This window comes from Danio rerio, chromosome 15, assembly GCF_052040795.2.
Source record: "Danio rerio strain M-AB ecotype USA chromosome 15, GRCz13ab, whole genome shotgun sequence".
Taxonomy (NCBI): Eukaryota; Metazoa; Chordata; class Actinopteri; order Cypriniformes; family Danionidae; genus Danio; species Danio rerio.
In genome coordinates, this window is record NC_141035.1 from 909,996 (window position 1) to 1,054,174 (window position 144,179).

At 39.6% G+C, this 144,179-nt stretch overlaps 8 protein-coding genes and 2 long non-coding RNA genes across 23 annotated transcripts in view; 4 read left to right on the top strand and 6 right to left on the bottom strand.

Moving 5' to 3' along the window:
• Positions 1 to 8,370: 8,370 nt before the first annotated feature.
• On the top strand, positions 8,371 to 21,432 carry alox5b.2 (arachidonate 5-lipoxygenase b, tandem duplicate 2). Of its 2 annotated transcripts, none has more exons than XM_087283297.1 (15): positions 8,371 to 8,440; positions 11,795 to 11,945; positions 13,760 to 13,958; positions 14,038 to 14,119; positions 14,296 to 14,418; positions 14,561 to 14,664; positions 15,295 to 15,467; positions 15,946 to 16,092; positions 16,201 to 16,410; positions 16,683 to 16,769; positions 16,959 to 17,137; positions 17,221 to 17,345; positions 18,424 to 18,524; positions 18,615 to 18,785; positions 21,000 to 21,432. In XM_087283297.1, exons 2-15 carry the CDS (start codon positions 11,796 to 11,798, stop codon positions 21,177 to 21,179), a joined length of 2,031 nt encoding a protein of 676 aa, XP_087139423.1. In that variant the 5' UTR covers positions 8,371 to 8,440; position 11,795; the 3' UTR covers positions 21,180 to 21,432.
• Positions 11,190 to 15,032, bottom strand: LOC147833542 (uncharacterized). Its single transcript, XR_015508980.1, has 3 exons — positions 14,889 to 15,032; positions 13,488 to 14,093; positions 11,190 to 13,345 (listed from the first exon to the last, which is right to left on the bottom strand). It is a non-coding gene; the product is annotated as an uncharacterized LOC147833542 (long non-coding RNA).
• A 2,699-nt stretch (positions 21,433 to 24,131) lies between the features above and the next one.
• znf1007 (zinc finger protein 1007) lies at positions 24,132 to 38,375 on the top strand. 7 transcript variants are annotated; one of them, XM_087283450.1, is made up of 5 exons: positions 24,132 to 24,164; positions 26,279 to 26,379; positions 28,824 to 28,962; positions 31,229 to 35,467; positions 36,664 to 38,375. In XM_087283450.1, the coding sequence occupies exons 3-5, from the start codon at positions 28,878 to 28,880 to the stop codon at positions 36,678 to 36,680; spliced, it is 4,341 nt and encodes a 1,446-aa protein (XP_087139576.1). In that variant the 5' UTR covers positions 24,132 to 24,164; positions 26,279 to 26,379; positions 28,824 to 28,877; the 3' UTR covers positions 36,681 to 38,375. The 7 variants fall into 7 exon arrangements, with proteins under 7 accessions (XP_087139576.1, XP_087139573.1, XP_087139574.1 ...); XM_087283447.1 differs by having other exon boundaries at positions 31,229 to 33,215; positions 33,999 to 38,375; XM_087283448.1 differs by lacking the exon at positions 36,664 to 38,375 and adding an exon at positions 36,052 to 36,339 and having other exon boundaries at positions 31,229 to 35,941.
• Positions 35,105 to 39,860, bottom strand: LOC147840490 (uncharacterized). The gene is made up of 2 exons (XR_015508986.1): positions 35,650 to 39,860; positions 35,105 to 35,456 (listed from the first exon to the last, which is right to left on the bottom strand). It is a non-coding gene; the product is annotated as an uncharacterized LOC147840490 (long non-coding RNA).
• Positions 39,861 to 41,200: 1,340 nt separating this feature from the next.
• Positions 41,201 to 48,649, bottom strand: LOC100334838 (gastrula zinc finger protein XlCGF8.2DB-like). 2 transcript variants are annotated; one of them, XM_087282306.1, is made up of 3 exons: positions 46,994 to 47,037; positions 46,045 to 46,176; positions 41,201 to 44,581 (listed from the first exon to the last, which is right to left on the bottom strand). In XM_087282306.1, exons 2-3 carry the CDS (start codon positions 46,160 to 46,162, stop codon positions 43,818 to 43,820), a joined length of 882 nt encoding a protein of 293 aa, XP_087138432.1. In that variant the 5' UTR covers positions 46,163 to 46,176; positions 46,994 to 47,037; the 3' UTR covers positions 41,201 to 43,817.
• Positions 48,650 to 49,879: 1,230 nt separating this feature from the next.
• Positions 49,880 to 58,549, top strand: si:dkey-77f5.8. The gene is made up of 4 exons (XM_087283563.1): positions 49,880 to 49,922; positions 50,260 to 50,421; positions 52,629 to 53,471; positions 54,794 to 58,549. Exons 2-4 carry the CDS (start codon positions 50,271 to 50,273, stop codon positions 55,342 to 55,344), a joined length of 1,545 nt encoding a protein of 514 aa, XP_087139689.1. The 5' UTR covers positions 49,880 to 49,922; positions 50,260 to 50,270; the 3' UTR covers positions 55,345 to 58,549.
• A 1,763-nt stretch (positions 58,550 to 60,312) lies between these two features.
• si:dkey-77f5.4 lies at positions 60,313 to 76,652 on the bottom strand. The gene is made up of 4 exons (XM_087283425.1): positions 76,594 to 76,652; positions 74,500 to 74,627; positions 70,398 to 71,582; positions 60,313 to 63,432 (listed from the first exon to the last, which is right to left on the bottom strand). Exons 1-4 carry the CDS (start codon positions 76,647 to 76,649, stop codon positions 62,534 to 62,536), a joined length of 2,268 nt encoding a protein of 755 aa, XP_087139551.1. The 5' UTR covers positions 76,650 to 76,652; the 3' UTR covers positions 60,313 to 62,533.
• Positions 76,653 to 78,329: 1,677 nt separating this feature from the next.
• Positions 78,330 to 83,004, bottom strand: si:dkey-77f5.3. Of its 2 annotated transcripts, none has more exon segments than NM_001328200.2 (3): positions 78,330 to 79,205; positions 81,131 to 81,389; positions 82,926 to 83,004. In NM_001328200.2, coding segments are annotated over 2 exon segments (978 nt in total). In that variant the 5' UTR covers positions 81,310 to 81,389; positions 82,926 to 83,004; the 3' UTR covers positions 78,330 to 78,406.
• Positions 83,005 to 87,529: 4,525 nt separating this feature from the next.
• Positions 87,530 to 120,657, bottom strand: aadac (arylacetamide deacetylase). Of its 5 annotated transcripts, none has more exons than XR_015508946.1 (6): positions 120,574 to 120,633; positions 101,148 to 101,376; positions 98,372 to 98,441; positions 92,729 to 92,900; positions 89,510 to 90,992; positions 87,530 to 89,193 (listed from the first exon to the last, which is right to left on the bottom strand). XR_015508946.1 is itself a non-coding variant. In XM_087283624.1 (5 exons), exons 2-5 carry the CDS (start codon positions 101,338 to 101,340, stop codon positions 90,372 to 90,374), a joined length of 1,056 nt encoding a protein of 351 aa, XP_087139750.1. In that variant the 5' UTR covers positions 101,341 to 101,376; positions 120,574 to 120,657; the 3' UTR covers positions 87,530 to 90,371. The 5 variants fall into 5 exon arrangements, 2 of the variants coding, with proteins under 2 accessions (XP_087139750.1, XP_087139749.1); XR_015508945.1 differs by lacking the exon at positions 120,574 to 120,633 and adding an exon at positions 108,397 to 108,829; XM_087283624.1 differs by having other exon boundaries at positions 87,530 to 90,992; positions 120,574 to 120,657.
• An 8,902-nt stretch (positions 120,658 to 129,559) lies between these two features.
• Positions 129,560 to 144,179, top strand: part of igsf10 (immunoglobulin superfamily, member 10) — a 17,535-nt gene continuing 2,915 nt past the window's right edge. Inside the window, exons 1-7 of the mRNA XM_087283445.1 lie at positions 129,560 to 129,753; positions 131,961 to 132,228; positions 132,329 to 132,458; positions 136,553 to 136,943; positions 137,077 to 141,033; positions 141,204 to 142,104; positions 143,576 to 144,179. The exon at positions 143,576 to 144,179 is cut by the window's right edge and continues 2,915 nt beyond it. Of these exons, the coding sequence (XP_087139571.1) occupies positions 132,029 to 132,228; positions 132,329 to 132,458; positions 136,553 to 136,943; positions 137,077 to 141,033; positions 141,204 to 142,104; positions 143,576 to 144,179 (6,183 nt within the window). The 5' untranslated portion in view covers positions 129,560 to 129,753; positions 131,961 to 132,028. The remainder of the gene's footprint in view (positions 129,754 to 131,960; positions 132,229 to 132,328; positions 132,459 to 136,552; positions 136,944 to 137,076; positions 141,034 to 141,203; positions 142,105 to 143,575) is intronic.

Below are 144,179 nucleotides of genomic sequence, written 5' to 3' on the forward strand. Positions count from 1 at the left end.
TGTGAGTGTGCTAAAGTTTTCCTGATTTTAGGAAATATTGGGATGCTGTGAACAAATCCTGCTAAATTTGACATTGCACTTATTTGTTTACTGCAATAACTGCTGTTCTATTGGTGCCCCCTGCTGGATTAGCATGTTTATTCTGAATATAAATACTGTTTTAGTTTAGGGTTGTTTACTTACAATCAGCATTTAGTAAATATACTTTAAGTTAAAATGTTGTCCGCATTACTAATTGGTGGTGATGAGGTCTTAAAATGTATGGGAAGAATCTTAAAAATGGTCATAAACGGTATTAAATTTCACTCTGATTCCCCTGTTAACATGCATCATGGAAATAAAGAGTTAAAAAAATTTAATGAAATATAAAGCACTGGTCCAACAACTTCACAGAATTGTCTAGCAACAAACAATGGTCTTCCAAGGTGAAAAGAAAGTGTACTTAAGTTGTACGTTTTAGACCTAAATAGCATATTTTAATTGTATTAGTAATAACACATTAATGTCAAGCTTAAAATATTTTTTCTACTGGGCTTAAAATATACTTCCACTGAGCTTAAATAATACGTTAACTAGTTTTAAAATGCACTTCAGCTGTGCTTGAATTATATTTAATCTGAACTTAAAGTATTCTTCAACTGAGCTTATACTATACTTTAATTGGTTTTAAAATACACTTTATCTGAACTTAAAATAATATTTGAACAGGGTTAAAAATATTCTATAACTGTATTTTAAAGATATGATTTAAAAGTACTTTAAATAAAATACACCTTTAAAAGTACACTTTAATTGTACTTAAAGTATGTCCATTTTAACACAACTAAGTATGTTACGACATATTTAAAATAGCTTAAAGTTATTCTTAAGTATATATATATATATATATATATATATATATATATATATATATATATATATACACGTGTGTGTGTGTGTATGTGTAAAATAAAATTAACATGCTTGAAGTTTTTCCAAAGTAACACGTTTAATATCCACTTAGTTATACATTTGCAGAGTACTACAAGACCTACTTTATTTCAACAATAATTAACACAAACATTCAGAAGAATGTAGTTTACATATATTACAATATGCTGTAAATGTACAATGCAAACATAAATAACTGCATTGAATGCTTGAAAACTGTAATTTTTTAACTTTTTCAATTGACAATTAACATTAGTGTGAAGTAAAATATTTTGAAATACAGACTAAAGCACGTGTTCATTTGGAGTATGTAAAATATGTTCTTTCTTATTCAAAGTACAAATAAAACATACATTAAGAAAGAAGAAAGTTAGTGTGTTCTCTGTAAATACATTAAAAAGTATGCTAGAGTTCCAGCATATTTCTTAAAAGTGCACTTATGAATATTTACCTATGTACTTGTAGTATACTTTATTATAAATACATTAAAATGCAAACCAACACATTCAGAATGCACTTCAAGTAAGTATGTAATTTGTGCTAATTGTGCTTTAAACATACTATCTACATTTCAAGCACATTTTTTAATATATTTAAGAGCACTTCTTGTTCACCTGGGTTGTGTTTCCATAAATCATAAATTCTGCAAAAAATCATCTCACAAACACAACATTTTCTCTTAAAAAAGACCGGAAGACAACATGATGGGGGGGAAATGCTTTGCTAAATGCTTTTTGCTGTGTTGTGTCTTCAAAAATGACAATGTTGAAGCTGTTATTGTGCATGTTGTGTGTGTAGCTTTATACATAGTAAAAAGCTGGTTTTAGCTGGTCATCTCCCAGCCTGACTAGCTAAGACTAGGATGGAAATGGCTAGAAACCAGCCTGGAAATGGCCAAAAACCCCATAGAACCGGTCGACATGCGAAAACCAGCCAACCAGCCTAGGCTGGTTTAAGCTATTTTTTTCAGTAGGGGTAACTTTAGAAGCAACAAACTATAGCTTTCTACTTTGTGTAAAAGTTACTTCAATTACATCTTTCTGGCATACACCGTATTTACAAGTAAAGACACTATTGGCAGGTGAAACACAAGCCTGAGCAGGGTGAAACATATCGAATTGTACTGTACTGAAGCATATCGCTTTGTGGAAATTAGCTATAATGTTCTAACAATGGTGGGAAATAGACCACAGGTAAATCTCTGTCAAACCAAAACTAAACTAGTTGAATACTGACACACCCCACGTCATTTTAACAACATAGATCTAGTTATTACAAGACAATGTTGTTTTAATAAAAATAACAGCTTGTTATTATGAGAAAGAATGTTCTCACGACTTGAAATTCCTTTATTACACCACGATTAAGTGTGGAAAAATTCAATGTTTGAAGCTGTAAATGCTTTTGTCTCAGTTATGAATCCGGGTAGCTGTGACAAGTGTTCTTTATGTTTTGTTAAAGGCTTAATTATTTATTTTTTAGATTTTAACTCATTTATTTAATTGTTTTAGTCAGACTTTTTTTTGGGGGGGGGGAGTTTTTAGTTGTGGTTACACATATACACGGAAACTTCAATTTTGTTGCCAGGTATAATTTTTTCTTTTGGGTGAAGCAAAAATGGCAATTTACAAGACTAGAAGTACGTATAAGAACGAAATTCAAGTAGCTGCTTACAAACAGTCAACAACTCCATCTCATCTGATCAAAATCTGATCTCATCTGAAGATGATTTTATAATTGTCTTCTTCATGCTTGACAAAAGCAAGACATGTTAGATCTGTCATATCTTTAGTTTGCAGAGAGAGGAAGAAGAGGTTCAGCTCTTTATCAAAGAGCTGCGGGATAATCCAGACACAATCAACCTTCACTTCCAGTTGTCCGTGGCTTAGTTTGATATTTTGCTACCAATACTGCAACACAAAAGTCGACCATAAATTTCCGTGAACCAACTGATCTTGAACAGAGACTGGCAGTTTGTCTTAGGCACAAAGACACAGACACAAACCAAACCGTGCAAACAAACCAGCATACAATAAACCACAGAACTTTTGTATTATATTATATTAGTGGGTTATTCCCAGTGTTGCAGTTGGAAGGACATCCGTTGCGTAAAACATATGCTGGGTAAGTTGGTGGTTCATTCCACTGTGCCAACCCCTGATTAATAAAGGGATTGAGCTGAATTTTTTTTTTTCGGATTTCTGATTTTCGCCATTTTCTGCTGTAGGGCGGTCCTGAATTGTCAACACCACTCAAATAAAATCAAATGGAAAAAAAAATCTAATTTTGAAAATTTCGGAGGCAGTGTGTCAATACAATTGACATAACCTGCATTTATTTTTTAATAAGCAAAAATTACGGACAGAAATTTTGGATTACCTTAAGTTAATAAAATACATCCCCCATAAACAGCTAATGTGACCTGTTGTTTAAATAAAATGTTGTATGGCCCCTCAGTTTGCTGACTTTGTAGGATTCATTTAAAGAAAGATAGCATCAGCTCAGATTGGCGCGACCTAACCGATGTGCACATAACAGGATATTATAGATATTGACCATCAATATCTGAATTATAAAAAAAGTTTTGCGAGAGTAGTCGAATGCGTTGTTTGTGTGCAGGATTAGTTGCTCACAGAGATTTGCTGTGCCAAAGGATCAGTAAAGCAAAAGCAGCTCTTTTGAAATTAATGAATTTTTTTCTTGGTGATGATGTCCATCGTGTGAAAGTGCAAGATCTTTGATTTCACACTGCTGGAATTTCCAATGCTTTATCCAGTTCTGCAAATTTGGTTATCCGCAGTGCTGAACTCATTAACTCAATTAGGTGCGTTTGCACGTCCCGTCCGGCTTGGTTTGACAAATCATTTTTAAACTCCATTTCTAGTTCAGAAATGAATTTAGGTGTCTCATCCTTTGTGGATGCCTCCTGTATAGCTCTGCATAATATATCAATTTACCAATGACATCACAATGAGTGAATCTGCAATAGTCACATCACAGGACTTGCAATGTCACACTGGGATGATATTTAACCACAGTTCAGAACATGTGACTTGTGGAACCATGTGCTTTACAAGAAATCTCTTTATAAGAAATTACAAAGTTTGCTGCTTTAGCTAGGATTAATTGTGTTAATGTATACAATGAAGACTATACAGTGTCATTTTACATTTGATTATTAAATTTCTGTACCTCAATTACTGTTGGACTCCAGCAAAAAACACTTTATCTTTGCTTAATTTTTAATCTGTGCTTTAATTCAATTTATTTAGTATATTTCCAGTGATGTTGTATATTTTATGCAGATGCATCCCCCTACAGAATCATCCAATCAAAGTTAAATCATGAATTATTAGTCATCTTGTGAAATTATGCTCATGTTGCTATATATATATATATATATATATATATATATATATATATATATATATATATATATATATAAATATCGCGCAGATTTAGATTAGTCTGCATGTCCCAGTATTTGGATGCAGCCTTTATGATGCAAGCTGAGATTGAGATGCAATGTCAGACAATGCACTCAATGGAGCTAGTGACGTCACTGTGACAGGTAGGGTTAGGGGAGCCCATTCAAAAGCATTGCATGCAGCGCAGATTGCATCTGCATCGAGTCTGCAGCCAGACCCCTCTCCTAGTCCGTGCACAATGAAGTCCAAAATTTTTGTATGCTGTATTTTTTTTTCGTATAGTTTTTCTTCAAGTTTTTCACACACACAAACTTTGCACACGGAGTCTGATACATTTTAATTGAGCTGTGAAAAACTCCAAAACAATTCAGAGTCACTTTAAGCAGTGATAGAAGGGATTCTTTAAAAAAATGAAAAGAAACAGGAACTATTGTGTCCATCCAGCCTGATCTAAAGAGGAAATGCAAGTATTTTATGTTTTGCCAGTTTAGTGGCTAATTCGTACGAATTCAGTCGTATGAAATTGTATGGTTTTAAAAACAAGCCGTGGCACCTAACCTCACCCCTAAACTCAACCGCCATTGGGGGAAGAGCAAATCGTACAATTTTATATATTAGCCACTAAATCAAAAAGTTACAAATTGCTGTGAGATTGTGTTGGTCCATCCAATCCACTGCAGATAGAGGATGTTTTCAGATTTAGGTAGTGTGAGAAATGCATTTAAAACAGGCCGAATGTTGTCCTGATTACTTTGTTTGGTCAATAAAATATTTTAAATTGGAGTCTCAACACTGAGCCAAGTTGCTGAGCTTTAATTCATAAAATAATAACATCGTTTTCCAGGGGGTCTGAGAGGTCTTGAAAAGTATTAAATGTTGATAAATCAAGTTGAAAAAAATGAAGGCCATTAAAGTGTAACGAGGAGTCTGACACAGAGGGTTCCATTTGCAGTACATTTATTAAACACAGTTTAATAACAAGCACACAATACGCACTAGTGTCCAAACTCACATCAAACGTAGCAATACTGGGTTGATAGGCTGGCGGCAGGCTGTCAAGGAGTGTGTTAGCAGGCATGGGTAAGAGGCAGGTGGTGTGGTTCGAAGGCGAGATACAAGGCAGGGTTCGAGGCTGGCGGCTTGGGTCAGAGTCGAGGTACAAGGCAGGGTTCAGGGCAGGCAAACCAAGGCAAGGTTAATAAACAGTCCAGGTAATAACTGGGCGATCAGGCAAGGCGATACCACTCAGTAATTTCCGCAGGGGCAGAACAAGACTTCGCGCTGGAGTGAGTGTTTGGGCTGCTTATATGTGTGTGTGTGGATCATCCGTGAGATGTGCTGCAGGTGTGTTGCAATCAGTGTTTGAGCATGACGTAATATTTAGAAGTCCAGTGATGATGACCTCTGCTGGCCAGCGAGGGGAATGACTGGGACCGAGTCGGTGACAAAAAAGTATTGCACATTTTTGGTCAATGAAGCTTCTTTAACATGTAGAAGTCCATCTATAAGCCCAATGACGAAACTAACAGCATGGTCGAAGGTTTAATGCATGTAAGCCTTTTCTAGTGCTTCTGAAAAGAATTTGATTATTTATTAGAATTTATTTGTATTTGTTTTTTAGACTGTATTTAATTGTAAGAATGGATCACATTCATCGTTAATGATTTAATTTAGAGTTTTGATTTATATCTGTTCCCTTACTCTTCAGTTATACGTTCATTAGGGACCAGATGCCAAATTCCACACCCCGGGTTTGCGCATCTTCTCACTGACAGTATGTCAACACTCTGAAATTAGTCAGAGGATGCAGAGTTAACTAATGTTCAAATAAGCCTGTTGCCTAATGCTCACTCATCCCTAAAAGAATATAACCTTTAGCTAATCTCACTGCAACTTGCTAGAATCAGCGATTAGATGATTAAAAGATCTACATGTTATCGGCCCAGAACGGCTGCGTATGATCAATTGCGTCTATCAATCAAAATCTAACCATGCCAGACCATAAAGGTAGCAAAAGACTCCACGTAATCTACTGGATATAAAAGATTTCAGGACAATTCAGAATGAATCAAAACTTAACATTTTATTTGTCAGGTCAAATTGTATTCTGCCAATTACATAATAAAACCATCAGGAAGCCAATTCAGAGATGAGACTGTAACAATACAACATCCATTAATCAAAGATAAATCAAAGAGTTATTGATGCATACCTGACCAGAGAAATACATTGCAGCATAAGTCTCAGAGATGCTGCAAAGGGGTGTCTTTTTACAAGATCTCCCCGACACATACCATATCTTTACCTTATATACTCAAGTCAAAACAAACAGCCATAAATTCAAGACAATAGAAACGTCACAGAGACCCTTGCCTGGTGAATTTGATGAGTTAACCATCTCTCAGGAAGGAGAGCATCTGGCAAAGATCTTATCAAAGTCAAAAACCAAATCAACATAGACCAGTGAAATATTACTGTAAAATAAAGACCACTTTTCAGGGTCTGATATTTTGGAATCTTACAAATACATAAAGTAATAGCATTCTTTCATTAAGCTTTTGGCCCCCAATAAAATACCAAACCAGTTAAAAATGCTTGAATATTTTTTTTTAATAGGTTAAACTCAAATAAAAAAATATGTATTGAAATGAAAAAATAAATAAATCCACTTTTTCACTGTTATCAGAAGTGTGAACATTTTTTAGATATTATTTATCTGTGATTTGCTGCCACCAAGTAGTTCAGAATTAGTGGTATAGAGGTCATAAAGGTCTCCAAAAAGTAATTTGAGTAAATGTGTGGTGCGATGGCCTGGATGATGTAATTGTTTTGTTAGATCAGATAGATTTCAGAAATCAGATACAACCCAAAACACTGAATCCTTCTAGAAGATGCTTTTTTTCAACAGTCACCAAAACTAGTAAAACCTGTCAAAATCAAGTCTTGTCTTGTAAGAGGAACTACTAACCCTCATATTCAGATTTACTCATGATTATTTGCACAGACAGCTTCATAATCTCTGTTTCCACGACCTCAGTGAATCACCAGGAGCGGCTCATTTAACAGCAGCACATCTTTTAACTTCCTTAAATCTCAAATACATTAAACATGTTTGACCACAGACAGAATAAAGTCTATATTTTGTTGTACTCTTTCATTATATTCAATATGGATGTGAAAGCAACACATTAAATCATAGCATTTGCCGAAGATGTTTAATATTTCACCATCACATTTCTTTCACCTGTTTACTCATTCTTATTCATGCAGACATAGTTTGTAAGGCTTCGAAGTTTACCAATGTGGCTCTAAAATGCATTTATTCCAATAAAACAAAATTCAACATTGCATTTTCCCCGCTATTGTGACTTACATCCACTGGAAATGGTCCTGAAATTAGAACAAATATAGGAAAAAAACAACACAATCTCACGGCAATTCGTAACTTCCATTTAGTGGCTAATTCGTATGAATTCGTACGATCTAATTCGTACAATTTAGTACGATTTGCTCATCCCCCAATGACGGTTGGGATTAGGTGACACGGCTCCTTTTTGAAATCCTACAATTTCGTACGACTGAACTCATACGAATTCGTACGAATTAGCCACTAAACTGGCAAAACGTTAAATGCTTGCGTTTTCTCGTGAGATCAGGCTGTAGAAAAAACACAACTGTAGAAAAACCTCAATACTAAACAATTACTTCGAAGTAACCAAAAACCACCAGCATTTCATTTCCTGCTAAATGCAAAAACATTATTAGCATTTGTGTGAAATTTACCAACACGTCAGCAAAAAGTTAGTGTCATACGACGATTGTGTAAAGTAATTCCCTGACTAATATGTGAAAGCAAAAGAAATAAAAGTGATCAAAAACCAGATTAGCTTTGCTTGGTGACAGAAATCTGTTGCTCAACAGCTCACAGGAACAGCCAATCACAGTAGAGGATGAGTCATTTAATCATCTACTCCATCTCTCTATATAAACTCTTTAATCTGGAGGATTCACTCTAATTTGTAATAGTTTCCTGGACGGGATTGAAGCATATTCAGAGGCATCGTCTGGAGTCTGAGCTGCAGGTTAGTGGACCAATGGTTTGCTGTGGTGAAACTGATGAGATTTCTTCAGATGCTGAGATTTGACACTAGTGTTTGTGGAGAGCCAACAAGACTTATTACTTATTTTTTTGTAATACAAATTTATTACATCGTATATAATTAGAAAAAAATAGGAATCTGTTAAAATTTTAAAATAAAAACTGTGGCCTATTGTCATTTATTAGACAAATAACAAACTGGCCAGCACATTCAACTCTCCTCATTCAGAATTTGGCCCTGTGAATAATAAAATGTTTAAACATAATAACAACAATAATTATGTAGATCTTCACCAATTTTCTAGCCTCTCTTGTAAATAGTACATTTGAAAATTCATGGATAACACAACAATAGCCAAATTAATATTCAAATTTATTTTAATTTGTTCCACTTTTGGTGCTTCACGCCTTTTCATCGTCATTTTTTCTTTCAAGAATAAAGTTCAAGATTTATTGTAAAATCTTTCCTCCATTTATAAACAATACAGTAGTGAAAGATGACTTCACGTTTGTCAAGATTGTATGTTTTCTTGCACTGCTGGATGTTGGACTCATGAAAAATGATTGTTTGCATTGGCCAAAAACTGATTAGCTGAAGTCACACCGAAGCAACAGCCAACAGAGGATTCTGTTTGATCTTAATGACTTTTTTGATAAGTTATTTTCACTATTTATGATGGCATAGCACTCCAAATAGGACAAATGAGTATAGGACAAATTCTGGAACTTGTCAGTGAGGGGTGGGTCTTCCAAACCACCTGAGCCACCCGCTATGGGCCTGTAGAGTCAATATGACCAGGTTACTTAAATGACAAAAAATAAATAATTATCACATTTTGCATGGCAGAGTCAGTTAATGGGTGTTTTCCAAGGTCCCTATATATTGATAATGATATAATCTAATCTATATTATTTTAAATAACATTTGGATTATGTTTTAGAAAAAGGCTTATTTCAAATAACCTAAATGCATTCTGTCAAATGTTTTTTTTTTTTTTTTTTTTTTTGCTTTGATGGCAAGATCAGGTCATTCATCCTTGATGACAGATTTCACTCTCGCCCTCACTGACTGTAGTTTAATTTTTTAGTGATATATTTATAGTGATAACATTTGCTTCAGTTGAACATTCATTCATTCATTTTCTTGTCGGCTTAGTCCCTTTATTAATCCGGGGTCGTCACAGCGGAATGAACCGCCAACTTATCCAGCAAGATTTTACGCAGCAGATGCCCTTCCAGCTGCAACCCATCTCTGGGAAATGCTTCAGTTGAACAATGAGCAACATTCTGAACTGAAAGACTCTTAGTGGTTTTTAACTGGCAATCATCAGTCTTATTACAGTTAATGTGTTTTAGGCCAACTTTGATCAATATTGCTGCATAAAACTAGAAATTTGCCCGAATAAGAATGAGAAACCAGGTAAAATAAATACCATCATGTTGCTTCAATGCTGTGAAATACTATAATACTAACAATTTTTAACTGTATCTTGATTTAGTATTTCAGTAATGCAGAGCTGTGGTCAAACATATTTAATGTGTTGGAGATTTAAGGAAATTAAAAGATGTGCTGCTGGTTCTGAATGAGCCGCTCCTGGTGATTCATTGAGGTCATGATAACAGGAGTGAAATCAGAGGAGATTATAAAACTATCTGTGCAAACAGTCAAGTGTAAATCTGTGTAGTAGGGTTGGTTAATACTAATGTTTTCTGTCTCTTACTAAAAAAAAAAACAGCTTCATTAAAAGCCATTGTGGAACTGCTGTTGTCAGATGAAAATTCACAAATGAGATACCACTGAATACCACTGTGGTTAGATTTAGAAAGAGAGAAGCTGAAGAACCGCAGACAGAAGAGGAAGTGTCTGATGAGCCTCCAGAAAAGGGAATTTCCCACTTCTGAGAGCTCAGAACTGATTCAGTTCAGGAAAAAGTGAAACTTTCACTTGACATATTTTTTAGTAAGGCATTACAGTGGCTCAGCGGTTAGCACTGTTGCCTCACAGCAAGGTTTGCATGTTCCCCACTTGTTGGTGTGGGTTTCCTCCGAATGCTCCGGTTTCCCCCACAGTCCAAACACATGCGCTATAGGGGAATTTATTAACTAAATTGGATGTAGTGTGTGAATGTGAGAGAGTGTGTGTGTGTGTATCACAGTACTGGGTTGCGGCTAGAATGGTATCCACTGCGTAAAACATGCCAGAATAGGCAGTTCATTCCGCCGTGGCTACCCTTAATAAATAAGGGACTAAGCCGAAGGAAAATAAATGAATGAATAGTAAAGACTATGAGAACAGCCTGCATTGCAAATGTATTCAGACTGAGGAGAGAAAAACCAACAGCAGACCTTTGAGCACCAATACACTGAAAAACCACAAGTTCAACTGACTGACCGTCCTTATTTACAATGCCCACTACAGAGTTGTGTTGTGCAGCTGTTGATTCTGTCTTTTTTTTTTTTTTTTTTACAATGATGTGTGTCCTTAATATATATTAATAAAACTGATCAATTGCTGCACAACCCATTGCATTCTTGAATCTTCTTCTTTGGCCTTAGTCCCATATGGTTGCGGGGTCGGCTCTTTTGGAACAAGTCCTCCATTTAGACTTGTCCATATGATAACGACTTTTTTGCACATTCCAGCCAGCCTGTCACCCTCATACACTACAGACAATTTAGCCTACCCAATTCACCTGTAGCATGTCTTTGGACTGTGGGGGAAACCAGAGCACCCAGAGGAAACCCACGCGACTGCAGGGAGAACATGCAAACTCCTCTCAGAAATGCTAACTGAGCCGAGGTTCGAATCAGCAACCCAGCTACTCTCTTGCTGTGAGGCGACAGCACTACCTAATGCGCCACTGCTTCGCTCATTGCATTCTTGAATAACTATTGCAAATCTACTTTCAGCAGGTAGTTGAGCTCTGCTAGTGTTATTTTTGTTTCAGTTTTTAAGTGAAGTTTCACGAACTAATTTTGAGAGGAGCACCTGATATGACTGATCATGGCTGGTCTCCCATCCATAATCATTACTAAGTCAATCGGACAATTTGATCCCCCTTCCACCCTATATCGCCCTTTTTCTCCTTTACCAGGTGAGCTCTTGAGAACTTCCTGATCTCGTACCCTTCACTTGCTCATCAACCAGGCGGGAGCCCTGGGCTCAATTATCTCTGAGCTCAGGGTTCTCTCCCAATACATCAAGCCAAACCTGCTAATGTTATCAAGCAATATCTAAGTGCGAACTCTTGAAATGTATTTTGTGATGATAATACTTTTATCATGTTTGATAAACTGGCCACAGATTGTGATGTACTCGTCTTCTCCATTTCAGCAGAATGTTCACGTACACAGTGTCTGTCACGACTGGAAACCAAGTGTTTGCTGGGACTCTGAACTACATCTACCTGACGCTGGTGGGCAAAGAGAGAAGCAGCGACCGAACTCTGCTGGACAAATCCTGGTTTGAACGTTTGGACAGAGGAACGGTAAGATTTAGATTTCAGGATGTTCAGATATCAGTTTTAAATGGAATTCTCATTTTAATTAATGAAAAATCTGCATCACCCCAGTTTCTTTTATATCAGGAGTGAGGTATCTCACTATGCGAATTACCTCTGGCGTGATTAATGCAAGTAATTAAAGACTCCTGATGCCTCTTTACTTAAAAGAGAGATCAAGACTGTAGTGCAAGAAGGGATGTTACTCTGTGAGTGTAGTGGTTTGCACTGAAGTTAAACCCTGGTTAGGTCACCTGCCTCTTTTTGCCTTCTTGAAGGTTAAGGAAGCAATGTCTAGCCACTGCCATCACGACTGAGACCTTACCTCTGTGCTGGGTCTGTTTTGTCTGTGTCTGAAAGAAGTGGAGTAATCAAAGTTAACACATATCCTTTATGTCATTATGATAATTAGGTTGTATGCTTAGGGGTGCAGATTATATGATGACCTGAGTGTCATCCCTCTTAAGAGTAAAACTGGAATGATGTGCGTCATTACTTTTTTCTGTTTGTCAAGTTAGATCTTCAGGCCTATCGAAGAGGTCACTGAGACCTCTCATGTGTAACTGGATGTTTGACGCTACTTGAACAGTTGTCACTAGATATAAATTGTGCTCTTCATCATTGGAGACATGAAGACGAGCTGTATTTCACATCTGATCATCCTGACTACAGAAATCTTCTCCTGTTATGTCTGACCCTTGTGATGCTAAGTGATTATTGGAGATATTGTTTAGAATTGTACATGCATAGAACATTGAAATGTTCTATCTCTGGAATGGTCTAGCTGTCTTTTAACCATTCAGGTTAAAACACCAATACCTATGACACAGTAGAAATGTTATGTTACAATAAAATTGTTGTTTTGAAATTGTGAGCGAAGCTCTTTGCAGCTGTTGAAGCTGGCCTCTGCTGAACCTGAAATCTTCAGCAAACTTTATTCAATTCAATCTCTGACTCCGGCTCTTCTTCATCTGACACAGCAGTCAATTTTAGACTAAAACTGTCGGTTCCTCAACAGTCTCCATCTGTTGAGGCTGGGGGACCCTGGGATCTCTGTATACTGATTGTGCCACTATGGGTGCATAGGGGAAACCAAGATGTGTTGGCTGTGAAGGTTGAAGGAAAGCTTTTCTGAGAAGAACCTTGTTGAATAAATCTACATCCTTGTGCAAGTCATGTCATTGATGCATTTCTGTCACTCCAGTCCTGAAAAAGTCACCCACTACAGCTAAGCCAATGCTCTCTTGAGGTCTGCAATGATGCAGTTTTTTTCACACAGTGCTGTGTTGGGCGACCCAACATCACTCTGTTTCTCCGTCTCCTTCATGAGCTCAGCTTGATATACTGTAAGTGGTGTTGCTCTAAATCAGTGGTCACCAAACTTGTTCCTGGAGGGCCGGTGTCCTGCAGATTTTAGCTCCAACCCTAATCAAACACACCTGAACAAGCTAATCAAGGTCTTACTAGGTATACTTGAATCACCCAGGCAGGTGTATTGAGCCAAGATGGAGCTAAACCGTGCAGGGACACCGGCCCTCCAGGGCCAGGATTGGTGACCCCTGCTCTAAATCTTTTGGAAAATAGAAGCAGAAGGTTTCTCTGTCCACCCCTGAAGAATGGAGAAAAAGAGCAAGATGGTGTGCAATGATTGTGGTAGAGATGGATGAATGTTAGTTTATATCACAAACCCAGAGAATCTTCACTGTCATTTTGATCAATCTGATGTTATTCGTTCTCTTTAATTTTTTGCACATAAGCTCTGTGATTGAATTGTCTAACTGAAGTTGTTGTTGTTGTTAAAGGTGGTTTCCATTGACATCCATGTGGAGGAGACTCTTGGAGAGCTTCTGCTGGTCAAACTGGAGAAGGAGAAGTTCCTGATCAATGATGATTGGTACTGCAGGAGCATCAGTGTAACAGCACCCACTGGAGACTGCTTCGAGTTCCCCTGTTATCGGTGGATAGCTGATCAAAAGGAGCTGGTTCTTCCAGAAGGACGGGGTAATGTCCTGAATGAGGAAATATACTCTCCTTTGTGCATTTCTGTGTATTTATACATCTTGTATGCCTGTTCCTTCAGGTCGATTGCCTCAAGATGAAAAGCTCTCAATACTGAAAGAGTGCAGGCACCTGGAACTGGAAAACAGACGAGAAAAGTTCAGGTATTATACCACAGGCTTCACCAGAGTTTAATCAATTGGTAGTATTAATGCTGTCTTTTCCCCAGACAATTAGTTTTTTTTTTAGATTCTTGTACAGTTTACACTGAGCTGCTTTATTCAACCCATTGTTACAACAATAAATGTTCAGTCTGATAACTAAACTGTCTCTTTTGCAGGTGGAATGAGTGGAAATCTGGCTTCCTAATGTCCATAGATGCCAATAAGTCCTCTGAACTTCCTCTGGATGTTCAGTTTGATACAGCAAAAGCAGTGGACTTCTCTTTGAATGCCTTTAAAGCGTAGGTTATCCTGTTTGCATCATCTTTTCACATATATGCCTAACATTGATTTCTTGTAACATTTATAACCTTAGCTTGAGCAGAATCAGACACTAAAAATCTGATCTAATTTTGAGCATTCAGCTATATTTTTCTTCTTCAGAGCTGAGAATCTTGGACTTAATAAACTTGAGAGTTTGTTCCAGTCTTGGAAAGATTTTGCAGATTTTGAAAAAGTATTCATAACCATCAAGAACACAGAGTCAGGTATGAATAATTTCATGATATGTTTTTTTTTAAATTGAGCCATCTACTGAGTGTAAATGATTATGTTGCCAAAACAGATGAACTGGTAACCTGTTGTGATGAGTCAGACGGCATTGAATCCATTTGCGAGCTTTATTGAAAGCACACATACAAGCAACAACAAGGGGCAAATCAGAAATCAGAACGAAGTTCAGGCTAGAGTTCAAGGCAGGCAGATATCTTACTTGGTCGAAATAACAGGCTAGAGTTCGGGGCAGGCAGATGTCTTTCTTAGTCGTTGAGTCGGGCAAAGGGTCAAAACACAGATCAATCAGAGAAGTGGAGGAGAAATCGCTCAGTAATGACAGCAGGTCAAATCAAGACTTCGCATTGACCAGAGCGTGAGTGTGGTATATATGCAATGGGATGATGAGAGGCACCTGGACCGCAATCAGTAGCAGGTAGAAGGGCTTATGGGAATTTGAGTCCGTGAGTCGAATTGGAATTCGGGCGATGGCTCCCTCTGGTGGTGCACGAGAGGATTGGTATCGCCCTCATTTACAACATAACCATTATTCTGTTAGCAAACCAAAAGATTATTCATGCATCTATTAACTCACTGACAACTCACTATATTTTTCCCCTTGACAGAGTATGTGATGCAGAACTGGACTAAAGATGCTGTGTTTGGTTATCAGTTCTTAAATGGCTGCAATCCTGTGATGATCAAAAAGTGCACAAAACTTCCAGACAAGTTTGCTGTAACGCAGGAGATGGTGGAGAACTCCCTGGATAGAGGAACCACACTGCAGGAGGAATTAAAGGTCAGGAAAAAAGAGACTTAATGAATTTTAAGAAATATTTAACAAATAATGTTGAAACTTAGGAGTACAAATACACAAGACATGATTAACTATATTACTAACAGGGTTGAGAACACAAGTGGAACTAATGAACACTGATTAATGACAGGAAAACAGAACTAAAAGTAATCACGTGATATAAACAAAAGCACATAGAGCAACATGACATAGGAAATCATAGATACCTGACAACCCTTTTACTGTATTGTTGTTCTAGGTAAACCTTATGAAATGGTATAGATCAGATTGCTGTTTTGTTACCATACACAGCTTCTAACAGTAGAAGCTGAAATAATTCAGAGCGTAGTTGTTTCTTAGATTATGTACCACAATGAATGATGCTGTTGTGGTCAATTCTGGACGTGAATAAATAATGATAAACAGACTTTCTTGACAGTATCACTCTTTGGCTCCATTGCTAAAAACTTCTCCTTTACAGGCAGGAAACATCTACATAGCAGACTATGAAATACTGGAGGACGTGCAACCCAATGACACAGACCCCAGCACCCAGCAGTATTTGGCCACCCCCTTCTGCCTGTTTTACAAGAATGGACAAAATGAATTTATACCAATCGCTATTCAGGTAGCTGTGGGAAAAGAATTGTTTAAAGATGACTTTTTAATACTAAGTCAGTGCTCAAACATAACTGTGGACATTTTAATAAATATTCTGCTCTGGTTTCTGGAACAGCTCAGTCGTCAGACGACTCCAGGAGAGATGAACACAGTCTTTCTTCCCACTGACGATGAGTATGACTGGTTGTTGGCCAAAATGTGGGTGAAATCCTCCGACTACAACGTACACCAGCTGGTCACACACCTTCTCAGGACACACCTGATATCTGAGGTGTTTACCATAGCCATGTTCAGACAGCTCTCCGCTGTCCACCCTGTGTACAAGGTAGAGTATACAGCACTTGGTGTTTAATGTTGGTTAAGCCATAGATGACAATATGCATTTGAGATTACTTTGATTACCAATTCCCTGGATCAGATGTTCTTGACATTTTATTTTTATTTCATTTTACCTGGGCAAACCACATACTATGAAATTTGGTGTTAGAAGATTTCATTTTTTATTAAATGTTTATATTTCAGTTACTGGTATGGATTCTGTGGTACAAACACTGAAAGTGTGGCCTAGATGTCTAATGTCTTATTTTCTCCTTACAGTTACTGATCCCTCATGTCCGTTTCACCATTGCCATCAACACTGCAGCACGGGAAACACTCATCAATGAGGGTGGAGTCTTTGGAAAGGTACGTTCACCACTTCAAAATACAAAAGAAACTACAGCATTTCCACATCTGTATTTTAGTGACCAATTTTTTCACATTCCTTTTTTATAAAGTCTGAAGAGGCAATCTATATTAGAACTTTCATATTTTATCATCTAGATTTCTGTTTTGTGTGCAAGAACACATCTGTGTCCTTCCTTTTATTTATAGGTTGATAGCACTGGTGGAATTGGAATTGAGCAAGTGATCCGAAAGGGTATGCAGACATTAACCTATAAGTCCCTGTGCTTCCCTGAGGCCATGAAAATTCGAAATGTTGATAACAAGGAAGATCTGCCAAACTACTACTACAGAGATGATGGCATGATGGTCTGGGAGGCAGTGAAAATGTATTTAAATATATATGCAGAAAGTACAGTTTTTTCTACTAGTATTAATTTTATTTGCTGATTCATCATTTGCCTTCCTCCAGCTTTGTTTCTGATGTGGTCAAATTCTACTATAGTAGTGATGAGACCGTTCAGGAAGATGAGGAGATCCAGGCCTTTGTTCAGGATGTTTGCTCCTATGGTATGAAGAATTGCCCCAATAACGGTGGTGAGTACAGGATTATTTTTACTATACTATAAATGTCTGCCCGAGTCTGTTCTCTCCTCAATGGACATCATCGAGGAAGGAGGTTGGAGTCCTACCTCATTGGCAGATCATTGTAGATGTATACAAAGCACACCAGCAGGTCACAGGTATACCTCAGGGATCGGTTCCTGGACCTGTCCGTTTCTCCATTTACACCCATTGTGGTCACATTGTTTAAAATCGTACTTTTTTTACAACATTGACCACAGAACTCCATCACTCATTTAATCTTGAAGATTCAGCAGTAACTGATCTTGAGCAGTAAAGACCATCACCTGCTCGATCACGCTAAAACGAATTCTTTTACTCCCTGCAACTCTGACCAAACATTATAACACTATGATCACACTGGATTCAGCTACAATTATCCCTGCCAATTCAGTGTGGCAGGCGAGGCAGTGGCGCAGTAGGTAGTGCTGTTGCCTCACAGCAAGAAGGTTGCTGGGTTGCTGGTTCGACCCTGGCTCAGTTGGTGTTTCTGTGTGGAGTTTGCATGTTCTCCCTGCCTTCGCTTGGGTTTCCTCAGGGTGCTCCGGTTTCCCCCACAGTCCAAAGACATGCGGTACAGGTGAATTGGGTTGGCTAAATTGTCGGTAGTGTGTGAATGTGTGTGTGGATGTTTCCCAGAGATGGGTTGCGGCTGGAAGGGCATTCGCTGTGTATAAACTTGCTGGATAAGTTAGCGGTTCATTCCGCTGTGGCGACCCCGGATTAATAAAGGTACTAAGCCGACAAGAAAATGAATGAATGAATGAATTCAGTGTGGCCTTTAATGAGCAGTTGCCCTTCTAAGGTCACATTGAAAAAAGCATGATCATGCAGGTTTGCACTATATATCATTACAAAGATCAGTCATTTGCTCATTTAGCATTTGGCACAGCTGTCCTAGCTGGACTTCCATCATGAACAGCTCTCCAAATGATTCCTTCCTTATTGTAAGTTGCTTTGGATAAAAGCATCTGCTAAACCACTAAAAGTGCATGTTTGTGTGCTTGCATGTGCATTGTGCTTATATGGTGGTGCTTTTAAATGTATACAGAATTTCCGAATGCCCTGAAAACCCGGGAGCAGTTGGTTGAGTATCTGACCATCGTGATTTTCACAGCTTCAGCACAACATGCAGCAATCAACTTTGGACAGGTGGGATTTCACACACTTCTCTGGAGGAATACATAATAGGCCTCTGTAAAATAATAATGCTGATATCTGTGTGTCTCTCCTGTGTTCCAGTTTGACTGGTATGCCTGGATCCCGAACACTCCGTCCACCATGCGGAAACCTCCTCCCATAGAGAAAGGCAAAGTGGATATGAAGTACATCATGGAGAGTCTGCCAGACCACGGACGCTCCAGTTTGCATCTAGGAACAATTTGGATCCTCAGTCAGTTCCAGGACAACGAGGTTTGATAACTGATTCTTCATAACTAACTTACAATATACACTGCTCAAAAAATAAAGGGAACACTTAAACAACACAATGTAACTCCATGTCAGTCACACTTCTGTGAAACCAAACTGCCCACTTAGGAAGAAACACTGGTTGACAAATTAATTTCACATGATGTTGTTCAAACAGGATAGACAACTGGTGGAGATTATAGACAATAAGCAAGACACCCCTAATAAAGGAGTAGTACGGTAGGTGGTGACCACAGACCACTTCTCAGTTCCTTTGCTTTCTGGCTGATGTTTTGGTCACTTTTGAATGCTGGTGATGCTTTCACTCTAGTGGGCTTGAGACAGAGTCTACAACCCACACAGGTGACCCAGGTAGTGCAACTCATTCAAGATGGCACATCAATGTGAGCTGTAGCAAGAAGGTTTGCCTTGTCTGTCAGCGTAGTGCACTACCAGGAGACAGGCCAGTACATCAGGAGGCATGGAGGAGGCCGTAGGAGGGCAACAACCCAGCAGCAGGACCGCTACACCTGCATTTGTGCAAGGAGGAACAGGAGGAGCACTGCCAGAGCCCTGCAAAATGACCTCCAGCAGGCCACAAATATGCAACCTCGGCTCATTGTGGAAACGTAGCCCCGCGTTTTTTTGTTTTCACAGATCCGCGAGAGGCCGCTGAGCGCGCTTTTGCGCGTCTCGGGCACCTCTCAGGAGTGCTAGCCGTTCGCGCCCGCGCTGTTCTCGCGCAAAAAGCTGCCGGATCGGCCGACCCGGCCGCCCTCCTCTTCCTCCTCAAACCCAAGCGACGGTTTGCAAAAGCCGTCCAGAAAAAAAAAAAAAAAGCCCTCGTCTTCGATTTCGACCGCGTTTTCGGATCCTGCTGCGTTCTCGCCCTTATTTTTTCGAATTCTGTTTTTCATCTTACCTGATTTCCAGAACCGCTGTTCCCTGGACTCGATCCCGGTCGTCGTCCCCGCGGCCGGCTCCTCCTCCTCCGGGGCCTCCGCTCCGCCAACGCAACGCTGTGAGCTAAGCGGACAAACTGGTTGCATCGGGAAAGCCCTCCACTCGGAGGCGAGCCGTCGGCCGGCAAGCGCGAAGAGGGGGAGTGGAGAGGCGCCCCACCGCCCCGCAGCGTTTGCATGAAAAAAACTAAACGCGGCCGTACGTACCTCCGGCCATGTAAATTGCGGTCTCCAGAAACGTCCGCGGGGCTACGTTTCCAGAATGAGCTTGGGTTGCAAATATGCATGTGTCTGCTCACATGGTCAGAAAAAGACTCCATGAGGGTGGAATGAGGGTCGGGGGCCTTACAGCCCAACACCATGCAGGATGTTTGGTATTTACCAGAGAACACCAAGACTGCAAATTTACAAATGTCTGGAGACACTGTGAAGATCCTCCAGCATGACTGGTTTGGCAGTGGGTCAGTAATGATGTGGGGTTGCATTTCTTTCTTCAGCCCTCCATGTGCCTGCCAGAGGTAGCCTGACTGCCATTAGGTACCCAGGTGAAATTCTCAGACCGCTTGTGAGACCACATGCCAGTGCAGTTGGCTCTGGGTCCCTCCTAATGCAAGATAACTCTAGACCCTTATGTGGCTTGCGTGTGTCAACAGTTCCTGCAAGACAAAGGCACTGATCCTATGGACTAACCTGCCCGTTCCCCAGACCTGAATCCAATTGAGCACTTCTGGGACACCATGTCTCGCTTCATCCACCAATGCCACATCTGTTGCATCACAGACTCTTGGTGCCACAGGAAGTTGGCAGATGCTTCAGTTCAGGTCTGGGAAGAGATCCTTTAGGAAACTTTCCACCACCTCATCAGGAGCATGCTCATGCGTCGTCGGGAGTTCATACAGACTCAAGGAGGCCACACACACTACCGAGCCTCAATTTGACTAGTTTTAATGACATCACATTGGTACATTTGATTCAGCCTGGAATGTGTTTTTCCAATTCAATTTTGAGTGTGACTCCAAATCCAGACATCCATAGGCTAAAATATTTGATTTGCTTTGATAATTTTTGTGTGATCTTATTGTCAGCACATCCAACTATGTAAAGAACAATGTATGTAATAAGAATAATTCATTCATTCAGATCTAGGATGTGTTATTTGAATGCTCCCTTTATAATTTTTTGAGCAGTCTACTTGCTTCCAATTATGCATTGATGTAAAAATAAATGCATTGTTTTGTCCCAATCTTCTGTCCAGCTGTTTTTAGGCGTGTACCCAGATAAGTACTTCACTGAAGAACCAGCCATGGAAGCAATTAAGAATTTCCGCAAGAAATTAGTTGACGTCACTAAGACCATCAGGAGACGAAATGAAACTCTGGAACTGCCCTACTGGTATCTGTGTCCAGACAGAATCCCCAACAGCGTGGCCATCTGAAGAAAGCATCTGTGGCAAACATTTACAAAAGCTGTTCACAGTGCAATTACACAGTAATGCTTAGCACTCAATAAAAAGGCAGCAAGTTCATTTAACGCAACAGGAAAATGTTTTAAAACAGTGATTTTTAATTGATGTTTCAAATTCTTTGTTCATTAACACTTATTGGATTTGTGGTTAATAAGTCAAAGCTCTGAAATACAATTAAGATCATTCAATAAAGTACTTACAAACTACAATAATCTACCCATCAGCTGGTCTCATGTCTGCTCTTGGTTTACTCAATGAAACTCTCGAACTAAAGACTTTTTAAAGGGTTAGGAGTACCAAGCAAAAGATTTTCTTATTGGTAGGTTTAATTGGTTTTACATAACAGGAAAAAAATGAAATCTGATTCTGTCTGATCTAACAGATAAAACTGCTTTTGTTTTATTACATTCAAAATCTTTTACAATTTTTTAAAGGCATAAAATATTTGCCTGATCTGTTTTTTTCACATATTCAGTTTTTATTTATTGATTACAGTTTGTTTGTTTTTGGTCGAAAATTATTTAGCATTTAACCTTACCGTTTTTTGCTAAAAATGTGTACTTGGTCTGATAAATGTGTAAACTGACATGCGTGTTATTTGTTGCTTTGCATGGTTTTTCTTCTGTATTTTTTGCTGTCATCCTGTTATCCTTACTGTAATCTATTCTGTCATCATTCTGATGGTAAATCAGACTAAACGTTTACTATTTTAGGTCCGTTAGGATAACTTGAATGATTTACATTTGCTAAATACCAGAAAATTTAAAATTCTTTTTGGAGAATTTTTTTTTTTTACATTTCTAGACAGTCAAAAGTATACACACATTTCCTTGGTATTTTTTAGCTTTGCTTTTAAACCCAATAATATCCAGCTGCAGGCCCGCAGAACCACACACGTTTTAGGCACACACAATCTAGGCAAACCATATATGGTTACAACGGATGTTAATGTTATTAACGTCTTCTTGGACATTGCCATCGATATATTTTGATATATATGGTTAATAAATAATGTACACAATAAACAATGTTTACTTTATTTCACAAATATTGCGATCGAGACGGGCGAATGGGGAACATTGTTTCCGATCGCCATTCAATATAATAGACAGAACAGTTTTCAGTCATCATAGATAATCAGTCATTATTATACGTTTGCTGGCCTTGCTGAAAGATCTAAATTGGACAGGTTTAATTTATATAATGGATTCATTTATAATGAAGGAAATAATGGCAAGTTAATATAGTCAATAAAACATTTTACATGTAATAAAATCTTTTTAAATGTAATAAATGTATAGCACTATATTAATATTTTACTCAAGCGTTTTAATAGCGTGTATTTGCTTAATTTTCCTATAACTTTTTAAATAATGATTTCCCACATTAAATACTGTAGTAGTTTATAGTGAGCAATGTATTGTTTTTAAACCAAAATTTAGCAATAGAAACAAATTAACTATTAATAATTAATTTAATAAATAATAAGTAAATATATATATATATATATATATATATATATATATATATATATATATATATATATATATATATATACACACATACATATATATATATATATATATATATATATATATATATATATATATATATATATAGCTGTGACAGTTTAGTAAAAGATGGTAGTTTATAATCAGATAGTCAGTTGAGAAAATCAGTTTATAACTATTTTATATATTGTTTAAATGATATACTATAGTAATTAATTTTATTGTGACACATTATTGTTTGCTTTTTATATTTTACAACAAAGTGGTTTTAACCAAGTATGATAACATTAAGATCCTGAATTAGTTCATTACACTACAATTAGACGGTCTATGTTTTCTTTGTGGACACATGAATAAAGTCATAAGTGTATTTAACCAATTATTTTATTTACATAATTTGAGTTCAGAAACTGCAGAGATGTTAAAATTATTGTTACGATATAATAATAATGACTGAAATGGGAAAACATATTTGTGAAATGCAATAGGTGGCGATAATGCTCCTAATGAGTTAGTTAGTTACCATATATAGTTTGCCTAAATCGTGTGTGCTAGATTGTGTGTGCCTAAAATGTGTGTGATTCTGAAGTTTTTTTGGATGGAAATATATGACCAGATTCAATGGGAAAAAAGTTTGGTCGTTATCTGTAAAATATATAATAACTAACAAAATTAGAGAAATTTAATTTAAACTGTTACACAGATTTTACCCAGCCAAGACATTTTTGAAAATATTTAAATCCGATATAGATACATGCTGCTCGTTCTGTAATATACCCAATGAAACTGCTGACCATATTTTTGGAGTTGCCCTCATACACAATGCTTTTGGATTGAACTTTCTTTAGATTTTCATCGTAAAATACTACCAGGATTCTTGTCATCTTTTAAGGATATCCTGCTGGGTTTTTTTTAATGCTCCTGATGATAAAAGTAAGGAATATTTTATTATTAATCTCCTTTTAATCCTTGCTAAGTTTCATATACACCACTGTAAATTCTCTCAGCGTATACCTTGTTTTATTGTTTTTGAAAAGGAAATTCAACAGTACATTAGAACTATTGCGTCCTCTAAAAATCTTAAAGCCATTAGAACGGTTAACTTATTTTCCCTTTTTAATTTTCTCAACACATAAGTTAATATTATTTGTTTTTCTCTTTATTGTTGTATTTGTTTCTCTTTTATGTGCTTATTTGATGCTTTGCTCCTCTGTAAAACTCATGCACACTCTTTGAAACAAATTCATATGATGTTATTGTTACCCTGACATAATTTTTTTTTTAAACGAGTGTGGTTCTGCGGTTCTGCACAGGATTTATCTCTTTTATACTACATTTGGTCAAATGTTTGGGGTATCATATCCTTTTTGGCCGGAACTTGTTTCTTAGTATGACATCACAAGACTGCGCCGCGCTCCCGCTTTCCGGATTCAGCGGAAGAAAGGTTTGAATTTTTTATCCGCTTGATGAGATTGTTTAACTTGTATTTATTAACCTTAATTTAGGAGTAAATCGCATCTAAACATGATTAAGATGAAGTGTGCTTCTTATTTCGCTCGGGATATCTTAAGTTTGTCTTAAACGTACGTTACTTGATCATTAGCGTGTAACTGTAATGTTAGTCGTTGAGAAGCGGAGCTTTTACTGCTTTACCTTCATCGTAGAAATGAAAACATAACAATGGAAATCGCAATATAAAGTCAAAATTGTAGCAAAACAATGAATTATTGTTTAAAACACCATGGTTAAAGTATCGGGTGTTGAATTATAGACGCGTGTCAAACTTTTTAAAACAGTTTAAGTCAAAACTAAACCGTTTTAAACGCTGTTTATGCTAAAACTAAGATTTCCTTATAATCACTGCAGGCTTAACGTTAAGTGCTCTAAACTTTGATATGAATATATTAGAAGAAAAACTGAAGAATTAAGGAAGTGTGAGGTGTTTTTTGTGCTCTATATGGGAACTTCATTCATTTTCTTGTCGGCTAAGTCCTTTTATTAATCGGGGGTCGCCACAGCGGAATGAACCGCCAACTTATCCATTCCAGGATGCCCTTCCAGCCGCAACCCATCTCTGGGAAATATATGGGAACTTAATAAATAAAATTAATTTTCTGAGTTTTTGCCTGCAGAATACAGAAGTCCACATTAAATCTTTATTGGAATTGTTTTGTTACATATAATAATATCCTGTGATGTTAAACCACAATTTAAAATATCTCAGATTAAAGCTGTATTCTGCCAGATTCATTCCGAATTTGTTTAAAACGTAATATTTAAACAAAGAAATAAGTGAGCCTTTCTTTATCTGCTTGATATGTGTCTGTTATTTATAATACAGATTTAACTGGGTAATTTGTATGTATGATTTTGAAGAAGTTCTTTAACTTAATTATTATTTTATATTATTATGCAGTATTTAAAGGCAGTTAGCCTGACATTCTCTAAGGTACATTCTCTATTAAACTCCTCTCTTTACGAATGAGCATTCAGAACAGATTTTTTAGGATGAAATTACAAATGCAAACTAAAATAAATAAGTATACTTAATAATACTTATTAGCCAGAATTGAAAGCATTATCATAAAATATGGTTGCCGAATATACTCAAAGCATAACATTCATAATTATCATACAATATTCATAAAATATACATTTTAAAATATAAACAAATATTTTGTCGAGAGACTTGTTTTACTTCATTCCTAAAGATTTGTTTGTGTAATCTGAGTATATGTGTCATTCTGTAATAAAAAATGTACTTTATCATAAAAATATTTTACAAATATGTAAGCAAAAAAAAAAAAAGAAAAAGAAATCGGCCCAACAGCTACTAAATTTAATTTCGGGTTGGTTACATACATTTAACAAGAATCATTTTAAAGACAGAATTTAATTTCCTAAACAGAAATGGGAAATTGTGAACAGACTTGAACTCATTCATTTTCTTTTCGACTTAGTCCCTTTATTAATCTGGGGTCGCCTCAGCGGAATGAACCGGCAACTATTCCAGCATATGTTTTACGCAGCATATGCCCCATACACACTCATTTACACACATACACTACGGACAATTTAGCTTACCCAATTGCCCTATAGTGCATGTGTTTGGACTGTGGGCGAGACTGGAGCACCCGGAGGAAACCCACACAAACACGGGGAGAACATGCAAACACCACACAGAAACACCAACTGACCCAGCTGAGACTCAAACCAGCTTGAACTCTTTATAAGTTAAACGATTTTAAAACATGATTTAAACATGATTGATGTCTCTGTTAAAACGATTGGTTAAAAAATAGTTTGAGTCAATAATATAGCTATTATTAAAAATTAAAAAAGATGTGAGGAGAGAAATTGTGAGATGATTACCGTAAATGAAGGTGAACTGTAAATGAAGAGCAAAAACAAGCATTTAATCACTTACACTTTTACAAACCAGCGTAAATGTGGTCATTTGAGTGCAGTCAGTTAAACATAATTAACAACTGATTGAATACCGAATGTAAATTTACAGCATGTTCTCCATGATTTGTGTTTGTTTATTAATGTTTGCAGGGTTCAACGCTAAGGACGTTTTCCACTGGCCCGATCGAGCCAGTGGTTCAGATTTTCACCTGCCCTGCTAAATTTGTACTGGCCCCACCACACAGAAGAAGGTAATAGCTTTTTCTTAACCACACACAGTATTTTAAGTATTTATAATGTTTCAAAAGCCAAACTAAATTTTAACACCTACCCTTTTATTCAGCATAACTTTTTTTTTAATACAACTGACAATTTAAAAAAAATATTTTGATGTAACTAAATTTAATATACATATATTTTTTTATAACTGTAGAGGTGCTGTGCGTTATTTATTTAACCCTTCAAGGTTAAGTGCTGACTGACAGGTGAGTGATGCGTGAGGTCAGCAAACACGACGTATAGCCGTTTCACTTTACTTAATGATGCATTATGACCACTTTGTAGGTCTTTATAAATATTAATATTAAATCTAATAAATGTTGGAGACATATTTGTTACATAAACGAGCTAAAGCACACTTCAGCAGTGTTTATTTGAGAGCTCGCAAGAAGATCTGCGCTTGAGCAGTGTATATTTGAGGAGGCGTGCAAGAAGTTTTGTGCACTAGCAGAGGTAATCGGTGCGCAAGCAAAGAGATTTGCATGCTTATAGGCTATTACATAAATGCGATCTTAACTTAATACTGCGCTCACGACATTTGTCATTGAAATAAGGGCACAGGTGGTTGGTAGATCTGTCTAAAAAAGGCCTGCCGCCACAGCTGGGAAAAATCCTAGAGTTAACTCTCTGTGTATGTATGTATGTGTATGTATATGTATATATATATATGTGTGTGTGTGTATGTGTGTGTATATATATATATATATATATACACACACACACACACACACACACATGCATGCTATCTGTCAAAAGTTTGGAGGCAGTTTTATACATTTTTTTTCATGTTTTTTTCTTAAAGGAAAATGATTAAGTTCAAGGTGAAGTTTATTAAATGTAAAAAAAAAAATTTAAAATCTATTCAGATATTTAAATAACTGCTTTCTTATTTTATGTAGTTTCAAATAAAATTACTACTCCAGTCATTAGTACTTTTATTACTGTTACTGATAATAATAATAACAACAATAATAATTAATATTAGAGTGATTTTTGAAGGATCATGTGACTCTTAAGACTGGAGTAGCGAAGCTGAAAATTCATCTTTAAAATCACTGGAATAAATAAGTACGTTAAATTATAAACTACTTTTGAACAATATCATTTCACAATTTTACAATGTGTGCTGTGATTATGATGAAATGAATGCAGCTTTGGTGAGCAGGAGAAGCTTATTTTAAAATATTTAACAATCATACTGACCCCACACTTTTGAGCAGTTGTGTATAAAAAGCAGAAATGTGCACTTTAATTTTGACACCCACAGACATAGTCAGCAAATATAAATCAGAGAGGTCAGACTTTCTCATACAGAGCCTCATTTCAGTTGTCAAGTTTTGTAAAAATCTATCTATTGAATTAATCGATCTCTTAAAAATACGTTGAGTAGAATTCTGCATTATAGGCTTAAATTATAGAGCGAAACAACAGATGATCTGAGACTGCATCAGATCATGAAGGAGATCAATGTTGAGCTTATTTTTGCACTGACAGCTCAAAAGAAAACAAAACAGCAGGCCTTATACAACATATTATTGGATTAAAATATGGAAAAATTATCAGATAGTAACTTTGGTCAGTGTTTCTAACTGATAAACAGCGCTCTGTAATATTTCAGCATGCTTTCACTTTCGCATTAGACATGAAATGCACACTTGCTGTTAGGAATGACATCTCGCCCTACTCATCATCCTCTCTTCGTATAGCCGTATATGTGGCTATTACACAGTCATATTACACTGATGTAGCCTCGGTCGTTAGCTTGTTGGATTGTTTTGTTTTCTCACTACAATCGATCCGCTCAATCAAGCAGAGACCACCTCATGCAGGCGATCTAGGACCAGTTGATTTGGTGCTGATCCGAGTGCAATTGCTGGATTCACATATGCCAAACGAACTGCACTAATCAACGTAAAACAAGACAGATTCAGAAACAAACGTCATTGTATTTGTGCGCAATTGACAGACAGTCGCAGCCAAACTTTTGTGACAAGGCAGCAGTGGCTGATTTGGCCAGTAACCATTCTGTACACTGCCCCGAGCTTCTCGCACACTGGCCCTGGGCAGTCCTTATTGTCAAGCCCTGGTTTAGTTATTGTTTTTTTTTTTTTTTTTATGGTCAATAACTCAATCTGACTGACTCCCTCATTAGTGTGCACATTAGCTGATTGGAACACACTAGCTTATGAAAATGACCCATGGTTTTACTACAAGCAAAACTCAAAAATATGGTTATTGTAGACAAATCATGTTACCACAACTTAATCTTGGTTTTACTACAATAACCAGAGTTAAACTTTGAAAATAAATGTACCACAAGTATATGCATACCAAATGATGGTTATTTTACTAACATCTCAGTGCATTTTAATGTGGGAGAGAGATTTATTTGTATGTTTTGTTGAATGTCCTCTAGTGTCCAAACCCAGAGAATCTCCTGCTGAAGCGACCGGCTCAGACTGTTATAAAGATGGCGTTGATTAAAGAGGAGAGTGAAGACATGATGACTGAAGAAACACTCGAAATCAAACAGGAAGATGCTGAGGAAGAAGCAGGTTGGTTTTCAACCTCAGTGCTTAACTCACTCATTTCAGCCTTATTTAAATGCCCACATCTACAAAAAAAGTCTGTATTCGGGGGTCAAAAAGGTTAGTGTGTTGGAAGACCTGACCGTAGCAGAAGTTATTCGTTTTACAATTAAAACATATTAGTGTAAACGTGGCCTTAATGATTTCAGCAAGTCGATCAGATCAGTGAGATTGCCACTATAACAATGTTTTCATAATTTGTGCAATGCGTTTATAGCCCGACATTATTCAAATGTGCAGCTGCAAACAGCTCTTTTGCCTTTTTACATGAATGAGTCGTTTATATGAGTCGTTTAGAATGACTGTTCTTATTGAACTGGCCGCTGGCCTCACCGCAGTCAAAATTTGTTCTTTTAACCTCTCCGTCATAATTTGTTTCACCTTTGCAGGGATAGATCTTAATGTTGTAACAAACTATTTGATTACTTTCTCGCGCTAATCTAAATGCATCACATGACTGTTCATTTATTGCACAAGCCCGACTCGACCCTGTCTAAAATGATAGAAATTAATTTCTATTTCCCGCATTTGGACGATAGTTTGTGGCCCCCGCCTTAATTTGAAAGTTTAATGTCAATGTGGCACGTGGATTTATTATGGCATATCAGTGAAAACAAATAATGGCATAGTGGCCTTTCTAAATAATGTCTGTATTTTCAAAATTGCAAAGAGACCATGTGTAAATCTGATAATGAGCCTGATCAAACGAGATCTGGAGAAGCTGAAACTGTGTCCCTGGATCAGAATAGTAGAGACCGAAGCAACGCAAGTCACGTCAGCCACAGAACATGACAAGAGCTGCTGTGGGCTGCTCTTGAAGATTAGACAGAGTGATTAAGTACTATTTTTCATTTGAAAATGAACTGAAATGGCTCTTTATAGAGTTAATGTGAGGTCTCTCTCTCTGACAAAAATCATCAAAGTCATGCGTACGAAATAAGATAAAAGAAAAGTAAGGAACTTGATGCCTAATGTCCATCGGCAATAAGGGTGTACTCACACTATGCTATCCAAACCGTGCCCAGGCCCGTTTCCTGGATCATTTGAGAAGTGTTCACTTGGCCAGCCCTGGCCCTGTTGGAAGAGGTTTGCCAGAGAGCGGTTCACTTGGGCTAGGCTGAAACTGAAAACAAGACGTGACTTTTAAAGGACTGTTTCATATGTGTTTATTAATCATTCTTACAGTTCAATGAATGCAAACTGTCGTAGATTATTAAAGACGCAAACCCATCACTGCACCACAGCTGTGCCTAAGAGTAAGAGTGATTGATAAATCCATATGAAACAGTCCCTTAAAAGTCAGGTCTTGCTTTTAGTTTCGGGCTCAGGCACATTTTGCACTCACACACAAGCGTACCGCGCCAAAGCCCAAGTGAATTGCGCCCAATTCAAGAGTTCACACTTAGCTGATAATCAATAAAGCGTATTTGGCATGCTGTCCCGGGAGAGAGCCCTGAGCTCGGAATATCCTCGAGCCCGGGGCTCCCTCCCGTTAGAAGGGCGAGAGGGAAATTCGAGGTCAGGTAGGTCTCGAGAACTCCCCTGCTTGTCACCGTGAGAAGTGTAAACTCAGGTTGTATTGGGTGATAATTTGTTTTAGTCGATTGGCTATGGTTTATGTTTTTGGGCGGTGGGAGGAAACCGGGGAACCCGGGGAAAACCCACGCGAACACGGGGAGAACATGCAAACTCCACACAGAAACACCAACCAGCCCGATGGGTTGGACTAGCGGTGTTCTTGCTGTGAGGCAACAGTGCTAGCCACTGGGCCACCGTGTCGCCCGATCAGAAAAAGTGGGAGGATGTAGGGGTGGAAAGGGGGGGAGCTTCAAGACGAAGATAACTAGAGTGGAAAACTCAGGTTATTTATAATGCTTCCGTAATCATCTAATAGGGCTGATTACGGAGCTAACAAGGAGCCAGCCGTGTTGATTATAAGCACGTGATCCTCTCGAAATTAGTTTATGAATAAACCACACTTCAGCGCACTCACACTTCTCAAACGATCCGGGAAACGGGCCTGGGCACAGTTCGGATAGCATAGTGTGAGAAGGCCCTAACTACACTGAAAACTAAAGGTGTGTTGAAGCCTGTTGCAGATTAGTTTTGCATTGCAGCTTGACATTTCTCTTTCGCACATAATTGCAAATTTGCCACACTCGCACTGTTGCTTTTTGTACTACAGTTCCTTTTAAACAATGTTTAACTCGTATTTGTCTCTTTTCGACCCTAGATCTGATTGTGATGAAATTGGAGGACGATGAAAAGAGCATGAAATTCGATCACCAAGTAGGCCTTGAAACTCACATTGAAGATAATTCTCACATTTGCTCAGAGTGTGGAGAGCGCTTTGAACTTAAAGAGTCTCTTGATGCACACATGAATATCCACAGCAGAGCGATGCCCTACACTTGCCTTCAGTGTGGAAAGAGTTTTACAACCGAAGCTCGTTTTCATACCCATTTAAGCATTCACTCTGGAATCAAGCCTTTCACCTGCCAATACTGTGGGAAAGGTTTCAGAAATGGCAGATGTTTTAAGCTCCATTTGAAAAGGATGCACGCTAGAGAGAAGCCTTACGCCTGTCAATACTGTGGAACGTGTTTCAATACTAGCAAAAAACTCAAAGCCCATGTCAAAACTCACCCTGAAATGAAAACCTGTGCCTGTGAACTGTGTGGAAAGCGTTTAAGTAGAAAAAGCTTAAAAAAACACATGAGGATTCACACCGGAGAGAAACCTTACTCGTGCTCTTACTGTGGAATGAGCTTCTCTTTTAAAACCTCTCTTAAAAATCACATAGTAAATCACACTGGCGAGAAGCCTTACTCGTGCTCCATATGTGGAAAGAGTTTTATTGAGCAAGGACGCCTCAAAATACACATGATAAGTCACAGCAACGAGAGGCCCTACTCATGCTCACAATGCGGAAAGAGTTTCAAAAGCCAAAGATGTGTTAGGTTACACATGAAAACTCACACCAACAAGAAGCCTCACTCGTGCTCTCAGTGTGGGAGGAGTTTTAATAAACTAGGAGACCTAAATGCACACATAAAAGCTCACTCTGACGAGAGGCCTTACTCGTGCTCCAAATGTGGAAAGGGTTTTATAAGCCAAACACGCCTTAATGTGCACATGAAATTTCACACTGCCGAGAAGCCTTTCTTCTGCTCTGAGTGTGGAAGGAATTTTAAAACCCAAGACTGTGTTAACAGGCACATGCATATTCACACTGTGGAGAAGCCTTACTCGTGCTCCACATGTGGAAAGAGCTTTATTCTGCAAAGTCACCTCAATGCACACATGATAACTCACAGGAAGGAGAGGCCTTACTCGTGCTCTCAATGCGGAAAGAGTTTCAAAAGCCAACGATATGTTGGGATGCACATGAAAATTCACACCGGCAAGAAGCTTTCCTCGCGCTCTCAACGTGAAAAAGCTTTTATAAACCAAGAAAGCCTTGACAAGCCCATGCAAACGCACTGCGATGAGAAATCCTACGCTTGCTCTCAATGCGGAAAGAGTTACAAAAGCCAAAAATATGTTAAAAGGCACATGAAAATTCACGCTGTTAAGAAGCGCTACTCTTGCATCAAGTGTGAACAGAGTTTTACTCAACGAAGACGTTTTAATGCCCACATGAGAACTCACACCGGCAAGAAGCCTCACTCGTGCGCTCAGTGTGGAAGGAGTTTTTCTTTACAAGCACTCCTCGACAGGCACATGAGTGTTCACACTAACGAGAAATCATATCTGTGCTCTGAAAAAGAAAAGAGTTTTGAAAGCCCAGAATGTCTTAGCGAGCACATGGAGATTCACACCGAAGAACAGAGCGACTCTTGCCAGGAAGTCGAAAAGTCTTACTCGTGCTCTCAGTGTGGAAAGAGTTTTGAAAGCCAAGTATGTCTTAGCAAGCACATGAAGATTCACACCGGAGAGGAGCTGAACTCTAATGGAGAAGTCGAGAAGTCTTATCCGTGCTCTCAGTGTGGAAAGAGTTTTAAAAGCCCAGTATGTCTTAGTGAGCACATGAAGATTCACACTAACAAGAAATCTTATTCGTGCTCCGAGTGTGGAAAGACTTTTGTAATCCGAGGATGCTTTATCAAACACATGAAGATTCACACCAGAGAGAAGCTGTACTCTAATGGAGAAGTCAAGAAGTCTTTCCCATGCTCTCAGTGTAGAAAGAGTTTTAATATACAAGCACTCCTCAACAGGCACATGAGTGTTCACACTAACGAGAAAACATATTCGTGCTCTGAGAATGACAACAGTTTTAAAAGCCCAGAATGTCTTAGAGAGGACATAAAGATTCACAACGAAGAGGAGCTCTACTCTTGCGAGGAAGTTGAAAAGTCTTACTTGTGCTGTCAGTGTAAAAAGAGTTTTAAAAGCCAAGAATGTCTTAGCGAGCACATGGAAATTCACACCAACAAGAAATCTTATTCATGCTCTGACTGTAGAAAAAAGACTTTTGTAACCCGAGGATGCTTTATCAAACTTATAAAGATTCACACCAAAGAGAAGCTCTCCTCTAATGGAGTAGTCGAGAAGTCTTTCCTGTGCTCTCAGTGTGGAAAGAGTTTTAATATACAAGCACTCTTCAACAGGCACATGAGTGTTCACACTAACGAGAAATCATATTCGTGCCCTGAGAATGACAACAGTTTTAAAAGCCCAGAATGTCTTAGCGAGGACATGAAGATTCACACCGGAGAACAGATCGACTCTTGCAAGGAAATCGAGAAGTCTTTCCAAACTGAGAGCACGAGTAAGACTTTTAAAAGCCAAAAATGTCTTAGCGAGCACATGGAAATTCACACCAAAAAGAAATCTTATTCGTGCTCAGAGTGTGGAAAGACTTTTGTAATCCGAGGATGCTTTATCAAACACATGAAGATTCACACCAGAGAGAAGCTCTCCTCTAATGGAGAAGTCGAGAAGTCTTTCCCGTGCTCTCAGTGTAAAAAGAGTTTTAATATACAAGCACTCCTCAACAGGCACATGAGTGTTCACACTAACGAGAAAACATATTCATGCCCTGAGAATGACAACAGTTTTAAAAGCCCAGAATGTCTTAGAGAGGACATAAAGATTCACAACGAAGAGGAGCTTTACTCTTGCGAGGAAGTTGAAAAGTCTTACTTGTGCTGTCAGTGTAAAAAGAGTTTTAAAAGCCAAGAATGTCTTAGCGAGCACATGGAAATTCACACCAACAAGAAATCTTATTCATGCTCTGACTGTAGAAAAAAGACTTTTGTAACCCGAGGATGCTTTATCAAACTTATAAAGATTCACACCAAAGAGAAGCTCTCCTCTAATGGAGTAGTCGAGAAGTCTTTCCTGTGCTCTCAGTGTGGAAAGAGTTTTAATATACAAGCACTCTTCAACAGGCACATGAGTGTTCACACTAACGAGAAATCATATTCGTGCCCTGAGAATGACAACAGTTTTAAAAGCCCAGAATGTCTTAGCGAGGACATGAAGATTCACACTGGAGAACAGAGCGACTCTTGTGAGGAATTTCAAATGTCTTACTCGTGCTCTCAGTGTGGAAAGAGTTTTGAAAGCCCAGAATGTCTTAGCGAGCACACGAAGATTCACACCGGAGAGAAGCTCAACTCTTGCGAGGAAGTCGAGAAGTCTTACTCGTGCCCTCAGTGTAAAATGAGTTTTGAAAGCCAAGAATGTCTTAGCGAGCACATGAAGATTCACACCGGAGAACAGATCGACTGTTGCAAGGAAATCGAGAAGTCTTTCCAAACTGAGAGCACGAGTAAGACTTTTAAAAGCCAAAAATGTCTTAGCGAGCACATGGAAATTCACACCAAAAAGAAATCTTATTCGTGCTCAGAGTGTGGAAAGACTTTTGTTATCCGAGGATGCTTTATCAAACACATGAAGATTCACACCAGAGAGAAGCTCCACGCTAATGGAGAAGTCGAGAAGTCTTTCCCGTGCTCTCAATGTAAAAAGAGTTTTAATATACAAGCACTCCTCAACAGGCACATGAGTGTTCACACTAACGGGAAATCATATTCGTGCCCTCAGAATGACAAGAGTTTTAAAAGCCCAGAATGTCTTAGAGAAGACATAAAGATTCACACCGAAGAGGAGCTCTACTCTTGCAAGGAAGTTGAAAAGTCTTACTTGTGCTGTCAGTGTAAAAAGAGTTTTAAAAGCCAAGAATGTCATAGCGAGCACATGAAGATTCATACCGAAGAACAGAGCGACTCTTGCAAGGAAATCGAGAAGTCTTTCCAAACTGAGAGCACGAGTAAGACTTTTAAAAGCCAAAAATGTCTTGGCGAGCACATTGAAATTTACACCAAAAAGAAATCTTATTCGTGCTCCGAGTGTGGAAAGACTTTTGTAATCCGAGGATGCTTTATCAAACACATGAAGATTCACACCAGAGAGAAGCTCTCCTCTAATGGAGAAGTCGAGAAGACTTTCCCCTGCTCTCAGTGTAGAAAGAGTTTTAATATACAAGCACTCCTCAACAGGCACATGAGTGTTCACACTAACGAGAAATCATATTCGTGCTCTGAGAATGACAAGAGTTTTAAAAGCCCAGAATGTCTTAGCGAGCACACGAAGATTCACACCGAAGAGAAGCTCAACTCTTGCGAGGAAGTCGAGAAGTCTTACCCGTGCTCTCAGTGTAGAAAGAGTTTTAATATACAAGCACTCCTCAACAGGCACATGAGTGTTCACACTAACGAGAAAACATATTCGTGCTCTGAGAATGACAAGAGTTTTAAAAGCCCAGAATGTCTTAGCGAGCACACGAAGATTCACACCGAAGAGAAGCTCAACTCTTGCGAGGAAGTCGAGATGTCTTACTCGTGCTCTCAGTGTGGAAAGACTTTTAAAAGCCAAAAATGTCTCAGTGAGCACTTGAAGATTCACACTAACAAGAAATCTTATTCATGCTCTGAGTGTGGAAAGAGTTTTGAAAGCCCAGAATGTCTTAGCGAGCACATGGAGATTCACACTGAAGAACAGAGCGACTCTTGCGAGGAAGTCGAAAAGTCTTACTCGTGCTCTCAGTGTGGAAAGAGTTTTAAAAGCCAAGAATGTCTTAGCAAGCACATGAAGATTCACACCGGAGAAGAGCTGAACTCTAATGGAGAAGTCGAGAAGTCTTATCCGTGCTCTCAGTGTGGAAAGAGCTTTAAAACCCAAGAATGTCTTAGAGAGCACATGGAGATTCACACCGGAGAACAGAGCGACTCTTGTGAGGAAGTCAAAAAGTCTAACTTGTGCACTCAGTGTGGAAAGAGTTTTGAAAGCCAAGAATGTCTTAATGAGCACATGGAAATTCACACCAACAAGAAATCTTATTCGTGCTCCGAGTGTGGAAAGACTTTTGTAATCCGAGGATGCTTTATCAAACACATGAAGATTCACACCAGAGAGAAGCTGTACTCTAATGGAGAAGTCGAGAAGTCGTACCCGTGCTCTCAGTGTGGAAAGAGTTTTAATATACAAGCACTCCTCAACAGGCACATGAGAGTTCACACTATTGAGAAATCATATTCGTGCCCTGAGAATGACAACAGTTTTAAAAGCCCAGAATGTCTTAGAGAGGACATAAAGATTCACACCAAAGAGGAGCTTTACTCTTGCGAGGAAGTCCAAAAGTCTTACTTGTGCTGTCAGTGTGGAATGAGTTTTGAAAGCCAAGAATGTCTTACCGAGCACATAGAGATTCATACTAGAGAACAGAGCTACTCTTTTGAGGAAGTCGAAAAATTTTACTTGTGCGCTCAGTGTAGAACGAGTTTTGAAAGTCAAGAATGTCTTAGCGAGCACATGAAGATTCACACTGGAGAGACGCTCAACTCTTGCGAGGAAGTCGAGAAGTCTTACTCGTGCTCTCAGTGTGGAAAGAGTTTTTCAACCGAAGCTCGTTTTCATACCCATTTAAGCATTCACTCTGGAATCAAGCCTGTCACCTGCCAGTACTGTGGGAAAGGTTTCAGAAATGGCAGATGTTTTGAACTCCATTTGAGAAGGATGCATCCTAGAGAGAAGCCTTACGCCTGTCAATACTGTGGAACGTGTTTCAATACTAGCAAAAAACTCAAAGCCCATGTCAAAACTCACCCTGAAATGAAAACCCGTGTCTGCGAACTGTGTGGAAAGCGTTTAAGTAGAAAAAACTTTAAAAATCACATGAGGATTCACACCGGAGAGAAACCTTACTCGTGCTCCATATGTGGAAAGAGTTTTATTCAGCAAACACACCTCAATATGCACATGATAAGTCACAGCAACGAGAGGCCCTACTCATGCTCACAATGCGGAAAGAGTTTCAAAAGCCAAAGAAGTGTTAGGATACACATGAAAACTTACACCAACAAGAAGTGTTATTCGTGCTCTCAGTGTGGGAGGAGTTTTAAAAGCCAACAAAGTGTTTGGAAGCACATGGAAACTCACGACGACAAGAAGCCTCACTCAAGCTCTCAACCTGGAAAGAGTTTCCCTTCACTAGGAAGCCTCAGCAAGCACAGGAATATTCAGTCTAACAAGCAATCCTTTCAGTGCTCAGAGTGTGCAAAGACTTTTACACTCCGATCGTCTCTTATCAGACACATGAAGATTCACACCGGAGATAAGCCTCACTCGTGCTCTCCCTGTGGAAGGAGTTTCTCTTCACTAGAACGCTTCACCAAGCACATGAAAACTCACACTAACTAATCCCACCCGTGCGCCGAATGCGGACTTTTATACATCAAGGATCCTTTATCAGACACGTGAAGATTCACACTGGAGATAAGTCTCACTCATGCTCTCAATGTGAAAAGACTTTCACTCAAGAAGGAAGACTCAATATACACGAGACTTCACAACAAAAAACTGTAAGCTTAGATGTTACATCCACACTGGTGATTAGTTATTAGTCACCATTCCACTGCATTTGTTCAGGAGATCTCCAAGTCTTCACCTTCTGCTTAAACACTCTAGAGGTCATCTCTGAGGTATTTAGAGAGTTCGTAGATCTGTTCTCGTTTATTGCATTGTTTAGTGTGGAAATACTTCCCTAATTATTTAGAAATGAACTTGTTGATCTTTGGTTTTCTTGGGGACTGATGATATTGTATATGGTAACAGACACAGCTATGCAATCAGAGGCTCTACTGGGATGTAAATATAAACCTGGCAGCCCTTCTTGGCTTTCATTGGAGGAACTGATTCAGACAATGTAAAGAGGGATGGTGATAAACCTATGCTATATGTGTATTTTGGGCTATTGAATATATTCTGTACAGACATTGAAGTTAAAGGTTTGGATGGGAAGTTTAATGAAGTTTCTACTGTTGCGTATAATGTGGGGGGATAAAGAAATAAAGAAAAATTGCATGATTAGACAGCATGGTATCATCTTTCAAAGTGCATATATTCATGTAGTACTACGACTCCAAACTAGAAAAGGTTGGGACAATATGGAAAAGTTATTTTCATTGCAAACCATAAGAACACAAATATTTTGTTGTGTTGTTTGGTCAACTTCATTTCATTTGATCATATATATCCTTTCCTGTCATTCAGACCTGTGACACATTCCAAAATAAGTTGGGACGGGCAGTTTTCTGCAGACTAAATGTGTAAATTTATATTTATTCCGTTCTTAAAATAATTTCTGTAATATTATTAATATGAAAATGTTGATTTGATTTAATTACAATACAGATTGCGAAGTAATCATTTCTGTTTTTTAGTAGATATATGGTAGATATATGAGAGACCAAATAAATGGATATAATTGGATTTGCATTGTAAACATGAAATAAAAGTTCAAAATTGTGTATACATTTTTAATTTAACATATTAAGTTTTCAGCTACGATACACCCAAAATCATTCCACAGAAATCCACAGACGTTTTACAATGTTCTGCGCAGAAATAGCAAAAAGCGTTTACAAAATTGACTGAAAATAGATATTTTAGTAGCTTTATTATTTGACAAAATATTAAGTGATGAAGCCTTAAGTTCATTAATATGAAGATTATAAGTTCTTATGTAAAGACACCGTGTAGTGGAGGAGTTTTAAAATATCTGCATTAATAAATAACATATTTGGCTGATACAATGATCATATTGATCAAATCCTGCAAAACAGAGCAATCTTTAGTAATTCCATATAGTAAATCCTGTAATGTGGAAGTCAAACCTTCAGCATCCACAATCTTTATTATCAACCAGTCTTGCACTTTTTTCTAAAACAATTGAACAGAGCTGCAAGTAAAAAATGTTCTGTATCTTTAATTAAGTGTTTACATGTCATGGTGAATTCTCCAAATTAAATTTCAAGTGTAAAAACCTATTAGAAGAAGTTATGTCATTTAACATTTTAAATATTCTTTTGCTTTGGGCAGAACTGCAAATTTAAGACATTTCGTTCTAAAATGTTTAACAGTATTTCATGCAATGAATGAAATCATTTCTTAATACTTGATAGAGGAAGCAAGATTGGATAATAATTTGTCTTTAATAGACTTTTTTCTGTTTGATTTATTTAATTAGTATTTTTTTAACACAATGCAAAATATGAAACATAAAAAACTAAAACAATGGTAAAAAAAACAACGATAAATAAAGAAAAATAAATTACACAAAGTCTAGTGTACAGCATTTCTACATGCAATGAGTTTAAGAGTTGACAGGGGATTCAAAATAATTGTCATAATAATTAGTGCACATCTCAGATTTTTTCTTTTCAACAATTCCACAGTAGAAATAAAACAAGTCAAACTCGATACAAAAAACTGTTAATGAGGGAGATGATTTAGCATATTTCTGTTTGTGTATGTAAAACTTTGCCAATAAAATAAAGAGATTAACGTTATATTCAAGACATTTGTAGGATTTGTTTTCTTAATAAAAAATAATATATTTTAATGTAAAATAGCAACTCAGTTTTGTCCTTTTAAAATTATATTTGGCTCGATTCTTCAAGAAATTCTTTAAAATGTTGCATATAAAAAAAGACAAAGCCTCTCTTTATCCACATTGCAGAAACCAAATATCCTCCGTTTTAATGTACTTTGATACAAACGATTTTACTGGGTAATTTGTATGTAATATTTTAAAATTGATTTCCTTATTTTTATTATCAATAGTGTATTTGAAGGGAGTTAATCTGGCTCTTTGCAATTAATATCAACTATAAAAGAGAACCAGAATAAATTGTCTCTAGGAGTAATTTTATTTTGCTTCTGAAAAATATTAAGAATATGTTTGTTGGTACATTTTTTATCAGTCAACTCAAACTCAACACCTTCTAAATGTAATTTTGAGTTTACAACAGACAGAAAATTATAGCAAATATGATTTTCAACAAGTTGAATAATTATTACAGGGATAGATTTAATAACTGAATTAAATTCTCTGAAAAATATTTAGAAGCTGTGAGTAGACATGAATTGTTCATATGATATATAGAATATTCCCGGAACTGTCACACAGTTTTAAAAGATATTTAATGTCTCTAATAAAACAATTTACTAAGAATAAATATTTGTTTAAAGAGGTTGTGTTACCATTATTCAAAATAAAGGAGGCGTGAGGAGAAAAATGTTGACAGTAACAAATTTTTCAAGCATGAGTTTGTTTTTAATGGGACTTTTATCTCGGTGTACTCTGGGCGTGACGTCATAAAGGTGCGTCGCGCTCCGTTTCTGTTTTTGGCTAAAGAAAGGTTTGTCTTTTTAATAATAATCTAACATTTTGTAGATGAAGCGCGTCCGTAAATAAAATTGCTCAACACATGCGTCTTATTTCGCCACTCGGTTCATTGCGAACGCGAATTCCGAATTAATTTGCTGGGAGTTTGGAAACGGAGCTTTTTGAAAGTGCGAGTCAATTGAATCGATTACTGCAAAATGATTCACTGTTTTGAATCGTTCGAATCGCCGCACACTGGCGTCAGTATTAAAGCCAACATTAATAAACCAAAATCATGCTTATAGCTTTTAATCAATGTTTTTTTAATACTTGTTTTAACTATACGTTTAGAGAATTAATTGAATTAATAGACATCAGTGTGTAAAAAAGCCTCCCCCAATAAGGTACTATTTTTATTAAAATAATAAACCATTGGTTAATTTTTAATAAAGGGGACATTTATTTTGGTGTTTTGTTGAATATATTCTAGTGTCCAAACCCAGAGAAACTCCTGCTGCAGCGTCAGACTCTTATAAAGATGGCGTTTATTAAAGATTGAAGAAACATTCAGTCAAACATGAAGACCCTGACGAACACACAGGCTGGTTTTCAGCCTCAAAACTCCACTCACTCGTTTGAGCCTCATTTAAATGTCCAGCTCTACAGAAAAAGGGAAATAACGGTACAGACACAACCTAAACAAACACTCTACAGCTCAACCTTTTACAGTAAATACCAAAACAACCTCATTTACAACAGAATGGAGTTACCAGGGCCGTTGCTAGATATAAAGCTCTACTGGGGCACGACAAATATATATATATATATAAATTTAAGATCATTTAAGAAATCTTTTGCATGAATATTCATTTCATTTGAATGAAATTCTACAGACAATTCAACAAAAAGCAAAAAAAAAAAGATGATTTATAGAATTATCAGTTGTCTTAGACTTGACACATGGCAGATAATTAGGTTTATTAAGTCTTACCTCCCTGACTCTTCATCCAGGTTTGCTTTGTATTGTGTTTGCTTCATACAAAAAAAAAAACTTCCAGGAGGCGTGCTTTGTAAGATCACCACAATGGTTAAACTTTAGTTAGTTTTGTCGACTTGCCAAACAAAAAAAGGCTGTTACGCCAGTTTTACAACACATTAGCGGTGCATAAGCAGCAAGTAGCCTACTTTAACGGGACTCGCACTTGAGAGGCGTGCGGGATCTCTGCACACTTGCGGAGATGCGTCAGTTTGCTTTTTGATTAAACTACATTGCTTTCACCAGCGTTGGTTCAGTTGCACATAGAGAATAACGTCTTTATTTCGGAATAACCACTCCTAATAAATACACTTGCATATGAAGTAAATCGTATCTTAGAGCGTTTATTGGGTCACTGGTGATTTGTAGTGGGGCACGTGCACCAGTAAATTGGGTCTAGCGACGCCCCTGGCAGTTACACTAGATTTTGCCTTGATTTGCGCACCGATGTCTTCTGCATAGTCCTCTATCCATCAAGTGACATCGTTTGCATTTAAAATAATCTGATTCATTTACAACTTTTCACTGAGTCATTTCATTTCAGCTGTTTTTGGTAGCTCAGCATTAAAACAGGTTGAGTCAAATTAGAAATGACGATCTCTTTAAAAGGCATTCACCCCAACCCTCTCCATCCGTCTCACTGTCTTCTCAGATGAGATGGTGGGCCAAATCAAAGGTTAAAATGGGCTAACTTTGTCCCGCAGGCCCTACTTTGGGTATATCTGTGAAGCGGAGGCCAGCTATTGAAGTGCTGTGCAGGTAAACCTCACTCCTCTGACCTCTAAAGCTGCGTTCACACCAGACGCGAAATGTGTGTCAAGCGCAAGTGACTTACATGTTAATTCAATGCAAACGCGCAAATAGACATCCTGCGGCGCGATACGCGCGAATGACGCAAATTGCGCGGGCGAATTGAGTGTTTTAAGCGTTTAAGGTGCTTAACGAGCGTTTCGCGCGAATCTCTCGAGTTCGAAAATTTGAACTTCAGCGTACATTCGCGCCGCGTTGACCAATCAGAAGCTTGCTCTTGTGGGGGCGTGATTGTGACGTAGAACCTGTTGTCGGTGTTCCGAGGGAAATCCTCCAGCCTTCACCGACAACAGTTCATCAAACTGGGCTGGGCTCAGTCAGAAGCACCGCTGAGAGCCTCCGTCATCCAGGTTCAGTTTCTGGAGGAGTTTATGAGCTCACAGAGCTGGATGCACCTCTGAAAGGATGTAGTAGACTCAGACACGACCCTAAACGTATCGACGCTGTTTTTCAGTCTTCATAAAGCACATAAACACTGTTATTTTCTTATAAAATCTATGTTAGCCATTTAGCTATGAAGCTAGAGTCTTCGGGCAGACAGAAGACCTGCCCATCACGCGAATTCGCGTCTGTTCTGAAGTGAATTTGACACGCGAATGAATCGGGGTTTAACGCGCGAATAAAGCGAGTAAACTCAAATGTTCACGCGGCTATTTATGCGCGAATAGCGCGATTTATCCACGCATTCCGCGTCTGGTGTGAACACAGCATAAAGGTGCTCTAGCAACAGACGCTAGAGGCCATGGTCTTTAGCCTCCTTGTTAGAGCAACCAACTCCCATGCAGAAGTTTGTCAGTTTGATCCCAGCTCAAAATGGGTTGGGTGGTGTAGGACCAGCGGGGGTTATATTGGTGCTGTGACCCGGATGGGAGTGAGGTTTAGGGGGTGAGTGCAGCAGAGGCAAGCTAGTGAAGTGCTATGCAGGTAAACCTCACTCCTCTGACCTCTAAAGTTGCTCTAGCGACGGACACTAGAGGCCATGGTCTCTTGTTAGAGCAACCGACTCGCATGCGGAAGGTCGTCGGTTCAATCCCAGCTCTGGGTGGTGTAGGACCATCGGGGGTTACACATGCTCAAAAATATCCATCTTGAGCTCTTCAGTGGGATTCGACACTTGTTAACCACACGGCCCCGCCCAGAGTCTCCACCGCTACCAATCACAGAGCGTGCGCTACACATCAGAGTCAGTCACGATGAAGGGTGTGCGTCATCTGTGTGCACTCGATGCAAATATAAATCAACCTTTAACATTCACAAGGTGTATTATATTCCAAAACAAATTCCACAACGTCGACATGTTTAGGGTTTCTTTCTAGTGTGGATCCTCATGTGGACTTTCAGGTTTCCATTTCTACCGAAACCTTTTCCACACTGTGAACAGGCGAACGGCTTCTCTCCGGTGTGACTTCTGATGTGGTCATTGAGAGAGCCTTTATATAAGAAACTCCTCTCGCACTGAGGGCAGGTGTACGGCTTCTCTCCAGCGTGGGCTTTCAGGTGGTTTTTAAGCAGTGACTTGTGACTGAAGCGTCTCCCGCACTGCTCACAGCCGAACGGCTTCCCTCCGGCGTGGATCAACATGTGGACTTTGAGGATTGTGATGGTGCCGAAGCTCTTCCCGCACTGCTGGCAGGTGTAGACGGGCGGTTTCTCTCCAGTGTGAGTCTTCATGTGGAGCTGGAGCTGTCCTTGATGAGTGAAGCTCTCTGCACACTGCCGGCAGCTGAACGGCTTCTCTCCGGTGTGGATTCTTACGTGCGCATTCAGACAGTGTTTGTATGAGAAGCTCTTTCCACACTGCGAGCAGACGTGCGGCTTCACTCCGGAGTGAGTCCTCATGTGGACATTGAGAGATTTCTTGTGTACGAAACTCTTTCCGCATTGAGCGCAGGTGTTGTGAGGCTTGTCTTTAGTGTGAATTAGTATGTGGGCATTAAAGGAGTGTCTATGTATAAACGTCTTCCCACACTGAGGGCAGGTGTACAGACTCTCTCCAGTGTGAACACTGAGGTTTTCCTGCTGATCCAAACTCTCTTCGCTCTTCTCTTCCGGCACAATCCGATCTAGGGTGAAGAGGGACACACACACATTTGTTAAAGGGCACTTGTGATGAAACTCATCATTTGTAAGCTGTTTGGACAGAGCTGTGTGTAGTGCAGTGTCCACAGTCATATTGAACTAATATGAACACAATAAGTCTCTTTTTTAAAATGTCCTGACGCTTAAAGGGTCACGAAACACCAGAACACATGTGATGAGCTGTTGACAGTGGTATATGTGTCCCACACTGCTAAAAACACTATTAGGACACCTATATTTCACTAAAAAGTGTAAATTGGTTGTTTTTGCGTTATTTCGAGTAAATTCGTACTTCCGGTTTGAAACGAATTTTTGAAGCTGCGTCACGGTCATGACATAATAGCGTGTATTCCAGCGTGCAGACTGGACGTCTGTGCCAGAGTGAGTCTTATTACGTCTTACAGTGTGCTGCATTAATGCATGAGTAAAGCTTGGTTCAAACCAATCAGCGCGCTCTATTGTGCAACTTCATTAATATTCATTACTGTCACAGTGTTTAGACGACAGAGACGCCACATTGTGTTGGCAAAACAAGCGTGAAGTGTTGCTTTTATAGTTTGCTGCAGTGAAGTTTTGTTTTCATTTTCTTTCTGTGAGAGCTCAGCTGGAGTCACGTGTGGATTAACAGTGTACGCGACGCTCGACAACAATAACTTACGTGTCTAAGGAGGATTATTGTTTACCTGAGAGCTGTTCTCATCTGCAAACGCTGAGATCCGGATTCGCTTGTAGTCTCCTCTTAATAAAGACGCGGCTCTAGTTGCTGGTGATTGTCCTGTCTCTACAGATTTGGTAAGTGAGTGACCAGTGCTCTTTGTTTATTCAGTTTGTTCGTATCGAACTAACTATTGCACCGAGTGTAAACATGTTAGCACCACAACCAAACGTTAACCTCGTGTAGGGTTTTAACCGCATTTAGTGACCGGTATAACACACGCGGCTTTCTGACGCTACCTGCCGTGTGCATCTAAGTTTCTGGGAAATGCGGAGGGTTTTTTTCTCTCATTCGCCGTGCGGTATCAAACATTGCATGAAAAATACACGCTTAGAGCAGCTCCTCGAATCAAATATCTCGTTTGTCGCGAGGGGCATGAATGAATTCCCTGAATGAAAGAGCCAAACTGCAGTTAAAGTCCACCATTTAATCATTTGGCAAATAATTCGACTACAGATGTCCATGTAAACAGTCACTTTCTCCCCTGTGTGTGTGTGTGTGTGTGTGTGTGTGTGTGTTTTGACTCTGAAACTCAGCGCACCCAAATAGACACTCCCACACCCTCCCACTTTAGTTCCTCTGACACTCCCCCCTAAACAGAGCTGGACACGCCCACTTTTCTGACTTTTTCCAAAGTAGAGGTGTGAAAACACCCTGCTGAAACGAGGGGGCTTCATGGCCCTTTAAATAAAGCTTAAATGAGTGAGTGGAGCTTTGAGGATGAAAACCAACCTGTTTGTTCCTCAGGATCTTCATGTTTGACTCTAAAAGCTTCTTCAGTCTCTTCATGTTTGACTGTGAATGTTTCTTCAATCTTGATGTCTTCACTCTCCTCTTTAATAAACGCCATCTTTATGTGTTTCTCTGGGTTTGAACAAAAATAAACAAAAGTAAATCTCTCCCTTTTTAAAACAGACTGATTAGTGTAATAAATTGCATTTATCATGGCAGAAAGGATTTTCTGTTGGTACGTTGATTACTACTCTTATGAACAGTTTTCTACAATTTCCCAGAGATGTGTTGCGGCTGGAAGGGTATCCGCTGCGTAAAAACTTGCTAGATAAGTTGGCGGTTCATTCCACTGTGGCGACCCCGGATTAATAAAGACACTAAGCCGACAAGAAAATGAAGTTTTCTACAAATATCATAAACCTGCTCAATGGTTTGTCTACAATAATCATGTTTTGGTTCTTCATGATTCATTTTCACAAGGGCCGAGTGTGTTTCAATCAGCTCCCTAGTTCAGTAGCTGGACTGCACAATATATCGTTTCAGCATCGACGTCTCAATGTGATCATTCGCATTAGTTAGATCGCGAGTGTATGCAATGTTGAGTCTGGGTTATAATTGATCATTTTGCAAATGTTTTTGAGGCCTGCGACTGTGTGAAGGGTTTAAAAGCATTCAGGCATAAGGAAATGCACCGATTGTAACTTTAAAAAAATTAATAAGGATTATTTTTTAATGGAATTGTTTATAGACTTTGGTTTTATTTTACATTTGATTATTTAATCACTGTATACCTGAATACATTGACTGTATTATGTATATAATAAACTGATTCGCGATATCAATTAAAATGAGACGCATATGTTGATTTAATACAGAGCTGACGCGGTTTATTTATGACTATGTTAATAATTATTGGATAAATCAAGACTTTAAACTGTTATTGATGTACCCCCTGAAACAGGGGAGAGAATTACTAATAAATACCAGACACACTCTGCGATGTTTCTCCACTGCTGACTTTATGCGTAATCATATTTGTTTACAAATTCAAATAAACATATTCTCCAAACAGCATCATTGTCATCTTAATGTCACACAATTTCCAAAAATTGCTATGTAAACTTGTAACAATGTACACTAGTTAGTTAATTTTACATTTAACAATATTATAGAACACTTATAAAGTTTTAAGCATTTATCATCGTCGGAAAAGCACTTCTCATTTTTAATCCGATACTTTAACATAAATAAACTACAGGGTTCTTACACCTTTTCCAACTTCAAATTCCAGCACTTTTCAAGCACTTTCAAGGTACATTTGTATGCTTTTCAGCACCTAATAACCACGGTTAAATATGTTTATTTATATTGTATGTACTTTTTCACATTTAAATCTATTGTGCTATTTTAAAAAACTAAAAATTGTTGAGCACTTGGATTTATTGGGATAGTTCACCCAAAAATGATTAAAAAATAAATAAATAAATAAAAACTTTAGTTATTGGATGAAGTATACTTTTAAGTTTGGTCTCTTTCTACCTAAAGTTGATATCTCAAGAAATGAGCTTACAGTCAGATTTTGTTTGGGTGTAGTACCAACCTTTCATGACCAGTCGTTCATGATATTTCATGTGCATTGCTATTATTTCTATACAGTCATTGGATTGTCGTTTCAGTCGTTTCTATAAAAATCTGACTTAAAAATTTAATTTGTCTTAAATTTCAGACGTTCAATAATCAAGTTAAGAAATACAAAATTAAAAACATTTCTAATAGGACATAATCAGTAGTATTAACTTACAATTGTTAATAATTCAATTTAACACATTTCAAATTCAGATTGTTTTGGCATATTAGCTCCACAAATGCGCACATGCGGTGAACATTTTGCAATAAAAAACTAATCGCACAACAGATTATGCACTCGCACAAATGCTCCCAAATATATTTGGGATCACATATTATATATGTAGGTCACATAGACAAGTTTTAAACATATATATTGAGGTCACATAGACACAATAGTGCACGTATGCAACCAAAACAGTCACAATTTCAAGCCCTGCAAATTCAACCAGGTTCAAGCACTTTGTCCAAAATCCAAGCACTTTTCTAAACTTGAAAACGCTATATTAAAAATCAAGCATTTTCCAGGATTTCCAGAAGAACTCTGAAACTAAAGCCAAATATTTAAACAACATATAATTAATCTTTTTAAACTATTATTTTAGCTGGATGTGCATCGTCTTTCTCTAATTATTTATCCATCACTGTTACAGTGCCAATTACTTTCACTTTTCCCAGGAATACACACACAGAACATTAAACAACAGCCTTGAACATCAATTGAAAATGTGCGCGCTCATAATGTCACTAATGGCCTCGTGTTAATCATATTCAAAAATGGAGCCCAGAGCTCGTGCTCTTCCGAACTAAATACTCTTATTAATATTCTCAACAGAACCCGGACACTCTTACCGCTGTCAGAACATTAACACATTACATTAAACTGATTAGGAAAACACATACCTGAAACAGGGGAGAGAATTACTAATAAATACCAGACACACTCAGATGTTTCTCCACTTCTGACTTTATGTGTATTGGAGAAAAACCGCGAGCTCTCCCCCTAGTGTTCAGTCAAGGCATTACTATCGATCACCAAGCATCTCAGACTAAACATGTCGAGCACAGATCAGTACAAAACACACAGATTTGCAGGTGTTTTGAATGGTGAAATGTGAAATACCCTATTTTTTGTGTGTGCAGTTTCCCTTTATAACGTTGTTCACAATTAAATATGTGACTGTCGAACATGACACACTTTTTTATTTTGGTTAAAATGGGTTATTTAATGTGAACACGCTTACTTTATCATAATTTTTAGGCTTATAAGCCTTTTTGCACTATATACTGTTCTTTATCTGCACAACTCTGGTTTGCATTCATTGCCATATGCCCTTAATGTCATTGTATTGTTTACAAAACTTTAGTCTTTCTTTTTTTATTCTTTTGAGTACATTTTAGGTATATATTTAGATTACATTTTAGGTATATATTTAGATTGCATTTTATGTATAATTGTATTTATTGTAAATTCTTTCTTAAAACTCTACTTTATGTATTAACATTATATGTTAGGCACCTAGGGTCTGAGAGTAACGTAATTTCGATTCTCTATATGTCCTGTACATGTGGTTGAATTGACAATAAAGCTGACTTTGACTTGACTTTTTACTTGCACGATTATTACTACAGCGACTTGATATTTTGTTTGGGACTTTTATATTGGCGAGAGGTCATGACGTCATAAAGCGGCGCTCCTGCATCAGCAGCAGAAAGGTTTGCTTTTAACCGGTTTAAGTGAAGATTAATCAAACTTTATGGCCTTTTATTTCACATCTAGCCGCAGCCGCATTTAATTAACAACATATGCCATAGTCATCTGCAGGTCACATATGTTTACTGTTGTTAAACATTCTCTCTCTCTTTCTAATTAATATAAAAAACTACGTCATGCTTTTTAATATATTAATCTCGGTTAATATTAATATATATTAATCTTGGAGTATTCTGCATGTGTGTAATTTTATTGTTCGTAAAATATAGGTAAACCATTTTTAACAATAACATTACATTATTTTTTAATTGTAACCACAATATTTTTCATGCAAATATATTTATATCTGTGAAGCACAAACATGAACTTGTATGGCATTTGTGTGGTTTGCATATATTGGCGTATATATTCAGATCTCTGTGCCTTTGTTTTCAATTGTGACTTTTGGTTTCAATTTTGAACGGGACTTTTATATTGGAGATCAACTATGACGTCACAACGCTGCGCCCCGCTCCTGTATCTGCAAGTCGGCCGAAAGGTTTGTTTATAGTCGTTTGAAGTGAAGATTTATCTGTTATTCATTAACCATACTTAGTGAGTAAAGCGCATCAGCACACGATTAAGAAAACCATGAGACTCTTTATGCTGCTGATAGTGTGAATCTGTTTATTATGAACATTAATTGATAGTAACGGGTAACGGTAACTACGAGACATCGCAATCATTACTCTGCATCTTGATTCACTCGCGTCACCTGGTCAAACAGCAAATTGCAATTCAACAAATATTTATTGTGCTTTTATTAATGTGCAGTGTTAGTTTGAAGTGTTTTAAAGATAAATGAGTGTTTTATTGATTATTGCCTCTAATCACAGATTGCTTAAAGATGGCGTTTATTAAAGAGGAGAGTGAAGACGTGAGGATTGAAGAAACATTCACAGTCAAACATGAAGAGACTGAAGAAGCTTTCACAGTTAAGCTTGAAGAGATTGAAGAAGCTTTCAGAGTCAAACATGAAGATCCTGAGGAACAGACAGGTTGGTTTTCATCCTTAAAGCTCCACTCACTCATTTGAGCCTTATTTAAATGTCCAGGGGTCACAGCAAGACTGAGTAAAACAGGGAACAATCAACACCGCAAGACATGTTTACCAATAATATATATATATATATATATATATATATATATATATATATATATATATATATATATATATATATATATTTTACAACTGCAACAGGAAGCAGTACAAAAGCACCCACATCAAAGGAAAAAACAAACATAGCAATAAATATTCTGAAAATTAAGTACAAAGAGCTTAAAGAGCCCATATCATACATGAAATAGGGTCATATTTTGGTTGTAAGAGTCTCCAACAACAGTCTAATATGCATGCAAGGTCAAAAAACACTTTCATTATCTTGTAATCTGCATTTACTTTTACCTAATTATCTCAGCGACTCCCGTATGAATCTTCTAGTGATTCATTTGTTCCCAAACCCCTCTTTAGCGCCAGGCTAATCTGCGCTGATTGGACCGATACTGACTGCCTTCAGCGCAAGACAGAGGGAAATGCCTAGCCGCTAATTAACAATATTGAAGTAGTCACAGAGCATACACGCTTCATAGTTTAAGGCATGGATTTTAGCTGCCAGTGGATGAATGTAAATACAGACGATGGACTTGAAAATACCGACGACTAACTATTTTATTAAGCAAAAACTCCAAGAACTGGCGAGGAGATCTCCTAGCTTGTCACACTCTGCTCTTTTCACACACACACACACACACACACACACACATTGCCTTCCACCTCGGACGACAACGCACACACAAACACACACACATAACCCTCCTCAGGACAACAATGTACACACACACATTACCCTTCTCCACGGAGGTCCGTAAACAAAGCGGCATGTGTCACGTTTTTAACATGGCTTTACACGCGATATGAGAATATAGCCAGTTAACCTGAGACGGTACACGCGGTTACAAGTAACAAAACACAACTAAATACATTTGCAAGCTAGAGTAAACAAGGCAACAACTTAAATCACACATACTAATGCTGAGTTCACACCAGACGCGGCACGCCCATCAAGCGCGAGTGATTTACATGTTAAGTCAATGCAAACGCGCGAATAGACATCCTGCGGTGCTATAGGCACGAATGACGCAAATTGCGCGAATGGCACGGGGCGAATTGAGCGTTTTGCGCGTTTGAAGCGCCTAACGAGCGTTTCCCCGAATCTCTCATTTTCGAAAATCTGAACTTCAGCGTACATTCGCGCCGCGTTAACCAATCAGAAGCTTGCTCTTGTGGGGGCGTGATTGTGACGTAGAACCTGTTGTCGGTGTTCCGAGGGAAATCCTCCAGCCTTCACCGACAACAGTTCATCAAACTGGGCTTGGCTCAGTCAGAAGCACCGCTGAAAGCCTCCGTCATCCAGGTTCAGTTTCTGGAGGAGTTTATGAGCTCACAGAGCTGGATGCACCTCTGAAAGCATGTAGTAAACTTAGACACGACCCTAAACGTATCAACGCTGTTTTTCAGTCTTCATAAAGCACATAAACACTGTTATTTTCTTCATAAAATCCATGTTAGCCATTTAGCTATAGGCCCTGCCCATCACACGAATCCACGTCTGTTCTGAAGTGAATTTGACACGCGAATGAAGCTGGGTTTGACGCGCGAATGAAGCAAGTAAACTCAAATGTTCACGCGGCTATTTACGCGCGAATAGAGCGATTTATCCGCGCGTTCCGCGTCTGGTCTGAACACAGCATTACACTTGAGAAATGGAGGAAGAAACCGATCCATGTCCTGACATGTCCATCAGCACTCTTTACTGATCCTTCCTTTATCAAACTGCCGATGAAGAATTCTTTGTAGCTTGTAGTTTCCAGAAGCATTTAAACTGCTCAGGGCTGGGCTATAATGCTGAGGTTTCATGTTTGGGTAGAGACCCAATAAATATCCATCAGCACTTTGCGACTTCATTTGACCGGCGTGTGTGTGTGTGTGTGTGTGCGTGCGTGCGTGCGTGTGTGTGTGTGTGTGGCTTTTTCTGTATTAGAGGGCTGGGCCGCAGGTTTCGAATCTCCCGGGTTTGTGCGTGCACGTGAATAAGTGGACTCTTTAACAGGACTCTTTGCTGGGACAGCAGGCTTATAATCAATCATCAGCTAAGTGTGAACTCTTGAAATGGTATTGAACACTGTTTATCTGTTTTCACACTAGACCCGGTTGTGCTGAAGGAGGAGACTGAAGAGATCGTTAATCTTGATCAGCAGGAAAACCTGAAAGTTTACCGGTGGATTCACACTGGAGAGAAACCTCACACTTGCTCTCACTGTGGAAAGATTTTTGTTCATAAAAGGTCTCTTGATGCCCACATGGAAACTCACACTAGAGTGAAGCGTTTTACCTGCCATACATGTGGAGTAAGGTTCAGTCAACGAGGACACTTCACATCCCACATGTTGACTCACTCCGGAGAGAAACCTTTCGCCTGCCTTCAGTGTGGAAGGAGTTTTGCTGAAAATAAAAACCTGAGAGCCCACATGAGGATTCACACCGGAGAGAGACCATTTACCTGCCATACGTGTGGAAAGAGTTTCACTCAACAGGGACACTTTGCATCCCACATGTTGACCCACTCCGGACAGAAACCTTTCGCCTGCCTTCAGTGTGGAAAGAGTTTCAGTGAAAAAAAAAACTTGAAAGCCCACATGAGGATTCACACCGGAGAGAAGCCTTTTACCTGTCATACGTGTGGAAAGAGGTTTACTCAACAAGGACACTTCACATCCCACATGAGGACTCACTCCGGAGAGAAACCTTTCGTCTGCCATCAGTGTGGAAGGAGTTTCGTGAGCAAGGAGAACATGAAGGTGCACATGAGGATTCACACCGGAGAGAAGCCTTTCAGCTGTCAACACTGTGGAAGGCGTTTCACTCAGAAAGCAGCTCTTGAAGGCCACCTGACCATTCACAGCAGAAAGATGCTCTACACCTGCCAAATATGTAGAGTGAACTACAAAACTAAACATGGCTTTAGATGTCACATGGACATTCACACCGGTAAGAAGTTGTTTGCGTCCTGTTCACGCCTCGTATTGAGATCAAATTCACATTTTATTTGTCACATACAGAGTGAAATGTGTACACAGCTACTTGTGACCTTATAAAACCTTAAAAATAATAACATTTACACTTAGTCATTTAACAGATGCTTTTGTCCAAAGTGACTTACAATTGAGGAGGTATTCAGGGATTCAACAAGAAAAGGCAACACACACTAGAAGGGCTAGTTATACCGGAGGGTCAACTGTTCTCTGTATCGTTTAAGGGTAGCAGGGGGGAACGCGCGCGACGTACCTGAAGAGCTAGTAGGAGAGTGCAGGAAGTTTCGGTAGTCTCCTGCAAATGCACAGACACTCCCGTATGCCCGCAAACGAGTGAGAATCTCCCGGAAATCGCGCGTCTCCCTCCCGGTCCTCAAATACGCAGCCCACCCTTCTCACCCCTCCCCACCGCACCCCTCCTTGCTCTTCAGACACTCCGTGCACACCTTGTCAAACCACCACCCCCAACAGCTGAGTGAGACTCTGCAAAATAAACCGTGAAACTCTGACCAATGTGAGGAGAGTTTACTCACACGTGACTTGTTTTAGCTCTTTTGGTCCGGTTAGGGTGCTTTCACACCTACACTTTTGTTTCGGAACGCATCTCGTTTGCCCAGTTAGCGCGGTTCGTTTGGCATATGTGAACAGGGCAATCGCGTTCTGTTCCGCGCCAAAGTAATCGCTCCGAGATGGCTTGAATGAGGTGGTCTCGGCTCGATTGAAACGAACCCTGGAGCGGTTCAGTTGCAGTGAGAAAGCGATCCGATCCGAGCGCGGTTATATCACAGTGTTTATGGATATGTAATAGGCTTACGGCTATATGAAGAGAGAATTATGAGTAGGGCGGGAAGTTTCGCGAGTCTCCGGATGCCCGCAAACGAGTGATGATCTCCCGGTAATCTCGCGTCTCCCTCCCGGTCCTCAAATAGGCATCATCGTGCACCCTTCTCACCCCTCCCCACCGCATCTCTCCTCAGACACGTCGCGCGCGCACCCTGTCAATCACCACCAAACCAGCACCTCTCCTGACAGCTGAGCGGGACGCTGCAAAATAAACCCTGACACTCTGACCAATGTGAGGAGAGTTTACTCACACATGACTTGTTTTAGCTCTTTTGGTCCGATTAGAAACTTTGCCGTGTGAAAGCGAACCACTCCAAGAGCAAAGAGCAACAATGTAACATGTAATCCCTGTTTCGGAACAACTGAATCAATTGACAGGTGTGAAAGCACCCTAAAAGAAAACCACAATGTTTAACTGTCTTTTCTTCTTTCTAGATCTGATTGCGCTGAAGGAAGAGTTTGGAGAAAACAAGAAGCCTTACACGTGCTCTCATTGCGGAAAGAGTTTTCATTATAAAGCTTCTGTTAAACGCCATGAAGTGATTCACACTGGAGAGAAGCCTTACGTCTGTCCACAGTGTGGAAAAGGTTTCACGCAAAAATTTGTGCTTAAAATCCACCAGAGTGTCCACACTGGAGTAAAGCCCTACTCGTGCACGGAGTGTGGGAAAGGTTTTACAAGTACAAGCGCTCTGAATTGCCACATGAGCGTCCACACTGGAGAGAAGCCGTACGCTTGCCCTCAATGTGGGAAGAGATTTTCACAAAAAAGATCTCTGTTTAACCACATATCGGTTCATATCGGAGAGAAGCCTCACACCTGTAAAACAAGTAGAGCGAGCCTGTCAACAAAACAAAATCTTAGACGTCACTTGATCATTCACACCAATGAGAGGCCGTTTGCTTGTTCTCACTGTGAAAAGAGCTTCAGACACAACAGGTCTCTTACTAGGCACAAGAAGGTTCACTTAGAAATGAAGGATTAAATACTAAGTGAGAATCTACAAGAGAGAGAAACCAATCACCTGCAAACGAAAAGAGCTTCACAAACGTTATCTATAACCTGAACAATCACACTGGTGAGAGGACATTTATTCCCAATCCTTCCCCTTCTCCAGTTTTTGCATGCTCAGTTGAAGAGTTCAGAGTGTCCAGATTCTCTTCATCTTGAAGAAGTAATGCCCAATTCACACAGGGCTTTAGTGTCAATGCTTGACAGAGGGCGTGTCTGAAGTTGGGGCTGACACGATCATCTTAGCAGCATCAGCCAATGAAATTAGTCCGCAATCTGCTACTGTCTGAGCTGGTGTATTTGCATACAGCAATCTGATTGGCTGACGCTTCCATCAGCGCTTAAAGTTGAGAAAGTCCCAACTTCTGCAGATGGATCTGCAGACGGATCCACAATGGATGCAACGCCTGACGTCACCCATTCAAAGTGAATGGGACGGATTGACGCCCCCTGTAAATGAGGCGTAAAGCTAAGTGGAAGCACTAGTTAGCCCTTGAAACTAAGATTTTCCAGGACCTCACTCGAAACCAAGGAATACGAAAATTTCCCAGAATACAGCAACCGCAACATGGCTGCACGCGCCAATGAGGAGATAGTAGTATTTTACGGCAATATTATAAAACAAGCATGTTTTTGGTACGTTTGTAATAATACCCATATTCTGAGATGTTCACTATATAGACCATTTTCACATTTGTGTGTCTCTGCAGCAGAAGTCAGCATAGTTGGTAGATTTAGAGAGCAGTTAACGCGAGAGTAGAACAGCTTTTTTTGCATTCCCATTTGCTCAAATAAAAAAAGAAAAGCTCAATGACGGTGTTATCAAGACTTTCAGCTGAAGGGAAACATTGTGTGAGACTGACTACAGCAGCCAGAAGAGAACAACTGAAAGACAGCTAGTCTATCCGAAAAGTAGCTGAGAAGTAAGCTAACGTTGACCCTCTTGTGATAAGCCATTCTAGTAATCATGGTGATATTCTGTTATTTTCATTGCACTGTTTTTTTTTTAATGGAGACAAATGCAAAAATTAAAAACCAAAAAACAACAACAGTGTTTACATGCGTTAAGTGATTAAAATTTCCTCTTGTGAAGAGTCATTCCAAAAATTATGGCGGTCAATTTTTTCTTTTTTTACTAGTATCATTCAATGGATTATTTTCATCAGAGGTGAATGCAAACCTAAAAAAAGATTTCCATCCAATCCAATTCCATCTTATGACACAGCAGGGGCCTGTTTCAGAAAGGAGGTTAACTGAAAACTCAGAGTATTTTAACCCTGAAATGAGAGAAACTCTGGGTTTTCCGTTTCAAAATGGCAGGTTTGTTAAACTGGAGAAAGCAGGGTAAGTCAAGCCTGTTTCTGAAAGAGAGTTAACTTTAACTCAGAGTCAGTTACTGTGGTAACTTACTCTGTGAATCTAACCTGGTCAGAAGCAGGTTTTATTCTCTAAACTCTGAGTTTCTGTCTGTCTCCTCCCCTTTTTTAAAGATGAAGCGGTATTTCTCGCCTTAGTCTTACGTTTCCACCCACGTATTTTAATGCTCATTTTGGATATGTGCATAAAAACGATTGATAGAAATGTCATGATGCACATAACTTTTTAAAATATGCATAAAAACATGCATAACTGAGTAGGATAAAATTTTATTCGATAGAAAATGTGTGCATAAACTACGATGGAAACACTTTTACTGAACAAATTGCAGTATGTACATTAAAAAAAAGATTATGATCATATGATAATGAAAATGTGTGTAAATGGACAAACCAGCAGGCTGGGCACACTGTAACATGTCTTAAATATTGTTTTAGTCATTCTAAAATGCCTTAACTGTTTCAGTATTAGTGTATATTATTAATTACCTCAGAGTGTCTGGAGCGTGTCAAGAGTCTCCGCGTCTCATGGCTTCAGACGCCCCCACGTGTTCATTGTGTTTCAGCATTGTCTTCTGACATCGAGGCGCAAGTACATTAATTAGGCTAAATAAAGAATTAATTGACGCAGCTTCTTCTACCACAGTAAATTCTGTTTTTACTGTTGATATTTGGTGCCAGTTTAATCAGGAAGTGACGATTTTTTTTCTCTTTGACTCGTTGGATGGAATTTTATTCGCATCTTTTATGCAATATTCCAGTTTTGCACATAAATTTATGTAATATATTTGGATGGAAACATAGCTATTGCCTACATTTTAGTCACACACAGAAGAACTGTACTAGATGGCTTATCCTTTTTTAATAAATAATTAAATTTACCTTCGACATGCACTGTAACTAGATTAATGGGATTATTATTCTTTCTAAAAATTATTTTTAGTACTGCTTACCTTCTAAATGTTATATTAACCTCTATCACTTGATCAATAAAAAAGGCAGACACACAAGTGCACTGTTAAATCATTTAAAACTAATAAATGTATAAAAAAGTTTAGAAAAAAATATATAAACGTCAGAAATTACATTACTTATTTTATTATACTTAAATATTTAAATACTTAAAAAGTGAAATTAGGCATTAACTTGAGCAGCTGTTTTCCCACGCTAACTGTCTCTTCTTCACTGATGGTTGCTTCTTTTCAAATATATACACTCATATTTGCTATAACTTTGCATGAGAACATCAAGTTCAGCTGGAATACGAAATGGTGATCTCTTTTATAAGATATTGCCATAGTCACTCGTAATGTCTGCGCTCCATTGATAATGCCTTTTTAAAGTCACGGTGCGTGCGCTTAACTCTGAGTTGGTCTACTCATAGTTGATTGACCCAACTCAGATCAGCTGTTCTGAAACCGAAAACTCTGAGTTTTTAATCTCTCGGTAAATCAACTCAGAGTTCAAGTTTAAACTCTGAGTTGTTTGAACCTCCTTACTGAAACAGGCCCCAGGTGTGTTGAGGCAAGTTGGAGCTAAACCCTGCAGGGCACCGGAACTCCTGGAACAAGATTGATGACCCTTGCTCTAGATGTTGTACACTCGCACATGGAAATTTTCCTAGTCTCTCTCTGTGCTTTAACCATTCAGGTTAAACATCCGTATGTATGACAGTGTATGACGTAATGTGAGAGTATAGTTGTTGTTGATTTGTGATTGTAAGCAGAGCGGCCAGGAACTCATTGCGAGTGTTAACGCTGAAGAAACTGCAGATGATCGTCAGTAAACTTTCTTTTGACTGAATCTCTGTCTCCGGCTCTTCTTCATCTGACTGATGCTCATTTTTGGGTAAAACTGTTCAATACCGCTACAGACTGATTTACTGCAATTTCCGATAAAGTCCCACTAAACAGAAACGTTTCTTGTTACTTTTACCTAATAGTAGTATTATTTACTAAAATTTGCGTTATTTTAGCAGTGAAATAGTATTTTTACTTGAGTACAAAAAAAGATTTCACAAGCATTTAGTGCAGGTTTATTATATTATTAATATATGATTAATACATATTATTATTAATGGTTTTTATTTGTATCTATTCCTATATAATGTTTTATGGGTTGCTGACAATACATTTCAGGTCTTCAATACATAGCATGTCAGTCTTGAAGAAAAACATAGGTGCTGGAATTGATTTCCATTAGGCTGAGCCTGTATGAACCCTGTCATATGTACATTTAACATCAATATATTTCAAGATTTGTCTGAAAGTGTATGAATATGACATATAGCCTATATTTATGAGGTCCAAGCAACATTTCCAGCTTTTGATGAATAGGCTACTATGAATACTTTAGATTTAAGTACAGCAGTTTTCTTTTTACTTTTTAAGAACAGCGCCATTTTTTAAATTAACTTTTAAAAGCACATTTTAACTAAAACGTTTTTTTTTTTTTTACCTGCAAGCACAGTTGATGTTCAGACTATTTAAAATGTTTAAAGTGACTGACAATAATACATATTCTTACTAATAGGAATTAATCTGCTTCGTTTTTAAACTGTGCACACCTGTAGCTGTTTAATTAGGCCTACGATGCTATTTTTTAATACTGGTTAAAAATTAGCGTCGTAAGGTGGTACTTGGAGAGACCATTTTTTTTTTCTAAGGTGGTACTTGGTGAAAAAAGTTTGAGAACCACTGCTCTAAACTATACACGAACCCTGTCAACTGGTATATCATTCATTTTATTTTCGGCTTAGTCCCTTTATTAATCTGGGGTCAACACAGTGGAATTAGCAGCCAACTTATCCAGCATATGTTTTACGCAGCGGATGCCCCTCCAGCTGCAACCCATCACTGGGAAACATCCATACACACTAGTGCTAGTGACTCTTAAATAATACAGTAGTGACTACAGGTTGAAGGAAAGTAGTGGAGTAAATGTACCAATACTGCACTAAACATGTACTCTCAAGAGAGAGTAAAAGTACACATCTTTAAAACTACCTTGTAAATTACAATTCCTGAGACAAACTACTCAATTACAGTAGTCTGAGTATTTGTAATGTGTTACTGTACACCACTGATCAAACATTCCTGCAATCTCTCAGTTTGTAGGTTAAGTCTGCCCTCGGTCACTGAAACAAAAAGAATTTGACAGTTTAAAATGTATTGAAATAACATCACATTATGGTAACATTACATTTATATAAGAACATTATAACATCAGTAAAAGCTTACAAATATAATAAAGTGAAATAATAAACAATTGTGTTTGCGTTTTGCTGCTGATTAAACCAAACACAGAAACAGAGAGTATAAAAATGCATCACTTTCCAACTTGCATGCAAAAAAAACAAACAAAAAGGTCATGTCCACACTACTGTGTTTCAGTTTAAATGTGCATATTTTACTCTCCGTTTTGGCTTTACATGCACACTGAGTGTTTTAGGTAGCAAAAGCATATCTTTTTTTAAACCCCGTCCAAAGTGGATCAATCTGAAATGTTGTTGCGTTGTGAAAATGGAGGCTTTCGAAACGATGATGCATTTTAGTCATGTGACGCAGTTTCAGTAAAAGCAAATGCTTTTTATTTTGTTCTATTTCACAAACCAGCTCGATTTCACAAGCAAACTTAAATATTTAACGTTAGTCGTCAGAAAAGTGTCAATTCGTACAAATTCATATGATTTCATTCTTATGAAAATGTACATTTTTTTAAAAGGGGTCAATTGGGGACGAGCAAATCATACTAACACCAGTGCGACAATACAAATTAGCCACAAAACAAAAGTTACGAAAAAAATACAAAAGTATTGTCATTTAATTAAACATATAATTAAACATTTAAACATTCAATTTAATTCCAAAATGCATGCTAAATTCATTTAAAGAGAATTGTATTCATGACTGAAGTGTAATACATTGAACAAAAGTAAAGCCAATAATGCAAAACTATTTCTGTTGTTTCATTGCGCTGTCAAAACTGACTGTCAGAGGATTGTGGTTGAGGATATCATGTTCAAGCCCAAGCTGAAAAACTCCAACTATCTCAGTGGTTCAGCATTAATATTGTATTATTAATATTATTATGGCGACGCAGTGGCGCAGTAGGTAGTGCTGTCGCCCTTACAGCAACCAAACTCACTACTATAAACAAAGATACAGAGAGCTGGAGCGTTTCGAAGTCACCTCGATCAGCTGGTTTGTCTATAAGCTGACATACAAGTGATCCACTGATGAATCACGGCTCTAAAATGCTCCAGCTGTCTCTATCTGTGTTTACACTCAGTGAACTGTGGTGAGTTCGGTCAACTGATGACCTTCACGGCCAATCACAGTCATTTCTGTTGAGTGTGTGAGCACAATGGCAAATCAGCAGTGTTTAAGAATGCACTTAAATGTTAGCGGGAAATGGACGTTTTTAAAGTTTCACTATCGATTGGTACCGAATTCCAGTATAGTGACAACCCTAATTTACACCTTGACCCAGAAAGCGCTGACGTTAAAAAGAATAGAGGCGACAAGTGAAAAACACCAAGCACACTAGCCTGACCAACAAAATCCAACGACCACTGGGTGTTCTGACGATCTGTGCTACCTCCTCAGAATGTACGACCTGGTAGCTCAATCTGTCATGTCTACCAAAACAGGGTTAGCACATATTGTCAGCTTCAAATATCTATCGAAATTAACTACAACTCTTATGATCACAGGATCGGCTCGTCCAAAGAGGCGACCTAGGCGACTGCCTAGGGCAGCAGAATAGAGACCGGCGTCCGCGACACTTCCCTCAGCACTCGCATCGTCCTTAGTTATGTCTGTGATACCTCCCTCAGCCCCTGCCGCCTCAGTTATATCCGCGCCTACGGCGGCAGAATAGAAAGGACGGCGTCCGTGACACCTCCCTGAACACCAGCGCCCTCAGTCATGTCCGCGACACCACCCTCAGCCCCTGCCGCCTCAGTTATGTCCGCGCCTAGGGCGGCAGAATAGAAAGGACGGCGTCCGCAACACCTCCCTCAACACCAGCGCCCTCAGTTATGTCCACGACACCTCCCTCAGCCCCTGCCGCCTCAGTTATGTCCGTGCCTAGGGCGGCAGAATAGAAAGGACGGCGTCCGCAACACCTCCCTCAACACCTGCGCCCTCAGTTATGTCCGTGACACCTCCCTCAGCCCCTGCCGCCTCAGTTATATCCGCGCCTAGGGCGGAAGAATAGAAAGGACGGCGTCCGCAACACCTCCCTCAACACCTGCGCCCTCAGTTATGTCCGCGACACCTCCCTCAACACCTGCGCCCTCAGTTATGTCTGCGACCCAGCACCTCATACACCCGAACCCCCCCCCCCTCACACACACCCCCTCTCTACAATTTGAGGGCGGCGTGATCGTCCTTTGCCAAGAGCGGCAGTTCAGCTCCGGCTCTGATTGAAGAAGGTAGAAAAAGGCGTAGCAGCTTCAAAAGTTTATCAGAGTGAACCACTGCCTTGATTTTTATTTTATTTCGCTAGTTTTATATTTACTTTGTTTATTTGAGTGGTAGTTCATTCTGATAGACATCCAAAGCTGACAAGATGTGCTTACCCTGTTTTCCTAGATGAAAGATGACAGATTAAGCTATCGAAGCACATTCTGATGAGGTAGCACAGATCGTCAGAACCAGCCTTAAGCAAGAAAAGCATTTTTTACAGCGTGCAAATGTTCATGTGATGCCTAAAGTTAATTTCTGAGGCTCTTTCCAAACAGTTCGCCACTCTACACGACTTCTGTAAGCTCTCATCCTGGTTTTATTGCGGAGACGAGTGAGTCTTATTGTGCCTAGTTAGTGATCCACTGTGCCTGAAGCTCTTTCCACACTGAAGGCAGGAGAACGGCTTCTTATCAGTGTGAACGTTCATGTGACACTCCAGGTTTCGCTTGGTGGTGACGCTCACTCCACACAGACTGCAAATGTAAAGGTTTTCTCCGGTGTGAACCTTCAGGTGCCTGTTAAGGTCTCCTTGGTTAATGAAACTCTTCTCGCACTGGGAGCAGGAGTACGGCTTCTCCTCCATGTGAAGCGCTTGATGGGAATAAAGCGATCTTTTATAAGGAAAACTCTTCCCGCATTGAGTGCAGGAGTACGGCTTCTCCCCGGTGTGGACGTTCATGTGGGCTTTAAGGCTCGCGTTTTCAGTGAAACTCTTTCCACACTGCTGACAGCTGAAGGGTTTCTCTCCGGTGTGAAACCTCATGTGGACTTTAAGATGGCCGTTTGTGCTAAAACTCTTCCCACACTGCTGGCAGGCGAAAGGTTTCTCTCCGGTGTGAATCCTCATGTGGTACACGAAGTGTCCGTGCTGAGAGAAACTCTTCCCGCACTCCTTACAGGTGAAGGGCTTTTCTCCGGCGTGGGTCTTCATGTGGGTTTTGAGGTTTCCCTCAGTAATGAAGCTCTTCCCACACTGCTGGCAGGTGAAAGGCTTCTCTCCTGTGTGAGTTTTTACGTGGTACATGAAGTTTCCTTGCTGACTGAAACACTTCCCACAGTCCTGACAGGTGAAGAGCTTCTCTCCGGTGTGAATCCTACTGTGGAGATAAAGGGAGAGTTTACTCGTGAAACTGCTTCCGCATTCGCTGCATATGTGAGGCTTCTCTTTCTCTTCACTGGTGCTCTCTTCTGCCTCTTCCTTAGGCACAATCAAATCTGTGGTAAAGAGACAATTCAACACTTGTTGAAGGCAACTGGGAAACAGAAAACAAAGTCCTTAATCTGACATTTCTGTCTGAAGTAGGAGAGCCAAACTCATGACATTTAGAAATAGGTTAATGTTATCATGTTGACAGCTTATAATAACACTTATTATATTATAAGATGTATTTTATTGGTGATAATAACCCTTTTTTAAAGGGTCACGAAACACCACACTGTGGTCCCACACTGCTAAAAACACTATCAGGACACCTATATTTCACTAAAAAGTGTAAATTGGTTGTTTTTGCGTTATTTCGAGTAAATTCGTACTTCCGGTTTGAAACTAATTTTTGAAGCTGCGTCACGGTCATGAGATAATAGCGTGTATTCCAGCGTGCAGACTGGACGTCTGTGCCAGAGTGAGTCTTATTACGTCTTACAGTGTGCTGCATTAATGCATGAGTAAGGCTTGGTTCAAACCAATCAGCGCGCTCTATTGTGCAACTTCATTAATATTCATTAGTCACAGTGTTTAGACGACAGAGACGCCACGTTGTGTTGGCGAAACAAGCGTGAAGTGTTGCTTTTATAGTTTGCTGCAGTGAAGTTTTGTTTTCATTTTCTCTCTGTGAGAGCGCAGCTGGACTCACGTGTGGATTAACAGTGTACGCGACGCTCGACAACAATAACTTACGTGTCTAAGGAGGATTATTGTTTACCTGAGAGCTGTTCTCATCTGCAAACGCTGAGATCCGGATTCGCTTGTAGTCTCCTCTTAATAAAGACGCGGCTCTAGTTGCTGGTGATTGTCCTGTCTCTACAGATTTGGTAAGTGAGCGACCAGTGCTCTTTGTTTATTCAGTTCGTATTTTATTTGTATCAAACAAACTATTGCACCGAGTTTAAACAAGTTAGCACTAACAGTTACAACCAAACTATAACCTCGTGTTGGATTTTGTGACCGGAATAACACACGCGGCTTTCTGACGCTACCTGCCGTGTGCATCTAAGTTTCCAGGAAATGCGGAGGGTTTTTTTCTCTCATTCGCCGTGCGGCATCAAACATTGCATGAAAAATACACGCTTAGAGCAGCTCCTCGAATCAAATATCTCGTTTGTCGCGAGGGAAATGAATGAATTCCCTGAATGAAAGAGCCAAACTGCAGTTAAAGTCCACCATTTAAAAATTTGGCAAATAATTCGACTACAGATGTCCATGTAAACACAGTCACAGTGTCCACTGTGGTTGTGTGTTTTGACTCTGAAACTCAGCGCGCCCAAATAGACACTCCCACACCCTCCCACTTTTCTTCCTCCAACACTCCCCCCTAAACAGAGCTGGACACGCCCACTTTTCTGACATTTTCCAAAGTAGAGGTGTGAAAACACCCTGCTGAAACGAGGGGGTTTCATGGCCCTTTAATGTGTAAAATGACAGATTTTTTAGCAAATAACATCCAAAAGATCAAGATTCATCTGATGACTTCATGTAGTCTCCGTCAAACATCAGCATTCTGCTCTGAGCTAGTTTGCATCTGTTTTTGTAGTTGTGTTGTGATAATTTACAGCATGTGTGTGTGTGTGTGTGTGTGTGTTATCAAATGGATGAGGTTTTCTTAATCTGGTGGTGTTTTTACACCTGTATGTGTTTTCATTGTTTGCAGACCAAATTAGGTAATGGAAGTGAATAGTTTCACTGTTTTATATTTAATGATTAAAGTCTGGTTGAAGTTTTACAAAATTTTAGGTTTATTTAGTCCATGCCTGAATTATCAATTCCCTCTTTCTGTAGAGCTAGACTGAAATGAGTGAGTGGAGCTTTACAGAAGAAAACCAACCTGTTTGTTGCTCAGCATCTTCATGTTTGACTGTGAATGTTTCTTCAATCTTGATATCTTCAGTCTCCTCTTTAATAAACGCCATCTTTATAACAGTCTGAGCTCAGTCGCTTCAGCAGGAGTTTCTCTGGGTTTGGACACTAGACCATATTCAACAAAAAAGTAAAGATAAATTTAATACGAATTAACCGATATTTACTATTTTTGAAAAAAAAAAATATATATATATATATATATATATATATATATATATATATGAGTAATATCACAAGAGTAGCAGTGCGATATGGCTGTATATCGGCACTGGTGGGAGGTGTGCGTGCCTTAGTGCCCTCACCAGTGCTGATATACAGCCATATCGCACTGCTACGAGTGTGATATTGCGTTTATACAACAGTTTGACGGCATAATTGTGTAAATAAAAACTAAATCAAACATGGAGAGTCTCAAAAACCCTTTTGTATGAGGAACTACTTTCTTCCGGATTCAAATCACAAGCTGGCAGTTAAACAGCTGAGCAAGCATCTTTTAAACTGTAGATCTGTAGTGTCTGCTTGTTGCTGGCTGTATGTGGGCGGAGTAATACACAAAAGGTAAAGAGGCTGTACGGGTGCTGATATTGCTTAAATATATCTCGGCTTTCAGCCAATCAGATTCGAGAACCAGACAAAACTGTTGTATAAATAAATAAATATATATAAATATATATATATATATATATATATATATATATATATATATATATATATATATATATATATATATATATATATGAGCAATTCCAGCATTATGGATGTGACATTTGCAGTAAAAACTCAAAACCTAAATTCCCGTAGAAAGTATATAAATTACCATTTTATTAAAACATCTGTTTATATTTTCCAGAACTGACCACAGAGTTATAGGAGCAGAGAAATATCAATCTGTAAACATGTTTTGTACTTTAAATGAGGAAAATAATCATGCATTATGGATGTGACAAAAAAGTCTGTGAGTTTACAGTATCTAACATACTTTGTAGAAATTCTGTGAGTTAAACTGCACAAACCCCAAAAAATAATGCTATTTAAAAGGATAAGAGTTGCTCACTATAGAACATAAATTATTGATTTTATTTAATTGAATACTTTTGTATTAATGAGGAAAAAGTGCCGTATTGAAGTGACAGATGTGAAATTGCTTGTTTGACTTTGGTACATTAAACACAATAGTTTGAAATCATTGATAGATATATTTTTGAGTATTTCTGAAGTACTGTAAAACATTTGCACACAAAAAACTTTAAAACGATTACGTATTTTGGTGAAACCTCAATTTTTTCATAGCAAGGTTGACATTTGCACGGAATTGCTCATATCCATGCAAATGTCAACCTTGCCATGAAAATTTTTTTACTGTTTCTGGGTTTTTTCGGTAAGCTTTTCGGTAAGAAATACTCAAAAATGCATCTGTCAGTGTTTTCAAACTTTGTATTTGATTTACCAAAGTCAAACAATTGGCAATTTTACATTCTTTTTTGTTTTATAGAGAGTCGACTCTTATCCTTTTGATTATCATTTTTTTTTGATTATCATCACTTTTGGGTTTGTGCAGTTTAATTCACAGAATTTCAACAAAGTATGTTGTGTATTGTAAACTCACAGACTTTTTTTTGTCACATCCATAACGCATGCTTATTTTCCTGATTTAAAGGACAAAACATGTTTACAGATTGATATTTTTCTGCTCCTATAACTAGCTCCTATTGTTCTGGAAAATATATAATGTTAACAAACACACACACACACACACACACACACACACACACAGTGTGGGACATTTATATGGATACACCTTAATAAAATGGGAATGGTTGTTGATATAAACGTCCTGTTTGTGGCAGATTAGTATTTAAGAGGGGGCTTGTGAATAACTCATGAAAGAACCAAACACATAATTGTTTTTCTTGTGAAATGTCCAAGGTTTAATCTTATAAAGGTGTATCCATATAAATGGCCCATCCCGTGTGTGTTTATATATATATATATATATATATATATATATATATAACAATGTTTCTGAAAGAGCTGGGTGCGTCTCAATCTACTTCCTAGTTCAATAGTGAGGAAGCCAGCTTGAGTTTGAATAGCTTTAAATCGCCTGGTTACAAAACAACAATAACGAACTCTAAACGAACTGTACGCTTTAGTGAAAGATCACCTGTCCTTCATCTACTCTATTTTTACCTGAACGTGAAGTCAGCGAGCGACCGAGTCAACCCGTGGAGCATTTTAGTTGCCAGGTGAATTTGACTCGGACCAAACTTGTGTTTATAATAAACTAATTCGCAACCATGGACGCGAAATGACAAACGTTTTGTGTTTTTCATATACATATGCACTTTACTTATAAAACAAGGAGATAAACATTAGACACAGTCTCCCTAAACGGTTAAAAAACACAAACCTTTCTTCAGACCAGCCGAGTGGCAGTTGCAGGAGCGCGGCGCACTTGTGACGTCATAGCTCTGAACCAAGATAAAAGTCCCGGTCAAAAATCACAAAACAACAGAAAAGTCCCGATAATGCACTTGTTTAATCAAAAGTGTGGAGTGCTGGACACTTAAATTAATGACAAAATAACCGTGTAAATCATACATCACATCAGTGTTTTAAAACAAAACAGTATGTTAACAGAGTGCAGCAGGCCTACCAAGATGGCTTTTTGGCGATCTTTTCTTTACTTGTTACTATTCTGACACCTGCAAAAGATGGAGCCGGTGGCCTGGACCACTATTCACTGTCTATCTGTGCCACCTGCGTAATAGTGTTACCAATGACTAAATGAAACACCTCAATACAGCACACTGATCCCAAACCGCAACAAACAAGGCATTTTTACCCTCAAAATTAAATAAAAAAATACCCAAATCAGTTAACACTGCCTCTGATATTTAGTCAATCTCAGTTTTAGCACATGACAGTTACTTAATTACCTACTTTCTCCCCTGCACTCATTGAATGCAAGTGTGGAGGGCCACGGGGCTCAGCATTACCTCCTCTGCTTTTCTCCTTGTACATGCTTTCCCAGAGAGACATAGTCGTTAGATTACACCATTTTACCAATCTGACTTTTAGACAGGGTCTTTAATTTATTTACAAACAATTTAAATTTGTTAAACACTAGCCTAGAGTGCCATCTGCTGTAAACACTGGCCCAGGGATGTCCAAACTCAGTCCTGGAGGGCCGGTGTCCTGCAGATTTCAGCTCCAACTTACCTCAACACACCTACATGGATGTTTCTAGAAAGCCTAGTAAAGGTGCTTTCACACTTGCTGAGTTTGTGTGTGCGAAACTCTGTCGTGTGGCGCTGCGAAAAGGGGCAGGATTTAATAAGCTTATTAGGCATTTAAAAAAGCGAGCGATTGCTCTATGTATTACATTTCTGTCCAGAGAGGTCATGTTTTGACCCTCAATTGGTCTCACGCAGTCAAGTGGTGCGATTTCGCATGGTCAGATTTCACCAAGCTTGAACTTTGTACTGCAGCAACCTGCGAAGTTTGACGCATGACCCTTTGTTTCCTGTCTGACGCATTTGCGTGCAAATGAATGGAAGTCTATGGGAGGAAAAGCCCAGTGTGACCGCAGCTTTAGAGCTTGATTATCTGGCCCATGCGTGTCTGATTGGGGTTGGAACTAAACTTTGCAGGACACCGGTCCTCCAGGACAGAGTTTGGACACTCCTGCACTAGCCTGAAGTGCCGTCTGCTGTTAAACGCTAGCCTAGAGCGCCATCTGCTGTTAAAGGGCCATGAAACCCCCTCGTTTCAGCAGGGTGTTTTCACACCTCTACTTTGGAAAAAGTCAGAAAAGTGGGCGTGTCCAGCTCTGTTTAGGGGGGAGTGTTGGAGGAAGAAAAGTGGGATGGTGTGGGAGTGTCTATTTGGGCACGCACGAGTTTCAGTCAAAATACACACACACACATTCAGGAGAAAGTGATGGTGTTTAACCTACATGGACATCTGTAGTCAAATTATTTGCCAAATTATTAAATGGTGGACTTTAACTGCAGTTTGGCTCTTTCATTCAGGGAATTCATTCATGCCCCTCGCGACAAACGAGATATTTGATTCGAGGAGCTGCTCTAAGCGTGTATTTTTCATGCAATGTTTGATACCGCACGGCGAATGAGAGAAAAAAAAACCCTCCGCATTTCCCAGAAACTTACATGCACACGGCAGGTAGCGTCAGAAAGCCGCGTGTGTTATTCCGGTCACAAAATGTGGTGAAAACCCTACACGAGGTTAAAGTTTGGTTGTGGTGCTAACATGTTTACACTCGGTGCAATAGTTTGTTAGATACGAACAAACTGAATAAACAAAGAGCACTGGTCGCTCACTTACCAAATCTGTAGAGACAGGACAATCAGCAGCAACTAGAGCCGCGTCTTTATTAAGAGGAGACTACAAGCGAATCCGGATCTCAGCGTTTGCAGATGAGAACAGCTCTCAGGTAAACAATAATCCTCCTTAGACACGTAAGTTATTGTTGTCGAGCGTCGCGTACACTGTTAATCCACACGTGACTCCAGCTGTGCTCTCACAGAGAGAAAATGAAAACAAAACTTCACTGCAGCAAACTATAAAAGCAACACTTCACGCTTGTTTTGCCAATACAACGTGGCGTCTCTGTCGTCTAAACACTGTGACAGTAATGAATATTAATGAAGTTGCACAATAGAGCGCGCTGATTGGTTTGAATCAAGCCTTACTCATGCATTAATGCAGCACACTGTAAGACGTAATAAGACACACTCTGGCACAGACGTCCAGTCTGCACGCTGGAATACACGCTATTATCTCATGACCGTGACGCAGCTTCAAAAATTCGTTTCAAACCGGAAGTACGAATTTACTTGAAATAACGCAAAAACAACCAATTTACACTTTTTAGTGAGATATAGGTGTCCTAATAGTGTTTATAGCAGGGTGGGACATAGATATCACTGTCAACAGCTCAACACATGTGTTCTGGTGTTTCGTGACCCTTTAAACTAGCCTAGAGCACCATCAGCTTTTACAAAATGGATTCAAGAGAGAATTTCAATGAATTCTGTCAATCTCAGTAACAATTTCTCAAGCAATTTGTAGACACAGCTTTATTTCTGGTGCACTTTTAAGCTTGCTAGGCCTGATGTCTCCTCAACATGACGTTGCACATCACCACTGAGGTTACTTGCTTCAGAGACGTGCAGAAGCGTCCCCACAGAACCATTATCAGAGATCACTTGCAAGTTTACATCTGAAACTCCTTCCAGACTAACCACACGAGAAGATTTCTCAGCCGTGTGAACGCTCATGTGACCTTTAAGCGTTTGTGTTGATCTGAACGTCTCTTCACATATTTTGCAGCTGTAAGGCTTCTCTCCGGTGTGAGTCCTCATGTGGGCTGTGAGGTTTCCTCGTTTATGGAAACCCTTTCCACACTCTTTGCAGACGAAAGGTCTCTCTCCGGTGTGAATCCTCATGTGGGTTGTAAGGTAGCTTTGATTGGCGAAACTCTTTCCACACTGACCGCAAGTAACCAGCTTCTCTCCGGTGTGAGTTCTCATGTGGGCTTTAAGGTTTGCCTTTATACTGAAACATCTTCCACACTCCTGGCACGATAGAAGCCTCTGTCCACTGTGAAATCTTGAATGGATTCGGAGCGAATGCTTATGAACGAAACTCTTTCCACACTGAGGGCAAGTGTGAGGCTTCTCTCCAGTGTGAATCCTTGTGTGGACATCGAGAGATTTTTTATCGTAAAAGCTCCTCCCGCACTGAGAGCAGCTGTAAGGCTTTGTTTCAAGGTGTATCCTCATGTGGATTTTGAGCTGTCCTTGAAGAGAGAAACTCTTTTCACACTGAGGGCAAGCAAAAAGCTTTTCTCCAGTGTGGATTCTCACGTGGGCATGAAGAGTGTTTTTACGAACAAAACTCTTTCCACAGTGAGGGCAGGTGTACGGCTTCTCTTCAGTGTGAGATCTCATGTGGATGTCAAGGTTTCCTTTTATACTGTATCCTTTTCCGCACTGACCGCAGGTGAAAAGCTTGTCTTTACTGTGATTTCTTGTGTGGATACTGAGAGAATTCTTATATAAAAAACCCTTTCCACACTGAGGGCAAGTGTACGGCCTCTCTCCGGTGTGAATTCCTATGTGGCCATTAAGAGAACGCTTTTGCACGAAAACTTTTCCACATTGAGTACAAGTGTAGGGCTTCTTTCTGGCGTAAATGCTTGTGTTGACTCGAAGGTCTGCTCTCTGATCGAATCTCATTCTGTCTTCTTTCGGCATTATCAGACCTAGGATGAAAAGAGACCAACATTAAAAGCGAGCGAAGAACCAAAAGCAGCCATTCATGTCTAAAGCAGGAGTGTCAAACTCAGCTTGTCGGAGTTCAGCTCCAACCTGCTTCAACTTAGCAATGTGTCTGGCAATGTCTGCAGTTTTTATTAAGTTGTTATTGGGGTTAGATATTTGTGTATATGTATCGGGGGCCAGATGGTGAGTGCGGTGCAGGTAAACATCACTCCTCTGACCTCTAAAGGTGCTCTAGCAACAGAGCCTAGAGGTCTTAAGCCTCCTTGTTAGAGGAACCGATTCCCATGCGGAAGGTCGCCGGTTCGATCCCAGCTTGGAGCAGGTTGGGTGGCGTAGGACCAGCGGGGTTACATTGGTGCCGTGACCCGGTTGGGAGTAAGGTTTAGGGGGGTGAGTGTAACGGAGGCCAGCTGGTGAGTGCTGTGCAGGTAAACCTCACTCCTCTGACCTCTAAAGGTGCTTTAGCGACAGATGCTAGAGGTCATGGTCTTTAGCCTCCTTGTTAGAGGAACCGATTCCCATGTGGAAGGTCGCCGGTTCGATCCCAGCTCAGAGCAGGTTGGGTGGCGTAGAACCGGCGGGGTTACATTGGTGCCATGACCCAGATGGGAGTGAGGTTTAGTGGGTGAGTGTAACGGAGGCCAGCTGGTGATGTGCTGTGCAGGTAAACCTCACTCCTCTGACCTCTAAAGGAGCTCTAGCAACAGAGCCTAGAGGCCATGGTCTTTAGCCTTCTTGTTAGAGCAACCGACTCCCATGCGGAAGGTCGCCAGTTCGATCCCAGCTCAGAGCAGTTTGGGTGGTGTAGGACCTGCTAGGTTACATATAAAGGTGAACGTTTTGAAGATGTACCTATAGAATAAATAGATTATAAATATGTTTCTTCTTAAATTAATCACCCAGCTCTAAGCAAGAGCATAGTCCCCAATCAATTCTTTGGGTGCTTTCACACTAGCACATTTGGTCTGCGCCCCGGTTCGCTTGACAAGTATGATACGTTTAGCTAGTGTGAACGTGTCTTTTAAACTCAGGTGTGCACCCATGAAGCGTAGCTGAGTTTGGGTGTAGAGTTCAAGGGAACTCTGGTATGGTTCACTTCTGATATGAATTCATTCGTACCAAATAACAGAAGTGAACTGCCAACCGTACAACAAACTTTGATTTTATAACGTTCATTCCTGTGTGCAGGTCTGTGTATCACCTACCATGGTGACAAGCAGGACTGACCCAGTGCAGTGGTTTTGGTAGCAAAAGCAGAATGACCGTGCATACGACATTTGGCAGTCACATGGCCTAAAACCAGGTGTTTCAGTTTCATTGTCCAAGCCCTGTGTGTGTGTGTGTGTGTGTGTGTGTGTGTGTGTGTATATATATATTAGGGATGCAACAACACAGTTAGCCCACGGTTCAATACATACCTCAGTTTTTTTACACGGTGTTCGGTTCGGTTCTCATGGCTTGACACGTGTTTTTTTATTTTTTATTTTATAGGCAATATGAACAGTAAGAGGTTAAGGAGAAAAAAATCTAATCAATTTATTGCAATACTCAAAAAAAGTACAGTAGTTCCTAGAGTATTGTATAAAAAATGAACACTGAAATCTCACAGCTGCTGGCAGCCCATGTACAAACTGGGGAACACATAAAATCCGACACTGAAAAAAAACTATAGATAAATTATTTTTATAATACATTTTTATAATACATTTTTATAATATAAATTAATTATTTTTATTATATAGATAATAAAGATAAATTGGCCATTTCAAATAAACATGTTTGTACTTCAGTAAACATAAATAAACCATCTTCATTATCTCGTTGCTGGATAAATGCGAGACTGTAGTCTGACGCGGATCGAGTGCTTTTATAAGATGACATAAGCCCACATCTCCAATCACCAAAAACGGCCGCAAATCTTCAGCAGTAATCACCCGCACTGCCTTTGTTATTTTGTGTGTCTCTCGGGACCAGTTGGGTATGTTTGCTTGAAGGATTCAGCGAGGGATTGTGGCTATTTGGAGGACTTTATCACCTTCTCTGCTCTCCTGCTTCAGACAGTGATTTTGCTGGGTGATGCGCTGCAGATGTGCAGTCATGGTTATATGTGTAAAACAATGCCTGCACACACTTATTTTTTGTTCACCGTTTTTTAAATTTTATTATTATTATTATTTTTTGCCATTATACTCACTGGCAAAATCGAAATGTCCTCAAACCGCAGATTAGAAAGACACCGGCGCTTTCCTGTACTGTTGCCTCACTTCACCGCCGCTCGCCATGTTAAAGTGTGGAGTGATGGTCAAGCGCCCCCTAACTTTAGAGCATAGTGATTGGATATTTACTCGCGGGGAGGAGTTTCCTCATCTCAGCTCATAGACTTACAGGCACACACAGTCAATTCGGGGAGATATAAAATGCACATCAATTATTTAAATGCAAAACCGAGAAAACCACAATTCACAAGCGCGTACTGAACCGTGGAGGTCGTACCGTACGGTTCAATATTATATTGATATCCCTAATGTATATATATATATATATATATATATATGTGTGTGTGTGTGTGTGTGTGTGTGTGTGTTTGTGTGTGTGATACCAGTATTTCCCTTTTTATTTTTTGAGTACATTCTTAAAAGCCTGATCTGTCATTGTGAAAATGGTAAATAACCAAATGTATTTACCCCCTTGTAGGATTGTTAGCAAAGAGAGTCATTTTGACAACACTAAAACGAGTTCATTTTCAGAGGACTTCGTTACAGTCAGTCATTCAAATCCTACTTTGTGTTTTCAGATATTTTAGAGTACTCACTATAGTAGAATAGTAATAGTTTTAGGTTAGTATTATCTTAAATAAAGCTCAAATGTGTAAGTGGAGGCTTGAGGATGAAAACCAACCTGTTTGTTCCTCAGGATCTTCATGTTCGACTGTGAATGTTCCTCCAATCTGCACGTCTTCACTCTCCTCTTTAATGGACGCCATCTTTATACCAGTCTGGCACGTGGAGCGTTTCTCAATCCTGTTCCTGGAGGCACACCAACAGAACTTAATTTGGATGTCTCCTTATCTGGCCCATTCATTTACGGTTTTGGGGTCTCTTTTAATGCCCTGATGGGTTGATTCAGGTGTGTTTGGTTAAGAACAGTTTGAAAGTGTGTACTGCAATACACTAGATCAGGGGTCACCAATCTCGGTCCTGGAGGGCCGGTGCCATGCAGGGTTTAGCTCCAACTTGCCTCAACACACCTGCCTGGGTGTTTCAAGTATACCTAGCTTGAGTAGCTTGTTCAGGTGTGTTTGATTAGGGTTGGAGCTAAGATCTGCAGGACACCGGCCCTCCAGGAACAAGTTTGGTGACCCCTGCACTTGAGCATATACATTCATTTTCCATTGGCTTAACCACTTATTTATTAACTGTGGCCAACGTAGAATAACCCACCAACTATTCCAGCATATTTTTTACACAGCGGATGCCCTTTCAGCCACAACCCAGTGCTGGGAAACACCCACACACACAAACTTTAGCCAATTTAGTTAATCAGTTCCCCTATAGCGCATACATTTGAACTGTGGAGGAAACCAGAGCACCCAAAGGAAACCCACGCCAACACGGGGAGAACATGCAAACTCCACTAAATTATAGTAAAAGTGTGGTAAACAAGGTAATCACCACAGATTTTTTTTTGTTTTGTCATGCATTGACTACTAATTTTATAAATCTATAAAGCTTCCTAGTTCAGCACACTAGTGAGGGAGTCAAAGGTAAATAAAATTTGTTAAATCGCCCGACTAAAAAACAAAAGCCCCACATTATTAAAGGATAACTTAATAAAATGAATATTACTTCAGTAACTTGTAGATTATATTTAACTGATTGCACTTACATGATGAAAACATCAGCATGCTGATTGTGAAGATTGTCATTATGACGTGTTTATGTTAACATTTTTATCTGCTTTTTGAAATACAACAGAGATCAGCGAGCAGGGAACCGGACTATAATGTTACACACACACACACATATATATATATATATATATATATATATATATATATATATATATATATATATTTATACAACAGTTCTGTCTGGTTCTCAAATCTGATTGGCTGAAAGCCGTGAGATATTCTGCAATATCACAACTCCTACAGCCTCTTTACCCTTTGTGTATTACTCCGCACACATACAGCCAGCAAAAAGCAGACACTACAGATCTAAAGTTTAAAAGATGCACGCTCAGCTGTTTAACTGTCAGCTTATGATTTGAATCCAATGCGGAAGTAGTTCCTCATACAAAAGGGTTTTTGAGACTCTCCATGTTTGATATTGTTTTTATATACACAATTATGTCGTCAAACTGTTGTATAAATGCAATATCACACTCCTAGCAGTGCGATATACAGCCATATCGCACTGCTACTCGTGTGATATTGCTCATATATATATATATATATATATATATATATATATATATATATATATATATATATATATATATAATGCTATACTGACTCGGAGTTTTAAAGCTGACCACATTTACGTTCATATTTAACTGATTCACGATATGGGGAGCGAAATAAGACGTGTATAGTGTTAGTCAATCAGACATGCGCTTTACTGATCAACATTTTTCTTTATATTGTATTGACCTTATTCTAAAATGCGGAAGTGCGCCTGTTTTAACGATATAACGTCCGATTCAGTCGTCTATGGGAGAAATGACTAGGAATAATAAACGGCAGAAAACGGTCGAACTACTTGCTCTACAAACAAGTGTTTGCATGACTATACAGACCAAGTAGAATAACATAATAAGGAAATATCAGTTTGCAACATCAAACAGCGAAACGAGCAGTTTTTAATGTCTAAAAAATGAATGGAAGTGAATGAGACCAGAAGTCTCGAGCCAAAAAGATTTAAATGGCTGCGCCCGCTCGTCAGCAAAGAATAAGGTGAATAAATCAGCTCGATAAAACCCTCAAACACAAACCTCTCTCCAGCCGAAACACAGATGGAAAACAGCGCGGCGCCGGTTTGTGACGTCATAACGCCACTTCGAGATAAAAGTCCCGTTCAAAACAACTAAACGTTTCCGTATATTAAATTAAGCAAATATTGTTCACACGCTGGAAATCCTAAATAAAAACCTTAATATCCAGAGTACGCTCTGATTTAACCGAAAGAACATAATGTAGAACGTTATCATCACTTCATGCACTGAAGAAGTCACATGACCATTTATAAAATAAACTTTTAGACATTTTAAAAATGTCAAATCAATTTTATATTTAATTTTTTTGTGGTGAAGACCCAATTGATGCTGTACAAATTGCACTTTTTTATTTTCTTTTCAGCTTTGTCTTTCTATAAATCTGGGTCTCCCCAACGGAATGAACCGCCAACTTATCCAGCATATGTTTTACGCAGATGCCCTTCCAGCTGCAACCCATCACTGGGAAACACTCATTCACACACATACACTACAGATAATTTAGCTTACCCAATACCTCTATACCACGTCTTTGGACTTGAGGGAAACCCATGCGAACACCGGGAGAGCAAGCAAACTTCACACAGAAATGCTGACCCAGCCGAGGCTCGAACCACTGACCTTCTTGCTGTGAGGCGATCATGCTACCCACTGCGCCACCATGACACCCAATTGCACTTATATAGATTTGGGATGTCTGTGAACATGACTATAAGTCAATATATCGCAGCAACCAGAAAAGTCGATCTTCTTGTTAAACAGAAGAAAAAAAAAGATTTTCTTTGAACGAAATGAGAGTAACTGATGACAGAATTAAAATTTTTGGGTGAACAAGAGTCTCTACCTAATTTCTTCTTGGCAAAACATAAAATAAATTAAAATTACTTTGGTTTTATCCATAGAAACACCCACAAACACACAAACACACACACACACCCGCACACACACACCCACCCGCACCCACAAACACACACACACACACACCCGCACACAAACACACACACACACACACACACACACACCACACCCACCACACCCACACCACACCACACCTACTCACCCACACACACACCCACCCACACACACACACCACACACACACACACACACACACACACCCACCCGCACACACACACCCACACACACACCCACCCGCACACACACACACACACACACACACACACACACACACGCACACACACACCACACCCACACCACACCCACCAACCCACCCACACACACACACACCACACCCAAACACACACACCACACACTCACACACACACCACACCCACCCTTCCACCCCCACCCACACACACACACCATACCCACACCACACCCATCCACACACACACACACACCCAAACACACACACCACACACACACACAAACACACACCACACCCACCCTTCCACCCCCACACACACCACACCCACTCACCCACACACACCACACCCACTTCCACCCACCCACACACACACCACACCCACCCTTCCACCCCCCCCCCACACACACCCACTTCCACCCACCCACACACACACACACCACACCCACACACACACACACACACACCCTTCCACCCCCCCCCACACCCACTCCCCCCCACACACACACACCACATCCACCCTTCCACCCCCCCCCCACACACACACACACACACCACACCCACTCACTCACACACACCACTTCCGCCCGCCCACCCACACACACACACACACACACACACACACACACTGATGATCTCAAAGCGTTTACTATTATTTTAAAAATGTAAATCTTTATTTTTCCGTTGTGTCATGACCCTGCAGTTTCAGCTACATCCCCGTGTATCCTCCCTGATTCTTGACCACGGCTGGAAGAACCTCAAGCAGCCGATTAATGTACTTGTTGCATTTGGCTTCAGTCAGTTCCTCAAACCAGAACTTGTGAATGGCAGCCGTTAACTCAGTCTTGATGGTCGGTTGAGCTTCTATCCGGAGGTACTCCTTCAGCTCATGCCACACCATCTCAATCGGGTTTAGATCAGGGGACTCTGCTGGGGTCTTCACCCAGTTAATGTCCTCCGCGGCGATCACCTTTCCTGCAGCCGTGTGCTTGGGGTCGTTATCCTGGATGAATCGGTGATGAACACCAAAGTTTTCCCTGATGTACGGTGCTGCGGTTTCTCTTATGATCGTGTCTTCAAAGAAAGTCCTGTCCAATATCCCGTCAAAGATGACGATAGGTCCTGGTCCGAGTCTGGAAATGGCTGCCCAGACATGAACTTTCACGCAACGCTTCCTCTTGGGCTCGAACTCTCGTCTTTCTGTTTTACAAACGGAGGAAAAGTGATCCAAAGTCAGCGTAGTTTCATCTGAGAAAACGACGTCGTGAAACATTTCCTTTTCGTCGATCCATTTCTGAGCTAGTTGGAGACGTGCTTCTTTATCCGTGTCTGCGATCGTTGGATGAAATAGGTTTTTCTTGTATCTCCAACCAAGTTTTTGCTTGATTCTGCGGATGCTTCGCTCACTGACGCTCACTCCATTGTCACGCCAGATATGTTTTTTCACCGAGCTTACCGTTGTTTTTTGGTTTTGGCTCATCATTTGGTCTATGGCTGCGACAATGTCCCTGTAAAACAAACATACGTTAAATATTTGACACTCACAGCCTGTTTACAATTGGTCATGTGCTTTGTCTGATCAGACTTGTATCTGGAGTCTGCTCTTCGTACCTTGCTTAAATGATCTAAGATCCTGAATCCTGGATCTGTTAATCTTGATAACTGATCTCTGGCTAATTCGGTTCTTCAAACAAGTTCGTGAATTAGATTCGAATGTCTGAATGAACTGATCTGAGATTGCTGCGTGTGTTGTGAAGGACAGATCTATCCATCCTCAAAATCATGCAGCGATTGGCTGACGGCACAGCAGCGTAATGACATCATCTGCTTAATATTCAATCATCCATGTGAGCAAAAGTACAGCAAATTAGAAGCAAACGGTTTGTTAAATATAATAAACAATAACTTTCCACATTTGTTGTGAGCTGCAGGCTTTACACTGTCATGTGTCAAGAGTATTCATCATGTATTTCAGTGCATATCACTGTATTTAGCTCTACATTTAGAGAAGATTTTCTTTATTATAGTAGCCTTTTTTAATCGGTTTAAAGAATAACTGGATGTTTACAAAAGCATTGTCATGTTGGTAAAGGCGTCTGCAACTTGTTAAGCATCAAATCACTGGCATATTAACTGTCAAAACATGTTTATGACTGCATTAATGTATTACTGCTTTTAAAAAGCCATATTGTGCATTTCTATTATATACAAATTGTACTAAGCGATCTAAAAAGTTCATACTAATAAGTTTTCCTTTTTGCACCACCAGGTGGCAGTCTTTCTACTTTCATTTCGGTGGTGCAGATTGCATAAGTTTTATTAATCTATATAACTTTATTTTATTAATAACTATAACTTTATATAGGTTTAAAAAATTTAGTATTTTCCCAAGTGTATAGCTGCGTCCCAAATGCACACTATACACTATGCACTATGTACTTATGCACTTACACACTCAACAGTATAGTATATGTATGTAGTGTCGTCCCAAATGGCACACTAATGTTTTTTTACTAAGCGGAAATTCAAACCGTGTCCCTAAAGACGGTCGCCAAATCAGTGAAATAAACGACCGAATTATCAAATAATACCTGCCGTGAGTATAACCGCATTCACCATCGGGAGGCGCTATAATCACTCTCATAGGAGAATTTTGCTTTCACTATCCAAAATAAATAAAGTTATCCAACATGTGCGCCCGATAGCCCGCCCCTTCCGCTACGTAAGAAAACCTGCAGTCGTTGAGTGCGTGAAGTGTCCATCATTACACACTTCATGTTACCGGCTGAATGAGTGCATCATCCGGGTAATTAAAGTGCTCTTATTATTTTGAGAGTTTTCAGTGTGAACGCACTATTTACACTATTTATACTACAAAATGGCGTAGAATAGTGCATAAGTATTCAATTTGGGACGCAGCTTATGTAACTACTACTGTAAGAAAATATCAGAATTCGGTATACTTTCAGTATTATCTTTGCTTGAACTGAGCCAATCTAATCCTGTTTATATGAATTAAACCTGCTTCCGACCAGGTTTGAGCTAGCAGAACTGTTGCTATGACAACAACTCTCAGATCAGTTTTGAAGCACGAAACGATCCTGGATCGTGTCAAATCGTCAATAACCAAATCCAGCCAACTGAGTAATCCACGTACGAAGAACGGACCCCTTGTGTCAACAGCTCCTTAATGTGGAAGTGAAGAGCTAACACATTGGGTTAAAATAGGCTTGCAGTCGCCATGATCAGTCCAGTATTTCAAGATGGTGGCTCTCTTGGTCTAAAAGCGATAGTAAAACACGCCCTATTCCTCAAAATGGTTACATGGATAAGTGGAATTAAATTTTCAACGTAATGTAAACTTGACCGACTGACTTGCAAACAAAACCCCACATCACCGCATGAATGTAAAAGTAAGAGTGAAGGAACCTACTGCTTCATTTTGCGAGGGTTGCGTTTGTGAATGATGCGTTCTCTGTAATGTCTTCTGATGGTGCTGAGTGTGGTGTTCACGCCGACAGACTTCAGATAGCGATTTATTTCCTGAGTGGACTTCCCCGCAGACCTCATGGCCCTGATGTCTTCGGAATGAAGCTTGGTGACTTTGGTCATCTTGAAATGTCTTGGCCGTCCGTGCGGATGGATGCTATTTATCTACACAGAGGTCATGATGCCACTGGGGAAATCCGATTCTGTGATGAATTTTCAGATTTGAATATTAAAAAAAACAACGGAAATGTCAGACCTTCATTTAACTCAAGTTTAGTAGATCTCACTGTGTTGTCATCAACCATTTGTGATGTAAATTTCTTAAAATCCCTGTCGTATAGTAATTACAATCCATAATTATTTCATTAAATGGAGTTACACTAATATAATGGGTCACACTTCACAATAAGGTTGATTAGTTAATGTTTATTAATGCATTTACTAAGATGAACAATACATTTACTACTGTATTTGTTCATGTTGGTTAACGTTAGTTAATAAAAATACAGTAGTTCATTGTTAGTTCATGTTAACTCATGACATTGGATGTTAATAATGCTTTAGTAAATGTTTATTATGATTAATAAATGCTGTACATGTGTTGTTCATGATTAGTTCATGTTAGTAAATGCATTAATTAATGAACATTATTGTAAAGTGTTACCATAAAATGATTATACAATACAAACTTTATCGTCAGACTTACATCTGACATTTTTCTTGCATTACAGCATGTTACATACTCCCTGCAATGGGACAAAAACTAAAACACGTACATAAAGAAAAGCAGAAAGTTTTAATTTTACACTGACATTACTTTGTTATAGGCGACGCGGTGGCGCAGTGGGCAGCACAACTCACCCCACTGCAAGAAGGTGAATGATTTAATTTCACTTTATTTAAACCTGGAACTTTAAATCGACGATCTGTCTTTAATGGTGTACATTCATGATTCAAATGGGATTGAAATGATTATATAAAATAAGATAATTGATTATGGTAGTCACAACAAACTCGATTACCTGACAGCAAGTGTCCATCACAATATGCAAACCTCATAAAATGTATGATTATAATAAAGCAAAAACACTTATTTCCTTTATAATTCAGTGAGTAAAGTAATATTATTTCTGTGTTTTAGTAGATATATTACACGACAGACTGTTGCCAAACAAGTGGCTCCAATTGAATTTACATTAAAAACTATTTTATTTTTATTTGATGTGTTATTATCAGCTCCTGTGTTCTCACAGTCATTCCAAACAGATGTATTTATTTTAAATATAGAGGTAAAGTTGGTTTCATATTCACACATTCGTTCATTTAGAAGTCTCTGTATTGTTTACCGTGTTACTTTGAATATTCGATTGAAATTAGCCCGCAAGAGTGGCTTGAAAACAGCATTAACACTGTTTATTTGCCAGTGAACAATGTTGTACTTTAATAGTCATTGGCTGCTAATTTGATTTCGCTATTTAGAGTTTGCAAATAATACATTTATGAAATTATATTATTAATGGGAAAGTCTGAAAGTGCGAATATAAAACTAACTTTACCTCTATATTTTAAATGAATGTTACTTATATTGAATGGATCGTGTTAGCATGCTATCACGGCTATGACGATTAATAACTATACGCGATCGTCGGCGCATATTATAGATAGTCTCTTCGCTGTTATACACTACTCTTCACTAACTATCCAACCGTTAACTCTGCAATATTAACACGATTACTCACGTTTGTTGCATGAACATGTAAAAATATCTAGGTTAGCGCATCCATCCGTCTACAGGAGGTACCACCCTAAAAACAGTCCGTCGGAAAGCACTGATTCATTTTACATTCCGAGTGGATTTTCTGACAACTTCAGAACAAGAAATAACTCAGAAAAATCAGGTATCGACATAAATATATAACAAGTGGAATTTATTATGCAGATATGTTGTACATATACAACATATGTCCAGCAAATTACAATCACTGAAATAAGTCATGATGACTAAATTTGCAGCAAATCCTTTCAAATTTACCAGTATTCAGAGCATGATATATAGATATATATAGAGTTATATTTTACCCAACTTCTGATTAACGGAGAGCAGATTTCTACAGCCCATTTCTAATCATAATAGTGTTAATAACTCATTTCTAATAACTGATTTATTTTATCTTTGTCATGATGACAGTAAATAATATTAGACTAGATATTTTTCAAGACACTTCTATACAGCTTAAAGTGACATGTAAAGGCTTCACTAGGGTAATAGGGTAACTAGGCAGGTTAGGGTAATTAGGTAAGTCATTGTATAATGATGGTTTGTTCTGTAGACTATCTAGAAAAAATAGCTAAAAGGGGCTAATAATATTGACCTTAAAAGGGTGTTTAAACAATTAAAAACTGCCTTTATTCTAGCCGAAATAAAACAAAGAAGACTTTCTCCAGAAGAACAAATATTATCAGACATACTGTGAACATTTCCTGAATCTGTTCAACATCATTTGGGAAATATTTTAAAAAAACAAGAAAGAAATTCAAAGGGGGCGAATAACTCTGACTTCAACTGTATATATATATACATACATGTGTATGTGTGTATACAGTGTTCTCATGCTCCAGCCACTGATATAATGTAGTTCATTTAAGTTCTGAGATAACACACACAAAACTGAAACACTTTAAATACTTTAATCTCAGTCACACCGTACTCATTATCCCAGAAAGGAATCAGAGGAATGTCACATTGTCTTATAGGATTTTTCTCTGCACACTTAAGAACTCTGTAAAAAATCTGACTTGGGAAACACTTAATTGAGATTACTTACAATTTACAGACTTTTAGTAGGTGTCCTTCACTGGCCAAATCTGAATTTAGTTCAACCAAAGGCAATTTACCATTCTTTAAAAAAAAAAAAAAAAAAAAAAAATTATATATATATATATATATATATATATAGTTGAAGTCAGAATTATTAGCGCCCCTGTTTATTTTTTTCCCCAATTTCTGTTTAATGGAGGGAAGATTGTTTCAGCACATTTCTAATCATAATAGTTTTAAAAACTTATTTCTAATAACTGATTTATTTTCTCTTTGTCATGATGACAGTGAATAATATTAGACTAGATATTCTTCAAGACACTTCTATACAGCTTAAAGTGACATTTAAAGGCTTCACTAGGGTAATTAGGTTAACTAGGCAGGTTAGGGTAATTAGGCAAGTTATTGTATAACAGTGGTTTGTTCTGGAGAAAATATATATATCGAAAAAATAAATTAGCTTAAAGGGGTTAATAATTTTGTCCCCAAAATGTTTTTTAAAAATGAATAACTGCTTTTATTCTGGCCGAAATAAAACAAATAAGACTTTCTCCAGAAGAAAAAATATTATCAGACATGTGAAAACTTCCTTTCTCTGTTAAAAATCATTCGGGAAATATTTAAACAAGAAAAAAAAAATCAAAAGGGGGCTAATAATCTTGACTTCAACTGTATATATATATATATATATATATATATATATATATATATATATATATTTATTAGTGCTGTCACCTCACAGTAAGAAGGTCGCTGGTTCGAGTCCCGGCCAGGTCAGTTGTTGTTTCTGTGTGGAGTTTGCATGTTCTATTTCAAATAAAAATCTTAATATTAAAAAAGGAAACATAAGCTGGACCACAAAAGATCCACGTCATAATGAATGCTCAAATAATGAAGCCTATAATTTATAGCAAAGCACCATGTTTAGACTGTCGTCTGTCATGTACAGTAGGCCTATAGGTGCGTTATTTTTACTAAAGAAGATTTATTATTTAAGTTTATCACCAGAACTATAGAAACTTTACTTAAAAAAAAAAAATGGCACAGTATCGGGATCAGAGCTGTATCGGTCGATACTCAGAATTTTAGTATCGAGATTGGATCGGTTCCAAAAAATTGGTATCGTTCAGTGTTGGGCAGTAGTGTTGCTACAATTAGTGATGCTACTAACTTAACTGCATTTCTCAGTAGCGTGGCGGTCGCGTCGCTACTTTCTAAATCAAATAGCTTTTCAGTAGCACAGCTATTTTATTAGTCAAGTAGCACAGTAGCGTCCACACAAGCTACATTAACAGATCGCGGATCATCGAGTGACGACACCGACATTCACAGAGCTGTGAGGCCGTTGTCTAGCCGATGAAAGTAAATCCATATGATGGCGAGAATGAGGAATTCTTCTTCTTCCTGTTTTATGGTGTTCGACAACAGGGTTTTTGGTGTGTTACTTCCACCTCTGGTTGGCGACGTTGCCAACCGAAACTTGCTTGATGGAAAGATGACTGAGGGAGAGTAGTTATTTCTGAAGCAGGATATCTCATGACCATACCTCGAGAAGTACATGTTAAATGCAATAACTACATTTCTGATGCTGTGCTCAAACAATACTTTAGTATATATATAGCGAGATCGGGGCGAAGCAGTGGCGCAGTAGGTAGTGCTGTCGCCTCACAGCAAGAAGGTCGCTGGTTCGAGTCTCGGCTTGGTTGATGTTTCTGTGTGGAGTTTGCATGTTCTCCCTGCATTTGCGTGGGTTTCCTCCGGGTGCTCCGGTTTCCCCCACAGTCCAAACACATGTGGTACAGGTGAATTGGGTAGGCTAAATTGTCCGTAGTGTATGAGTGTGTGTGTGAATGTGTTTGTGGATGTTTCCCAGAGATGGGTTGCGGCTGGAAGGGCATCCACTGCGTAAATATGTGCTGGATAAGTTGGCGGTTAATCCCGCTGTTGCAACACCGGATTAATAAAGCAACTAAGCCGACAAGAAAATGAATGAATGAATAGCGAGATCGCTGCTGAAAGTGGTGCGGGGGGGATTGGCACGGGCCCTTGATAATGTCTCTGGGGCCCCCCTAAATGTATGGGCCTAACCCCCCCCCAACCCCCAAGCGCTGCCTCTGGCTCTCCTCACTACATTTTTCAAGTAGCTTGCCCAACACTGGTATCGATGAATCCCTATAATAACTTATGCCAGATGCTGTGAGCATGCATCAATTCTCAGTCACACTCATGCCGTGTCTGGCGTGTCATATCATGATTATCACTCTTATGGACACCCCTTCAAGTAAAGCATTACCGAATAAATTTCACAAAACACAAGACGGGAGAATCACGAAACCCGTTTCTCTTCCTCTAATGAGAAATGTCAAAACTCGGCGTTGTGCTGAAGCCAGGCGGTTACAAAATCTGCACAGCTCCATTCATTCACCCACACTGTTCCAGATGTGCTGTCAGAATACGCACCGCTTTGCAACACAATGCTCGATTGTTTTCTGAAGCTGTATTCATTCACACAAATCCACCACACACATTCTTTCTGGACGTGTCACTTGTTTATATTTTGACTTGTTTATAAAACTAATGAAAAACATTTCCATCGACAAATCATTGATGATTAAAGCATTCTGGCTTTTTCCAGCACTGTTCACTGATTTTTCCATCCTTCATTCTCAGGGAAGTGCTTTAGTTTAGGACCTGAATTCATCTTTATAAGTCTGTTTAACAGTGGTGCAATGGGTAGCACGATCGCCTCACAGCATGAAGGCAGCTGGTTCAAGCCTTGGCTGAGTTAGTAGGCATTTCTGTGGGGAGTTTGCATGTTCCCCCCATGTTTGCGTGGGTTTGCTCCCCCCATAGTCCAAACACTTGTGGTATAGGTGAATTTGGCAGACTAATTTGTCCGTAGTGAATGAGAGTGTGTGGGTTGCAGCTGGAAGAGTATCCGCTGTGGAAAACATATGCTGGATAAGTTGGCAGTTCATTCCGCTGTGGCAACCCCAGATTAATACACAGACTAAGCCAAAAAGAAAATGAATGAATGAAATCAGTTAAACAGTGTATTATTTAAGACTTGAAGGGAAAACAGAAAGCCTACAAGCCCTTCTCAATTCCCAGGAAATACATGCTTATAGGCTGTACAGTGGTGCAGTGGGTAGCACGATCGCCTCACAGCAAAAAGGGTGCTGGTTTGAGCCTCGGCTGGGTCAGTTGGTGTTTCTGTGTGGAGTTTGCATGTTCTCCCCGTGTTGGTGTGGGTTTCCTCTGGGTATGCTCTAGGGGAATTGGGTAAGCTAAATTATCTGTAGTGTATGAGTGTGTATGGATGTTTTCCCAGTGATGGGTTGCAGCTGGAAGGGCATCCGCTGCGTAAAACAAATGCTGGATATGTTGGTGGTTTATTCCGCTGTGGAGACCCCAGATTATTAAAGGGACTAAGCCGAAAAAGAACTTGCTTGTACCTGCTGAAGATTTGATCCTACATTACGTTCACTTCCATCCTGGAAATCGAAAGAACCGCACTACAGAAAGTCCAATCTTTGACGTTTATATGCTCAACATTTTATAAACAGAACATCCGAACAATCAGAATCACATCCATCCAAACCTGTCAAAAATGTCCAGAATTCAGTCACAACTGCAATAAATCAACAAACATGATAATAATATTTCAAGAGTTCACACTTAGATATTGCTTGACAGCTGTAAGCAGGTTTGGCATGCTGTCCCGGGAGAGAACCCTGAGCTCGGAGATAGTTGAGCCCAGGGCTCCCGCCAGGTCCATAGAGCATGTGAGGGGAGTACGAGATCAGGTGGTTCTCAAGAGCTCCCCCTTTTTTTTTTTTTTTGTAAAGGAAAAAAGGAGGAGAAAGGGGTGGATGGGGGGTTTCTTCGAAAAACGAAGATAAGGGAGTAATATCTAGCTAGGCTACTTATAGTGAGTTAGGATAGATCTGATTGGCTAACTAATGAGTGTAGATAGGTGGCCAGCTGCAGTCAATTATATCACATGCTCCTCTCGAAATGTTTAAAAACTTCACTTAAAAAAAAAACATTATTAGTTTCATGTTAACACGTCCATTAATAAAACACACACATATATACTCAAGAGATAGCATATGATGAATAAAATCGACACTTTTTCCTTCATGATTGACCTTAGTAGTAATACAGACCAGTGTTTCATAAGACCAGGGGCCTCATGTAGGAAGACTTGCGTTGAATTCATACTAAAACACTGTGTACGGACAAAGTTGTAAATGTGCGTACGTAGTAAAAAAAATCAGATGTATGAAAAAACCCCCAATAAAACCATGCTGGTCGACCAGCTAAAACCAGCCAACCAGCTTAGGCTGGTTTAAGCTGGATTTTTCAGCTGGGTTGTCATCATTACTGCAAACTTAAATGAGCGATAATATAATTAATTTTGGAGGGGGGTCTTACAAAATTTTCCAGGGGGAAAGGGGGTGTCAGGCAAAAAAAAGGTTGGGAACCACTGTTTTAAATCACATAATTGGTCAAAACAAATTTCAATGAACCCATTTTATCAATTATAAATGAATAGCAATGTTTTGCACATGTGTTGGTGCGATACTTTGTAGTGTGCAATTTAACATGATTGCCTCTAGAAGTCGCCAATGGAAATAAAACAAACACACACAAGAAACACATGTACGCCAGACATGAAGTTGGCGTGGACCAACACATTCTCACATTCATTTCATCGTTAGCAGGCCCGGCCCTAACCAATTTGGCGCCCTAGGCAAGATTTCAGGAGGCGCCCTGTCACATCGCAGTAAATTCCACTGCTAGTGTATAGTCAAAAGAAACTAAACAGCTTTTTGATCGACTACTATAGGAAAACGTCAGATAAATATGCCAATGCAATTAACGTTATCGCTGAATAGATCTAATATTTACACATTTGCTTGAGGAAGGAATGATGGGGGTAGTTACATTACTATTACTTTTTTCCATAACATCTCTGCCCTTCCATTACATTAGCTGACGGTAAACCTAACAGATAGCACTATAGCTATTTATTGATTAGCAATAATATGCCATATCTGTCAACGTTGGGATGTAAAAAATATGGAACTACAAATAGTATCAAATGGTAGAATACATAGCAAACAATAGAAAATATTGCCAATAAAATAAAAGGTTTAACCTATTAAAAACAATGGCCTATTGACCTTATTCTAAAATTCGGAAGTGCGCCTGTTTTCGCGATTGTCTTAGAACTTCCGATTCAGTCGCCTATGGGAGAAATGACTAGGAATAATAAACGGCAGAAAATGGCCAAACTACTTGCTCAACAAACAAATGTTTGCATGACTACACAGACCAAGTAGCATAATATAATAAGAAAATATTAAATTGCAACATCAAGCAGCGTAACGAGCAGTTGTTAACGTCAAAAAATGAATGGAAGTGAATGTGACCGGAAGTCGCGAGACAAAAAGATTCAAATGGCAGCGCCCGCTCGACAGCTGAGAATAAGGTGAATACAGAAATTAAATAAAGCTATAAAATCTATTTCACTTTTAATTGTATTTGCATATTGATTAAAGTCACTAGAGTTATTTAGTGAAGAGCAGCAGATGAATCTCTCATTGTGTTTTGTTTGATAACAGAGGTGTTCATGTAAGAATGCACAGATCCATATGAATGAATGAATGAAGCATTCGACTACTTTAGTAACTGTTTGTGCTCATTTAAGAGAAAATGAGTTGTGTTTAAAATAAAACAAGCAGGAGCAAAAAATAAATAAAATACGAAAAAAAAAGAAGCACTTCCGACGGGCCCTTACTGAGAGCTCCACTCCGCGCGAGCTCTCCCGGCTAAACGCATATCCCCGGCTAAACGGAGCAGTGCTCGTAATGTCGAGCGAAAAAAAACAGAAAAAGACAGCTGTGAAACATAACCAGCTTTGTCTTTTTGTAGGAAACACACTTTAGATCTTTTTAGGGTAAGAGGTTTTTAAGTTATTGCCATCTATCACTGAATGTGTCAGGAATATCGAAAACAAAACCAACTTAACCCTGCTCATTTCTGGCGCCCCCTGGATGTACAGCGCCCTTAGCATTTGCCTATACTGCCTATGACACGGGCCGACCCTGATTTCCAAACGTGAGTGTGAAACCTGGCAAAGTTTTTGTGCGTACGCAGCGTTGATACATGAGGCCCCTGATGCGGTCAAATTAGGAATGCTTGTAGCACAACAGATTATCACAATCAAAAGTGTGCCCTTTTTAAGATTAAAAAGTGGTGCACTGTAAACAACAGGAAGAAGATGTACTAAATAAATAAAAAAATCTCTGCATGAACCAGTCAACCCAAAAGTGATGCATAAAAACCGTCCACATTCGTTTTATAGATTTTGTTTAAGCCATGTTATATAGTTGTTCGTCATGCGGTGTCCGATCTCAAAGTCTGTGGGCCACACGGTGAACATCAATGCACCGTGGAATCCACTGGGGTAATGTTCATGCGTGACGTCCACTCCAGCATTGCGCAAACGTGTGACGTACATCAAACCATCGTCCCGCAGGACGTCATACTCGCAGGTCAACACGTACGCTTTAGGCAGGAAGCGCAGCGCTGTATCAGGCACCAGCAATGGAGACGCACGTGGATCTGCTAGCAAGTGGTGCGCACCGATAGAGCGTACAGGACCTTTTCCAGTGAGGACAGGTGGAGCGCTGTAATTGTATGTCTGGCGATAGGAATCAGGCAAGTATGAACTCCAATTGACAAACTTAAGCAGAGCTGCAGACTCGTGGTTGTTGTGTGTGTTTGCCATCATGGCTCTCAAAAAGGACTTGTCGCTGGTGAAGTACTCGCTCCAGAAGCGGACCATCAGCGTGCGGGGCAGTATTGGCATGTGCTGGTTCTGCTGGTAGGAGGGAGTCTTCAGATCCAAGGCTTGCAGGACGGGGTAGATTAGAGCCTGGGCCTTTAGCTGGATGTGCTGTTCAGGGTCCTTCCGCAACTGAAAACGCAACAAAAAAAGATCGATATTTTAAAATGATGTGCACTAAAATAAAGCAGCTTCAGTTCAATTCTTATCAAAAAGGTCAAATTAAAGTGCTGTGAGGCTTGAACGTTACTGATTTTCAGCTTAAGCTGCCAAAAAAAGTTCTGACAATTGTTAAAATCAAATAGAAATGACTAGTTGTGAAAAGTTAAATTAATTAAATACATTTTTCTCTGTAATATAAAGCTATATATATATATATATTAGGGGTGTCAATTTATGCTCAATTTCGATTATCGAATCAAAAAATAGAATCGTCGATGCTGCCACGCCCTCATGTCACGTCAGCTTGGCTTGCCAAGTGGGAAAAACAGGCTTGTTGAAGTGCTTGTTAAACTGCAGACGCAGGAGACCCGTCGACAGAGCTTAAACTCTCTCCTGTTTCAATGAAGTCGGCGGTGTTTAAGCATTTTGGATTTTCAGTGAGTTATGTTGACAATGTTCGTGTTGTCGACAAAAAAAAACACAGTTTTGCAAGCTCTGCTATGTACGTATTACGTACGGTTCGTCCGATAGACATCACCGGCATCGCGATCCTCCGCCCGCCCCCGTTGCAAATCCGCTCGCGAAAAGTACACACTCAGGCCCTGTTTACACTGTCTTTGTTTTTAAATGGCATTTTAGAACGACAACGATTTGACATCCACAGTGGCGTGTCGCATTTCTGAGCAGCCCTCCTTCCTCTCTACCTCTGAAAATGCACATCACGTGACCACACAGACACAGACGCACACACAGCCATGCGCTCGAGACAGCAGGTCCAGGCAGTCAGAGGACTGCTTCAATCTTTCACTCACTTGTACTTCGTCATTTTAGCGAACACCTCAGATACTGTTGGCTGGTTCCTGTTGGTTGTGCGTTTTTTTACCGACGCCATTATAACGACACAGATCACTGCCTATTCACGAGTCCCGCAGAAAAAGTGATTGACAGGTGGTAATTATGTGTGTATCTTGCCTTTATTCATTTACTGTATGATTTGTTTATGGGTAAAACAAAGACCATGCAGGTCAGGTAGTTTAAACGGTAGACTACAAATAATTAATTGGTCATTAAATAATTATTCATAATCGAATCGAATCGTGCCTTTAGAATCGAAAATGTAATCGAATCAAGGATTTGGAGGATCGTGACACCCTTAATATATATATATATATATATATATATATATATATATATATATATATATATATATATATATATATATATATATAACAACAGTTCTGATTCTTGAATCTGATTGGCTGCTAGCCGTGTGATATTCTGCCAGTAACAGCACTCGACCATCCTCCTCACCCTTCATCCTTGCGTATTACTCCGCCCACATACAGCAACAAGTGGAGGACACTCTACAGTTTGACAGATATTGCAGCTGCTGGGCAACATATTGTACTTTTGAGGCTCTTTTAGTCAAGAATGCAGTTGTTTAGATTGCAACTATGCAGTTTATTTATAAGGATAGTGCCTATTTTAAAATATTTATAATTTCTGAGGGATGGCATTAGCCTGCCATACTGAGTAGACCAAAGACGGCTGACGTTGTCCATCCACAAGATGGCGACAGGACCGCATAATAAGCCCTTAGAAAACTCATTCAATCATTCATTCATTTTCTTTAAAAAAAAATCAAACCCCAAAGGCTGTATATCCTACTGTGGTCTTATATTTGAAGTTTTATTTGAAGATCAAACCTGCTGAGCTACTGCAGCTGCAAGGTTGCCTCCAGCACTGTCTCCAGACACAGCAATCCGCTCTGGGTTGATATTGTATCTCTTCAGAACATCATTCCGGAGGAAATACTTCACCACACGGTGAACATCCTCAAACTGCACAGGAAAATGATAAGCTGGGGCAAGACGATACCTGCACAAAGCGAAGTACATTGACAGTGCTTGTTACAATCGTATATATTACTGTCACAATAGATATGTTTTATTCATCTGAAATAGCTGATAATCATTAACTGATGTTGTTTTGGAGAGCACGGCTGTCCACTGGAGATCAGCACAAATTGTACATTACACAAGCATCCCGTGTGTGTAGCAGCCTACTCTTTCAGGGTTCATTGTTTGTTACCTTGATTACCAAGTGAATCCGATGGTGTGACAGTAACTGAGACTGGAAACATTACTAGGTACACACTACACATCAATTAATTAGCTGATGCCACTCAAAACTGCATCTTTTAATCACAAGGTGGCAGACGTGATCATTCATCAGATTTCAATCAAGTGTAAGGACGGGTTTTCTGACCATATTGTCAAAAGCAGACGCATGCAATAACAGCTCTAAAAAGCTCTGGAGAGAAGATCCGCAAGAAACAGCTCTTCCCTTACACTTTTTGCTAAGTTTTGTTTCTGGAGGCCGATATAAATACTTTAGGTGTGACATGGTTTTGCTTCATCATCAATAAAACAGGTCAAAAAATGAGAACAATGTTCCAATACAGGCTCATTGGGGGTACATGCCCAGGGCAACTACGTTAAATATGTGCCCTGGCATACTGTAAGTCTGGCTGACCCCACAGACAACTTCAGTTCCTTTTTGGAGGACTTCTGACCGCTTACCTCCACATGGACAGCGCACATGATCAGTTTGCTCTGTAGCTCACCTTGTAAGATGTCACACTTGGAAGGGAAGCTGATCACGATTAAGTCCTTTAAAAGAATGGTTCCAGAAACCAGGTAAATCAAAAAGCAGCATGAAATCATAGTAAAAGCACACACCTGCAATGCCATGTGGGTCAGTCGATAGCAAGCTGATAAACGCACAAGCTGGCCCGCTTCTCACGAATGTGGCATAAAGATATTCACAGAAATGTTCACTGCGGCCTCTAGTGGATTTATGAGAAGGAAGTGCAAATGGTGCGTAATAGAAAACATCAAGATGTCCTCGCTGCAGCCTCCAGCTTAATGAAGCAGGTGATCGTCAACTACACAGCGGACTTTGTACCGCCCACTAAGGTACTGCCCATGCTACTGTGACAGTTGGGTTTAGGGTAGGGGGAGGTGTAGGTGATCGTCAACTAAGTAGTAGATCTTGTACCGCCCACTAAGGTAACACTCATGCCACCTTGACAGTTGGGTTATGGGTAAAGGGAGGTGTATGTGTTCGTCAACTATGTAGTGGACCTTGTACTGCCCATTGAAGTACCGCCCATGTGAATGTGATGGTTGGGTTAAGGGTAGGGGGAGGTGATCATCAACTACGTAGCGGACATTGTACTGCACACTAAGGTAACGCTCATGCTACTGTGACAGTTGGGTTTAGGGTACGGGGAGATGTAGGTGATCGCTAACTATGTAGCGGACCTTGTACTGCCCACTAAGGTACTGCTCATGCTACTGTGACAGTTGGGTTTAGGGTAGGGGGAGGTGTAGGTGATCGTCAACTAAGTAGCAGATCTTGTACCGCCCACTAAGGTAATGCCTATGCTAGTGTGACAGTTGGGTTAAGGGTAAGGGGAGGTGTATGTGATCGTCAACTATGTAGTGGACCTTGTACTGCCCACTGAAGTACCGCCCATGTGAATGTGATGATTGGGTTAAGGGTAGGTGTAGGTGATCATCAACTACGTATCAGACCTTGTACCGCCCACTAAGATAACGCTCATTCTACTGTGACAGTTGGGTTTAGGGTAGGGGGAGATGTAGGTGATCGCTTACTATGTAGTGGACCTTGTACTGCCCACTAAGGTAAAGCCCATGCTACTGTGACAGTTGGGTTTAGGGTAGGGGGAGATGTAGGTGACAGTCAACTATATAGCGGACCTTGTACCGCACACTTAGGTAACGCCCATGCTACTGTGACGGTTGGGTTTAGGGTAGGGTGAGGTGTAGGCGATCGTCTACTACATAGTAGACCTTGTATCACCCACTAAGGTAACGCTCATGCCACTGTGACAGTTGGGTTTAGGATAGGGGGAGATGTATGTGTTCGTCAACTATGTAGCAGATCTTGTACCGCCCACTAAGGTACCGCCCATGCTACTGTTACGGTTGGGTTAAGAGTAAGGGGAGGTGTAGGTGATCGTCAACTATGTAGCGGACCTTGTACCGTCCACTTAGGCAGCACTCATGCTACTGTAACAGTTGGGTTTAGGGTAGGGGGAGGTGTAAGTGTAGGCCATTGTCAACTACGTAGTGGACCTGGTCAACGTTATCAAGCTGGGGGCTGCAGCGAGGACTTTCTCAAAAACATGGCCCATTATTGTATTTTAGATTGCCATAAATATATGTATATATGCCCCTAGTAGATTTGGCCCTTAGAAGCTGCAATGTCGCCTCGGCCACTTAATTTACGGTTCCCAAATATGAAGTCCTTTTTGTTGTTCCTGGTTGTTTTCGTCTCCACTGTGTTTTATCTCTGTACTCTGTCGGCACACCATGTGCCCTTGTTTTTGCTGTTCTCCATGATTCTACGGGGATTCGACTTTGGAATGCAGCAGTGCTAACGCATGCAGAGAGGGCTTACCCTCACCGCACATTCATTGTTGACAGCTATCAGATCACAGCAGTGTCATCAGCACATTTATTTACACTCTTTCTGCTGTGTTGGACTAAAAGTCAACTTGTAATCAATGGGGAAAGGCCCCGTTTGCTAAGAGAAGAGCATCCCCATGTTGATGACCTTTCATTAAAGTGTTCCAACAGAGTCAGGGTTGAAAAAGTGCATAAGCGTCTTCAACGTGATGTGGACAATACATAACAGCTGCAGGGTCTGAGGGAAGGTCAAGAAGATGATGCGCTGAATTTCATCTGAATATGGAATAAAATACTTTCTCTGGGAGTGTTGCTGAATTCACCGTGGAGTGCTGCACTGCTCTCTCTCACACCACATGTTTTAAATTATGTTGCTGTTTTGCAATGTCTTGTATGAGCCGGCCAAGCGATTATGCTATCTCTCACAAATAATGTGAAAATATAATAGTATGCTGACCTCCATATAAAGTTGTCTTTTTGGAGTGACCAGTAATATCCCATTTTCTAACTACTTTTCACTCCATAATACTATTAATAAAACTGATGAATAATGAACGGTCTGATATATGATGAACTAACAGTCTGAAGGGTGTTCACTTATTGAGTGACTATATCAATCTGTCAACAGTCTCTATCATAGCAAGTTCTCTGTTTACAGTAGTACATGATATGCTCTAATGTAAACACTTGCTCTTGACACAGTAGTAACCTGTCATCTCTTCACTCCTGATACTGTTACCAGTCATTGACTGTTTGCAAATCTTTGTACTATACTCTTGTCCTCTTCTGTCTCACCATTCATTTTCATTCGGCTTAGTCCCTTTATTCATCAAGGGTCGCCACAGCAGACTGAACCACCAATTAATCCAGCATATGTTCAGCATAGTTCCAGCCGCAACCCAGTACTGGGAAACACCCATACACACTCATTCACACATACACGTATTCACTACGGCCAATTTAGTTCATCAATCCCCCTATAGCGCATGTGTTTGGACTGTGGGGGAAACCGGAGCACCCGGAGGAAACCCATGCCAACATGGAGAGAACATGCAAACAGAAACACTAACTGACCTCCACACAGAAACACTAACTGACCTAGCCGGGACTCCAACCAGCGACCTTCTTGCTGTGAGGCAGCTGTGCTAACCACTAAATCACCGTGTCGCCTCTCTGCCTCAACATTGGGGTTATTATTCAACCCAAGCTAATTCCGGAAACGTAGCCCCGCGGACGTTTCTGGAGGCTGTGATTTACGTGGCCTGAGGTACATACGGACGCATTTAGTTTTTTTCGAGCGAACGCTGCGCTCGCCGGCCGACGGCTCGCCTCCGAGTGGAGGGCTTCCCCGATGCAACCAGTTTGTCCGCTTAGCTCACAGCATTGCGTCGGCAGAGCGAAGGCCCCGGAGGAGGAGCCGGCCGTGGTGGACGACGACCGGGATCGAGTCCGGTGAACAGCGGTTCCGGAAATCAGGTAAGACGAAAAACAGAATCCGAAAAATAAGGGCGAGAACGCGGCGGGATCCGAAAACGCGGTCGAAATCGAAGACGAGGGCTTTTGCTTTTTTTCTTTTTTTTCTGGACGGAGGAGGAAGAGGAGGGTGGCCGAGTCAGCCGATCCGGAGGCTTTTCGCACGAGACTGGCGCGCGCTCCCGAGAGGCACCCGAGACGCGTAAAAGTGGCCTCTCGCGGATCCGCAAAAACAAAAAACGCTCGAATTTCCGCGGGACTACGTTACCACAATGAGCCCAGGTTGTTATTATTGGAATGAATATAAGCAATATAAGCACCACAATTTAACCGAAGTATACCTGCCTAAGCAACTCCGGTCCTGGAAATATATTGTCCTGCTGGTTTTAAAAGCTACCCTAATCAAATACAGTGGTGATAGTACTGTTTGGTAGGTTTCTCAAGAGAGCATTGCAATAGTCCAGCCTGGTCAAAACAAGAGCTACAACACGGAGTCACGTAGCATGCTCTGATAACAAGAGCCTGACTCTCCTATGCATATTGTATGAGGCAAATCTCAAGGATCAGGCTAAGTAGTCTGTGAAGCTCACTCACTCACTTTCTTTTGACTTATTTACCACAGTGGAATGAACTGCCCTTGTTTTACACAGCGAATGCTTTACACATCTTCCTGTCACAACCCAGCACTGAGGCCCTGTTTACACAAACACATTTTCGTTTTAAAATGCATAAGTTTTACTCCTGTTACACTTTCTGTCCACCCTAGTCAGCAGCTCGCTCTCTGCAACTCTCACATGGACGCCCACTGAAGCTAAGCAGGGCTGCGCCCGGTCAGTACCTGGATGGGAGGACACATGGGAAAGCAAAGTTGCTGCCGGAAGTGGTGTTGGTGAGGGCACACTCTCCCATTCACACAATATGGCTGCATTTCAGTCTAATATGTTATGCCCTTTACTCACTAACAGCCTGGTTTTAGCTGGTCTGGCTAGAAAATGACCAGCTAAATCCAGCTAAAACCAGCTTGACCAGCCTGGATTAAGCTGGACATAGCTAGGCTCCCATCCTGGCTAGGCTGGTCAAGCTGATTTTCCATCTCCCAGCCTGACCAGCTAAGACCAGGCTGGAAATGGCTGGAAACCAGCCTGGAAGTGGCCAAAACCCCTCTAAAACCAGCCTGGTCGACCAGCTAAAACCAGCCAACCAGCCTAGGCTGGTTTAAGCTGGTCTTTCTTAGTAGGGATTGCATTTGTTTATTTTAAGTTAGTAATTCTCTCTCCATCTTCAGTCACCAGCTTTTATAAAATCTTCAACACAACTTTAGTGTAACATGTTGGTGTCAAAGCATGCATTAAATGAAATAAAACAAATCTTGATACTTACTCTACAGCTACAATTACAGCATTGAGCTCTTTAACCATGTGCCTGGCTAGGAGATCATATGGGCCCATACCTGTGATGAGAAATCAGAAATACACATTTTTATTCGGTTGCAGCTCTGGCACTGTTACCTGCATTGTAACTTGTTTATGAGAGTGCATATTTTAGAGTAGGGCTGCATGATTAGCTGAAGGTGATCTTAATGCATATTGAAGTATAATCAGCTGTTTTAGATTGAGCTGTGTTTAGTAGAGATAGCTGCTTCATGATGCCTTGTGTCCTTTACGAATCTTTTGTAAAGGGCAAGGTCATGCGATTTCAGTAAACAAGGCTTCGTTAGATCATACGTGTTTTAAAACTTATGGCGCAGTGGGTAGCACAATCAGGTCGCTGGTTTGAGCCTCGGCATTTCTGTGTGGAGTTTGCATGTTCTGTCTGTGTTCGTGTGGGTTTCCTCTTGGTTTCCCTCACAAGTCCAAAGACATGCTGTGTAGGCTAAATTGTCTATAGTGTTTGTGTGTATGAGAGTGTATTTATGTTTCCCAGTGATAGGATGCAGCTGAAAGGGCATCCACTGTGTAGAACATATGCTGGATAAGTTGGTAGTTCATTCCGCTGTGGCGACCCCAAATTAATAAAGGGACTAAGTCGAAAAGAACATGAATGTTTTGAAACTTTTGATAACTGAATGGGTCTCCACTAGGGGGCGATCTGTGTAATACCATCAAATACGCGGCTGCGTCCGAAACCACCTACAACTAAGTAGGTACTGCATTTGAATTTAAATGTACTACTTGGCCGTTAGGAAAAGTATTTTCTATATAGTTTGAATGTGAAAAGTATGAATGGAATTGGGACGTACTACATTTGCCATTTTGTCATGTTCATGTGACCTACCAGCGTTAGTTGCGTCGCTTTACTCTCATTCATGAATTCTCTCACGGGGCATTATGGGATAGTGCAGCGTGTATGGGATGCGCACTCCAGAATCTCACCGGAAGTAGTAAGTCATCCGGGCACTTCTCGCATACTGATTTTCGAATTATATGAATTCGCACATACTACTCGGCTCACATACTGATTTTAGCGTACTATATAGAATGGTAAAGTATGCGGTTTCAGATGCAGCCCACATGAATCAAGCAGGTTTACTTAGATTGCCCTCAGTGGTGAATCACTAAATAGGTTTTATACAATTATAATTTTTACCTGATATCGTATCGTTTTTAGAAGTTTGTTGACATTTTAATAAGACATTTGTAAAATAAAAGAAATGAAATAATACATGTAAAATGAATAATAACAGTTAATTGCAAACCAGGCTCATTGTGGAAACAGACTCATTGTCCCGGGAGGTACATATTTGTGCGGTTTTTGTTTACGCGAATCCATGAGAGGCAAATGTGTGCGCTTTTTCATGTCTCGAATGCCTCTTGGGAGAAAAGCCGTTCTAGCGTGAAAAGCCACCGGAGGAGGCCGCAGTCGAGCGACCGTCTGTCCCAAGCATTATAATTTACAAAAGCCGTCCAGAAAAAAAAAAGCAAATGCCCTCGTCCGATTTTAACCTAATTTTCGGGTTTTGCCACGTTCTCGCCCCGTCGCGAACTCGTTTGCTTTTATTTTTTGGATTCTCGTTTTTCATCTTACCTGATTTCTGGAACCGATCTTCCCCGGACTCGAACCCTTTCGTCGTCGCCGCGACCAGCTCCGCCGAGTAACACTACGAGCAAAGCGGACAAACTGGTTGCGGCGAGTAAGCCCTTCACACGGAGGTGAGCCGTCAGTCGGCGAGCGCGAAGAAGAGGAGAGGAGCGGCGTCACACCGCCCCACAGCGTTCGCGCGGAAAAAAAACAAATGCGGTCATACATATCTCCGGCCACGTAAATCGCGGCCTCCAGAAACGTCTGCGGGGCTACGTTTCCGGAATGAGCCTGGGTTGGTTAATAGTCTCTTGTTGGCCTGTTTAGCAGAGTCCACCATTAAACATACGATATATAAACCTTGCGAATGCATATTATGCAGACAACTTATATTTATGATGTAAGACGATGAGGTTATTTATAGTTTTTTCGTTCAATGTAAAGTTGGCAGTATGTTTGAAAAAGTCAATTCTAATGCATGTTTTCTTGCATTTACACAGTTTTGATCATCAGGTGGCGTGTGCTGTTTCGAAAGATTCATTTCTTGCGTCACTACAGCCAGGGCTTGATTTGTGCCGGAACATGCCGGATTTTACCGATCCCCTTCCTCCTCCGTCCGCTGTTTACGTTCACTTTCTTCCGCGCATCCCCAACCATCTTCACTTTCGTCCCCACTGCCATCCAAAGACAACACCCACCTCCCAACAACCCCCCCCCTCTCCACTACACTTTCGTGCGCAACACCTCTCCATCATCGGATACCATGCCGGATCCGTTACCTCGATCTGTTCCGGTACCTCACAATTTACAAATTAAGCACTGACTAGAGCCATAGTCCAGTGACACACTATGCAAAAGGACTGTAAATTTAACTTTATTCTCTCTTCTGGCTGCCGTTATCAGTCTCACACCACTGTTTTCCTTCTTCTGAAAGTCTTGACAACACCGTCGTATAGTATTTCAACCAATTGGATTGTAGAATATTGATTTGTTGTACTCTCCTATTCACTCTGAGTTCACCAACTACGACCACTTCTGCTGCTGAGAAACACGCAAACGTGACACAAAAGGGTCCATCCTCTGTTCCTTTTCAATTAATCATGCAGCCCTAATTTCGAGCACATTTAATGGTACTCACGAGAGCTGCCGAGACACCATCCGCCTCCATGCAAGTAAATGATGGCTCTTCTTAGCTCTCCTGTTTGTTCCAGCTGATTGGGTTGATACACAATCACCTCGACCCCATCGAAATTCTCCTCGGCTACCTGCACCCGGTCATCCGACAAAGGTACGACTCGCTCCGCAATGGTGATGAACATCATGACTCTCATGTAGTCCAGAAGTCCCACCTGCTCGCTGAGTTCTGCCTGTAAAGAAGAAAACAGCATTGAAAGTCGGGCTGCACAACATATCGTTATACATCCTAATGTGGGCGTCACAGAAGTCGTCTCACAGCAAGAAGGTCGCTGGTTCGAGTCTCAGCAGGGAAAGTCAAGGCCTGTGACCGTAAACATCTTAAGCAAGTTTAAAGCATTCAGGCACAAAGAATTATCACGTGAGTAGCTTAAACAGGGACTAACTGTAAATAATTATGTTTTATTTAATGGAGACTCTACAGCTTTATTGTGTTGTTTTATTTCTGGGGGCGAAGCAGTGGCGCAGTAGGGAGTGCGGTCGCCTCACAGCAAGAAGGTCGCTGGTTTGAGCCTCGTCTCAGTTGGCGTTTCTGTGTGGAGTTTGCATGTTCTCCCTGCATTCGCGTGGGTTTCCTCCAGGTGCTCTGGTTTCCCCCACAGTCCAAACACATGCGGTACAGGTGAATTGGGTAGGCTAAATTGTCCGTAGTGTATGAGTGTGTGTGTGTGGATGTTTCCCAGAGATGGGTTGCGGCTGGAAGGGCATCCGCTGTGTAAAAACTTGCTGGATAAGTTGGCGGTTCATTCCGCTGTGGCGACCCCGGATTAATAAAGGGACTAAGCTGACAAGAAAATGAATGAATGAATGTTTTATTTCTGTTCCTGAATACTGTTCCTTCACTTGTATATGTGCTCTGCTGTATTTAACTATTTGTTTATTAAGATGCACTCCAATCAAAATCGTCCTAATAATTTAATCTAGTGAAGCATCGCAATATAAATAGCAGAACATCTAAATATGGCATTCCACGTTTTTTCCAATATTGTGCAGGGCTAACTGAAAGGCAGTGTTTGGGTTATTTTGTGCGAGAGCTTCCACTGGAAGTCACATGGATCAAGACTACTTTCTCACAAAGGTTATGAACAGGGCAGACGCATGGTTGATCAGCTGAGATCATCTCGCTAATAGCCAGAAGCCCTTAAACTTTTGCTTCAGTGGATAACAATCCATGGTTAAGCCACTTGACGCTACGTGATGATACTCCAGCATGTGCACGACAGTATGTTTTTAAAGGTGCAGTACGTCAGTTCCTGACTCTTCTAAATCATGTTTTTGTTTTGTTTTTTTGAGAAACAATGCTGAAGTCAGTTATAGAGCTGTAATCGGGCCATAAAAGTAAGGCTTGATAGGCCCGAGCCAGACAAGTACATTTTAATTGACAGCTTTTAAATGCCCGAACTCATTTATAACCCGACATTATTCAAATGTGCAGCTGCTCTTTTGTCATGAATGAGTCGTTTATACGTGTTTTAACATTATTTATTCACAACATAGGCTATAGGACACTTGGAAGTTGGAAGAAAGATCTAAATAAGTCCTCTGTAACATCCCAGCACTCTAAGAGCCCTCATACACCCGGCGCAGTGTGGCGCAAGGCGCGACGCAATAGTTGTTTGGTAGTTTCAGCTTGGCGCAGGAGTCGTTTTGATGTTTTGCGCTATGCTGTTTAAATAGCAAATGCATTTGCGCTCATATGTGCGCCCATAGGCGTTCTGGCCTAAAAAGAGAGGCGCGTCGCTATTTAGAGAAACTATAATAGATTTTTCAATAAACCAAAACAAACCCGGTCTAAAGTCGAGTTGCGCCTCGCTTACACACTGCTTGTAGAGCACACAAGATGTAGAGCAATACTCAAATATCTTTACTTATGGAAAAATTTAAATATTAAGGATATATATAGGATATTAATATAGAGGATTAAAATATTACAAAAATTTTCTAGCCTACATAAATATGAAAAATCACTGATTTTATGCCTTCATCATCTCGGGAGGCTTTTTCAGTTCATTCATAACAATTTGCTTTTGTATAATGTTATTATTATTAGCAGTATTATTTATTATATCCATATTTATATTTGTTTTATTAAAAACAAGCTTAGATTTGCCCACCTGTCAGGTTTTAGACCATATGGGGCACAGCATGTGTATTAGGATATAACTCAGGTTTTTGAGCACACTTCATTATTATTGTTCATTTATTCGTTTGCTGGAAATCAGAACTGAATTTAGAAATAGTTTTGAAACGAATATTTGCGCTTAACAAACGCAATTAATTGATGTCTGTGCGTAAAAGGTTTCCCTATCCAAGAGCGAAAGTGAAAGTGATCCATTATCTCTCATTCTTGCGTGGTAGATGCTCTGTTTAACTGTTTCTGTTAAAAAAACTGTGAACTGTTTGCTTGTGAAATGCTCAGTTTTTACTTACTTTGTGTCCTGTAAATAGCGAATGCGCTCTTGGCGTGACGCAGCTGACTCTTAAAGGGAATGGGAGATGAGACTCTGATTGGTTTATTCTCAAAACACACCTATAACTCATTAAGAAAATAAACTCAACCCTTTTAGATCATGCGCCACGGCGCAAAGCAAATTTTCCCGTCCTTAAATTAGCAAATATGGATTCTGACATGCCTTGAATGTGTTTGCGCTCTGCGCTTTCCGTTTTGCACATGGACCGTCAAAATAGAGCCCTAAATAGGCCTAGGTACATACACTTAGCCTTTAAATTGGCCAACACACCAATAAAAATAAGTCTTTCTTATACAATTAAATGTAAAATAAATTATAAATTATGACGGGTAGACCTAATTGGCAATAACGAAATCAAGATAAAGGCTCAGTGGGATTTGTTTCGCCATTTCTCTTCACAATCTGGCCTTAAGGCGATGGTTCTGGCTAATTTAGCATGTTTTGGGTAGGATTGTTTGTTCATCTTCCACCAGTCAAAAACATACTTTCATTTTCCGTGACAGCGGTTTTAATGTAGCGGGTGACCTCTCTGCACCTCTGTTGTCAGTGACACTTCCAATGGTTACAAAGCCGGAAACCTGTAACCATTGACTTTCATAGTATTTGTTTTCCCTACTGTGGAAATCAGTGGTTACCTGTTTTCAGCTCTCTTAATTTTTTTCATGTTTGTTTGTGTTCAACAGAATACAGAAACTTGTAAAAGTTTGGAATCGCTTGATCATGAGTAAATAGTTATTACTTTTCATTTAGGAGTGAACCATCCCTTTAGGCGATTAAGCAAGGCAAATATTTCACACTCAACGCCAAAACAGCATCGCAGTGGGCATATGCTGAAGATCCTTGCCCTGGCATCATTCTGCAGCTGGAGGAAAGCAACGTGAAAGTCAAATGAGGGATCACGTTAAGCCTCAGAGATGACCATCATGACCAGATCATATGGCTGATCCAGAAATTCCAGGCACCGACTGAGTGTTCAGTTCAGACTCATCAGCCGCTCTAGGCTCTGCACTTTAGATTGTTGCACATTTTAGCTGATAACATGTTCTGTTCTTTTACTTATTGATGATTGCATCAATACAGTCTCATCTACTTAATTATGGATGAAGAATAAAGGTCTTTGTCAAAATAAAATGTGGCATCATTTTACATATATTTATTCTGCTGCACTCAGTAGATTTACAGCACTGTTTTTCACATATTTGTATTGTCAAAGTGAATATATAAATAAATGAGAGCAACCACTGAACTGAACAACCACTTTCCTTCTGCTGCAACATGAACATTCATGCCATTTTTTAATGAACTTTTTATTTATGGTTTAAACCTGGTGTTCTTTTATTTTTTTATTAAATTATTTATTTCAACTATGCAACCGTTTTCAAGGTAACCCTAGATTTGGAAAAGTCAAGGTTTTAAAACCGCCAACATTTTTTGCTATACCATTCCATATACAGTTGAAGTCAGAATTATTCGCCCCCCTGTTTATTTTTTCCTCCAATTCCTGTTTAACAGAGAGCAGACTTTTTTCAACACATTTCTAATCATATTAGTGTTAATAACTCATCTCTAATAACTGATTTACTTCTCTTTGTCATGATGACAGTAAATAATATTAGACTAGATATTCTTCAAGACACTTATACTTAAAGTACATTTAAAGGCTTTTGCTAGGGTAATTAGGGTAACTAGGCAGGTTAGGGGAATTAGGCAAGTTATTGTATTATAATAGTTTATTCTGTAGACTATTGAAAAAATATAAAGAGGCTTATAATATTGACCTTAAAATGGTGTTTAAAAAAATTAAAACTGCTTTTATTTTAGCTAAAATAAAACAAATAAGACTTTTTGCAGAAGAAAAAATATTATCAGACATACTGTGAACATTTACTGAATCTGTTAAACATCATTTGGAAAATATTTAAAAACGGGAAAAAAATTCTAAGGGGGCGAATAATTCTGGCTTCAACAGTATATGTACAGTATATGTAATATATTTTTATTTACATTTTTTTAGGACAACACTATCTCCAGCAGAAAAGATTTATTTCAAAGTGTGTTAAGTTATTTTGGATCAATATTATTCTTGCTGTATTTTTAATTTATTTAATTCATTTTAATTTATTATAAAAAATTTTTTTTTGCTAAACTTAAAAAATAATCCTTTGTCAACTTGTAGGACAATGTTTAAAATAAACTTGTTGTTTAAAAAACAAAATGTATGAATAGCATTGTAAAGCATTTATTAATCTTAGTTTAACATTTACTAATGTGTTTTTAAAATCCCAATTTGTGTTTGTTAACATAACCTAATGCACCGTGAGTTAAGACCAACAGGTTATTTAACTTAAATAATCCTTACTAACATTAACAAAGATTTAATAAATGTATTACTAATAGTTTACTCATGTCAATAAATACATCACTAACTAATTAACTAACAGATCATTGTTTTAAAAGTTTAAAAAAATCATATAGTTTAGGTTTTAGCATTATTTCACCTCACTCCAACAAGCTTTACTCAACTGTACAACACTTACACACATCTACCTTAAAAAATAGCTATTTATATATGGGCCATTCTTCAACTACAGGCACTTTTAACGTTGTGAAGTTGAGTAAAAAAAACTTGTTCAAAATGACCGTAACACAGCCTCATAAGTTTAAACAATCTGTCTAGTTTTAAGATCTGTAAGAGGACAAACTTAGATAAGAGGAGAAACATTTTGTCCATCATGAACTGAACAAATGTCAATTCCAGCACATCTCAATATACAGCTCATTTCAAAATCACATTATGGCAGCCAAACATCGTCTACGATCAGTTTTGTGTCTTGTCTAACCAATCTTTCCACAATATATATAATAATTATACATTTGTCAATGAAATAAATGAGCTGTGTGCTGAATTGTGCACCTGTCACACTCTAAAATTGAATATTATTTTGGTTAAGAGCTTATTAGAAAATAAATAAACTGAATTTGTATTTTAAATAAAGCATGAACTTATACATTGTGAATACTCTTGTAATGTGTAATGAGAACAGTTTATTGTGAAAAAATGCGGTGAAATTCACTGACTAGCTTTAAATTGATTCCAACCTTTCATGTAAACAAAACACTCTTATTTACCTTCATTTTGTTTGGGTTTTAAAACATCTTTGGAGGTAAAACATGTTTGGAAATGACTTAGAATAAATGTATTTCATTATCAAGCACTATTTACCTTGATTTTTCATCAAGTGTTGTTGATAGAAATGTAAATTCCCTTCATCTTGAAGATGTTCTCAAATGGCACTCTTCCTTTCTATAGAAACCACCTCAATAATCTCACATAAACTATTTAAAGCGACATTATACAGTGTTGTGCTGGAAATGACACTCATACTGTGAGAGCTATATTTTGTATAAAAAATAATATTGATATTAGTCTCACATTAATAACTATAAAATATTGTAATTATTTCAGTAGTGCTTTTTAAGCTACAGATACAGATGCTATTAAGATACAGATACCAGATAAATAATATTTATAAATGTTTATTTTCATTGCTGAAGTTCAAAACTCTGGGTGAAAACAGTGATTTTGACACCTGAAAGGAGGTTGAATAATATGAAAAATATATAATAGAAAGCTGGTACATTTTTTTAAAGTAGGTTTTATTGTTAGTTTGACAAAGAAAGTGGCATTTGAACAAAATTATATATATATATATATATATATATATATATATATATATATATATATATATATATATATATATACTGTATATATATATATATATATATATATATATATATATATATATATATATATATATATATATTTGTGATATATGATCAAAAGACATAAAAGTGCAGGTAGCTGAAGAATTACCTGTATATTTAATTTACATTTGGTCCCACTTTATATTAAGTGTCCTTAACTACTATGTACTTGCATCAAAAAATAAATACAATGTACTTACTGTGTTCATAATGTCTTTGAGAACACTTGTGGTGCTTTTGAGTTGGGATATGGGTTGGGTTATGAACAGGTTTGGTGGTATGGGTTTAAGGGTGGGTTAATGTGTAAGGGATGGTCAACAGTGTATTTACAAATGTAATTACAATAGTTAATAACAGATGTAATTACATACGGGTATTTAATCAAGCATAAATACACAGTAAATACATGTATTTACACAATAAGTACATTGCAACAAACTATTAATTCCCGTGTAAGTACTTATTAGTTAAGGCCACTTAATATAAAGTGGGACCTTACATTTTATATAAATTGTAATTTATAGTAGGCAGCACACACATAAAATAGGCGTTGAAAGAGCTTAAACAAACCCTGACACTGCCGTATTTAAGGTGCGTGTTGTTAATGATGACATTTCATGCTATAACGTTAGCCAATTTCTTTCTATTATTAGCCGCAAAGCGATCTATATAAGCTACAATGCTCGGATTAACAATTGACATGGTCTGTAAACTCTCTCAGTGTGTTTACACACAGACACTTGTGATGTATTAGGCGTCTGACACCCAAACAAATAATAATAGCGCGTAGACATGAGCCCACGTTAGCTGCGTAATTACGCTCCTTGATCAAAATAATGCGGTGATATAAGACTTACGCTAGTCACACTGCAAAGCATGGCATTACGCGTGAATTTGGCAGATATTAACGGCTTGTCAATCCCACAGGCTGCTAGCTCGGTAAATAAGCAAACTCACCAGCTGGCTCAAACTTTTGAAGAAGGAGTCTGTGACCATTAGTTTCCATCTCTCCTCAATGTCACTCGGGATTGGTGAATAAACGTGATAAGCTGTCAACGCGCCCAGCAGCACAAGCACAAACACTCCTTTGGACCTCATCATTTATTGTTATTATTTCAGGTTGTAGCTTGATATCTATGGTCTGCTGCTTTTCCTTTTCCACAAAGTCTCCGACACTTTGCGAAGCTCCCGTCAGCTGCGTTTATTAGCCATTGCGCTCTCTCCCTCTGTGTTAAAGTGTAATCCTGGATTAATTTTGGACTGGAGCCAGCGAGATATGACAGCACGTGTTAGTGTCATCTGATCGTGATACCGCACGCGTGCATGTGAAACGATTTGCGCGTCTGCTCCTTCTTCTTCAGCCTTGATCGCAGACTTGATTCAATCTTGTAAGGGGAGTGAGCGGAGCTGCAGTGTGTTACGCCGAGCTCCTCTCACATTCCCCAGATAACCTCACGGGTCATCGCGTGGTTTTGTGTATCTAGCTGTCTTCACTTACATTTAACACCCTGTAATGATTTCACTTTTCAGTGTTGAAATGGCTCCACTTGACAAAAACAGCATAATAATTCAAAGTAAATACTATAGTTTTTATTGCTTAAAAAAGTGTTGCATGCAGAACTGTTGCAAACATTTATTTGTGTTGAATTTAAACAAATTAAATTGAATAATATTCAACTTAATTTGTTTGTTTAAATTCAACACAATTAAATTGTTTAAAACCACTTAATGTAAAAAAATTGAGTAAATCCAAGAAATCATAATTGAATAGTTTTTTTTCAGTGTATAGTAATATATACAGTTGAAGTCTGAATTATTAGCCTCCACTGAATATTTTTTCCTCCAAATGTCTGTTTAACAGAGAGATTTCTCCAGCACATTTCTAATCATAATAGTTGTAATAACTCATCTCTAATAGCTGATTTATTTTCTCTTTGTCATGATGACAGTAAATAATATTAGACTAGATATTCTTCAAGACACTTCTATACAGCTTAAAGGCTTAACTACATTAATTAGGTTAACTAGGCAGGTTAGGATCATTAGGATTGAGGTACTGCAAAGAGTAATGAGCAAAAATTCCCAAAGACAGGTGTGCCAAGTTTGTGGCATCATATTCAAAGGGACTTGGGGCAAAGGTGCATTAACAAAGTATTGAGCAAAGGCTGTGAATACTGATGTACACCTGATTTTACAGGTGTTTTATATGTAACAAATTGGAACAATTTTAAAAACTCTTTCTTCACATTGTCATTATGGAGGATTGTGTGTAGAATGTTGAGGGATTAGAGGAATTTAATCCATTTTGGAATAAGGCAAAAACAAATGTGGAAAAAGTGAAGCGCTGTTAATCAGAGGTGTAAAGAGGACCTGAAAACCATACTTGAGTAAAAGTACGGTCCCACTTTATATTAAGTGGCCTTAACTAATAAGTACTTACACAGGAATTAATAGTTTGTTACAATGTACTTATTGTGTAAATACATGTATTTACTGTGTACTTATGCTTGATTAAATATATGTATGTAATTACATCTATAATTAACTTTTGTAATTACATTTGTAAATACACTTTTGACCATCCCTTACACCTTAACCTACCCTTAAACCTACCCATGCCAACAAACCTGTTCATAACCCAACCTCTATTCCAACTCAAAAGCACCAGAAGTGTTCTCAAATACATTATAAACACAGTAAGTACATTGTATTTATTTTTTTATGTAAGTACATAGTAGCTAGGGACACTTAATATAAAGTGGGACCAAAAGTACAGATACCTTACTGTAAAAATTACTACAAGTTACAAGTCACCAATTCCAATAAGACTTGAGTAAAAGTATTAAAGTATCCATTTTTAAAATAACTTAAGTATTTTACTTATATGTAGACTCAAAGAAGAAAGGTTTTATGTCCTAATATAGAAATTAAATTAAATCTGAACACCTTAATGATTCAAAATGGCAGAAAAAAATAGATTAAAAAAAAGAACAAAAAGTCTCAAACTCAAATGTTCAAAAAATGCACAAATACTTTTTCAACAACAAAAAAAAAAATGTAGTAAAACGTAGTAAAAAAAAAAAATCAGAGCTGACCTTCATGTGATTCACCTTTCAGTTTCAGCAGTTGTTTTATTTTGAGTAGTTTTTCAATTGATTTGGATGTATTCTCTGTATTAAAATTAAACAAAGAGGAGCAGTGTTATTTTTCAACTTAGTAAACTACATAAAAATTCAATGAAAAATGCATCACAAACTCACAGCTAAATAAACCTGATGCAAAATGTCTAATTCCAGTGATACATTTGTTCATGTTGCACAAAAAAAAAATTAAGCAAAAACAGTCAAGTCATGTCGCAGTGGTATTTTCCATATCAGTAACTGTATTAAATTCTCTAAATGCACATTAAATTAATATTAAATAAACTCTTACCTCAATGTGTTTTCTCAAATTTGACGATAAATTCTTAAAAAAAGATGCTGACTTGTCACTGTTGTAAAATAAGAATCATTTTTTATTATTTTTGTCTCTTTTTCTTTTAATCAAACACTTATTTGTATTGGTCATGTAAGGGTCATATATTAACTGAATTTCTAATGTTGTGGGTGAGTGCTGTGCATACTAATTAGCATTTTTGCAAAAGTAGATAGATGCGGGTCCAAAATTCCTGTCTGAAGAGAGGTGTTAAAACTGAACACAGAACACAGAAAGATGTATGCTTTGTTGTTGTGCAGAGAATTCGTAGAAAAAGAGGAAGTATGTCGAAGGTGCGGCCAATGGAGGACTGAACAATGACTGACAAGTGACGTTACACCAAAACTCCACCTGTTAAGATCGGTTGTGTATATATGCTGGAGTCAGGAAATGTATGTTAGTTGCGAACCTCTTGAATGTAATTCTTGTATTGCATTGGGGTAATGTAACCCAGAGCTCTGTCATCGAATTATTCATTTGTATATAATAAATTACTAATATTTTTGGCATTGAAGAAAAAACTCTCCAGACCTTTTCTTATTGAACACGCATGAAATTGGCTAGATATTCCAACATCACGCACAATAACAATATAACGAGTAACAAAAAGAGCCCGTTCAAATGTAGTGGAGTAAAGAGTACATACTCAATCAAAAATGAAGTCAAGTAGAAAGTAAAAGTTGCTTATATTTTTAATACTCAGCACAAGTACAAAGTAGCCCAAAAATACTTAATTAAAGTAACAAAGTCCATTTACTTAAGTACTTTACACCACTGCTTTTAATACCTTCCGGATGCGCTGTAATATATGTTAAACTTAGTGCACTTCATTTGTTTTTGAACCATAATTAAGTGTTTTAGTAACAACTCTTTGTTCATGAATAATACCATAGTGTATTAACTGTTGTGTTGATAAACTGTAATAAACACTCTATTATATATTAGTTTTACTACAGTAAACTCGTGTATATTATAGCATAATATATGTAAAACTAAGTACACTTCAAACATGAAAATATATAGTAAATAGTAGTAAATACTGTAGTTTTTTTAACCATAAAGTGCATTAACGTTTTGTTCATGTATATTACAGCATGGTGCAGTATTAACTATTGTGTTATACTGTAGTAAACACTCTCTATATTAGTTTTACTACAGTAAACTGTGGTGTATGTTGGTATTATAGTATAATCTAAGTAGTTAAAACTTAGTATCCTTCCAACATGAAAGAAATATAGTAATTAATAGCGAATAATGTTGGGATTTTAATTATACTGTAGTAAAGTGTATTAGCAACAACTTTTGGTTCATGAATAATACAGCATAGTGTAGTATTAACTGCTGTGATGCTGATAAGCTGTAATAAACACTCTATTATATATATGTTTCACTAAGAGTTGTGCATTGTAGTATAAGTAAAATGTATTAGACTTTATACGGGAAACAAAACTGTAATTAATAGTAAATATGTGGTTTGTTTGAACCATACTATAGTAAATTGTATTAACTCTGTTCATGAATAACACAGCATAGTGCAGTGTTAACTCTTGTGATAAATGACTGTAATAACACTGTATTATATGTTAGTTTTACTACAGTAAGCTGTTGTTTATTGTAGTATAATATATGTTAAACTTAGTGCACTTCTTTTGTTTTTGAACCATAATTAAGTGTATTAGTAACAACTCTTTGTTCATACCATAATAATAATACCATAGTGTAATAACTGTTGTGTTGATAAACTGTAATAAACACTCTATTATATATTAGTTTCACTACAGTAAACTCGTGTATATTGAGGTATAATATATGTAAAACTAAGTACACTTCAAACATGAAAATATATAGTAAATAGTAGTAAATACTGTAGTTTTTTTAACCATAAAGTGCATTAACGTTTCGTTCATGTATGTTACAGCATCGTGCAGTATTAACTATTGTGTTATACTGTAGTAAACACTCTCTATATTAGTTTTACTACAGTAAACTGTGGTGTATTATGGTATAATGTAAGTAGTTAAAACTTCCAACATGAAGCATTTATTATAGTATGTACCGCCTGCCAAGCCGACTTCAATAATGTATTTAAACCAGACAAATTGACTGTGTTTAAAAAATAAAAAATAAATAACCATATTACAGTGAGGTGAATGTTACAGTGAATATTCCACTCCATGCCTTTACCACACTGATGATCAGGTCACATTAAACAGTGTGACAAGCATGTGCTCTCTCACACACACACACACTTGTTCCTATATCTCAGTGGGGACTCTCATAGATGTGATGATGTTTATTATGTAAACTGTATATTCTCTCTAATTACTTCTAACCTAGCCCTCGTAGTAAACAATCTGCACTTTATATCTTCAAAATACTTCATTCTGTCTGATTTATAAGCATGCTTACCCATGAAGACCTCAACTTTGGTCTCCACAGTCCCCATGAGTCTGTGTGCATTCAGGTTTAAGTTCCTACCAGGATATAAAAACCAGTACACAAGCATACACACTTTATTTTTTTTAGCAATTAGTCAACATTTTATGTATTCCTTTGAAACTTTCATTGAAATAAATGTTAAGTAAATGTATATCCTAATGCAATGTGACTGAAGCTTCAAAGAATTCCTCTGATAACCTCCAGGATGGTCTCATGTTTTGGTCCTCCTCCCCTGAGGAGTTATTGGATAAGGAGATATTATCTGCTCGCATGACATTCGGCCTGAATCAATGTACACAAATAAAGGAGAGTCATGAAGAGAGATGAAAAGCTTAAATCACAGAACTGAGAGAGAGAGATTGGAGTACAGCTTTTCACTTTTAACTCTCTCTTTACCTATGTTTCTCCCATAGTTTGAAGTTTATTTACCCTATTCATAACCTGCCCACTGTAATAGCCTGTAATTGACTTTACTTAAAAAAGAGAGTAAACTCATTGCCTTATTATCTAACCCAGGCTCATTCTGAAAACGTAGTCCAGCGGACGTTTCTGGAGGCCGCGAAATACGTCCCGGGAGGTACGTATTTGTGCAGTTTTTGTTTTCGTGAATACGCGAGAGCCCGCTGTGTGCTCTTTTTCATATCTCGAACGTCTCTCGCGAGTGCTGTTCGCGCCCGCGATGTTCTCGCGTCAACCCACCAGAGCCCGCTGTCTGACTGACCGAATGATCGACTGCTCGACCGGCCAATCAGCTGACCCACCCTCCTCCTTCCCTGATCCCAACCACTTTTACAGATTGAGCCGCCCGCCCACTCACTTCCCTAAACCCAAGCCACAATTTAGAAAAGCCGTCTAGAAAAAGAAAAGCCCTCGTCTGTTTTTTTTTAACCACGTTTTCGGATTTCACCACGTTCTCACCCTGTTATGAACTCGTTCGCTTTATTTTGTGGATTCTGTTTTTGTCTTACCTGGTTTCTGGAACAGCTCTTCCCTGGACTCGAACCTGGACGCCTTTGTCAACCCGATGAGCTGACCGGACAAACTGATTGCAGCGGGAAAGCCCTACACACGGAGGTAAGCAGTCAGCCGGCAAGCACGAAAGGGAACGGCGTCACACCGCCCCGTAGCGTTCGCTTAAAAAAATGAAATGTAGCCATACGTACCTCCCGGGACGTATTTCGCGGTCTCCAGAAACGTCCTCAGGACTACGTTTTCAGAATGAGCCTGGGTTGTTATTATCATTAAGTAAACAAACTAATTGTAGTTTATTATAATTATAAAAGTTATTAGGCAATAGGTTTACTTTAGGTTTACTGTGCCACTGTGTACGCTTTTAGAGATCTTAAATTGCCTAACCCACCAGAGGTGTTGACTGACTGACCAATTGACTGACCCACCCTCCTCCTTCCCTAAACCCAACCAATTTTTTTTCGATTGACCCGAGAACCCACTTCCCTAAACCCAACCGACAACTTTCCAAAGCAATCCAGAAACAGAAAAGCCGGAAATAGAAAAATCCAGCTTAAATCAGCCTACGCTGGTTGGCTGGTTATAGCTGGTTGACCTGCCTTATTTTAGAGGGGTCCATTTGTCCATTTCCAGGCTGGTTTCAGCCATTTCCAGCCTGGTCTTAGCTGGTCAAGCTGGAAAATGACCAGATAAATCCAGCTAAAACCAGCTTGATCAGCCTGGTTTATGCTGGATATAGCTGGTTTTGGCTGGACTCCCAGCCTGGCTAGGCTGGTCAAGCTGGTTTTAGCTGGTCATCTCCCAGCCTGACCAATGGAAATGACTGAAAACCAGCCTGGAAATGACCAAAAACCCCTCTAAAACCTAGGCTGGTTTAAGCTGGATTTTTCAGCAGGGTTAATAACTCTTATTGGACTGAAAGAAGAAAGTCATATATACCTAGGATGCCTTGAGAATGAGCGAATCATAATTTTAATTTGCATGAACTAATCATAAAATTAATAAAAATGTATTTAACAAATTTACCTGACATTCAGAACAAATGAAATAGTGAGCTATTTAAATATGTAATAACCAGCCACACTTTGAGTTATAATTATGAACTCCTTGACTAAAATAATGTGTATAATGACGCACGCTTTTCCCTATATATCAATTTCTCTATATATCAATAATTTCTCTTCTATAAATAAGGCTGCTGTGTCAGATCTATAGTGGCGTTTGGTTCAGTGATGGCAATATTTGCTGCAGTTTCATGCTGGTCTGAAGAAAAACAGCTTTATTTTCTCAAGGCTTGGAAACTTTTGTCCTATGATGAACGCTAGCCTGAAGTTCCCCCTAGTGGACAAAATAATCATTTTAAGGTCAATATTATTAGCCCCCTTCAGCAATATTAGTGTTGGATTGTCTCCAGAACAAACCACTGTTATACAATGACTTGCCTAATCACCCTAACTTTACCCTAATTACCCTAGTGAAGCCTTTAAATGTCACTTTAAGCTGAACACTAGTGTCTTGAAGAACATCTAGTTTAATATTATGTGCTGTCATCATGACAAAGAGAAAATAAATCAGTTATAAAACTATCATGATTATAAATATGCTGAAGAAATCTGCTCTCCGTTAAACAGAAATCAGGAATATGTATATAGAGGGAGGGCGAATAATTCTGACTTCAGCTGTATATGGTACTTTAGAAATAAAAAGCAAGACATTTACAGTTCTAGAGTAATATAATCATGCATAATAACGAATTACGCTATCCAAGATGATCATGATTGCACTATGTAAAATTGAACTTGGCCCCATTTGAGATCCTCATAGTTACGAGGAGATTGCCGATATGCACACTGTCCCATCACTCACAAGATGGAGCTCAAAGCTATCGCCAAACTTTGCAGGAAACTTTGCGAGGAGAAAAAGCTGCAGGAGATCTGAGATAAGCTTGGCATTCCAGCGCTTCATCCACAGAGTCCGCATTCCTTCATAGAAAGCGCTGAGGATCGGAAACCTCCAGCTCCGGCCATCCACATTCTCCAGAGGGAAAGCACATGTTACCTAGCATTTCTAATCCCTACTTTGCTTAGCCTCGAGACAAAGCCGCCTCAGTTGATTTATAATGCGCACAAATGTCACCACTATCTGTAAGGGCATGGAAGAAAGAAAGCTTTGGCTCAATGTTTGCCAGCGATGAAGTTAAAAAGCCGATCACAACCTGCCAAGAGTTGCAGTCATGCTGGCTCAGGCCCTGTCCACACGAACACGGGTGTTTGTTAATCCACACTTTCTCTTAGTGGTTTCAGCGTCATTCGTCTGCATGAAAGTGTCAGGTGACTGAAACCAAAGCTTTCTGAAAACTCCTGCCAGGGTGAAGATTTTCTCCGGGTGCATTGTGGTCGTGTGGACACTACAACTGGAGTTGATGTCATGATGCCCGCATGAGTGCTGTTTTCTCTTTTCTAAATGGCCAACTCGACCAGCTTTTACCTAGCTATTACATATCTAGCTATTACATTCATTCATTCATTTTTGGCTAAGTCCCCTTATTAATCTGGGGTCGCCACAGCAAAATGACTCGTCGACTTATCCAGCACACATGCCCGTAGCCAGAGGGGGTCCCTGAGGCCAAAAGGTCCAGAATTTGTCCTTTTAATTATTTTATGTTATTTAATATTATATAAATATCTGTCACTGACTCGGTCCCAGTCATTCCCCTCGCTGGCCAGCAGAGGCCGCCATCCCCGGATTTCTAGCATTACATCATCCACCTAGACGATTGTGCACACACCTGAATTGAATCCAGTTAACGACCCACGTACCCTTTATAAGCCGCACTCAAACACTCAGTCAGTGCGAAGTCTTGTTTAGCCCCGGCCAGCATTTCTGAGCGTTATTTCCTGCCTGATCTCTTGTGTATTACTCCAGCCCGTTTCTGACTCTGCTTCGCCTTCTGCCTGCCCACGACCCAAGCCTGATACACGGACTCTGATACTCGCTGCTTGCCTTTGACCCATGCCTGGTAAATCACTCTGTGTCTGTTTACCGCCAGCCTTGAAACCTTTAATACTACTGTTGATGTGTGTTTGCACCTTTGTGCATATTGCAACCCAAGCTCATTCTGGAAACGTAGCCCCGCGAACGTTTCTGGAGACCGCGATTTACGTGGCCGGAGGTACGTAAAGGCCGCGTTTGTTTTTTTTTCGAGCGAACGCCGCGGGGCGGTGTGGCGCCGCTCCGCCCCTCCTCTTCGCGCTCGCCGGCCGACGGCTCGTCTCCAAGTGGAGGGCTTTCCCGACGCAATCAGTTCGACCGCCTAGCTCACAGCGTTGCGTCGGCGGAGGGGAGGCCCCGGACGAGGAGGAGGAGGACGAGCCGGAGCTGGCCGCGGTGGACGACGACCGGGATCGAGTCCGGGGAACAGCCGTTCCGGAAATCAGGTAAGACGAAAAACGGAATCCGGAAAATGAGGGCGAGAACGCGGCGGGATCCAAAAACGCGGTCAAAATCGAAGACGGGGGCTTTTGCTTTTTTTTTTTTTTTTTCGATCCGGTGGCTATTCGCGCGAGAACGGCGCAGGCGCGAACGCCGCGTGCTCCCGAGAGGCACCCACTCGAGACGCGAAAAAGCTCACACAGCAGCCTCTCACAGATCCGCGAAAACAAAAAAACGCTCGAATACGTACCTCCCGGGACGTAAATCGCGGTCCGCAGAAACGTCCGCGGGGCTACGTTTCCACAATGAGCCCGGGTTGGCATATTGTGTATTTGAATGAGAGCGTGATCAATAAATACTGCATAATGGATCCCTCCATGTCAGTCTCCTCGTTACAATATCTTTATTATATAATTAATATATTTATATTCAATATATATTGTACTTTCAGAAGACCCACCCCTCACTGACAAAGGTCCAGAATTTGTCCCATAAATGAGCTCATTTGTCCTATTTTGACCGCTGCCATTATAAATTATAAAAAATAATTCATTGAAAAGTCTTCAAGACCAAACTGATCGTCTGTCGGCTGTTGCTTCAGTGGGGCTATAATCTGATGTAGGAGAAGTCTTCTATCACTGATGTGTTGTTTTTAAACAGAGAAAACATTTTACAGGGAACTTTATTCTAAATCTTGGACCTTATTTCTGAAATAAAAATGAGCAGTAAAAGGTGTGCTGCATCAGAAGCGGACCATGTTAAATTCAAGAGTTCACACTTAGCTGATGATTTAATATAAGCTTGTATGGCATGCTGTCTGGGAGAGAGGGTTGTTGGTTGTTGGGAAGGGTGAGAGGTTTCTTCCATACGAAGATAACAATGAACTGAAACTGTGGTCAAAGGGGAATCATATGATTGGGAGATGGTGATTAGTAAATGCGAGATCAGTCGTGATAAATCATAAGCACGTGATGCTCTCGAAATTTGTTTATAAATACACTTCACTTAATTTGAATATATTTTGGCCATTGTTGATATCTAGGAATTTTCAAATGTACTTTTTTTTCTTACCACAGAGGCTAGAAAAATTCTGAAGATTTCATTCATTAATATTATTATTGTGGTGTTTTATTTATTATTTTTTAATCAAAATGGCCAAATTGTGATGAGGACAGCTGAATGTACTGGCCAGTTTGTTTTCGTTAATTAAATGACAGTAGGCTACAGTGTTTTTACTTTAAAACTTAACAGATTGCTAATTTTCCGTAATTATGTATGATGTAATAAATTTGTATTTTAGAAATTCGTCTTATTTTAATTTTTTTAACTGCCATTTTTAGGAAATATTTTAGTACATCAAAAAGTGTGGTTATGATGACATCTGACTAGCTAATCCAGCAAGAAGAAAAAGAAAAAAAAAAGTGACTAAAATGCAGTATTTAAATATCATAGTTAAATAGAAACTGAGGTGTATAACTGCAGAAAGGTCCACTTTTTGACCAAAAAAAAGGACCAGCCCTTTCACCAGGCTGGCTACAGGCCTGGCATATGTTTAACACAGCGGATGCCCTTCCACCTCTGGGAAACATCCATACACACACTCATTCACACTTATACACTACGGACAATTAAGCCTACGCAATTCAACTGTACCGCATGTCTTTGGGGGAAACCGGAGCACCCGGAGGAAACCCATGCACACGAACGTGGGGAGAACATGCAAACTCCACACAGAAACACCAAATGAGGCATAGAGGCTCGAACCAGCAATCTTCTTGCTGTGAGTTGACAGCACTATTTACTGCGCCACTGCGTCGCCCCCATCTGTCCAAAACGAAATAAAGAAAATCATGTTTTATGCCTTCCATAAAAGCCCAGTGTTGATTAGCTCTGTTTGCATGACTACAGTTCTCTAGTTAAAATGTTTAACAATTCACCTTTGAAACTTCTCTTTCTCTTTTAATAATTGCTACATTCTCACCACATTCAGCAAGAAAGCATTGATTATTCGCATGTGTGTGTGTGTGTGTGTGTGTGTGTGTGTGTGTGTGTGTGTGTGTGTGTGACAGAAGACATCAGGAGATCAAGCATCACACAACAAGCCACAGCGACCTCAAGTGGTTGTTAGGAGAAAGCTGAACATAATGGATAACAGAAACGGAGGCAGTGTGGTTTCACTGGGTTATTTTCAGCATGTTATTGATGGATAAACAATTCTTTGGACATCAACACAATTAAAAATTTTTTTTTTTCATTTAAGAGAGCTGTTTTGGTATCTTAAATGGTTACTAAACACTTTATACTTCTATCATTAAGGGGAAAATACTTAATATTTATGCATGCATTCATTTTCTTTTCAGCTTAGTCCCTTTATTAATCTGGAGTCACCACAGCGGAATGAACCACCAACTTGTCCAGCACATGTTATACGCGGCGGATGTCTTTCCAGCTGCAACCCATCACTGGGAAACATCCATACAGTCACACTCATACACTACAGCAAGCCTATTCAATTCCCCATTACCACATGTCTTTGGATTGGAAACCAGAGCACCCGGAGGAAACCCACGTGAACATGGGGAGAACATGCAAAATCCATACAGAAACACCAACTGACCCAACTGGGGTTCGAACCAGTGATCTTCTTGCTGAGGCACTCATGCTACCCAATGCACCCCTGTGATGCTTAAAAACGTTCTTTGAAAGCCATGTAGTTAAGATGGCAACAAACATTTGTGGCTACATTTTCATAGCTAACTAGAAAAAACAACAAACTAAACTGAATTAGCAGAGATAGAAAAGACTAAAAATGTTACTTACATTGATTGTCACTCACACAAACAGTCACACACTGTTCCCTGTTCCTCCCTGCGTGTGCTCAGAGAGTGAGAGGTGGTATCAAATGCAGGCATATGTGCATTACAGTATGCCATGCGATACTGTAAACAGAGGCCTTACCACGGCAGAGGTCAGCAAAAGGTCAACCGGAGGATATATTCTGTCCTAACATAAAACCTGATTTCTGCGTCATGTCTTCATCTCTCTTATTGACACCACTTCATCCTATAACAAGATTTATTATCATTTACATTAGTAATTTACCAACCCAAGCTCATTCTGGAAACGTAGCCCCGCCGACGTTTCTGGAGACCGCGATTTACGTGGCCGGAGGTACGTAAAGGCCGCGTTTAGTTTTTTTCAAGCGAACGATGCGGGGCGGTGTGGCGCCGCTTCGCGCTCGCCGGCCGACGGCTCGCCTCCGAGTGGAGGGCTTTCCCGATGCAATCAGTTTGTCCGCTTAGCTCACAGCGTTGCGTCGGCGGAGCGGAGGCCCTGGAGGAGGAGCTCGGCCGCGGTGGACGACGACCGGGATCGAGTCCGTGGAACAGGAGGTTCTGGAAATCAGGTAAGACAAAAACGGAATCCGAAAAAATAAGGGCAAGAACGCGGCGGGATCCGAAAACGCGGTCGAAATCGAAGACGAGGGCTTTTGCTTTTTTTTTTTTTTCTGGACGGCTTTTGCGAACCGTCGCTCGGGTTTAGGAAAGGAGGAGGAGGAGGAGGAGGAGGAAGAGGAGGGCGGCCGATCCGGCGGCTTTTTGCGCGAGAACGGCGCGGGCGCGAACGGCGCGTGCTCTCGAGAGGGGCACGAGACGCGAAAAAGCACGCACAGAGGCCTCTCGCGGATCCGCGAAAACAAAAACCGTTCGAATACGTACCTCCTGGGACGTAAATCGCGGTCCGCAGAAACGTCCGCGGGGCTACGTTTCCACAATGAGCCCGGGTTGTAATTTACACAGCATTCAAACTCTACACCACAGCGTTCCTGCTCCATATTAATATGTAAAAAAAAAAAAAACTTGTTTATGTTATGTGATGCCAAGCTGAATATATATTTTTGTGGTTCTCATTTACAGGTCTTGGACTTTATTGAAAAAAAGGGGATGTCATGATTGTCCCGAGTGGGGGAGAATCACACAACGCAAAAAATCCAAGTGCAGCAATTTATTATAACAAAGACAAAGGTTTCCAAAAGACAAAGGTTTCCAAAAGACAAAGGTTTCCAAAACGTGAACAGAACTATAGGCAGGGTGCAAATCTAGTCCAAACGAGAGAACAGGCAAAAATCCAAAAACGAGTAAAAACAAAAAACAGGGTAGGAGTGCTAAAGAGTGCTAACGAAAACAAACACAAAACAGGAATCCAAGAATGACCAAAATACAAAAACTAGATGACCAGACAAACATACCAGACATAAGGAGCTAACAAAATCCTAAGGCAACTAAAACAGAGAACAAGAGGGTTTATAAAGACAGGACTAAATTAACAAACACGAAACAGCTGTAACATAACACAATCAGTAATACAAAGGATTATGGGAAATGAAGTGAAACTACAAAACAAACTAGTGCCCTCAAGTGTCTAAACTAGGGCACTGCAACAGGTGTGACAATGATAGGCCACAGCCATATCACCCTGCAGCACAAGACCGGTTACTCACTGAAGCTAAGCAGGGCTGAGGCTGGTCAGTACCTGGATGGGAGACCACTAGGGAACACTAGGTTGCTGTTGGAAGTGGTGTTAGTGAGGCCAGCAGGGGGTGCTCAATCTGTGGTCTGTGTGAGTCCTAATGCCCCAGTATAGTGAAGGAGACACTACACTGTCAGTGAGCGCCGTCTTTCGGATGAGACGTTAAACCGAGGTCCTGACTCTCTGTGGTCATTAAAAATCCCATGGCGCTTCTCGTGAAAGAGCAGGGGTGTAACCTCGGTGTCCTGGCCAAAGTCTCTTAAGACATGTCTGTCAGTTATGCTCGATAAAAACACATCAGAACAGGCAATAAATGTGATCTTGTGTATACAGTATTCCAACACAATCTCACGGCAATTTGTAACTTTTTGATTTAGTGGCTAATTCGTATGAATTCGTACAATCTAATCTACGATCGTACAATTTAGTACGACTTGCTCATGCCACAATGACGGTTGGGTTTAGGGGTGGGGTTAGGTGCCACGCCTCCTTTTTAAAGTCGCACATTTTCGTATGACTGAACTCGTACGAATTAGCCACTAAACTGGCAAAACATAAAATACTTCCGTTTTCTGGTGAGATCAGGCTGAGCATAATGAGCACACCCCCTTTTAAAAATTTATGTTTGTATCTTTTTCTTAGTGAATATTTTTGCTGCATTTAAACAAAGCAGCTTTATTAAACGGTAGATAAAAAAGTTAAAAATGGTGTATCCATTAAAATAATAGTTTGGTCATCGAATATGTCCTCTAGGAATTAGCAATAGAACGATAACACATTAAAATGTCAAAAGAGTACATTTCGAAACTAAATGTGTTATTTTTTTATATTTCTCTTGATTGTTCCTGTTGATTAACATTTTATTTGATACCTTCCCCCAACATCATGCCCGACGTCTGCCCAAGTTTTTAGGAAATTTTTTTAATGCTCTCTTATGGTGATTCATAAATTTATTTTGTGGCTATCATTTACATTGCGGTGTTGCGATCAGTGTGTGAAGAGTGGGAGAAGAGGGTTGCATTGACAATCCAACACAATGGGCAGCACATTGAAAACTCATGACAGAATAAAGTTACGTTAAAGCCGAGCACACTATTGTGTTTCTTGTGAGATTCCCAATAAGTTTGATGTGTCACATGACTCTCATCCTATTGAAAAAACTAAATTCAGATGCAAGATGGCCGACTTCACCATGGTCACCACCCATATTAAAAAGTTTGCCCTCTCACATATCCTATTGTGATACAAACAGGGCGTTAATATCACCAACCATTCCCATTTTATTAAGGTGTATCAATATGAAGGATCCTGTAGTATGAAACAAACTGAGGGCCACCAGATGGCGCTGGGGAGCGGATATAAATTCCAGAACCTAAATAAGTAGAATGAGATGGGAAGAATAATACAGAAGAGCCTATAGTGTGAAGAAAACTGCTTAACTTTGCCATCTTGTGCATAAAATATGGGTTTGTGTAATATAATGATGGCAGACCACAATGCAACTGACTGTGCAAAGAAAAAACATCCTCACCCTTCGTAATAATGCAGGCTGTTTGTATACAGTGGATGCTATTAAACTGATCTTTCATCATTGCATTCTTAAAAAAAAACTGATTTGAATAGCTTAATACTGATTAACTAACTCATTCTGAAAACAACTACTCTTAAATACAAATGATTTTTGAATAATGCAATACTTTATTTAATTAGAAAATTAATCATTGAAAAAGTATGAAAGAACAAACACTACGCGTATTTTAAATGTGCTTTTAAGTCAAGAATAGAGCATTTGTATCTGCAGTTATAAACTGCTTACATCTATTAATGTAAAGTTAATAACATAATTGCTAATGCTTAATAAATGATTCATAGTGTGTAGTTATCAGGAGTGGACTGGGACAAAAATTCAGCCCTGGCACTGTAGCCACATCAGCCCACATTACCACACCGACAAAGCCCCACCAACTGATATGCACATTCACTATTTATTTTGGTGTACAGATGGGGAAATAATATGACATTCTTGCCAGATTTTGATTACGTCCGGGTAACCTTGGATTGGATCGGCCCATCTTGAAATCAGGCGGCAGTCGCCGATTGGGCCAAATGTTTAACATTTATTATTATTATTATTGTTATTATTATTATCATCATCATAATATCACATCTAGCAAGAGATAAAAGCTAAACGTAAAAATAATACATAAAAAATAAATAAATAAATAAATAAACTGACTGGCCCACATTTAAAAATTGGTCCAGCCCTTCTGGCATTTGCCAGAATTGCCAGATGGCCAGTCCGCCCCTAGTAGTTATAATAAAGTCTTACCGATTTTTATTCTATAGACAGCTATCTCTTCTCCTTCTGATTAGCATTTTTTCTTTTGGGTTGTGCAGCTTAATTCACAGAATTTCTCACACTGGTCACATCCATAACGCATGTTTATTTCCCTCATCTGAAGCATAAAGAATTATTTACACATTCATATTGTTCTGATCTCATAACTCTGTGGTTGGTTGTTTTGGAAAACAATTTGGCAACTTCTCGCCGGCTTTCTCGGTTTTGGATGACATTTCTGTTTATCAGACTGACTCTTTTTATTGTGCCGTTTGCCTCTGAGATGCTTTTAATGAGCAGATGTGAGGAGAGCTATACCTTATATTTCCCTGAAGGTCTCCTATAACTGAACACATGGCTTTCCTTCTGCTGAAAGCCACATGTAAATATAAGGTCACAAATAAAAAAATAGCTACTTTATCATCTGTATCCTCTGACAGCTTGCTCTCGGGCCACACACACTCCTGCTCCACTACACAAAAGTGAGTTTTTTACTTGTTTCTAGTCTAAATCTCTAAACATCAAGAGACATTTTAGACATGCAGAACATATTGTCTTGTTTTTAGAAATTATATGTCAAAATTAAGTGAGTTTTATTTTTCTAAAACAAGCAAAATCACCTGCCAATGGGATGAACAAAATAATCTAGCTTTTCCTTTTGACATAAGGTCATTTTTCTTACCCCATTTGCAGATTATGTGGCTTGTTGTAAGGAAAAACTCAACTTAAATTTTGACTTATTATTTATATGAACAAGACAATAAACAAATTACCGGTTTGTAAATATTCAGGATGCACGCGCAGGGAATGACATCCGATGCAGTACAGAGTTTGTTGTTGTCTTAGAGATAATTTATATTGATTACATATTATATATATTATTGACATAATGCTTTCAGTGTATTATAACAGCTCGTCACCCAGTGATAAGCACAGTGAATCAGCTGAATTAACGTTAAAGTGAGCGCCGTTAGTTTGACAGGTCCGTCTTTGGTAGCACCCTCCCAATGGATACTGGAGAAGACGAAATGTCCGAGCATCCAGCCCCAAATATACAACTCTCTCACTGAAACTCCACGTGCTTAACAAGAGAGAGGATAAAGGCCTACAAGTCTTTGGATGCCTACAATGTTGATATGTGTGGTCACGTGCAGAAAGAATGTCAACCCAGGCTCATTCTGGAAACGTAGCTCCAGCGGACGTTTCTGGAGACCTCGAAATACGTCCTGGGAGGTACGTATTTGTGCAGTTTTTGTTATCGATAATCCGTGGGAGGCCACTGTGCGCGCTTATTCATGTCTCGAATGCCTCTCGAGAGCGTGCCATTCGCACCCGAGGCCGCCGGAGGCCACTGTCGAGCGACCGTCTGTCCGACTGACTGACCAACACAATCTCACGGCAATTCGTAACTTTTTCATTTAGTGGCTAATTCGTATGAATTCGTACGGTCTAATTTGTACATTTTAGTACGATTTGCTCATCCCCCTATGATGGCTGGGTTTAGGGGTGGAGTTAGGTGCCACGCCTCCTTTTTAAAATCATAAAATTTCGTACAACTGAACTTGTACGAATTCATTCGAATTAGCCAGTAAACTGCAAAAACGTAAAATACTTACGTTATCTCGTGAGATCAAGCTGGACTGACTGTATGACTGAACGATTCAATTTTGGCATCCTATCACACAACGTGACCTGTTTGCAATTGCAACCGGTCTTTTGTTGCAACAGGTATGCGCGGTTGAACACGTGTGACGTTCTGTAGGTTGGTAATTCCCCTTTATGTTTTGTTTGTCCAGAAAATGCTTCTTGATTAAAGAATTTTAGATGTTTGGACTAAAAACGAGACACAAAAATAAGTAAGAATGGGATTTTATGCAGTGAATACTCTAAAGCAACTCCACATATGCACGCTTAGATGTTTGCGAGACGTTTGTGATGCAACACTTGACCTTCAGTAAAGATGAGTGGAGATCTTGGAAAATGTGAAGCCTTTTTTTTATGGTCTGCTCTTATGAAAGGTTTTGGGTTTACTACTAGAGCAGAAGAGGAGGACGGGGCGGTGGAAAGCATTACTCAGACCCTGCAGACGAGCCCCCAGACACGAGCTGAAATGTGTTTTATGTAGATCTGCTGTCTGTGCTGGATGATAAAGCCTTGCAGAAGGAGAGCTGCAGGTGTGCTCCTGGAAACATCTTAAGGTCATCAATAAATAAAGTATGAAAAAGCATCCCAATCTGCCAACGCTCCCCTGGATTTTACTGGGTAATAGTCAGGAGAAGATGACGAGCGAGTTGAAGAAACACCAGAGAGAGCTGTTTTCTTCCTCTGGGTTTGGACCATTACAATCCAAAACACATGTTTTATTGTTTGAGAGAATGTCTTCTTGCCCAACGCCGGAGAAATCTTTGTGTTTGAGAGGAGTCAGTTGGCCGGACAAGGCATTATTACGCATTTCTTTGACCACATCGTGCTGGATTGGATCTTTGATTGGAATAAAACATGGTGAATAAGACTACATCAACACTGCAGTCGTTTTCCTGATCCAGCTCTCCAATGAATCTTCATGGTGACTGATGCACACATGATCACCACAGTTTTGCGTTTGTTACGCTGTGTGTTTGATCTGTTTGTTTATGTCTGCTCTGATATTACAGACTAAACCCTGCTGGACATCTGAAATATCACTGGACTTTGTTTTGAAGGGTCACGAAACATCAAAGCACATGTGTTGAGCTGTTAACAGTCGTATACGTGTCCCACACTGCTATAAACACTATTAGGACACCTATATCTCACAAAAGTGTGTAAATTGGTTGTTTTTGCGTTATTTTGAGCAAATTCGTACCTCCAGTTTAAAACAAATTTTTGAAGTTGCGTCACGGCCATGAGATCTTAGCGTGTATTCCAGCGTGGAGGCTGGACGTCTGTAACTGGGAGTACCTTATTACGTCTCTGAGTGTGCTGCATTCATTCATGAGTAAGACTTGGTTTAAACCAATCAGCGCGCTCTATTGTGTATGAGGTTCAGCTTCATTAATATGCATGATCGCTTCCAAGACAGTCTTCAGACGGCAGAGAGACGCCAAGTTTTGTTGCCAAAACAAGTAGGAGAAGAAGAATTGTTTGGAGATACAGGTCGTCAGTGTTGCGTTTTTAAATGTGCAGCAACAAAGGTTTTGTTTTCATTTTCCCTCTTTGAGAGCGCAACTGGACTCACAGGTGGATCAGTGCAGAAATACGTTTGTAACGATTTTTATCATATAAAATTTTACAAATTAGATCGTACGAATTCATACGAAGGCGAGGCAGTGGTGCAGAAGGTAGTGCTGTTGCCTCACAGCAAGAACGTTGCTGGGTCGCTGGTTCGAACCTTGGCTCAGTTGGAGTTTCTGTGTGGAGTTTGCATGTTCTCCCTGCCTTCGCGTGGGTTTCCTCCGGGTGCTCCGGTTTCCCCCACAGTCCAAACACATATGAGTAGTGTATGAGTGTGTGTGTGAATGTGTGTGTGGATGTTTCCCAGAGATGGGTTGCAGCTGGAAGGGCATCCGCTGCGTAAAAACTTGCTGGATAAGTTGGCGGTTCGTTCCGCTGTGGCGACCCTGGATTAATAAAGGGACTAAGCCGACAAGAAAATGAATGAATAAATTCATAAGAATTAGCCACTAAGCAAAATGTTCCGAATTGCTGTGAGTTTGCGTTGGAAAACACACTCGTTCCTCTCCATATGCACCAGACACTTTTAATCCAGGCTCATTCTGAAAACGGACCTCTATATACATTTCTAGAGACTGCGAAATACGTGCCAGGAGTTGCATTTTTTGGTCGTTTTTGCGAATCCACAAGAGGCCGCTGTGTACACTTTTTGAGATCTAGAATCTCTATCCTGCCTGCTTTTGTCATGTAAGCCCACTAGAGGCCGCTGTTGTGTGACTGTTTGACTGACTGACTGACCAATTGACTGACCCACCCTCCTCCATCCCTAAACCCAACCAATTTCATTGATTGACCCGCCCACCCACTTCCCTAAATCCAACTAACAATTTTCAAAAAGAAATCCAGAAAAGAAAAGCCCTCGTCGGGTTTTACCATGTTTTCAGATTTTACCACATTCTCACACTTATTTACGTGTTTATTTTAGTTTTTAGATTCTGTTTCTGTTTTACCTGCTTTTCTGGAACATCAAGCTGGAACATCATTAGACGTTAATATTCTAAACAGTCTCTGGGTCAATGTGTGTAAAGGTTTTGAACGTCTTCTTGTACACTTTTAATGCTTCCAAACAATTTGTTGCAATTATTAAGCGCCCATATCTTGAGGTAGCTTTCTAATCCCCATAGACAAGAAATAATAAAGTAGTGACTGCAGGTTGAAGGAAAGTAGTAGTAAAAGCATCGATGCTGCAGTAAAACTGTACTCAAGAGAAAGAAAATTTCTGAGAAAAGCTACTCAATTACAGTAATCTGAGTATTTGTAATTAGTTACTTTATACCACTGTACACAATACAGCAGCAACAACAGATATCAAAATAAAACACTGTATTTTGGTACTTTAAAAATGATACTAAATACGTTTTTCCAAAGGAGCATGACATTTCTTCGCAAATCTTCTCTTTTTAAACTGAAAACTATTGAAATACTATTTTGTATTTGAAATATGTATTTAAAAACAAGTATCATAAATACTGCACATCCCTGGTAAAATTTACCCCCAAAGAATATAAATGTATTTCTGTCATCACATACTCACCGTCCATTTGTTTATATTATAGCAACCAGAATCACAACAGATTAAATCCAGAACTTGGCTATACAGTATGGTTAAAAAATACTTTTAATGTGGTTATCTGCTTATGAGAGCAACAATCCAGAGAAAAACGAGAACCTTTAAGACGAAGAAAAAGAAAAAAGCTTGTATGTTTTCCTCCTTGTGAACCCCGCGCACACGAGTGGGACTGAAGCCCGTGAGGAGGAGGATTGAGTCTCCAGTTCAGCACAGACACGCGATTCTGCATCAACTGACTTCAACACACTTTATTATCAGTACATGGATACGACTCTTCACCATGGCAGACTGTGGATTATTAATTTCATAATGTGGACATGAGAGCATGGACAGTTCAACAATGTATAAGGTAAGTGCTTTACCACATATATTAAATATACTGTCCTTATGCACTTTAAACATTACATTTCTGACGAATCAATGAAAGTCATTGATTGGGTAATCTATCTGCACACCCGCACTTTACTGAAGGTGTCGCTATAATGTTTAATGACTTCATTTGACTTCATTTTAAGTTTACTCTGCATTCACACACAGCAAAAATGCTTTTCTTACTTAGATTTTTTTTTGTCTTGTTTTTAAGTTCAAATATCTAAAAATACAAGAAAAATATTCTTATGTCAAAAAGTAAAACTAGGTTGTTTTGCTCACCCCATTGGCAGATTATTAAGTAAAAAACTCAATTATGATTTGTTAATTTTATAAAACAAGACAATATTTTTGTTGTGCAGAAAATGCTTCCTGATTTAATTTTTTTTTAGATATTTGGACTAGAAACAAGACAAAAACTCTGAGTAAGAAAATTATGTATTGCAGTGTAGTATTTACAATATACAGAATTCTTGTTGTATTATGAATAGTTAACATTTTATCTTTAATAACAATCCTTTTTTAAGTGTTACTTTTAATGTGTTTGTTAAGCAATACAATCAGTTATATTTGATAGATGCAATGTCTGACATTTAGATTTTTAATTATGTAATTGTGTGACTCTGTACCACAAATATAAGGGTCTTTTTAAAAACAAAATTGAGATGCATGTCATCTGAAAGCTGAATAAATATACTGGGATGCAAATCTAGAACCCAAGGGTTCAAAGAAAATCTACATATTGAGAAAATGACCTCTATAGATGACTAAATTAAGTGCTTAGCAGTGAACATCACTAATTAAATGAAGTTTTGAAATGTTTACAGTAAGAAATTTACAAAATGTCTTGGCGGAACATGATTTTTAATTAATATTAGTTAATAATCCAATCTTTGTTTTTTACATGAATGAAAAATCAATAAGGTTGATCCATACAATGTATTATTGGCTATTGCCAAATTTAGATTCAGAGTCACAATGTGTTTTGCACATAGGAGTTTGTTAATTAAGGGGGATGACGATGTGAAAAAATGATCAACAGTATTATTTTCGACAACTTTTAGTGTAGGTCACAATTAATGCTATTAACTACAGGCTAGGCCCACACGGAATCTGTTTATTTACTTGAGTAAATGTGTGTAAATCTGTATTTATTCAGTTTTTAAATTAATTACAGTAATATTATTGACTAATATGAAAATGTTCATCTGATTCATGTACAATGCAGTTTGTCTTTGAGTAGAGATATTATACGAGAGACTTGCTTTGTTTACCAAATAAAGTGAATCTAATTGGATTTGCATTGTAAACATTAAATAGTTGAAAAGATATTATTTTCTATTTCACATATTAAGGTTTTAGTTATGATACTCCCAAAATAATTCTGCAGAAATCCACAGATTATTACCAACATTCTCCACAGAAAAAGCAAAAAACAGCAGATTCTGTCTGGCCCTACTTATTACCTGCCTATTATTAAGATATTAACTGTTCATTAGTAGTTATAAAGTATGATCTTACTCTGCATCCCTAATCCTACCCAAACCCAACTTTTATCATACTAACTATTAATAAACTGCTAATTAGTACTTTATTAAGCTGATTGTGTTAGTTATGGTTAGTTAATACCTTACATTGTGACCTAAACTGAAGTGTTACGAGCAATTCATTGCAAATATCACTTCACCAAAGTTTTCACCAAAATTGCAAAACCCTTTCTTAGTTGTTTGCTTGGGCTTGCATTTTAGAAAATTGTATAAAACATCCAAAATTGTGTTTGTCAACAATTTTAAGCTATTTTATTTGATTTACCAAAGCCACACGTGTCCCCTTCACATCGGTCACATCCATAACAGAGATATGTCCCATGCACAATGAAGCTTTTCAATATATTGTTTAACATTTTATTTGTTCTGCAGATGTTTTGAGGTTTACAGATTGTTTTGCAGACCCTTATGAATGATTCTGAAAGATTTTACTTTTGCAGATTGATATTACAGATATTATATTACAGATTTATAAAACACGTTGGTATTTTTCTGATCCGTTATTACTGCGGTTAGTTGTTTTGAAAAAGATGTTTCAATATATAGCTAACGCATGCATTCTCTGTGGAGTTTCAAGTTTTCACTGCAAATGTCACATCCACTACGCTGGAATTGCTCTTATCTTATTTTCTTCCTACAGACAGCAAATGATTAATAGCTCGAGCTTGTCAGAAAACAGGGAAGAAACCGAGCTCCTCCTCGTCCAGAATGTGTGACCCAGCAGCGGATTCCCGTCTGCTATGGAGATTCATGGTGCTACTGTGTGTTTTGGCCTGTTTAACACACAGAAGCAGCGGCTGCCCCAAATCATGCGTCTGCTACGCTCCGTCTGAAGTGCACTGCACATTCAGATACCTGAGTGAAATGCCCGGAGACATCCAGACAGCTGTGGAAAGAATTAACCTGGGGTAAAACCTACAACAGGCAAACCACCGCTGAAATTTCTCGAGAAATGCAATCGAAACTGCTTACTTGAGCTCAGTTCCTCTGTGCAATTTTGTGTTTCAGGTATAACAGTTTGTCAAGTCTTCAAGCGAACGCTCTCTCGGGACTGAATAAGCTGGAACTGTTAATGCTGCATAGTAACATGATCAAAACTGTTGAGGACAGCGCGTTCAGTGGCCTCACATCTCTGCAGGTAAACCACGCTCAATTCACATTCAAGAGTTCACACTTAGCTCATGACTTACGAACGCTCATTTGGCATGCTGTCCCGGGAGAGAGCCCTGAGCTCAAGGCATTCCTTGAGTCCAGGGCTCCCTCCCTTTGTGGGGCGAGAGGAGATTGAGCTCAAACTACCCCGCAGCTAAGGCCAAGGTGAACTTTCTGAGAGCGAGACGACTAGTAAAAGAGAATTAGGTTTAAGAGGTCTATAATGCAGAGCAGTTTTTAGGCTTTGGGAGAGAACTGAAACCCCGGGGGGAAACGTGCCAGCACCACGCGGAGATATCAGAAGACCAAGTAGGGAGCCAGAGCTATTGAAATTCCTGCTGGATGCTGGGCCGCCAAGCCACCTATTTTGGATAAAGGTGGAAGAAGGGGGAGGAGGGGGGTTTCTTCAAGACGAAGATAGTTAAATGTGGAAAAGGAGGAGATATATAGAGGAGATATATAGGAACAAGGGATCCTTGATTGGAGGATCGTGATTAGCCAATATGAGCCAGCTGGGTTAATCATGAGCACGTACTCCTCTCGAAATTAGTTTAATAAATTAAACTTCACATATTTACAAGCACATTATAATAAAATGAGTAAAACACAACCCAGGCTCATTCTGAAAACGTAGTCCTGTGGACATTTCTGGAGACCACAAAATACGTCCCGGGAGGTACGTATGGCTGCATTTCATTTTTTAAGCGAACGCTACGGGGCGGTGTGACGCTGTTCCCTTTCGCACTTGCCTGCTGACCGCTTACCTCCGTGTGGAGGGCTTTCCTGCCGCAACCAATTTGTCAAGTCAGCTCATTGTGTGCGTCGGCGGACTTCAGATGCAGAGAGGAGGAGTTGACTACGGCGACCGGGTTCGAGTCCGGGGAAGAGCGGTTCCAGAAATCAGGTAAGACAAAATCCGAATTCAAAAAATAAAGTGAACGAGTTCATAACAGGGTGAGAACTTGGTGAAATCCGAAAACTTGGTAAGGAAATCAGACGAGGGCTTTTCTTTTTCTAGACGGCTTATCTAAATTGTGGCTTGGGTTTAGGGAAGTGAGCGGGCGGGCGGGTCAATCTGTAAAACTGGTTGGGTTTAGGAAAGGAGGTGGGTGGGTCAGCTGATTGGCCGGTCGCGCAGTCAATCATTCGGTCAGTCAGACAGCGGCCTCTAGTGGGTTCACGCAAGAACAACGCAGGCGCGAACGGGACTCGTGAGAGACATTTGAGATACGACAAAGAGCACACAGCGGGCTCTCGCGTATTCGCGACAACAAAAACTGCACAAATACGCACCTCCTGGGACATTTTTCGCGGTCTCTAGAAACGTCCACTGGACTACGTTTTCAGAATGAGCCTGGGTTAGTAAAATAATTATTGAACACGTCACCATTTTTCTCAGGAAACATTTCTAAAGGTGCTTCTAGCTTGGAATTTTCACTGGATATTGTAAACAACCAAAGAGATCCATACTGTATATACAAAGAAAACACTGAACACTACAGGGTGCTATGGTGCCGTTCCTTTTCACGCTTACCAGCTGACAGCTCACCTCCATATTGATGGCTTTACCACTGTTACCAGTTTGTCAGTTAGCTCACCACTTAAGTGTGCTTGTTATGCAGAGTGGAGTTTACTGTGACGAATTGTGAAGAACGGTTCCAGAAATCGCATGGTACAGAAGCCAAAAAATAAACAAAACACACAGGGTGAGAATGTGGTAAAATCTGAAAATGTGGTAAAAATTAGACCAGGGCTTTTCTTTTTCTGGATTACTTTTTTAAAATACTGAGGTTGGATTTGGGGGTTTGGGGAATCAATCGTTGCTTTTTAAAATGCTATTGGTTGGGTTTAGGGAAAGGAGAGGGTAGAGGGTGGGGGGATCGGTTGGTTGCTCAGTCAGTCGACAGCAGCCTCTGGTGGATTTATGTGAGAACAGCAGAGGTGAATGGCACTCGCGAGAGAAATTTGAGATCTAAAAAGGCGTACACAGCAGCCTCAGGTAGATTTGCGAAAACAAAATCTGCAACAAAAAACATAGCTCCTGGAGCGTATTTCACGCTCTCTAGAAATGTATATAGTGGTACGTAATCAGAATGAGCCTGGGTTGAACAATTTGCATGAGATGATGACTTCAGTCATATCACTGGTGTGAATAAATGATGTGCAATTCATCCATCTTCTAGACATCAAGTTTCCTGGTGTGCATAAATTAGTGTGACATACAGACATATACAGAGATTGTGTTTGCTAACTGAAAACCAATGTTTAGTGTAAAGCTACAATACATATGGCCAAAATAGAACACCAAAATATCTATGCAATCTTAAAACGCTAGCCTTTTTATGGAAATGTTGACTCTTGTGAGGCCTCCATGTGCACATGCATGTGTTTGAATGTAGTTTTAGTTTTTGCCTGAACAGATTGAGGAACAGTATACTCTCTGCAGCCAGACATTTGACTTGAGGCATAAATCCTGGTTCTCATTTCATCTGACTCTCGCCAAGAGTTACGTTTCCTTGGACAAAAAGATGTAACGGCATCAACATCATTTACAAGTCCATTCTTCTTGTGGAAATCTGGTTTACTGGTAATAATGGCCTCAGACTAAACTCTGAGTATATTTTAATGATTTAATGCAGGACATCTGGCAAATTTAGGCCAATAGTTACTAGTTTCTTCTCGAAAGCCAAAATCAATTCCCTACTAGTAAACACTATTTTGTTTCCTGGCAGTCACTTGTATTCACTCCTAGTTGCCGCATTAAGCCATCTGCATTTTTGGGTGCAGAATGATCTGTGAACAGACTGCTGGTGGTCTGAAAGCATAACTGAGGCTGAGATAAGGAAGACTTAATAAAGAACTCTTACATTCAAGTCAAGCTTGATTTTAGACATTACCACGCATCCATCTGAGGTGCATGGAGATATGGTGATGTACAGCTCTTTAAAAAAATCACTTGAAGCACCAGTTAAATATTTGCAACTTGGGTTGACTTGCATAACCATTGCAGTGCTTGACAGTCACTTAGGGCCATTTGTGGCAGAATGACAACTGCTCAGATGTTTTTGGTGCAAGATGCAAAAGGTGAGGAGTTACCATACTTTTACACCACTAGAACCACCAAGTAACAATGAGACCTTGTTTCTGCCGCACTGAGCATACGCATTTGTAAATCTTTTGTAAAGCTTCCCCAGCCGATTTGAATGTTATCACTCGATTGAATGAGCGTTTTCAGTGGTTATCAGCTGATAGATAATAGTGATGAGAGGTTCGGATTTAACTGACTCTTACCTTTGAGTCTCGTTCATCAAGATGAACAAATCTTTTTTTGAGTAATTTCGTTCAATATGCCAAAATATCATTAATATGTTATGAGTTGCTTCCAAATACATCTACAACCAGGGCCGGCGCGTCCATAGAGGCGACCTAGGCGGCAGTATAGAGAGGGCGGCGTCTGCGACACCTCCCTTACCACCTGCGTCCTCAGTTATGTCAGTGACACCTCCCCCGCGTCCTCAGATATATTCGCGCATAGACGATAGAACAGAGAGGGCGGCATCAGCGACACCTCCATCAGCACCCGCGTGTCCTCAGTTATATCCGCGCATAGGGCGGCAGAATAAAGAACGCAGTGTCCGCGACACCTCCCTTCCTTAGCACCCGCGTGTCCTCAGTTATATCCACGCATAGGGCGGAGGAATAGAGAGGGTGGTGTTCACCAGTCTGCGACACCCCCTCCCTCCCTCAGCACACGAGCTTCAGTTATATCCGCGCATAGAGTGCCGGAATAGTCCGTGACACCTCACTTCATTTTCATAACCCGTCACTTTCGTTTTCACATTGGGGTTGAGGGCAGCGTGAACGTCCTCTGCCTAGAGCGGCAGTTCAGCTTGCTCCGGCCCTGTCTACAACTAGCCCAAAGGTTGATCACACTAAAAAACAAGTCAGAACTAGAATGATGTAAGCAAGAGAAAATAATAATTCAATGTTTAAGGCCAATGAAAAACTCTGAAGTTAGAGTCAATTTGAAGGTCACTTTAATGTCACATCTCAGCTCTTGTTTTTTATTTGTATATCCAGGTTCTGAAAATGAGTTACAACAGAGTTGAGAAGCTCAACAAGGACACATTCAGAGGCCTGGACAATCTTGTACGCCTTCAACTGGACCACAATCTCATCACCTTCATCCACCCGGAGAGTTTTTATGGATTAAAACGCCTGCAGTTGATCAACCTTGAAGGAAACCAGCTCCAGCAGCTTCATCCAGACACATTTATTTCAGTGCGCTTTGGTCAGATTTTAAAATGGTCATCTCTCAAGACTATTTATTTGTCTGACAATGCTTTAAGCACACTGCCTGCCGCTGTATTATCTGGCTGCGTCAAGATAGAAAATCTGTTTCTAAGTGGAAACCCTTGGTCATGTGATTGCCGGATGAGTTGGCTGGCCAAGTGGATAGAGAAACACCCTGGTAAGATTGTGGTCTGTTAAGGGAAAGAAAAGTTTTGTTATGATACCAGGACAAAATAATTTCCCAATGTAGATAAATATACTGTTTACATGTAAACATTGGTATATGATAAGAAATATCTTTGTTTTTGCAGGTGTTCTAAAATGCAAAAGAGACAAAAAGTTTCTGAAAGAACCATGCCCCGTCTGCGAATTTCCACTTTCCTCCAGAGGCAGCAGCATTGTGCAATTGCAAAGTGATGGCTACACATGCAGCAGACCACAGATTCATCCTCACTTAAAGCTTAGGAATTTTACCTTGACTGATAGTGACTATACCGAAGTGTCTCCTGTAGATTTTGTCGCACCCATTGGTTCCTTAGAAATGAACATTAAAGATCAATCTCACAGTGATGCCAGGGTTGCATGTCTTGTGCAGAGACCTTCATCAATGGAAAACATGTCTGCAATCTTTGGACTGGATGGAAAAGACGTAACTGCCCTGCGAGCAACTGTTTCCACATTGCTAGTCTGCAATATTGATTATGATGATATACGTGAGATTTGGGACATTTTGGCTACCTATAGCGATTTCCCAATGATCCTTGAGCGAGAAGTAGCAATTTCTTTACAATCAGACGCAGTCTACACATATAAGCAGGCAGTGTCCACTGCAGATGATGTTTTCACAGAAATCGAAGCAAAAATCAAAGCCATTCCTGAATGGTTAATGCAAGGTAGGGTTATGCTACAACTGGATCGTGCAACAACAGCATTCCCAACACTTACCATCAAGTATTTATCGACCATTCAAATAGATGTTGGGGGCAGCAAGAATAATAGAGATGAGTATAGTTGGACTATGATTAGAAGGGACAACCAGACCAGGACTGAGCACTTACTCCTTGTTGGTGGCATGACTGAATTAAATTGCCAGACTTTCGGGAATCCCAAACCCATAATTGAATGGATTCTACCAGATGGAAGTAAGATACGAGCACCATATAACAGCGAGGACCAAAGGATTGTAATAACTCATGAAGGAATTCTTTCTGTAAAATCAGCTGAAATCTCAGACACGGGTGTCTATCATTGCATTGCGACCAGCTATCTGGATGCAGATGTTCTTGCCTTTAGGGTCACTGTGATGCCTCTGGATATTGAGGAGGAAGAGATTAACGGAATCAGAGTCTCACATCACCTTGGTCAGAACCTACGTCTTGATTGTACATCACTTAGCAGTCCACAGGCGTCCATCCAGTGGATACTTCCCGACCACACAGTTTTAGACAAATCTTATGGCAAAAGAACTCTCCATAGAAATGGAACTTTGGTCATACATGGATTGACTTACAGGGACATAGGGTTTTACAGATGCTTAGCTGGAAATTTTCTGGGAGCGGACTTGCTTGCTTCTCAAGTAACCATCTATGATGATTTGTTAAATAGCACAATGCCAACTCATGTAAAGGAATCTAACCATCGTGTTGTACAAATTATAGACAATAGTCAGACACTTGGAAGTAGGTATCTCTCTCAAAGGACAAGTGAGGAGTCAAGGAGTATTACCTCAGACAGGCCTTACACTTGGCTACAGTCCCGATTTCATAAAGTTCCCATCGGTAGAAGAGGGAATGGAAGGAACTCTAGAAGAGTCGTCAATAAAAGGTTTCAGAAAGAGGGTAAAACTTTGATCAGCAAGCCTCAAATCAAAGAAATAAACAAAGAGGCAGTAAACTTGTCTAAAACTCTCTTTAAGGAACAATCTGACGACAATAACGCAGCCTCGGGGGATGGTATAAATGAAGATGAATTTATTGTAATGACAACAACTAAAACACTTGAGAAAAAACAAGTTAGCTCCATCAACACTGAAATCCCAAGGACTTACAAAACAGTCAACAGTGCTTTCATTCAAGTAACATCTGATGACACTAGTCATGTCTTAAGAACAAAGAAAAAAAGTAATTTGGTTACAGGAATAACAGACTCTCAGACTCCTACCCCTCCAATAACTCCAAGCTACACTTTAAGTAACTATGGAACACAAAGAAATTACAAAAAACAAAGTAAGACCAAGTCAGATTATAAATTAAATCAAACTGATGGAGAAACCTCTTTATATGATACCGCAACAAGTAGACCCTCGGAGACACTTGTGACTCACAAACCTTCTCTGATCGAAGTTACAGAGCTTACGTTCTCTGGGGATTCAGAAGATGTTGCCACTGGGACAACTCAGTATAACTTCCAAGGCCCAAATGTCACCAATGTGGAGCCTAAGAGTCAGACGATATTCACAGCAGTCACCACAACCGAAGATCAAGAGAAGATCACATTTCAGACAACTCAAAGGATCAAGTCAGAGCTCCTTCCTGGGTCTACCATCATCTCTAAACACCAGATCCAAATCGTTCCTTCCAGAAAATTGCAACCAGGAAAGAAGCGCAAGTTTAACGGCAGGCGTAGGATCATTCGTCCCAGCAAAATTTCAGACATACAGTCAATACTCGATAAATTTAAACTTCATTCTACAAACAAGGAAGACAACCTCCCAATTTCAGAAACTACTGACAAATTCGCAGAGTGTGTCAAAATGAAAAGTGATAAATCTGGGGTGTCTAGAGATAAATGCAGAACCTCAGTTGATCAAAGTCCGATCAACTCTACAGATATGTACCACATAACAATATCCTCTTTGAGTGTAACCGAAAAACCTGTCAGGGCAGGCTCTAGAACGACTGTCACTGACTCACAAATGTCAACAACTTTGGTGCACTCCATTTCTGAGGAGTCTGGTGGTTATAAAAAATATTTTAACTCAAAAGAGAAAGCTTTCACAGCTCCAACCACATCCACAACCACAATGTCTTCTCAATTCACACAGGGGAAGATTCTATGGCAGGGATCATTTGAAAACAATGGAGAGACCCCCAGGAAGCATCAAAACTCAATCACGCTATCCACTAACAAAGAGCAGATGACTTCAACATCCACCGCAGAACCTTATAAGTCAACAACCCCACTTCCCACTACAGAACTCCATCTCACACATGTTAATGTCTCTCCTACAAAGACAAAAGAAAACAACAATACTCCAGACGCATCATCAGATGACTCATCAGGTTCTTCCTCCTTAACAGAAACAGATTTCTCTGACAACATCATAACTCCATCTAAACCATCTAGGAGTTTCACCTCTCCAACCTTGCATGAACTGTCCACAACCACAGAACCAACAGGAGTTTCTTACAGTCTAGTAGCCCCACCAACGATGAAAACTGTGCAAAAGCAAGACACTTCTCAGAGTAAGTTCTCACGCACAGGATTGTGGAGAAAGCAAAAGCCTGGTTACCACAGACGAGGCTTCAGAGGGAGAAGGCCCATAAAAAAGACAACCACTAAATCCCCAGTTAGCACAATGACTAAAATTGCGGTAGAGTCGGCTGCCACTCAATCCACAAACACACCAACACAAACTAAACACAGAGGTGCAGGAATACACCATTTGCACCCAACTCTTAAAGAATCAGAGAGACCTGTATCAACTGGTAATACTGATTCTGGCAGCAAGGGGTGGAGCGATTCCTTGACTACAAAAACCACTATAGTTGATATAAACCCTACAGTGACTAGACCACACACAACTGTACAGTCCCAAATTCAACGCAAAACCAAAAACCCCAAAGTAAACACAAATATGAGGGGTACCCTAGAGAGATTTTGGAGACTTACAACACAGAGTCCTGTGATCAAAATTCAGCCAACAACTCATGAACACACAGTCAAGGACTGTTTTGGGTGTCTTCATCCAAAGGCTTCTGGAAAATCTCAGCGCAGAACAGTTACTTCAGATACAATGACTACTTCAACAGCATTCCCAATTACTCCATTCCCATACACCAGTAGCACTACTGGAAATCTGAATGCATATGATCACTCTACATGGGATGCCACGACATCTCTTAAGCATATTACCTCCAAGCCAGTGATTGATGGTGGAAAAGCTGCCAGTTTCACTGTTCTGTCAAACTCGGATGCTTTCCTCCCATGCAAGGCCACTGGCAACCCTGAGGCCATCATCAGCTGGAACCGATTCACATCGACCACAGGTACTACACAGAAAAGACTTAATTGCCCTGCTACAATAAAAAAAAATTAAGATTCTATTGGTGTCATTTTCATATTTTTACAATATATGTCTTAGACCAGAAGCGCTTTCACAGTATAAACTAAAAAAGTATGTTGATGTTTACCTATTAAGTCTTCTTTATATCAACAGGTGTTATGCTGACCATCAAGGGTAAAATGGGTAAATTTGAAGTTTTGAAGAATGGAACATTGTTAATCCACAGAGCAAACATCAAAGACCATGGACAGTACATATGCATTGCCGAGAACGACTATGGTTCTGACAAGCTTGTGGTAACATTGTCAGTTGTGGCCTATCCTGCACGGATATTGGAGACAAAGATGAGGGAACTCAAGATTCTGGCTGGGAAAACGGTGCACATGGCGTGCAGGACAGAGGGCAGACCGGTGCCTATTGTGTCATGGATTCTGCCAAATCACACTGAAGTGAAGGGGCCAAATGGTGAGCATGGCAGAGTTAAAGTATCCCCAATGGGAACATTAACCATTCAAGAGGTGTCAGTGTCAGATCATGGACATTATAAGTGTGTTGCAAGCAATCCAGGGGGTACTGACACAGCTACTGTTCATCTCCAGGTGGTAGCAACACCGCCTGTAATACTGGAAGAAAAACAACAGCTTGTGGAAGCTGATGCTGGGCAGAATCTCTTTTTGCCCTGTACTACTCATGGTGACCCAGAACCCACAACACACTGGGTCTTACACAATGGCGTTATAGTTTTACCTCTAACTTACTCACACACCAAAATTTCAGTTTTTGCGAATGGTACACTTTACCTGAGGAACTTAGACGTTTCTGAAAGTGGAAAGTATGAGTGTATTGCAACAAGTTCTACTGGATCAGAACGTCGAGTTGTTACACTTTCTGTAAAGAGGACAGAAACCATCCCCAGGATCGTTGTGACATCACGACACCACACTGATGTGGAATATGGTGGCCAACTTCATCTGAACTGCTCTGCAGTTGGTAACCCAACACCTGAAATTATGTGGCGGCTACCTTCAAAGGTCCTCGTAGACAAGACACACAGGTAGATCGTAACAACTACCATCAAAATTCATGTTTAGATTATAGTTTTCATGTCTAACTAATTTAACCTTTGATTAATTCTCAATTAGGGCAGAAGCATTAAATATGAGCAAATAGATATTGCATGGCCTACATTTTGTATTTACATTTAATACATTTTATTCATACTAAAGGCGTACTCACACTATGCTATCCAAACCGTGCCCAGGCCTGTTTCCCAGATCGTTTGAGAAGTGTGAGTGCTCTGAATCGGGCTCAGACACGATTGGCTGGCCGGCCCTGGCCTAGTTGGAAGAGGTGTGCCAGAGCGGGGTTCACTTGTGCTCAGGCGCGGTACGCTTGTAGTCAACCCAGGCTCATTCTAAAAACGTAGTCTCAAGGACGTTTCTGGAGACCGCGAAATACGTAGCCGGAGGTACGTACAGCTACGCTTAGTTTTTTTAAACAATTGCTGTGGGGCGGTGTGACGTTGTTCCTTCCGGCACTTGCCGGCTGGCCGCTCGACTTTGTGTGAGGGGCTTTCTCGCCACAACCAGTTTGTCTGATTAGCTCTTCATGTACGTCAGCGGACTGGAGGTGCAGAAAGTAGCTGACCACAATGACAACGACGACAACCGGGTTCAAGTCCAGGGAAGAGCGGTTCCAGTAATCAGGTAAGAAAACAAAAACAAAACCCAAAAAATAAAGCGAATGAGTTCATCACAGGGTGAAAATTTGGTCAAAATTCAAAAACGTGGTCAAAATCAGACGAGGGCTTTTCTTTTTATGGACGGCTTTTGTGAATCGCATTGGTTGTGTTTAGGGAAGTAGGAGGGTGGGTCAGCCGATTGGCCGATCGCACGGTCAATCATTCTATCAGACAGACAGGCGGAAGGTCTGTCCGACAGCGGCCTCTGGCGGGTTCACACGAGAACAGCGCAGGCGCCAACGGCGCTCGTGAGAGACGTTTGAGACGCAAAAAAGCATGCACAGCGGCCTCTAGTGGATTCGCAAAAAAAAAAATTGCAAAAATACGTACCTCCTGGGACTTATTTCACGGTCTCCAGAAACGTCCACGGGACTACGTTCTCAGAATGAGCCTGGGTTGCTTGTAGTGTGAGTGCAAAACGTGTCTGAGCCCTAAACTGAAGACAAGACGTGACTTTTAAGACTTTTAAACTATATAACTAAAGAAATCTCCACTGTGCTAAGCGAAACTGAACAGTGCATCATCGATGATGTAAGCTAGGCCAGGCCCAAATGTAATGTGAGTGCAGGAGGGGGGACAAGCGTGCTTTGGCCCGGTTCAAGGCAACTGTACATAGGATGAGTACGCTCTCAAGTAAAAGTATTAAAATAAAAAATTTGATCAGAATTTCTGTACTTATTTTTTCAAATCAACTGTTAACAGAATTCATTTTGTAAATGTGTTTTAAAATGTGTTTTAAAAACTGTGTTTTTATTATTTATTAAAACATCGATTCTCCTTTCAGAATGGGCAGTCGCATCAAAGTCCTGGAAAATGGTACCCTAATCATTGAATCACTCAATGAGAAAGATAGTGGGGACTTCCTCTGTGTTGCACGCAACAAAGTTGGAGATGACACACAGCTAATGAAGGTGTCAGTATCTATGAAGCCAGCTCGAATTAAACCAAGTGTTTTCAGCAGGAAGCAAGTGCCTTATGGCAATGACCTAAAAGTGGACTGTGTGGCTGCTGGGGTGCCTATGCCAGAGATATCATGGGGACTCCCTGATGGTACCCTGCTCAATAGTGCCCTGCAGGCAGATGAAACGGAGGGGGACCAGTTGAAACGATACATCTTATTTAATAATGGAACGCTGTACCTGAACACAGTGGGTACCGACGAGGAAGGGGACTATACCTGTTATGCTGAAAACAAATTGGGTAAAGACAAGATGCATGTTCACATAAGTGTGCTAACAGCGGCGCCTTACATTCAGCACCCAAAGCTTTCTGATGCCAGAGTTAATCCAGGTGGAAATGTCCGCTTCGATTGTAAGGCTATCGGTGAGCCCAAGCCAAAGGTCTTTTGGATGCTGCCATCCAAAGACATAATCGCTGCCTCTAATGAG

Excerpts from the sequence above, each read along its gene's own strand:
- znf1007 (XM_087283446.1), top strand. The coding sequence starts at position 28,878 with ATGGCGTTGATTAAAGAGGAGAGTGAAGACATGATGACTGAAGAAACA. Across the intron at positions 28,963-31,228 it reads AGATGCTGAGGAAGAAGCAG|ATCTGATTGTGATGAAATTG; the intron begins GTTGGTTTTCAA and ends TTTCGACCCTAG.
- LOC100334838 (XM_087282306.1), bottom strand. The coding sequence starts at position 46,162 with ATGGCGTTTATTAAAGAGGAGAGTGAAGACATCAAGATTGAAGAAACA. Across the intron at positions 44,582-46,044 it reads AGATCCTGAGGAACAAACAG|ATCGGATTGTGCCGGAAGAG; the intron begins GTTGGTTTTCAT and ends TCTTCACCCTAG.
- si:dkey-77f5.8 (XM_087283563.1), top strand. The coding sequence starts at position 50,271 with ATGGCGTTTATTAAAGAGGAGAGTGAAGACGTGAGGATTGAAGAAACA. Across the intron at positions 50,422-52,628 it reads AGATCCTGAGGAACAGACAG|ACCCGGTTGTGCTGAAGGAG; the intron begins GTTGGTTTTCAT and ends TTTTCACACTAG. Across the intron at positions 53,472-54,793 it reads TCACATGGACATTCACACCG|ATCTGATTGCGCTGAAGGAA; the intron begins GTAAGAAGTTGT and ends TCTTCTTTCTAG.
- si:dkey-77f5.3 (XM_087282457.1), bottom strand. The coding sequence starts at position 81,309 with ATGACCAAAGTCACCAAGCTTCATTCCGAAGACATCAGGGCCATGAGG. Across the intron at positions 79,206-81,130 it reads AACCCTCGCAAAATGAAGCA|GGACATTGTCGCAGCCATAG; the intron begins GTAGGTTCCTTC and ends TTTGTTTTACAG.
- aadac (XM_087283623.1), bottom strand. The coding sequence starts at position 108,540 with ATGATGAGGTCCAAAGGAGTGTTTGTGCTTGTGCTGCTGGGCGCGTTG. Across the intron at positions 101,377-108,396 it reads TCAAAAGTTTGAGCCAGCTG|GCAGAACTCAGCGAGCAGGT; the intron begins GTGAGTTTGCTT and ends TCTTCTTTACAG. Across the intron at positions 98,442-101,147 it reads ATGGTGTCTCGGCAGCTCTC|GTATGGGCCCATATGATCTC; the intron begins GTGAGTACCATT and ends TTCTCATCACAG.
- alox5b.2 (XM_087283297.1), top strand. The coding sequence starts at position 11,796 with ATGTTCACGTACACAGTGTCTGTCACGACTGGAAACCAAGTGTTTGCT. Across the intron at positions 14,419-14,560 it reads TCTTTGAATGCCTTTAAAGC|AGCTGAGAATCTTGGACTTA; the intron begins GTAGGTTATCCT and ends TTTCTTCTTCAG. Across the intron at positions 18,786-20,999 it reads GTCAGTTCCAGGACAACGAG|CTGTTTTTAGGCGTGTACCC; the intron begins GTTTGATAACTG and ends TCTTCTGTCCAG.
- si:dkey-77f5.4 (XM_087283425.1), bottom strand. The coding sequence starts at position 76,649 with ATGACGTCACAAACCGGCGCCGCGCTGTTTTCCATCTGTGTTTCGGCT. Across the intron at positions 74,628-76,593 it reads TGTGTTTCGGCTGGAGAGAG|GAACAGGATTGAGAAACGCT; the intron begins GTTTGTGTTTGA and ends GTGTGCCTCCAG. Across the intron at positions 63,433-70,397 it reads CTTAAAAGTGCACCAGAAAT|ATTTGATTGTGCCTAAGGAA; the intron begins AAAGCTGTGTCT and ends TCTTTACCACAG.